At 37.3% G+C, this 116,924-nt stretch overlaps 4 protein-coding genes across 5 annotated transcripts; 3 read left to right on the top strand and 1 right to left on the bottom strand.

Annotated features, from left to right (window-relative positions):
• The first annotated feature begins 9,105 nt into the window (after positions 1-9,105).
• Positions 9,106-15,232, top strand: LOC129928754 (melanoma-associated antigen C1-like). The gene is made up of 4 exons (XM_056044547.1): positions 9,106-9,289; positions 9,476-9,620; positions 10,607-10,649; positions 14,180-15,232. The coding sequence occupies exons 1-4, from the start codon at positions 9,106-9,108 to the stop codon at positions 15,230-15,232; spliced, it is 1,425 nt and encodes a 474-aa protein (XP_055900522.1).
• LOC106074563 (uncharacterized) lies at positions 10,955-57,419 on the top strand. The gene is made up of 4 exons (XM_013235347.2): positions 10,955-11,135; positions 46,275-46,640; positions 52,307-52,339; positions 57,230-57,419. Exons 2-4 carry the CDS (start codon positions 46,316-46,318, stop codon positions 57,313-57,315), a joined length of 444 nt encoding a protein of 147 aa, XP_013090801.2. The 5' UTR covers positions 10,955-11,135; positions 46,275-46,315; the 3' UTR covers positions 57,316-57,419.
• A 3,775-nt stretch (positions 57,420-61,194) lies between these two features.
• Positions 61,195-102,399, bottom strand: LOC106074572 (uncharacterized). Of its 2 annotated transcripts, XM_056045094.1 has the most exons (16): positions 102,242-102,399; positions 97,572-97,729; positions 95,442-95,660; positions 92,545-92,718; positions 90,004-90,234; positions 87,379-87,558; positions 86,363-86,596; positions 80,260-80,454; positions 78,037-78,276; positions 75,926-76,096; positions 74,074-74,301; positions 68,467-68,625; positions 65,882-66,109; positions 64,646-64,816; positions 63,165-63,398; positions 61,195-62,216 (listed from the first exon to the last, which is right to left on the bottom strand). In XM_056045094.1, exons 1-16 carry the CDS (start codon positions 102,263-102,265, stop codon positions 62,033-62,035), a joined length of 3,030 nt encoding a protein of 1,009 aa, XP_055901069.1. In that variant the 5' UTR covers positions 102,266-102,399; the 3' UTR covers positions 61,195-62,032. The 2 variants fall into 2 exon arrangements, with proteins under 2 accessions (XP_055901069.1, XP_055901070.1); XM_056045095.1 differs by lacking the exons at positions 61,195-62,216; positions 63,165-63,398 and having other exon boundaries at positions 64,655-64,816; positions 65,863-66,109.
• A 4,622-nt stretch (positions 102,400-107,021) lies between these two features.
• On the top strand, positions 107,022-115,914 carry LOC106074573 (protein lin-7 homolog C-like). The gene is made up of 6 exons (XM_056043394.1): positions 107,022-107,171; positions 110,366-110,407; positions 110,524-110,672; positions 111,007-111,216; positions 112,707-112,761; positions 114,751-115,914. The coding sequence occupies exons 1-6, from the start codon at positions 107,135-107,137 to the stop codon at positions 114,852-114,854; spliced, it is 597 nt and encodes a 198-aa protein (XP_055899369.1). The 5' UTR covers positions 107,022-107,134; the 3' UTR covers positions 114,855-115,914.
• The last annotated feature ends 1,010 nt before the right edge of the window (positions 115,915-116,924 follow it).

Raw genomic sequence — 116,924 nt, 5'->3', positions numbered from 1 at the left:
ACAGGTTTAACGCCATAAGAAATACTAATGCCAAGACGACAAAGTTATTGTCTTATGTCGAAATACAAAGAGGCTTTGCTAGAACATGAGATTATCTTGACAGCATTAGTTTTACTGAACGAAAGGATATTAAAAACAAGTGGATATGTTCTGTTGTGTATGAATGTAGCCAGCTTTAAGATGCAATCAAACTAAGTTTCCAAGCTATTGAGAAAGCAGTCTATGAAAGAAAATTCTCTATCAGACCTTTGCGATCTATAGGACAGATGATATTAAGGTCATCTGTTGTTTTTTTTTGCCAATGGTTAACGAGCAGGGTGTCATGTGGCCAGCACAATTACCAACTAAAGTCAAGTAGGCTACCCGTTAAAGTTGAGTGGACTCAGGGGAGCCCTAAAAATCCCAAAATTCAAAATGCTAGTCTTCACTGAGATTCGAACCCAGGACCCAAGGTTTGGAAGCCACCGCGCCCCCATGACCTTGTGAGATGGACAGTTAAAATAATGGAGGATGAAGAGTTGTATTTGTAAATTGAAGATCATATGCGTGAGAAAATGGCGAGGAGTGAAAGTGAATCCTAAACAATATGTTCGTTAATGGGGGATCTTCAGATGCCTTGAATGTGAATGCTAATGTATATGGTAGCAAAAACTTTTCACATTAAGAGATTCCCCATTTCAAGTGTTATACTTTATTCATTTAGTAATAGCGCTTATAAGATAGTTTCAAAATCCTCTAATAAATTATTTATATACTAACTACTTTCGATACATTATTAAAATGTACACAATACTTTTGGTGACAGGTAGGATTGGACGCCTATAATGTGGCATACAATTGTATAGAAATGCCCGGGCCGGTTTTGACACCCACTTCGCCCCTGGTTTTGGGTTATCGAGATGATTATAAAGTTGGTCCAAAAGCAATAGAATTGCATCTTAAGTTCCCCTGGCTGCTTTATACGCAAATTGCTGAGGGTCTAGGCTGTTATTGACTTTTGCAACAAGTTGTTTAAGCATATATTTTTCAAAACATTTCATAACTGTAGGTGTTAGTGCTACTGAGCGGAAATCATTTAAGCTACCTATTTTTTTGGTTTCTTTGGTACTGGTACTGGTACAGTCTCTGAAGTTTTCCAGATGTGTGGAATTACGCACGTTTGCAACGAGTGGTCAAAGATGTGAGAGAAGATAAAAGAGATTTTTTCCGCACATAGCTTGATCAGCTTGTCATTAATTTTATCTGGTACAGAAGCTTTTGTTGCGTTTGCTCTTCTAAATAAAAAGGTCACCTCATCTTCAGTTACAAAATTGACGTAGGTTCTTGTTTTTCTTTGGTCAGAGTGTTGAAAATTTATTTTTGTAGGTCAACAAAATCTTTATCGAAACGAGAATAAAAATAATTTAGTTCGTTGGCGAATTTCTCGTCATCATCCACTGTAAGTCGTTCTCGTTTTGAGGCGCAGCCTGTTATTTTCTATAATCCTTTCCAGCATGCTTTTGAGTTGTTATTTCAAAAGAAATTCTCAATTTTTTTGGTATGTTTTTTCCCTTCAATTATTGCTTTCTTCAGTTCATTTTTAGCATTTATAAACTCTTCGTTGCTAGCCTTATATTTTGTTTTCTTTTCAATAATAAGATGTTTGATTAGTAAAATGAAGCCTTTTTTTCGACCTGCTGGGAATGCTTTAAAGGGGTTTACTATCAGTGATGGAAGAAATGTATCATGAAAATAAGAATGCAGATGAAGCCGCCACTCTTTTTCACATGAAAAAGTATAACTCTCAGTTAAAACTAAGAGATAGAGCCGCAGAGCAGGAAATGTTTCCCATTAGCGCCGACATATCTGATAGCGCTCAACTCCTGCTACTTGTTTACAGTACGAAAATCATTTTTAAATCTTAGAAAAGAAATCTGCTATGAGGAACATACATTTGGACCGCCACTGACAAAGACCTGTTCATAGAAGTTTCAGACATCACGGAAGAGGCTTCTTTCCTTTGGGAGAAATTTGTGGGAGTGACTACTGGTACCACCAGAAGTATGGCTGGATGATATAGCGAACTTGCCAGTTACTTGCAAGAGTTATTAGAAAAAGTTTCAAGTCAAACGGAACCTCTTTGTCAAGAAGTTGAATCAGGCTGACATACGTGACCTCAAAACAAAAAAGCAACTCTTCATTTAGCAGGCGGAAAGGGGCGTAACTATGGTGGCGAAATCGCCTCACAGACGAGCACCTTGATTCAATGCTTCAACTTGATGACTCATCAATGCAGCGGGATCTTGGTTGGTTTGGGAAAAACTTCCTACGTCTCATGAATTAGTGCGAATATTATATTCACGTGGGAGGCGCGGTGGCTGAGTGGTATAGGCGCTTGTCTTGCGATGTGAGGGGTCCCATGTTTGAATGCCGGTGAAGACTGAGACTTTTCATTTCGGGATCTTAAGGTCTCCTCTGAGTCCATCAAGCTCTAATGTTTGTGTCACCCGATGTCAGTTATGGAAAAGTAAAGGCTATTGGTCGTTGTGATGGTTGCATGACACCCTCGTTAACCGTGGACCACAGAAATAGAAATGTTTTAAAAATATATCCAAGGGTTTCCAATAAAAGTGCTTTATTTTTGTATGAAATGTTTTTTAAATCTTTTCTGTCATCTAGCCCTCGACGTGAGATTTTGAAACTAAAATGGCCCTTCGGCGGAATAAAGTTTTAGATCGCTGTATTATCTTACTAATAATTGAATTAAACATTATTATATTTCATAATTTTGCTATTACCTAATTTTATAACATCGCTTCGAAGCCGAACCGTAACCTAAATCTCACCGAACCAAACCCGAACTTAAAAAGTTGAGTCCGATTCCCATCTCTAATAAAAACGCACTTGGTCATTACCAACACAACATTTTAATATTCTTAATACTACTTAATAGCATATATCACACACTGACCAATGTCCTTGTCTAAAAAACTTAGACACTTCCGGTCATTAGCGCATTCGTTCCAATTTATAAAATAAATAAGTAAAAATAGATTATACACACATACACACATAAATCAGTGACACTTGTAATATATCAATGGGCGTGACCGGTGGGTAAAACGAGCAAATGAGTTTCTCCAAGTACAATGGCTCGCTATAATAAATTGTGGATATATCGGGGAGAACCTCTACATATTACAGGTACTCTCTTTATATCCTTCGCAAAGTTAATATAGAACTGTCACGTAAGCGTCAAGGTCTCATGGGTAAAATAAATACAACGTTTATTAAAAATAAACCATGTTTGAGAAAATACTTATAATTACGCATCAAATAAAAAATCTGTTAAACCGTTGGCGCAGTACACAAGATTTGTCAACCGTCTTTCTCCATTCCTCTCTGTCTTTCGCCTTGGATAGAATCTCTTTCAATGGCAGTCCCATCGCTTTAGCTGTCTGCCTCTTCTTTTTCCTGGTACAGTTCCCTGAAGGAAAATCTTTTTTAACATTTTCATAGAGTTGTTAATTTTTTTTTTTAACACTAGTTAGCAGGTCATCGTGGGGTCCAATCGCTGTAGTAACTATGTCTCTAATCTCTTCTTTTGTGGTGCGGTTTTTATGTAATTCCAAGAATGTGGTCACGTGGAAGGAGCACATCAGTCTGACTTAGGTGGTCGAGGGCTATGCCTTTGCCTTTCCATATTGTTTTGAGTTTTGCAAGTGCTGCAGACAATTACAACAATTAGTTTCCAACAAATACGATAACTTGCGTATGAAAGACATAGGAAATGCCATAATACCGACAAATTATAAAAAAAAATACTTTAAAAAGAAAAGCTTATATGAATCTTAGTTGTAATAATTAGTTGGGATCAATCATGTTAGTAAATTTATAGTAGATCATGACTAAAAACAATAAATATGTGCGATTAGAAATATTTGTTAACAATTGTTTTTAGAGAATTCATGCTTTTAGCTTTCTCAATACGCGTACGCTAGGATCCTGTCACTTGTCTGGACCAGTTGGGGAAGGGTAGTGGGAGAAAGAAGAAGGGGGAGGGGGGGGGTATCTGTCTGAATATTACCATGATCGCTTTTTAAATGCATGCATTTATTTTTCAACAAATATAAAATAAAAAAAAAAGTTGAACGACCTAGATTCGAATTCGAATGCTCCAACCTCCTCACTCATCCTCAGGCAAACACGCTAACCACTGTTCCAAGTGAAATGTTTATGAAGTAAAATAAGTTAATAATATTAATTTTATAATTAAACAGTTATTTTTTTCTGAGTAATATTTTTTTTTAAATATAAAATGCTAAAAAATATTTATTTAAAAAAATACATTGCTTTAATTTCTGAGCTGCTTCCTTTAAGGATGAAACTAAATCTTTATTGATATGACAATCACAGACGTATCAAGGGAATATTTTATATTTCTTAGGAAACTGGTAATGTTGAAGTATCTATTTGCAGTGGTGTTTAAGTCCACATAAGACAACAGAATTATATGATATAAATACTATTTTTTCTTTTTTCTCTTTTGTTTAATATACGAATCATTATTAACGCTGTCACTGTTTTAATTATTTACAATCGTGACATCTCTGAGTCCTTCATTTAAAATGTCCCCATTCAATGCTGAATCCAGCATAGTAATATCTTATCCAAACATTTTAGTGTGAAGATATCAATCAAAGAAAAAATTTCTAACATCATGTAAATTTTGCAAATTTTTGCCCTTAAAAACAAACAAAACAAAACACAATTTTTGCACAAATCAAATTTCGTTACTCCTGCATTATTTTTCTCTTTTAAAATGTATATCAACTTCTTAGACGAGCTATTGCGTTATTCTAACCCAAACACTATCTGCCATTCAGTTACCTGAAACTTTTCTTTCTTTAATAATATTGTTACATTTCTTGGAGCTAAAGTCTACTATATTTCTAAACTCATGCAGTCGCTTGTGGGATCAGCTTTGAAAGAACATAAATCTCTAACACTGTACAGAGACTTGAAGTTGCTCTTGTACAGTTAGATCAGCTTTGAAAGAACATAAATCTCTAACACTGTACAGAGACTTGAAGTTGCTCTTGTACAGTTAGATCAGCTTTGAAAGAACATAAATCTCTAACACTGAACAGAGACTTGAAGTTGCTCTTGTACAGTTAAATCAGCTTTGAAAGAACATAAATCTCTAACACTGAACAGAGACTTGAAGTTCCTCTTGTACAAAGCATCTTTGACTTGAGAGCGCTCTGGTCTAATCTCTTTTAAGGGCATGTATGGAGATGGGGGGAGAAACTTGCGTGCTTTCTTTGGGAGCCTAGTAAACGAAACTTAACTTGAGTTACAGTGGAATTTTAACTCAAGCTCCTCTCGTTAGTTAGTCAATTTAGTTATGCCACTCACTGACACATCCCAAGCCCCATCAATCCAGTTATGCCACTGACTGACACATCCCAAGCCCCATCAATCCAGTTATGCCACTGACTGACACATCCCAAGCCCCATCAATCCAGTTATGCCACTGACTGACACATCTCAAACCCCCTCAATCCAGTAATGCCACTCACTGACACATCCCGCTTGTTTTGCAAATTTTAAAAATGTTAGACATAAAATATTTGTGTAAAAAAATCTTCAAAGCAGCCACATTCATTATTGGTCCTTTTGACAACTTGCACTGCGTTGACAAATTCAAAATTCGTATTTGGAAAGGCAAAGAGAATAGTCCTTTAGGACAAGAAACAATGCCAGGTGAAGAAAGAGAGAACAAATAACAAAAACAAGCATTAAAAAAGAATACTTTTTAAAAACAAAGCTTATCTAAGAGAAGGAAACGCTTATTATTGCCAATTATCTGAAAACTACAGGGTTTAGCTCAGTTTCTGCTATATAATACAAATTAATTAATTAGTACTAAATGATTAAATACTTGGTTAATTTTTGGATTGATTCGTGATTAAATCCATATATACATCCATATCTCTCGTTAAGTGGCATTTAATCCCTTTATTTCGATATCAATCTAAATAATTAATCACCAACAATTAATTAAGGGATTGTTCAATTTCTTGTTATTGATTCAAGTTTTATCAGGTTCAATGATAATTGTGCAAAGTTTTAACTTGATCAGAGAGTTGGAAATGAAAAAAAAAACAAACATGCTCAAACTTTTTACCATACAGACAGACAGACTGAGTGAGTTGATATTATATAAGCTTTGTAAAAATAAAAAAATAATAAAAACCCATTAAAAAACTACTTAAAAAAAAAGCTTTTATTAAGTGTAATTGTATCAATTAGTTTGGATCATTCACGTAATTATACTTATGACTGGTATCTCAAACAAGGAAAAGAAATAGTACTTGACTGAAGTGGTGGTATAAGTTGAACTAGTCCCCGTTTAAAGATTGTAGTCTGAGGCTTATAACAAATTTAATTACATAACAAAATCCAAACTAAACTAACTTTATATAAGCTTTGTTGTTTAAAGTTTATTAGATCAAACGTAACCGAGCCTCTGCGGCTTCATTTCATCATTCGCCAACAAAATCTCTGTGGTAATGTTTTGAATCTGGACCACGTGATGACCATTGTGTTCGGCACTTTGAAGTTCATCAAATCACAAGGCGTTTAACTTTCAAAGATTTTCTGTCAGAAATAGAATCTGAAGTCGTTGTATATCATTGGGCTGGTTGAACCCAGGAAAGGTATTAACATGTTTGTTTTTTATTAGCGACATAAAATTAAAATATTTATGAGGAAACATATCACAGCAAGAGCCTCAAATGAACGACACCCACACGGTTGGGACATGGCTATTTTATGCGACATCATATCACATCTGAATGAACTGAACATCCAGCTACAAGGGAAAGTCAAGTTTTCGTAAGTAAAGAAAGAAAAGAAAATGTTTCACATGTATCGGATGTTCCTTCACAGTTGAATATAATTTACTTCCTAGTCCAAAACTCCCGCAGGACGACGGGGGATGACAACGGGCAGGGTATGCATTTAGGACCATAGACAAGTCCGAACGACAGCCCAGCTCACTTACCGCACGACCAGGCATCCCCCCAAGAACATGAAGAGCTTTCCAAACAAAACCACAACTCTTCAATCAAGATGCGGAAAGGGTGCAACTTGTTTACATCCAAACCTGTACCGCAATCCAAAATGATTGGTAGCTAACTATGTCTCTACAATATGATTGGTAGCTAACTATGTCTCTACAATATAATTGGTAGCTAACTATGTCTCTACAATATGATTGGTAGCTAACTATGTCTCTACAATATAATTGGTAGCTAACTATGTCTCTACAATATAATTGGTAGCTAACTATGTCTCTACAAAACAATAAATGATCAAACTCCTGAGGCTCTTCAAGGATAATTTCAGTGAAATTTTTGTGCATTTCCATAATTTAAAGAATTAAATAGTCTTTTTGAAAATCGATTTCGGCCAATGTGCGTAGTCCCAGAAAGATCTGTAGCTGGAACTGATAGACTTGCAATTCACGCGATAATACGAAAAACTACTAATTAATTGTTGTTTTATATTATGTCCAACTTATTTGCATAGTAAAAATCATCATTTCACTGATCAGAATCTCGATTCAATGCTCACGACTTGGTGTCTCCTGCTGCCGGATATTCAGAAGTTGGTTTCGAATAAACGACAAACATCCCATTTATTTATGTAAGCAAGCCAACTAGATCCGTGGATTCGTAATAAAACTGTTAACAAGCAAAAGATAGAAGAATTCTTCTTGCGAAAAATTAAAGCTTATCTAGGGGAAAGAACCGCTAATTACTGCCATTTATCTCAAGATGGTAGGTTTTAACTCCCTTACTGCTATATAATACAAAATTTAATTAATTACTACTAATGGATTAACACATTTTTTATGTGTAGTCATCGACTATAAATAATTCTGCCAAATTAAAACTTGATCCGAGAATGGAAAGTGGGTGAAAAAAGACTTGACAAAACAAAATAAAGGGAATGAATCCATGTATACATCCACATCTCTCATTAATTAGCATTTATTCCCCTTATTTCATTAGTAAACGAAATAACTAAGAACCAAAAATTTATTAAATAATTGGTTGAATTTTGTTTATTGATTCATGTTTGGTCAAGTGCCATGGCTAATCGTGCAAAAGTTCTGGAAAGTAGGAGAAAAGAAATTATCAATCTTTTAAACAGACAGACAGACAGACAGCCGGACAGAGTGAATTGATATAAGCTTTGTGAAAATGGTTTATTGTATTTTTTTTTCCGTGATGTGTCCCCACGACACGAGTGTTGAAAATGGCCCGCGGGCCAAGCAAGGCACCACTGGATACGCGATAGAAAACTAAAAATGATGAAAATTCCAAGTCTGCCTGTGGAAAGTGCTACAGAGTAAACTATAGCACACCGCTGACCCATTAAACACAAATCAAAACATCAATGTATCAACCTCGTGTGACATCTCGATGTTTACACCTTTCCTCCCAGTGTAACCATCATTAAAAAAAAAGGAAAGGTGTATCTTTTTATCATTCGCAATAAAAACATGTTAACTTCTGTACGATAAAGCGGGGGATGCCGCCCCTGGGGGCATAGGAGTCAGTCGTGATCAGCAATCCATTTTAATTAAATACAGTAATGCACACTGGGATGACGTATCTGCACATCCCCCGCGCCCCCCCCCCCCCCCATTTTTCCCAATCCTGCAGGTGATATTTTATGTCTGCTGTGTAAATAACGCTGGCTAGTCCAGTTGTCCCACATTTTATTTTATGTCAGCCTGTTTACTAAAGGACTTAAGTCACTCTTAACGATAGCGTATTATATGACACAAGGTTAATGGAACATTTTTTTTTCGCGATTATTGTAGATGCAAGCTCTCACATTATAAACGAGAGTAGAGGCTTGTAACTTATTTTTTGGGGTGAGGTGTAGTTTTACAGGATTATTTGGGAGCATGAACAAAGCGAAACGTCCCTAGAGAGGAGAGAGGGAGAGAGAGAGAGAGAGAGAGAGGAGACAAAGACAGATAGGAGGAGGAGAAGGTAAAAGAAACATAGACATCAAACACGTCATGTCGTCCACACATGTTTAAAAATGGAAAATTTTTATTTTGTGCAAGACTCTGTACAACACTCTGTGCAAGGCTCTGTGGAAGGCTCTGTGCAAGGCTCTGTGCAAGTCTCTGTGCAAGGCTCTGTGCAAGGCTCTGTGCAAGACTCTGTGCAAGACTCTGTGGAAGGCTCTGTGCAAGACTCTGTGCAAGTTTCTGTGCAACTCTGTGCAAGGCTCTGTGCAACACTCTGTGCAAGGCTCTGTTTAAGACTCTGTGCAAGGCTCTGTGCAAGGCTCTGTGCAAGACTCTGTGCAAGGCTCTGTGCAAGACTCTGTGCAAGGCTCTGTTTAAGACTCTGTGCAAGGCTCTGTGCAAGACTATGTGCAAGACCTGTACAAGGCTCTGTTTAAGACTCTGTGCAAGGCTCTGTGCAAGACTCTGTGCAAGACTCTGTGCAAGACTCTGTGCAAGGCTCTGTGCAAGACTCTGTGCAAGGCTCTGTGCAAGACTCTGTGCAAGACTCTATGCAAGGCTCTGTGCAAGGCTCTGTGCAAAGGTCTGTGTAAGACTCTGTGCAAAAGGTCTGTGTAAGGCATACTGCTGTTTCTTAGGATTCGGATTTTTTTTTCTGTTGCGCTAATGCGCCTTACACGAATGTGCAGAATGTGCAGAAACTTGTATGACCCTCTGACAAAAAATGTTTGGACACCACTAGTCATAGATGTAATATATTTTGAAAAAAGTAAAAAAAAAGAGAAAAAAAAAAGTGTGAGACTTCATCCTTGCTCGCTAGTTTGGGTTTCCTTATTTATAGATACCCGTCCATATATGAAGCGATGCTACACTTACAAGTATCAGGCTTAATTTATGCTCGCTAGTTGTTTTTTTTTGTTTTTTTTTTATAGATACCCGTCAGTATATGAAGCAATGCTACGCTAACAAGTATCAGACTTCATCATTGCTAGCTTGTTTGGATAGCTTACATTTTAAGCATTTAAAATCCTTAAAAAATATGATGTAATGTAAAGAGAACCACCAAATTTTCTCAAACATTTGATTAGACTAATAAATCAATCCATAAAGTGAATTTTAATTGCGGATGTACTTTCTCAGCTTAAGGCCTGTTTTCACTTCGACAAATTTTATATAACACCAAAGTATGAAAACCTCCCACAAATGCTCACATTGCCCACCATCTTATATTAGCCCACTTTGCCGTATGAAGCGATGCTCGGCTCATCTTTCTCAAATCCATTGTTCCCTTGTACGGAGGTGGTGGGAACAGAAGAGTGAAAGATTTTGATATAGACAAAGAGACATCATAGGAGACAAAGTGAAAGAACCTTAGTAAAAAAAGAAATAGAAAGAAAGAGAATATAAAAGAAACGATAAAGAGTGAACGAAAAGATAAAGATAACAGAACCGAGAGAGACGAAAAGAGAAAGAGGGACAGAACCGAGAGAGACGAAAAGAGAAAGAGGGACAGAACCGAGAGAGAGAGAGTATGTAAAATGTTCTGCATATTTGGGATGTTTCTTTCAGAGTTAAAGATAATCTACTTCCTAGTTCAAACCCCCAGCTGGACGTGGGATGGCAGAGGTCAGAGTATGAACCCGGGACTATCGAGACCAACGAACGACAGCCCAGCGCGCATACCGCAAGAGAGGGGAATCGAGTATTTTAGAGAGAGATAGAAAGAGAGATAGGGAGAAAGAGTGAGAGAGAAAGAGAGAGAGAGAAAAAGAAAGATAAGGAGAGAGAAAAAGAGAGAGAGAGAGAAAGAGAGAAAAAAGATGAGACAGTGAGAAAGAGAGCTGTAATGTTTTGTACAAAAATTAAAGAATATACGAGAGAGAGAGTGATAGATACCAAAGTTGAAATATATTTCGATCTGGTCACCACACGCGGGGCGACACGCCAGGGATCGTACCGCGGTGGCTTAGAGTTGAACTTTATTTTTTTTTTAAATTTTCTTTCTTTTCGACATTCTAGTCTAGGTCCAACTAGATCTAGTTCTAACAGCCAGGCTTCAGGCAGGTGGACTTGTACTTTACAACTAATCATCATCTAGGTAAGGGCACTTACTCTCGTGTTATCTGTGTCTCATCGACTTCACAGTTATCTACTCCTTATCATGTAATCGGTTATAATTTAAACTTAAAAACTTAACACTTTTTTTTTGTTTTTAACGTTTTTGAGAGAAAAAAATAGGTTGAAAAATATTAGGTGACACCTGCTTGATGTATCAATGACCAGGGTCCCTTCAAGTTTAAGTACTAATGATTTCATCAATTCTATCACATGGGATCACAATGGGAAATAAGTGAGCGGCTAGACATGATAATATTATAGAGCAAGTCCATTAATAAACACGGTGATAATTATCTACGCTCTTTCTTTGTTATATCTTTATCTCTCCAGAACCGCGATGAATAGGTCGTTTTGGAGACCATAACAAATAGAAGAATTTGTCCATGCAGAAACAACGTATATGTTAGGTTATGAAACTGGGCTTGCTTTCATGCGTGAGACCAATATGCAACCTAATATATAAAGTAGAATGTAAGGAGTATGTATGACATAGTATGCGTGTATGTCCCACATAGAAATTCAAACCGTTTGACCAATCGTGATAAAACTTGGCATAAACGTTCCTTAGATCATGGCGGAAACTGTAGTGTATGTTTAATGTCCCACCTACAACAACCAGAAAAGCCTAAAAATAAAAAAGAAATCTAAATTAATCTCTTTAAAAGAATGAACGTTTTTAACCAATCGGGTAAACCCTTTTACATAGTATTGTATATTTATACCGATAAGTTGGATAAACAGGTAAACTAATTTTCACACTCTACTTTCATTTTCGAAGCAAAAAAAAAAAAGTTAAACACAAATCTAAATTCAAACCAGTAGATAAGTAATACCCAAGCTAAGGTCCACAGGCCGCGGGTCAAATCCGGCTAGTTAACTTCTTAAATCATTTAAGAATACTTTTAAAAAGACTATACCTCTTTTATATAACTTTTAGAGCAACTATTTTGCTCTTAAAAACTAAAGAATGTTAAATTTTTTACCCCGTCCCCGATAGTCCGTTCAAGATAAATATTTCCTAGTTCTCTAGCCTAATATTTGTTTTTCTTTTTATACTTTGAAAAATTAAAACTTGAGTTTTCCCAGTGTAGCCAAAGACCTAGTAATTCTTTCCCAACTATATACATCAACTGTCAAATTTCTCGAAAAAAAAAATTAGAGCCGTTTTCGTGATCCGTGTCCAGGAACCATACTTTGCCAAGAATTTTCCAAGAAAGTACCAATTAAATAGAGGTACTGTACAAAGAAAAAAAAAAGAAGTATACAACGTATTAAACTTTTCCACACACAAAAAAAATTTAAAATGCAAGACCTGGGGATATTTGGAGAGTCTCGCTCCGAAACGGAGGCTGATTGGTGGCCTATGCCCCAAGACGGGACCACAGGCAGAGATGACAAAAGAGAAAGAAGAGCACTTCCTGAAGGCAGACGGAGACGTCGAAAAGAAAACATAAATGGACCTCCAGCGGACAACTGCTTTGTCTTAATTAGATGTAGCAAAATATGCAGGTCGCAACAGGGTCCGCGTGGTCACATGACATACTTCACTCATGCCTTTTGTTATATAATACTTTTTTTTAAAAAAAAGTCAACAATTTGTATTTTCTATTGTGTAGAAACATGACAGCACCATAAAAATGGCAATTTACACTAAATGGTTGTACCGTTGTGAGTGAAATACCTAGAATCTAGTGTATGACAAGCGGTCGTTTTTTCATGTACCACAATTGACGTTCTCATTATGTTACGTTGGAGCGTTCCGATGACGACACAAGTATACGAGATGAACTGCGCAGTGGTTTCCAAATCAGGCAGCTCTCCATATAGTTTTCTTCCTATAGTGGTATCTTAGGGCCAGTAAGACAGGTGATCTAGTATACATTAGAATCAAGCATTACATTGCGTTATTGGTAGTAAAATCTCATCAATTATTTGAATTATGGGTTTACTTATTTGTTTTAGTGTAGAATATATTTCTATGTATAATTCTTATACTCATATCGGAGTATTTATAGATAAGCAAACAGCCCCAAGCCAAGATTAGTATAAACTACCAGATTAATATTAATGTAATTTTTTTCTCTAGACTGTGATAAATTCCTTATTTTAAATGAAGAAAATAAATATTAGATTTAAAGTGTGAATGAAAAGTAGTTTATTCATTAATGCCCTAAAAAATACAAACAACATTTGAAAAAAAAACAAGAGCATATAATGTATAGAAATAAAGATTTTTCCTCATGTTTTATGTGTTTTGTTTGTTTTAACTTTTATTGAAATGGGTTATGGGTTAGTGTTTATTTTAAGAAAAAACAACAACACTTAAATTAAAAAAAACATTTTTTTTTCTGAAAAGTTTTTGCTTTAATCATTTTTTTAGTTAATATCAAATCTCAATAACTTGTTTAAAATTGACAGAATGAACTATAGCTCTAGATAATGTGTCATCCTTAATTCCTTGTGCAAGACATAGAGAATGGCGCCTCATGTTTCCTATGTGCTATTACTATTTTCAATTTTAAACATTTTAACATTTTACATACATACTTAGAATGAAATTGATTATACAAAACTATAAAACATGATTAACTTAGATTAACTTATAGTTGATTGTTCGAGATTAATTGAAGTGATTAAATCTTGATCCTTCTTGTGAAGGTTTAGTTGACTGATGATTTCCTTTGTACGGTTTGTGTTCAAAATCCATATATGATTATACTGTCATAGGACGATGTGTAATACACTTTGACTATATGTGATCCTGCTTCTTAAATACTATTTTAAAATTATGTTAGGCTTATATACATACTAAAAAGATTTTTTCTCTATTAAAGCAAAAAAATAAAACAAAATTGTCTAAAATATAAGTATGTTGTATGACAGAAAATAGACAAATTAGTGTTACACATTACTTTAAAAACATGGAAAAAAATGAGAACATGAATCCAAATTCTTTGCATCTAACTCTCAGTGTATATCTACTTTCTCCTTTAAATCTCCAACTTTTCCTGTTTCTCCTCTCAGCCTCCAACTTTCCTCTCAGCCTCCAACTTTTCCTGTTTCTCCTCTCAGCCTCCAACTTTCCTCTCAGCCTCCAACTTTTCCTGTTTCTCCTCTAAGCCTCCAACTTTTCCTGTTTCTCCTCTCAGCCTCCAACTTTTCCTGTTTCTCCTCTCAGCCTCCAACTTTTCCTGTTTCTCCTCTCAGCCTCCAACTTTACCTGTTTCTCCTCTCAGCCTCCAACTTTCCTCTCAGCCTCCAACTTTTCCTGTTTCTCCTCTCAGCCTCCAACTTTTCATGTTTCTCCTCTCAGCCTCCAACTTTTCCTGTTTCTCCTCTCAGCCTCCAACTTTTCCTGTTTCTCCTCTCAGCCTCCAACTTTCCTCTCAGCCTCCAACTTTTCCTGTTTCTCCTCTCAGCCTCCAACTTTTCATGTTTCTCCTCTCAGCCTCCAACTTTTCCTGTTTCTCCTCTCAGCCTCCAACTTTTCCTGTTTCTCCTCTCAGCCTCCAACTTTTCATGTTTCTCCTCTCAGCCTCCAACTTTTCCTGTTTCTCCTCTCAGCCTCCAACTTTTCACGTTTCTCCTCTCAGCCTCCAACTTTTCCTGTTTCTCCTCTCAGACTCCAACCTTTCATGTTTCTCCTCTCAGCCTCCAACTTTTCCTGTTTCTCCTCTCAGCCTCCAACTTTTCACGTTTCTCCTCTCAGCCTCCAACTTTTCCTGTTTCTCCTCTCAGCCTCCAACTTTTCCTGTTTCTCCTCTCAGCCTCCAACTTTTCCTGTTTCTCCTCTCAGCCTCCAACTTTTCCTGTTTCTCCTCTCAGCCTCCAACTTTTCCTGTTTCTCCTCTCAGCCTCCAACTTTTCCTGTTTCTCCTCTCAGCCTCCAACTTTTCCTGTTTCTCCTCTCAGCCTCCAACTGTTCCTGTTTCTCCTCTCAGCCTCCAACTTTTCCTGTTTCTCCTCTCAGCCTCCAACTTTCCTCTCAGCCTCCAACTTTTCCTGTTTCTCCTCTCAGCCTCCAACTTTCCTCTCAGCCTCCAACTTTTCATGTTCTCATTCTATCTTTTCTTCTAACTATTACTTCTTCTCTCCCCGATTCTTCATTCTCTTCCCTTATTGTCCCTCCTTGTTTCTCTTTTTTTTTTATACTTTCTTCTTCTTCTCTCTCTCTCTCACTCTTTTTCTCTCTCTCTCTCTCTTTCTCTCTCTCTCCCTCTCCCCCTCTCTCTCTCTCTGCCCGTTTCCTTCATGATCCTATAACACACACTCCATAACACACACTTCATAACACACACTCCATAACACACACTTCATAACACACACTTCATAACACACACTTCATAACACACACTCCATAACACACACTTCATAACACACACTTCATAACACACACTCCATAACACACACTTCATAACACGCACTTCATAACACACACTTCATAACACACACTTCATAACACACACTTCATAACACACACTCCATAACACACACTTCATAACACACACTTCATAACACACACTCCATAACACACACTTCATAACACACCCCTAACCTTGGAAGAGAGCCCTGGTCTATTCTATGTATCAACATCTGTGTTGGAAATCGAGGCCTGGTCCCTAAATCACTTTTAATTTTGGAAAGAGGTATGTGGTCCTTGTTTAACTTTCGAAGAAAAATAGATATAATATATAGATAGATATAAGACATTGGTCCCTCTATCACTTTCAACCTTAGATAAAGGGCCTTGGTGCATAATCACACTCAGAAATAGGGCCCTGGTGCATAATCACACTCAGATAAAGGCCCTGGTGCATAATCACACTCAGATAAAGGGACCTGGTGCTTAATCACACTCAGAAAAAGGGACCTGGTGAATGAATGGTGAATCACATCTTATGTTTTATATAACACATGTTACTCAGTGACGGGTAGCGAGAGCCCACTGAGTTGGGAGCAACCACTTGAAGGCATGTGGCTACTAAGTGACACTTAAACATATGGTAGCAGATAACTGTAGGGTAGCACTGAATTGATAGGAAGTAAGATTTGTCAGTGACAACCAACAAATTTTTGGGTAGCAAGTAACTTTTGGATAGTTTTGGGTAGCACTTACTATTTAGATAGCAGGTAGCTAATAGTGTAGCGATTATCCACTGGGTATCATTAACTACTTGTTAAAAAGTAAATTGGAAGCTTAGAACTATAATAGCAAAGACTTAGGGTTATGGTTAGAGAGAAGCTACTTTTGAATACACAAACGTACATTGTTTAAAATTCTGCATTTCTGATTGATATTAAACTGGAGGATTAATCAAATATCCAGACATAACATTTACATCAATAGTTGTGTTTTTTCAAAATCAAAATGTTAAAATGTTAACTTTAAACCATCCGTCGTGTAATTTGTTTTTCATAGGTCAATCAATCATATTTTTTTTTTTGGCATTTCTTTTTCAATGTTACAAAAAGTTTATATCTACAGTAGGCGTTGTAAATAATTCAGTGATATGTCAAATGTGTTTTTTCAGTTAGAAAAATTTCGTGCCCAAGACGTCATTCGATGTATCACTCCGATCCGAGAATCTAGTTCAACAAGAAGGGAACAATTATCAAAGAGAAACAAAGAAACAGACACTGCTGTTGTTAGAAATATGAAAACACAAAACAAGAAACAACTATCAATAAAACAAAACTCACACGAGTACATGAACAAATAGTTTTACTCTATCATTAAGCCATTTTTTTTTAAATGATAAAATGGGAATTTCGCAAGTGCATGTCAATCACTGATGTTTGGGTAATTAAATTTCGACTAATTACAAAGACTGGCTAGTACTGGCTGTTGAAAAGTGCACGGATTTTACTGGACAGCAAGCGCTGGTCTTTTTCTAAACAACAGATCATTTCAGATCATTCTTCTGCTAATGGGCGACTTGCCGTCACGTTATGTGTAACGGAAGACAGGTTGTTTTCTGAGTACCAATGCACTACAAAACAGTAGTGCTCAAAACTACGGTCCACGGTTCGAGTCCGGCCCGTAACTCAATGATATCCACCCCTATTCGTCTGTATCCATTTGCTTGTTTGCGTTTTTCAACGTTGGTCATTAGTTCATTATGGAGCTCGAATGTAATTGTGATTTTTTACAATGCTTATATCAACTCAATCTGTCTGTCTGTCTGTCTGTGTGGTAAAAAGAGTGTACGCGTTATTTATCCGACACCCATTCTCGGATCAATCTGAAACTCCCCACAATTATTCAGTGACATAGACAAGACACGAATCAATAAAAAAAAAGTAACCAATTAGACAATTAATTACTGGTAATTCCTTGATTTGTTAAATGGCAGCAAGGGAAACTAATATTCACATATATGGCTAAATTTGTTGGGTTTAATTCCCTTAAATAATTTTAAACGCTATTTCTCCCTCACGCATTCTCCGACCAAGTTGATACTTTTGATACATTTTTTTCTACCTAACAAAACATGATTCAATAAGCAAAAATACTCAATTAGTCAATTAATTATTGGTAATTAATTATTGTGTTTGAAATCCAATAAGGGAAATAACTTGTACATTATTGCAAGATCTAGTTTTAAGGACTGAGTTCTTCCCCTTCAGATAAGCTTTTTAAAAAAAAATTCTTGTTTTTCCAATCTCCTCGTTTGTGATGCAGTCTTTGAAGGTGATTTGTAGGATCCTTCTAGAGCATCTTCATCCCATTGCTAGGATCTTCATCTCTAGTTCTGCAGTTGGCGTCAACTATTTGTAAGCATGCAAGAGTGTGGACACGACCTAGGATAGCATCAGTTTGATTTTAGTGTCCAAGGCTATGCCTTTGTCTTTCCGTATGGTTTTGAGGTTTGCATGTGCTTCTGTGGATTGTGAAATTCTGGACAGTAACTCAAAGAACCATTGGGACCAACGGAAACAAAGTAATTTTTTTTTTGTTAAAAAAAAAGTAATTGACAAACATATATTGAACAGACATAGCATCTCCAGTGGCAATCACGAAGTTGTGAAGAAATATTTAAAAACTATTTGTCTCATACAGAAAGACATATATAGAAAAAAAGACGCATCTATAAAAAAATAATTAAAAAAAACACAGTCTCGGTTTTAATATAAATTGAAATGATATTTTTTAAGTCAATGACTGGCTTCCTTGAAAGTTGTCACTTCATATGTCTTTCTTTTTCCACTTTAGTGTAGCACTTTGTTAAGTTTTTGTTTTGTTTTATTAGTTTTTATTCGCCAAATATATATATAGGGTTTTATATATATATATATATATATATATATATATATATATATATATATATATATATATATATATATAAAGAATAAACAATAATTTTGTTTTGACGAAATTTGTAAACAGAAAAGAAAGAGATTATTTATAGACTTTGTTAGCTAATGGATATTTCAAGATAAATATATATTTGTATGCATATATGCAAGAATGTATGTATGAATGCATATATGTATATACTAATGTATGCATCTATCTACCTATCTATTTGTCTGTCTGTCTGTCCGTCAGTCTGTCTATCTATCTATCTATTTAGCTAGCTTTCTATCTAGCTTTCTTTCTATCTATCTTTCTTTCATAGTGTCTGTCTCAATGTCAAATCAATCAATTAAAGAGTCTATATTAACTCTCGTTATCGATCTATCTATCAGATTACCTGATCGTTAGTCTGTCTGACTACTGTCCGTCTGTACGTCTGTTCGTTTCGTAAGCTGTCATTCAGTCCGTCAATCCATACATCTGTGTTACGAGGTGTAGGAGTCAATGTTTACACAGTGCTGTAAACAGGATTGATTTTGTTGTTTGACATCTAGGCTTCAATACACTTCGAGTTTCTACACAGAAACGTTAAGAATCTTAGTCATGCAGGTAATCTGCCTCGAAATCGCCATTATCCTTATGACTATTGGAAAAGATTGTATTCAGTGAGCCGGGTGCTCTTCACCCAAAGTCCTGTCAGTTGCACAATGGCAGCGTCCATAACTACAATTGGTTCGTGCCATACATGTAACGCATAACCTCTGGTACTGCAACAGCTCGCTACATGCGGTCGAAGGCCGAGCTAACTATGGGGAGTTTCTTCAAATTATTATTTTATAACCGCCACATTTTCGTGTAGAGATCACAACTGTGATGGAACGACATGACGGACTTGTTGGACTGGGCTGTTAGGTTCATGTTGTTAACTCACGCTGAGTGAGATAAAAAAAAAGAAGCTCAACCAGGGGGGTAGCCCAAAGGAGGCTGTGTTTGCCACCCATCATTGGCCTATCTAGGTTCCAAAAAATTAGATAGCTTTCGATTTCTGTGTTTGTGACATTTAAGTAGGGGGAAACATCCTTATCTCGAGGTTTATTTAATTCATAAGTTTGAAGTTTAATTTGTAATATTTAGTTTAGTTTATACAGTGTTTATATTCATGGGCGTAGCCAGGGGGGGGGTTGGGGTTCAACCCCCCCCCCACCCCGAAATGAAATCCCCGGGGGAGTCGGAATTTAATGACTGATTTTTTGCTTTGATTTTGTTTATTTTAGGTGAGTTTTTAATACTAAACCATCGCTTGCCCCAGCACAACCAAAGGGGTTTTGAGTTTAAAACCTCCTACCAGGGGGTTTTGAGTTTAAAACCCCCTACCAGGGGGTTTGAGTTTAAAAAACCCTACCAGGGGGGTTCCAGTTTAAAACCCCTACCAGGGGTTTTGAGTTTAAAACCCCCTACCAGGGGTTTTGAGTTTTAAACCCTCTACCTGGTGTTTTTAGTTAGCTCCCCCTCTTCTATAAAACAAAACAAAAAAAATGCAAACTAAAATCCCCTAAATCCAAGAGCACAGTTAAGGAAGATTTTGATTTTAAAACCCCTTCTAAAATTTACGATAAACTCCCTCTTCATTATAAAAAAAAAAAGCTAATTACGCACTCAAAATGTTATGAGCGTAGCTAAATGGGTTTTGACTCAGATTTGTGTTTAAACCCCACTGCAGCGGGGTTTGAAGGTAAAAAATACCTCTTTAATAATAAAAACAAAGCAAATTATACACTTAAAATGTTATGAGTGTAGTCAAAGGGGTTTTGAGTTTAAACTCCCCTTCAGTGGAGTATGAAGCTAAAAAAACCTCTTCAATATAAATAAAAGTAAATTACTCACTCTAAAATATATGATCGTAGCCAAAGGGGTTTTGAGTTTAAACCCCCCGCCAGTGTAAGAAAAAAAGCAAATTACGCACTCAAAATGCTATGAGCGTTGCCAAAAGGGGTTTTGAGTTTAAGGGGGGTTTTATGCTAAAAAAACCTCTTCAATATAAAAAAAAAGCAAATTACACACTAAAATTATTTGAGCGTAGCCAATCCAATCGGGCCTTTTTTTAAAGGTTTAAAACCCCTCCAGATGGTTTTGAGTTTAAGATCCCCCTACAGAGCATTTTGAGGTAAAAAAAAACAACAGATGATTTTGACGATAAAACTTCTCTTTTCGATATAAAATCTAAAGCAAACTACAGTCACTTAATTCCAAGAGAGTATTCAAGAGAGGTTACACGTTTTTACCAGTGGCAGGGCTCCATTAATAAACTGCAGTGAATTGTCATCTGCCGAAATTGAAAAACACTAAATGTGGCTCAACAAAGATGGCTAAGACAGATTTTAGGAGTCAGTTATAGAGATCTGGTCTAAATCAAGGAAATCCTATGCCGAACTGGGAGTCGACCCCTTAGTAAGATTGTGAGAGAGCAACGCATGAGGTTTGCGGGACATGTTCTCCGACAAAATGAATTACGCATAAGAAGAGTTGCAATGATATCCTAGTACAACTTGACGCCACCCATTCATGGAGGTCCTCATGGCAGGTGGGAAGAGGCTTCAGACATTACCAGTGACAGATTTTTATGGAAACAGCTTGACGTCAAATGCTCCAAACGGCGCGGGAGGGTCTAAGTCAGTAAGAATAGCACATTAGGTTTTTGAAATAAAACTTTTTAATAGCAGGAAAATGCACTGTCGATATTTCAGAATATGCATTTTGTTGGCTTTCAATATCAGAAATAGTGCTTGGTGGCGGGGCTTCGCCCCGCGCTGGGGGAGCTCCTAGCGCTCCCCCAGACCCCTTGCTAGTAGTGGCGGAGAATCTACAATTTTTCCACTAACTCATGGAAGAACCTATTCTAGGGCACAATAGAAAGAATGAAGGGTCAGAATGTAATAAAAATTATGTACACACACACACATAAATACATATAATTTTTTTTCCGGGGGGGGGGGGAGAAAAAAATCCCCCCCCCAACCCCCCCCCCCCCCCCCGAAAAAAAATTCTGGCTACGCCCATGTTTATATTGTTTGAAAAGTATATATATATATATATATATATATATATATATATATATATATATATAAACTGTGCTTTTTTTGTGACGGTACGCACCAGTACGGCATACCGGCACCTTTTTCAATGTGGATAAAAAAACACTTTTCTTGTATTTTAACCTTTATTATTAATTTATTAGTAGTTAAAAGTTAGGCAATATATCACAGAGTACCGGCCCCTATTTTTATTTCTAATAAAAGCACTGTATATATATATATATATAATAATATATATATATATATATATATATATATATATATATATATATATATATATATATATATATCATGGGCGTAGCCAGGATTTTTTTTCGGGGAGGGTTTTGGGGGGGGGGGATTCCACCCCCGACCTCCCCCCCCCCCCGCGAAAAAAAAAATATATATGTGTGTGTGTGTGTGTGTGTACATAATTAATCTTTATTACATTCTGACCCTTTCGGAAGACGTTTATTGTTTATTGTAGACTCCCCGCCCTTGCTAGCAAGGGAGTCTGGGGGAGTTCGCAGCGCTCCACCAGCGCGGGGCGAAGCCTCGCCGCCGAGCACTATTTCTGGTATTGAAAGCCAACAAATGCATATTCTGAGGTATCTACAGTGCATTATCTTGCTATTAAAAAGTTTTATTTCAAAAACCTAATGTGCTATTCTTACTGACTTAGACCCTCTCGCGCCGTTCGGCGCATTTGCCGACAAGCTATTTCCGCAACTCTTATTTTGCGTAATTCATTTTGTCGGAAAACATGTCCCGCAAAACCTCATGCGACGCTCTGTCACAACCTTACTAAGGATTCGACTCCCAGTTCGGCATATGATTTCTTTGATTTAGACCCGATCTCTCTGACTGACTCCTAAAATCTGTCTTAGCCATCTTTGTTGAGACACATTTAATGATTTTCAATTTCGGCAGAAGACTTTTCACACTTAATTAATGGAGCCCAAGCCACTGGTAGAAATTTGTAACCTTTCTTGACTACGCTCTTGGAATTACATGCCTGTATTTCGCTTTAGATTTTATATGGAAAAGGAATGTTTTTTCGTCAAATCATCTGTTGAGGGGTTTTAAACTAAAAAATCTCTGGTTTTTTTTTTGTTTTGTTTTTAATTCAAAACCCCATTTAGCTACGATCATAGAATTTGGTGACTGTAGTTTGCTTTAAAATAATATCGAAGAGAGAGGTTTTCAACTCTGAACGCTCTGTAGGGGAATTTTAAACTCAAAACCATCTGGAGGGGTTTTAACCTTTAAAGAAAAAGCCATCTGGAGGAGAGGGATTTAAACTCAAAACTCCTTTGGCTACGCTCATAGATTTTATAGTGTGTAATTTGCTTTTTTTTTATATTGAAGAGGTACTTTTTAGCTTCAAACCCCAACTGTAAAGGGGGAGGGGGGTTAAACTCAAAACCCCTTTGGCTATGCTCATAGAATTTTGAGTGTGTAATTTGCTTTTTTTATATTGAAGATGGGGTTATTGTAAATTTTGGATGGGGTTTTAAAATCAAAATCTTCATCAACTGTGCTGTTGGAATTTGGGGATTGTTGTTTGCATTTTTGTTTTGTTTTGTTTTTATAGAAGAGGGGGATTTAACTGCAAAAACCTCTGGTAGGGGGTTTAAAATTCAAAACCCCCTGTAGGGGGTTTTAAACTCAAAGCCCCCTGGTAGAGGGATTTGTATCTCAAAACCCCCTGATAGGGGTTTTTAAAATCTCAAAACCCCCTGGTAGGGGGATTTAAACTCAAAACCCCCTGGTAGAGGGTTTTTAACTAAAAACTGCCTCGGCTGTGCTGTGGTAAGTGGTGATTTAGTATTAAAATCTCACCTAAAATAAACAAAATGAAAGCAAAAATCAGTCACTTAATTCCGTCCCCCCCCCCTGCGGGGGGGGGGGGGGGGGATTTCATTTCGGGGGGGGGGGGGGTTTGAACCCCAAGAACCCCCCCCCTGGCTACGCCCATGATATATATATATATAATTTCAATCATTAAGACTTAAACAAAATCCTACGCCCACGTGTCTTTTGAGATCTTATCATTTGTAAAACATTTTTTAAAAAATAATATAACGCATGCAAAGTTTATATCTTTAATTAGAACTCGTTACAAAATCCGACAATTTGTTCATTGAAACACATATCACATACAGGATAATGTAGATCAGGGGTTCTCAACCTGTGGGTCGCGACCCCCTTGGGGGTCGATTGACGATTTGCCAGGGGTCGCCTGAGACCATCGGAAATGTGGATTGTTATTGTCTACTCTTCTATTGCTGTATGTGTGTGTGAGGGGAGGGGGTCGCGGCAGAGTGAGGGGTTGTAAAAAGGGGTCGGCGAGCATAAAAGGTTGAGAACCGCTGATGTAGATGAATATCAGTTTTATTTCGACACCAGCTAAGATTGGAAATGTCAGATTGATAGTGATCCTAATACAAAATACACTTTCGCAAGCTTTGGGAAACGGCCTTTGGAAAAAAATATGCCCATTATAAAACCAAGCTCCTTGTTAAGGTGTGTGTGTGTTGGCTGATGTAATAGACGTACTGTGTTGACTAAGACGCTATTGCATGTGCCGGTGAGGAGACGAAGACGGAACCCAGTGTGAATACTGAGTGGCGAGACCAAGTAGATTAAAGTCTTCTTCTTCTTCATTCTCATTTAAATGTCGCAGGGTTTTTATCAGTAATCCTAGACCTGAGATGAACTGCGCAGTGGTTTCCAGATCAGCCAGTTCTCCGTATAATTTTTTTTTTCTATCGGAGGGTTTCGGGGCCAGAGTCTTGTTCGGGCTTCTTGGTATAGTATGCAGCTTTGAAAGACATGGTCAGCATTCTCTGGTGAAGGACAGGTTTCGCTCGTCCCGACTTTAAGCTTCCGTTATTAGAGAGATATTTTGAACAACCCTGAACATCATATGCATAATGTGTGTTTTGTCTATCTCTGCACTAAGATACAAACCCATAGTTGTTTACTAATTCATATACAGCTTAGTTTGTTCGTAATAAAAAGGATTTCAAACTTATTTAAATTAATTTGCGAGTCAACATATACGTTTTTAAGTCGGATTCTCTTCCTGGGGCTAAATCTCAACGAACTCTTCAACCTCCTTATCAATCCTGTTTTTTTTCCCCACTTTTGTTTATAATCCATTATATTGAAAACTACTATAGATTAAAGGTTGAGGTTTTATGACAGACAAGTGCTGTTCTTGGAAAGTAGGTCAGTTCCTCGTTTTGAATACTGAACGGCTCTTTGTCATGTCCTTATTGAGCATTGATTTACTGGCATCTCACAATAAGCTTTTCTTGTCTACATAGCCATCTGAAAGTGCGTATGTTTTATTTAAAACTTTTCTGTGACGATCTAAATCTATGGCAATCTTCGATAGAATGCATGACGCGTAGGACGTAATCATCTTCTTTTTTGAAGTAACGTCTGTATTATATAAGAAGATAGAATCTCCCCCTGGACGAGCTAACAATGATGCAATGTGCAATCGGCAACGTAAATTGTCATAACTGTGTACTGCACTTTTGGTGCAAATCAACAGAGAAAAGTGAGTTATTTGTATGTACAGATAGAAACAAAGTCATTTTAATAAGTAGGATAATAATTTAATCTTTGATTTATTTTTTTCTTAAAATATTAAGAATTCCTTTCTACACAAACATTTCATCATGTGTAAAACTTATACAATCGATTCTTCTAATTGGGCCCTGGGGTGAACTGGTTGTCAAAATCGGCCCTGGCATTACCACACTGGCTAGCTACATGTTGTGCATGTATCGGATCCTGCCCTAAAACGGTCGAGACGCTAAGTGCGCTTGAACTTGGCTTGGCTTGGCTACCTATTGAGGGGGGCTCGAGGTTCGACACCCGACTCGAGCTGAGTTGTGTTTACCGAGCGCCTAAGCCTTCTCCCAGATACCCTCTCCCCCTCACACTGGTCCACAAATGGGATTGGATAATAGCGCTCTGAGCATGCTATAAGCATGAAGGAAGCGCTATATAAGAGCTATAATTTATTTTAAAGTTTGATAATGCAATAATGATTTTATTTCCCAATCCTGTCATGGAAAATCATGTCACTACATAGACCGAATACTACCCTCACCAGGACTCCATTCGTTATACCCTGAAAGACTGCATAAAGTACGGCTTTTTCATGTATAGAATAGCTGTGTGTAAACATTTTTGCTGATGATAACTTTATAAATAGTAAGCTTTTTTGTGAGTGTATAGGCTACAAAATACAAAAGTATCGATTACCTTTTATTTAAAAAAACATTCAATAATTTTATCGCACTTTTTAGAAACACCCGGATTAAATTTCTCATCCCTTTTCCCCGTAATTGAGTAATTTAGTTTATTCATAAGGAAGTAATATGACGTCCTTGACCTTTTTTTAAATTTCAAAATCTTGTATTTTAGTCTTTGTTGTTTCCCTTTTTTTACACTTTCTGTAAGTTCCCATTTTTTTTATCCAAGACATTTCTCCTTATCGCTTTCTCTTTGTTTTTCTCAATGTATTTTATTACTCAAGGAATGTCAATCGGATTTTTAAACATCAAAATGTACATTACATGTAGATCTATTTCAATATAGATTCTGCGGCGTGATTAGGATCATTTTCACTAAAGATTCCTCAGTGTTATTTTGGATTATTTTCAATATAGATTTCCCAGCGATATGTTGATTTTTTTCAATTTATATTTCCTAGCACTATTTTGATTATTTTCAGCGGCGGACTAGGAGCTATTATCGGCCCTGGCATTACAATACAATCCGGCCCAAAATGTTCTTTTCTTATGAGGAATTTGATCCTTTAGGCTTTAGACTTCGTGGGTATGCGTTAGTGTTTCTGTGTCGTCTAAATTTAAGTGGCTTGTTGGAGCTGGAATTGTTCCTTAGTAAAAGTGATCATCAGGCTTTCAACAAAATTTCTGGAATCGTGTGTGCCCTGGCTGGAGAGGAAATCAAGCAATAGTTTTACTGCATCTCTTAGAAATATTTTCGTTAACACCACGAGGAATGAGTTGGAAAATTCACACCATGTATGTAGCGATCTATGGGGCAAATGTTGTAAAAATCATATTTCTATCACCCACGGTTAACAAGGATGGCATTTGGACAGCACAACGACCAACCGCCTTTACTTTTCTCCAACTAATGTCAGGTACCCAATAGGGCTGGGTGGACTCAGATCACGAAATTAAAAATCACAGGATTCGAAACAGGTGATTGTTCTTACGCAATTATTGAATGTCGGGCGGCTGGCGCCCTGGCACGTCACTGTAAAAATAACTTTTATTATTTTAGTTGAAATAAAAACCAACAATATTCAAAACATGTCAGATTGCTTATTCATGTCTGATAATAAAAGTCGCACCTGAGATTCAATGTCCACAATAGCTGCTTGGGGAGTATTTAATGGACACGATTTTAGGACAGGGGAATTTTCATTGATCAACAACTTCGTGGAATATTACAGTCGTTGTTGTCAGTATGAGCCCCACGTGACATCGGCCATTGACAGTGGTGTCAAGTAGCGTCTGCTTATCTTTAGATACTCCCGTCGAGAGTGCTAGAGAGTCTCACGTTTTGAAGTTCTAAGATTGAATTGGAGAGTTAAAAGAAGCAAGCGGTGCTCCAAGGCCATCTTATCCATTTGTGACGTTTCGTTCAATTTATTTTTTTTTATCTAGGCTCAGAAAATATTTCAAGACATTTTAAAACAAGACCAATTTCTTCTTCTTCTTCTTCATCGTTCTCATTGTTATGTTGGAGTGTTCATATGACTAGACCAATATATGAGATGAACTGCGCAGTGGTTTCCAAATCAGGGAGCTCTCCATATAGTTTTCTTTCTATTGGGGTGATTTGGGGCCAATGTCTTATACGGGCCTCTTGGTAGAGAGAGCAGTTTTGGAGGACGTGGTCGGCATTTTCTGGTAATACTCCACATGGGCAGATTTCACTGGTTCCAATTTTGAGCTTCCGGAACATGTGTTGTCGCATTCTGTTGTGTCCGGTCCTGAGTCGAAAGATTAGACGTTGGTCTTGTCGGGATAGCTTATAGTAAGCATCATCTTTCTTGTGATTTGGATGGGAGCTCGTCCATTTCTCATTTATTTTATCTACAATTAATTTCTTCATTTCTTCTGGATAGAGTGCAGAGTTTACTTGTGAGTTTGTTCTCCCACTCTTGGCGAGTGTGTCAGCCTTCTCATTTCCTGCTAGTTGTATGTGAGCTGGTATCCATTGAATAGCAGTTTTTTTGCTGTTGTGGTTGAGCTTTGTGAGTGCTGTTCTGAGGTTTTTAATATAAGGGGAATCAGAGTTTTGCAGGCTTTGGAGGGTTGTTTTTGCGTCTGTTAGAAAGACAATCTGACTGTGAGGGGAACTTGGATGATTTGCTAGCATGGTAGCAGCTAGTGCTAGTGCTTCCCTTTCTGCTCTGTGACTGTCAGAGAGCTCTCCAGTTGCAAAGGATTTTTCTAGTTTTCCTCCATCTGGCCATTCGATAAGTATTCCAGCTCCTCCATTTGTGGTGGCTTTATGGGATGAGCCATCCGTGTAAGCTCTGATCCACTGATTGCTAGGGTAATTGGTTTGTAGAAAACAGTTCACTATTTCCTTGAGCTCTGTTGGTCTGTAATCAGATTTTTTTTTTATGTTTTCAATATGGTCCCTTATAGTAGGAAGAGGGCTTTCGTCCCAGGGTGGAGATTCATTATAGTGTATCGAGGATTCCAGAGTAATTTTTTCAAGTTGGTGTTTCTTTTTTAGGTTTAGAGATTCCTGTATGAAATTGGTCCTTTTGAGACGGTTTTTTGTGCCAGTTTTGTGGATTTTTGTTCTGAGTGGGTGCCTCTCCAAGGTTTCCAATTTAGTGAATTGGGAAAGGATTTTTATTTCTCTTCTTTCATCCAGAGAGATCAGGGCAGCGGTTTCCTCCATAGCTCTTATGGGTGTTGTTTTGATTGCTCCTGTCATTATCCTTAGACCAATATTTTGAACCTTGTCTATTTTTCTTAGGTTGGTTTGGGCTGCTGAGCCCCATGCTGTGGCACCATATTCTAGTACAGGGCTTACATAACTGGTATAGGTCTTTTTCAGGATGTTGTGATTAGCTCCCTAATCTGTGCCAGCTAATTTTTTCAAGAGGGATAGTCTCTGGATGCCTTTACTCTGTGTTTTATCTATTTGGTTTTTCCAGGTTAGTCTCGGGTCATAGGTGACTCCAAGATAAGTAGGGCTGTCATTTTTTTCTAAAGCTTCCTTATCTAATGTTAATTTTATTGTTTGTTGTTTTGTTGACAGTGAGAATATGGTATATGTTGTCTTTTTTGTGTTAATGGACATGCCCCAGTCCAATTAAATAGGTCTTTAAACGCTACATCCATTTATAGCATGCTGAACGCGCTCTGGGCCGCTCTCTTTGATGAACTTGTATGGAAGGGTGCAGCTGGGAGATAGTTCTCGTTCTGTGCTCAGCAAACTAAACTGCTCAAGTTAGGATTTAAACTCTAGCCCTGCTGTTTAGGCCATTCAACAACTAATCCAATTGTATGTCAAAGTTCATCAAACAAATTGATAAGATTGAAATTACTTAAAGGTTAACTTCGTGTTTATTTTCCCAATCGATCACTCAAAAGAGCTCAGTTTTTTTTTCTGCCTTCACAGAAAGATAAGATAAATAGATTGATTGATTGATTGATTGAATAATTGATTGATAGATAGATAGATTGATTGATTGATTGATTGATTGATCGATTGATTGATCGATCGATCAATAGATAGATAGATTGATTTTGATTATCACATATAGATAGATAGATAGATAGACAGACATACAGACAGATAGATAGATAGATAGATAGATAGATAGATAGATAGATTGATTGATTGATTGATTCATTCATTGATTCATTGATTGACAGACAAACAGACAGATGGACGAATGATGAATGAATGGATAGACATACAGTTATACACATTCAGTTATACAGCTTTTTCATGGAAGGCTTATTCGTTAATGCTCACTGACCCTTTTATTTTTGCTTTATTGGTTTAGTCTAGAGCAGGGGTTCTCAACCTGTGGATCACGATCCCCTTGGGGGTCGATTGACGATTAGCCAGGGGTCATCAAAGACCATCGAAAAAGTTTATTGATTTTGTCTTTTCCTCTATTGCTGTGTGTGTGTGCGGTGGGGGAGGGGGTCGCGGCAGAGTGGTGGATTGTAAAAAGGGGTCGCCGAGGTTAAAAGGTTGAGAACCGCTGGTCTAGAGTCTAGATCATTGGTGACCAATCATTTTCGTCCCTCGATACACACAGTTTTCTGACACGTGCGGTGCACCGCATAATTTCTATCATGTTTGTGTGTTTTTGTGTTCTTTTTTTTTTAATAGCACTAACTGGTTATTGAGTCTTTTCTCTCATTCAACTGGTAATCTTCATTCAACTGGTAATCTTCATTCAACTGGTAATCTTCATTCATGTAATCTAGACGACTTGAATATCCTACGAATCTGCTCCAGGATAGATGCCTACACATATCCTATACTCTTAAGCGAGCAATTCTTGTATGTATGTATGTATGTATGTATATATATTTATATTTATATATATATATAAATTTTATTTCGAAAACGGCTCTAACGATTTTCTTTAAAAGTTCACGGTATGTGCATAATAGTGAGAAAAAAATTCTCAACTCATTGGCCACATCGGGAAAACTCGAGGTCGACCGTTATATCGGTTTGAAAATGCCTCATTATCGAAAAATTAATTTTGGCTAGAATGTTTTATGAATGAAAATTTTCCATGACGTAAACGGGAAAAACGCTGCTTACGTCACTAGGCTTACCGCAGTACACTAAAATATTTCTTTGCAAACAAGAACAAATTTTAAAGAACCATTAGACCTAATTAAACATTTGCGCACCATCTTACTGTAGATTAATTTATTATAGAACTATGAAAGAAAAGTAATGAAATTAAATGTGCCGATTTATGATTAGTTATTGTGTTTTAAGTGCTTAATAAATTGTTTACTCTTTAATTGCGTAGAGTGGTGTAAATACCTTTTACATTGTTGTTTATTTTGCTGGTGACCTCCAGCTGTCTCGTTCTGTGCTATCTTCTATGTCAGCTAAGGCAAGTTGGCGCCTAAACTGGTCTTTTAAGCGTTACGGTATTACGTCGACCACTTTTTAGCTCACCAAAAAAGACTTCCTTTGGCATACGTTCGTCTGAGATTCGTCTTCCATACAGGATACTGCTCTGTCCAGCGTAACTGTCGGACTTAAAGAATTCCATCTATACAAAGGACGCGGATACACATTTGAGACCAAAATAAAATCTGCTGCCGAGGACAGACGCAGACGCTAAAAAAAATCTTAATCGATCACCGCGGACAATAGTTATGCTTGCCCTGTATGTGGCAAAATATGTAGGTCACAGCTGCAATCCTCATTAATTTTCGGACTCGAAGACAAGCCTTATTATTATTATTATTTTGCTGGTGAATTATTACCATGTGTTCATGCTTCGGTGTCTACTGTCCTGTACCAAAACAAAGGAAATGGTCATAACACAGCTTCTCTGCGCCTTACTTGCGAACTTCTTATAGTCCCACAGTCAGGCTGGGCAGGGCACGTATCCCATATGGGGGACGAACATATTTTTCGGCGTAACAGAGGTGCCCCACGGAAACGTTTCTTTAGAAAACTAATGCAATGATTTAAGTCTATTAAGAAAAAAATTGCCATTTTACTTTGTCACAAAGTGCCTATTTTACCCTATAATGTAGAGATTTGCGTCACTTTCCGTACTAAAGTGACGTAAATGAATGTATACTAATTCCATAATTAAATGTCTGAACGTAACCATCTGAGAAGTAACACTGCAAAGACTTTCTTCCAAGTCAATAATAGTAGGCCTACAATAGTTTTACGTAAAAGATGCATTGTAAAACTATAAGACGGATGTGAGATGTGGTTGGTCTAGACTATAGGAGGACTTAAGAGACTTTATTTTTAATCGCCATGTGCAATTACATTTAGAACTAACAGAACACTAAAGCAACTCTTCAGATTAGTAGTCTTTATCCGATCGTTCATTTTCGTAATTACAACAATAGCCCAATAGTTTTACGCGAAAGAAGCAATGTAAAACGTTAAGACGTGAGCTGTGGTTTTCTATAGGCCTACTGTTGAGGGGGGGGACTTTCTATTCAAATCGCCATGTACTATTACATTGAGAACTGACATAACGAAAAAGCTACTCTTCGGATTGATAGTCTTTACCCCATCGTTCATTTTCGTAATTACAACAATATTACCAAATTGACTTCGGGTATATATCCTTCCTTCACAAATTGTTCATCCGAGCGAGGCTCGGTCACCTGATATTGTATGTTTATACGCGCGAATGTACCCAAGGATGGCGTGTTAATATTGGTAAACATTTTAGAGACAAGAAGAAACAGAGGGAAAGACAGGGTGACACAAAAGAGATACAAATCTATACAAAATTAAAGAAACTGAGGAAGAGAAGGTCACTTAGATTTCAATTAGTGTGTATTGGTGAAAGTCAAATGACCCTTCAACAAATAAACGGATGAAATGTTGACCTAAAACAATGATGCCCAACCTATTTCGACCTTCGGGCCTTTTGAATTTTGAACGCTCATGTTGCGGTCCACATCCACGAGCAGGTACAAAAATGAAATTGACTTGAAACTATTTTATAATTGGTTCCATTTCTCTACTTAAAATGTGAGCAGCCTTGTGGCTAGCTTTACCACCAAGAAGTTTTCTTGTCTCCTTTGTGTTTGTAAATATTCTCATTAATCATCCAAAGTTTCAACATCTTTTATTTGTGGCTGATATCAAGAATGCCGCTATTTATTTTCATAATGTCATTTTTATCTTGATGTTTTAAACAGCCACAAACTTTCGTTACAACACTATTTAGCTTGGCATTATTTCTACTAAAAAAAAAATAAAGATCCATTCACAGCTGAGCGGTAAAGTGCTTGGCTTCTGAACCGGGGGTCCTTGTGAAGACTGGGATTTTTATTTCGGAATCCCTAGGCACCTCTGAGTCCACCCAGCTCTAATGGGTACCTGACATTAGTTGGGGAAAAGTAAAGGCGGTTGGTCGATGTGCTGGCCACATGACACCCTCGTTAATCGTAGGCCACAAAAACAGATGAACTTTACATCATCTGCCCTATAGACCACAAGGTCTGAAAGGGGAACTTTACTTACTTTTTTTTTTTCACTTCTCTTGGCCATTCAAGTACTAAATTCAGAGTCCGTTACATAAACGCCTGAATGTTAAAGGTCATGGTAACAATCCATCATTTAATAATTGATGCCCCTATTGTAGGTAAAGATACATTTTTCAACCCCTTTTTTTTTTTAGACGAGGAAGGGTTTTCTACACTTTGTGCCAATATTTCGGCGGGCCGGATGGAACCACGTACGCGGGCCAGATAGGGGTTTTTTCACTATAAAGTCAAAAATAATGTTTAGAAAAATCCTCATTCTGGGTCATTGATCAAGTAACATTATAGATTTTAAACAAAAAAGCATTAGTATCTTGTAGCTAGATCTATTATTTTTGCAGACGTGACAACCAATGTGTAGGCCTATATCCTAAGGTTATCAATGTGATTAATCTTGTGTTGATTTGAGCTACTGTAAAGATTTGACATCGACACCAAGTCCGTAAATAGAAACTTATCTTTGTCGTTACGAACCATTCACCAACAAAGTCGTTGCCGATGTCTTGTGTTGAGATGGTAACTAATCTGATAGACAATTAGACTTATTGACTCTTAGACTCTTCTCTGGCATTTCACTTTACAACCGACAATTAATAAGTCGACTCTGTCTAATTACACTAATTTGTACGAATTGCGAAAGAAAACAATGCAGCTAATTTCTTTTTTTTTTACACTAGTCACGCAGACTAAATGTTATACATACCAACAGGGGCGTTGTGACTGGCCCGGCTCTACGCCGCTGACCTCCTTCCTCCTCTCGGGGCTATTGTTTTTACCGGCTTCCGAAAGGGGAATAGACGCTATTAGTTTTGTATGGTCTGTCTGTCCGTCCGTTCATCCGTCCGTCCCGTTTAGATCTCGTAAACTAGAAAAGATATTGAAAATCCGACATCATAATATTTTAGACCATTCAAACTTCTGATCAAAACGCTACTTTTTTCTTTTCTGAAAGCGAAAAATTTAATTTTTTAAAATCAACAATGCAAGCATTTTTTTTCATAAAATTACACCATTTTTACAACTATTCACTATTAATAGTAACAAACACGGGAGGCTACTTAGAAAAGGGAGACTACTATTTACATATTTTTAACACTTTTATGCAAACAGTTTTATATTATTTGTCAAAAAATATTTTGTTTACAATTGTATTGCTAAGTTATATATGTTTTGTTATAGTAACTACTACCTTTAAAAAAATCACTTTTATTTTTAAAGAGAAAAATTATCTATTTAGTATACTTATAAGAGAAGCATAATTTAAAAAAACAAGTAATAAGTAGTTTTTCAAATTATCACATGCACTGCGTCACAGTACGGAGGCCATGGAACACTACACTAAAGGAAGTGGAGATTTTTTTTCTTTTGATATTTTTTACGAAATGTTTTTTTCTTGAGGCTTTAATAAGTGATTGACCCTTCACAGAACAATTAGATGAAATAGATAATCACTATATGACATCAGTTAGGCAAGGATCACGTGAAACTTCTTCACTTTCACCTATCCCTTGGTCTGCTGGACCTTTGAGGCACTACACAAGATCTGTCAACTTTCTTTCTCCATCCTTCTCTGTCATTTGCCTTTGATTAAATTTCATTTTGATATTCTTTCTGAAAATATGTAAACATGCCTTTTTACCTGGGCGGACCACTTCGGGGGCCAATTTTGTGTTTGTGTTTCCACAAAAACTGTCTTTGTAACTGTTTTTTTTTTTTTTTTTTGTTTTTTTTTTACAGTGGAGGCATGGCTTTTAAACCTAAAATCCACTGAAATATTTTCCCGCAGACCCCGAAATGAGAAGTCATCAACGATCTTGTAAATCGCTTAAAAGTGATGTCTCCGCTGATGTGCGAAGTCTGTTTTGTGTATATTTGCGATACTCGAGAATTAAACGATTTCAAAACTCCGCTGGAAATGTATTAATATTGAATTCTGATTACCTGTTTCTAAAAGGACATAAAAGCGATATCGATTACTTACAATATTGAAAAAAACAAAAAAAGAAAAAAACTGGTTCTTTCACCTTCACATATCCCTTAGTTTGTTGAACCGTTGGGGAACACACATGATCTGTTGACAGCATCTCTCCATTCCTCTCTGTCTTTTGCCTTGGATAGAATCTCTTTCAATGACAGGCCCGTCCATTCTTGTATATAGTCTTCCAATTGCTTTCACTGTTTGCCTCTTCTACTTTTTTTTCTGCTACTGTTCCCGGAAGGAAGGTCTTCTCGAGCCATGATGACCTACTGATTTAGCGTTTAAGCTTGCGTTTTTTGACAATAAAAAAATATTTTACTCTTACATGTAATAATAATAATAAGGCTTGTCTTCAAGTCCGAAGATTAATGAGGAATATAGTATTTCCCATGGCTACGAAGCCCCAGCTGTGACCTACATATTTTGTGACATCCATTTTATAATCTGAAATAAAATCTCTACAGAAGAAAACTGTTAAAGAAAACGCGAAAGACTTTGTGTTTATTCCCTATTCTATGATTTATTTCTTGAATGAAAAAAATTATTCTAATGTAACATTTCAACCTTGCTGTTACTTTGGCTTTGCTTTTGCATGGAACTGATCATTGATCCCAGCATGTTAGAATCTTACGTGTTGCTGGTGCCTATTCTTTTTATGCTAATTCCCAGATCATTGCGACAATAACAGCGCTATTCATTTTTTTTTTATTTGTTTGTTTGTGTTCGTGTATCTGTGTATTTCAGTGTCGGCATTTACTTTATGCAATCTTGTTGACCACACCTTATTAAATTAGCGTTGTTGATAAAAAAAAATAGCTGCATTTTAAAATAGCCAATAAAATATTAACAATTTCTGCTTGGCTATTTTAGAGCATGTAATTAAGAAGATTTGCAAGAGTTCAAGGTGGGGTGGGGAAGACTATCATAACAAATGTTATTATTATTGCCCTTCTTGGGTTAATGTTTCTGTCCAATAACAAAACAAAGATAGGGGATTTTTAATCTAAAAGTTACAGTATTCTACTCTCTATTTACAAATTTAGTTTACATTTCATTCTACTACACAAATAGGTAACTGCATGGTTTGAATAAACAAAAGTGTATACATTCACCCGTATTCGTGTCAATCGAAACACCAACAAGCAAAATGCAAAAAAATACTTACAAAAAAACAAAACTTATATTAATGCGTATTGACTAATTTGGATCAGTCGTGTAATTAAATTAGTAATAGATCTAGACTAACAATAATAAATCTAGTAATAGATCTAGACTAACAATAATAAATCTAGTAATAGATCTAGACTAACAATAATAAATCTAGTAACAGATCTAGACTAACAATAATAAATCTAGTAATAGATCTAGACTAACAATAATAAATCTGTGCTATAAGAAAAAAGCGGAAAAAGCCTCAGAGACAGCATAATATAAAGGGGACTAATTCTGCTTATGCCAACAATGCAGTCAAGAACTATTCTTTCCCTTGTTTGAGATACCAAACAAAGTAATTTACTACCAATAGTTTATTAACTAATTGGTTTATTTTAAAATTGATTCATGTGTTGTCGGGTAAAAGAAATAACTACAAAATTTCAGCTTGATCCGAGATAGGGTGTTGGAGAAATTACGTTTACAAAGTTTTGGCCAGATAGACAGATACACAGACAGAGTAATTTGATATTAGCTTTTTACGGATGTATATATATATATATATATATACGAGCCGGACATTACTCGCGGCCTGTAGGCCTTAGTTTGTGTATTACTAATCTAGTGGATTGGATTTATATATGTGTCAAACTAAGATAATATTCCTTTCAAGTTTTTCTCTTTCGCCACGAAAATAAAAGTAGTTTTTGCTAAAATGGGTTTACCCGTTAAGCCTATACATCCATAAATATTAAAAACGAAAGGAGCGCGAGATGATTGAAATATAAAGTACAATTTTAACGGGTTTACCCGATTTCTTAAATAAATGGGATTATAAAGTACGTCAAGACGTCGAAATTCGCAGATATAAGTAACAAATTTAGGTAAAAATGCTTTTGAAACACAAATTTGAAGGTTAATTTTAATTAAATAATGAAATCAATAGACTACCCTTATATTTCCATGTGTCAAAGTAAAAAACTATCTGTGCAAAATGTAGTTCTTAAAATTAGATCTATATCTTAATCCTTTCGATCTTCTCTCATGTAAAAATGGTCTAGATCCATGAAGTTATAATGATTTCATTGAGTTGGTCAATTTTTTTTTTGAGGGTCTTAAGTTTGTTTTAGGGTTACAATACATACACTACGGTCTAGGAACATTTCTGCCAAGTTATATCAGGAATGGTCAAACGGTTTTGATTTCTATTCGGCACATACATACATACATACGCCTTACTTTCTACTTTATAATATAAATTATATATATAATATGTTTTAAGTGAAATTATTAAACAGAGTTGATAATCATTTACGAGACTTAACAGTTCGTAGGAGCCAGTTTGAGATCACTTGCTCTAGCTTAAGTAATTATTGGGTTGCTAGCAGACGGTAAAGAATCATTTGAGAAGATATTCCTGTCTTCCCGGCCTTGTCATTGCGGTAGTGACATATCATTAGCTTGAACGCTGGGAACGCACTTTCTGGATTTTGTTTTAACTTTGGCTTTAAAATTCAAATCCCAGTAATCTTAAGGTCAACTGCGATGAAGGTCGTGCCATTAATATGCCCAGTGTCGCGAGCCGAAAGATATCTCAAGGGAACCGGAATAAATGAGTGGTCATCGTTGGCCGGAGTAGCTACTTAAGTGTGTCATCTTTAAGTCTGATCGATCAACTCTATACATCTTAATCTAGATCCTCATTTTATTGTCATAGAAAAAAAACAAAACAAGATAGTTCACATTGATTGATTGATTGATTGCGCCTTCAGAGCTTTGAGCTTGACCGAAGTTTCATATTGTAATAACTGAAGGGGGGCAACTCTACGATATGCATGTTTATTTACTCGATGACATCGTACATACGTAAAATAACGTCTGCCTTGAGCACAGTATCTCCATCAGCTCTGGACTTGGGCGAACTTGTCCTCTTCTTTCTAATGTCAACAACCTTCCTAGTCTAGTCTCTAACAGTGTGCACCTTCTGCACTAGCTTGGATGGCGGTGTGCATGGCAAGGTTATAACAATATCTTAAAAATATTAACTTGGTCACCATAGAAAAACTGTGTCAAAGATTTAACCTTTTCCCGTTCGCTTTTTTAAACTTTTTCTTTGTGTCTTCTAGATTGAGATGTCCAACAAGCAGCCAATTTGGTGTGTCTTGCCACTGGATGATTTCTAGTCGCCTAACAACGGCCTAGATTCAATTTAGGGACAAGGGGGCGGGGAATGGGGATCCAGAGAGAGGGGGTGGAGTGGCGAAGTCTTTAGGAAACGATCGCTTGTAAGGAATTCTTCCAGCAAGATAAAGTAGACGGTGTTCTATGCCACTGGGGCACCCACTCCACATTAATGACAATTAGTGTCTCTCTTTTTTTCATTCAGTCGTAAGGATTTTTAAAATCTGGGGCGTTTAAAACCAGCAATGTTTCAGAGATGCGTGGGACTAGAAAAAAAATATTGGTCCAGACGGAAATTTCACTAATTTGTATTTTTAAAGACCAACTGTGGATATATTTCTGATCTTAAAAACTTAACATTTGTAAGGGTTTCTTATTTAATTTATATCAGGCTTTCAAAAGATTTTCCATTTTTTAGATAAATATTTATATCAATTATTTTTCTTTGGGTCATAGCTAAAAGTACAGTCAGATATGACTTTTATTCCTTGTATTTTTATATATAGTATAAACCTTTTTTGTAGTGAAGCATTGTTTAAAAACATTTTAAAAATGTATTTTGAAAAAAAGACACTACCAATACTATAATAAAATAATTTAATTATTTTTTAAAAAGTATTTAAACATTTTTTTTAATCAACTCGGGTATCGAGCCAGTGACACCGTCAGCTGACAGAACATACGCATTTTCTGATTTGACCAGCGAGGAAGGTATCCGCTACCTGTGTGATTATTGGTATGTTCATGATAAGGACACCTTGATCTAACATTAGACCTAGACTTCTGATTTGGAACTCTTTTAAAATCTAGTCTAGTTCGAGATATACTTCTAGATCTAGAATCTAATTGCAATGCAAATTATAATAGACTAGCCGGATATTACTCGCAGCCTGCAGGCCTTTAGTTGTTTTTTTTTATATTTTGCCACGAAAATGAAAGTAGATTGTGAAAATGGGTTTACCCGCTCAGCCGATATATTCATATTAAATATAAAATACTGTGAAAATGGATTTAACCGATTTTTTAGAAAGTTTCGTTCTTTAATACAGATATATTTTGTGTCGTTTTTTTTTTAATTATTTTTGTGGATTAGGCCTAAACATACACTACGGCCTCCGCCATGATCTAAGAAACATTTATACCAAGTTTTACCACGGTTGATCAAACGGTTTTGATTTCTATGCGGGACATACATACCTACATACCTACATACCTACATACATACATACATACATACATACCTACACACCTACATACAAACATACATACATACATACATACATACATACATACATACATACATACATACATACATACATACATAGATACATACATACATACATACATACATACATACGTACATAATACATACATACATTCATACATACAAACATAAGGCTTACTTTGTGCTTTATAAATTAGATTAACATAAAAATATTAACAAATTTAAATAATCAAATGATTAAATAAACTGGAAGGAACTTTTAATTCGCTCAATTATCGCATAATATTAGTACACTACGACCGACTTAGCCTTTTTTTTATTCAATAATTCCAATGAGAGGCCCCTAAATCAAGACTTAGAAGACGAGGCACATTGGTATGTTCATTATATGGACATCTAGATCTAACACTAGACCTAAAGTTCTGATCTAGAACACTTAAGAACTATTCTAGATCTACTTCTACAACTAGACTCTAGATGTGATCTATAGTAGATTTACGTAAAAATATAAGCAACGCTCATAGACTGCATATAATTGAAGCAACTTTAATCAGTTATCGCATAATTACGGTATTAAGGCTTACAACGTGATGTAGGCTCTAGACCTAGATTTAGTCTCTAGCCATATTTACATTTATTTATTTTTGAAAAAATTATAACGGTAAAACTAGAGTTTTCTCCGAGTGGCTAACGAGCTAGAAGTTCTTTTCTCAGCGATATACATTCACTGTTAAATTTCTAGGAAAATTGTTAGAGCCGTTTTTGAGATCATCTGTCCGCCCAACCACCCAGACTCCAGGTTCCTCCTTGAAGCAGTGACGTAAATAAAAGTATTGTAAAAATAGATTTTCATATTTATTTTTAATAACGAAAGTTTTACTCTACAGAAGACTAAAAAAACAACGCTTCATAATATTTTAAAATCGTATTTTTAAAAGAAATTTTTGATAGTTTTAAAAGAAAAAAAAAAAGACGTACAGACAGACAGAATACAAAAATACAATAGAGTTTTTTCAGAAGCCACCGTGTACTATTGATTTCACGAGGTTTTTAAATGATTGATAGAGAAATCTTAGTACTGCTCTGTACTGCATTAAAACATACTTTAATATCTTTCTCCATTTCTTTATGGCGCAATCTCAACCGCTGATAATGGCCAGAAGTAGCCATCTAAATGACCTTAACTGTCCACCTAAATTGCCATAACTGTCCACCTAAATGGCTTTATCTTTCCACCTAAATGACCTTAACAATCCACCTAAATTGCCTTAACTGTCCACCTAAATTGCCTTCATTGTCCACCTAAATGGCCCCATGCAAGAATAGGATGGTAAAAAAAAAAAAAAAAAATATCACGCACATACGTGATTGTATCGAATGCTCGGATTACGTCCCTTCGTAAATACCTGATTTTCTTTTTTAAGATTTCAACATCCAGGAGTCTACCACATCTGACGTCCCAGAATGAGGATTCTGTGACAGCAGTAGCTTAGTGTGGTAAAAAGTTAAATTAGTCTTTTTACTGATTAGTGATGACCAGCGGTCAAGATCCTTTAGATCCAAAAGTTTCGAGTGTAATTCAAAGGGAAAATAGAAAAACGGCTCTTCGTGATTACAGCCAGTTCTAAGAGCCGTGACACTTGTAAGCGAAAACAGTTGATCGACGAACTAGCTCCGTAAGCTCTCTAGTCAACTTGTGGCAGCCTAAGCTTACTATAACCAATATAAATTAAACATATATTAACCGAGATGTAACAACACAAATTTAATTAGTAAAATAACATCTTTTTTTTTTATCTCTGTCTCTAATATATATATATATATATATATTTAAACAAAAAAACAAGACTCTTGATTCAATGAAACTAATTAATGAAATTAAACAGATACTGCGAGGAAAAATAAGAACAGATTAAATTTCCCTTCTATTTCTGGAGCGTTTCAAGGGATCCATTACCGTGACATCAACATCCAATAATATAAAGCACTAGACGAATGGAATGTGATAACGTAGGGAGACCGCTGTGAATCTATTCAAAGTATCGAGATACATTGGAACGCTGCGTTTATAGTTTCTAGTACAAATAATGAAATTATGTTGAAACTATTATTGGTAATAACTATTAATGTAAATAGCGAAGATTAGGGTTACTATACGGATTTATTTGTCCAATTTTATTCCACTTTATTATGAAGATTCAAATGGATCGTTTCAATCTCACTCCGTCTCTCTCTGTCTGTCTCATTTTCTGTCTCTCTAAGTCTTTCTTTCTCTGTCTTTCTCTCCCTCTCTGTGTGTGTATCTCTCTGTCTCTTTTTGTCTCTCTGTCTTTCTATTTATTTCTCACTGTCTCTCTTTCTGTTTCTCTCTATCTCACGCTGTGTCTCACTGTCTCTCTGTCTCCGTCTCTCTGTCTCTTTCTATCTCTGTCTCTCTCTCTCTCTCTCTTTGTGTCTGTCTAGTGTGTCATTATCTGTCTATATCTTTCTCTCTCTGTACAAGGGCGGACTGGGTGTCCATATGCTAGGACAAATCTGTACAAATACTCCTTCTTCCCTAGTGCTATTAGAGCATGGAATGGGTTGCCTGAGCTAGCCAGGAAAACCAGTGACTTGGCAGAATTTAAGTCATTGGTTAATATGCATGACTGAATGCATGACGCGTAGGACGTAATCATCTTCTTTTTTGAAGTAACGTCTGTATTATAAAAGATAAGATAAGAGGAATGTGTCTTTATCTTTGTGTCTTTCTGAGTATTTTATTAGATTTTGCTTTTGTATTTGAAGATTATGGTTCAGTGTTTTATGTATGATTGCTACTTTACTTATGAGTCTTCTGTCCTGAAGGCTTTTTAAATTTAATGATTTTACTAGAGGTGTTACTCTGGTTAAGTGTGAATTGAGTTGAGGGGTCCCAAACAGAGGATGCATATTCTATTATTGGCCTAACCAAGGTTAAATAACATTTTAGCTTTTATGTTCTTATTTGATTCATTAATTTATTAAAAAATAAACCCTAATGCTTTGTTTGATTTTTTGATAGTTCCATCAATATGGGGATTCCAATCCAATCAATCCAATATTTTTACACTGTTCAAGATAATAATTGTGATTTTTGAAGGACTTCGTAGTGGTGCCAGCTCGAGATCATGCGACAACTCCACCAAACCAATAGGAACTCGTATGTGACTGGATACGTCATCTATAGGACTTGGAACATAGTTGTTGTTCCCTTTATAGATACATCCGAATATATTCACACTGACGTCGATCTCTATAAGAAATAAAGAACTTTCTCGGATGTCTCAGCTCTGGGCGAGTCACAGTCCCACGTCTTACCCATCTGCTTGGCATGTGCATCCAAATCTTGGCACCATTTTTCTTGGCCGTCTCCTCTACCCCCTCCTTAGGCTTTCCAGAGGATGGCTTGTCTAGTGATGCTGTATACAAGCTTGCTAACGAGGTTACCTATCCATCTCCAGCGTCAGGGCGGCCCTTAGTAACTGGAGGCCTCCAAATGAAGCAAAAATAATAAACGCCGAAACAATGGAGTTATGCAATTTGTTATGCAATTTGTTCAAACCCTACTTGTATCTAAATCTAATCCAATAATTAACTGAAATACATATAGAGCAATCCTCGTAGGGCGCCGTAAGTAAGCTTCTAAAGCATATTCGCACAGATGTCTAAAACCTTCAACAAACCAGGCACGAAATAAAGTGTAGATATTTTTACTAAAAGAAAGCAACAAAGGTCTGCTGGCACATGTAGTCTAACAAATGTATAAACCTTAAGTCAATGTAGACACTTTGAGCTTGGCTAGTTCTCAAAGAGACATAGAGCTCTACTATGTTTAAGAACTGCTCAAACTTTCCTTTTTAAAAAAAAAAAAAAATTAAGTCCTGTGCGAGGCCCTCCAGCTATCGGAGGTCTACGCGACTGCCTAGTTTACCATTATCTAAGGCCGGCCCTGCCAGCGTCTCTGTAGGATATCCTTTTCAATGGGCAGCTTGTTGTAGACGTTCGTTGACTTGTATGGCCAAACTGCTGGTAGAAAACTAAACCGCTATTTAAACCTAGCAACTTAATAACTTCTTTAAATGAACAAGACTAAATATAATAGACAAATTTAACACGAGATGAAATGAAAAGAATGTAACACACACACTCTACAACACAGCTGCTTTGGTCTTTGTCACAATCCTTCCTTGGTGATCTTACCTGGCCCATCTGACCAATAGATCTCAAGATCTAAAAAGGCAACTTTACTCTTTTATTCATTTAAATATACTTCATTGTGATGACCCTTGGGGGGGGGGGGGGGGGGGTAACCAGGTCTCTGCCCAGTATTGCCTTTACGAAGATATATATATACATACAAATAATTTAAAACATATTAACAAAGGATAAATGTCGGTAGATTACACAATCAGGTTCGGAAGCTAAGCGTTTTACCACTCGGCCACCGCGCCCCCAACCCCTGAATGTTGTTGTGCACTTATTATTATTAACAAGCAATAGTGTCCTGTAAAACCTTAATAGCTACAGAAACGACAAACTTTTAACATAAGAAATAACATTACAAGCGGCTAGGGCTCCCGAACGAGACTATTCGGTTACAGAAGGCCTGAACACTGACCTGCCATTCACAACCTGTGGGCGGCTTAGACCAATAGCTCGTTGCCACGTAGAACAGACCTGTGAGCCCCCTAATTAGTCATGGGCCCTAGCACAATGAACCATTTAGTGCCATGGTTGTTAACACGTCACGTAGCCCAGGCAAGAGTATGTTGTTTTTGTGTGTGCATAAATCTATTTTTGTATGACATCTTACGACATCGAGAAGATAACTCTTAATTTGTTGCGTCTGCTTGGTCATGTGACCGAAGTTTCGATTTTCATAATTTGTGCATGAAGTCTGAAATTTTTTTTATGATTCAGGGTGTTTAAATGATATTATCGCTAGTATTGTTATCTTGAGAGAGACGTTAGAATCGTCTTTCTTTGTGCCCTGTGTGTGTCCTAACGCTACATTTCACTTTTAGTGGATAAGTTGTACTTAAGACTTTTAAAGCTTTTGTTTTCTTAGGTAGCAGCTGGGGACTGGCAGTAAGTTTCAATAGCTACGTTAGTCGAATGTTTGTTTTACTTTTGTATTTAATTATCTTGCAGATAGCATTAGTCACTCTAGTACTTAGGTCTCTCTCTCTCTCTCTCTCTCTCTCTATCTCTCTCTCTATCTCTCTCTCTCTCTCTCTCTCTCTCTCTCTCTCTCTCTCTCTCTATCTCTCTCTCTCTATCTCTATCTCTCTCTCTCTCTCTCTCTCTCTCTCTCTCTCTATCTCTCTCTCTCTCTCTCTCTCTCTCTATCTTTTTTTTTTCATTTCCTTCTCTCCCTTTCTCTTGAGTTTTCACTTATCTCTCTCACTCTCTCTCTTATCTTTCCCTCTCTCCTCTCTCTCTCTCTCTCTCTCTTTTTCCTCTCTTTTCTCTTTCACTCCTTTCTCTTTCTCACTCTCTCTCTCCTCTCTTTATCACTCCCTTCTCTCACTCTCTCTTGATCTTTCCTTTGTTCTCTCTCTCTCTCTCTCTCTCTCTCTCATTCCTCCCCTCTAACTCTTTTCCTTCTGACCATCTCTTTCAAACATTGATAAGAGGAAGAGACAACGGCGCCCTTAGAGGGGCGGCTTGTCAGGAGATTCTTTAGTCCCAGTGGGTCAATCATACAAATACGCAGGGTCCACATGGAGACTCAGCAAGCCACTTTGGCCGTCTTTTGCCGCAAAAAAAAAAAAAAAAAAAAAAACTCAGCATCACGTACTTAAGGGTCATGGTTCATTTATTCATGCACTCACCACTCACTAATTCCCCCCCCCCCTTTGCGGTGGGCGAAAAGATACGAAAATTGAACCTATTATTACTTGCCTTTCGTCTATAAAAGATATTTTCACGATATAAACCGAAGCGGTTAAATTTACAAGAGAACGATATTTGTATTCGTAATTTCGACTCGATATTTTATTTGAAAGCCGACATATTGAAACGTACAAGATTACACTTCTTTCCGTTCTTAAAGCCCAACTAAAAATTTTTTGTGCTTAAATTTCAAATAGCACTTGCATTGGTAGACATTGTATAACAACATAATGTATATTTTTATGTGTGGAATTGTTGTTATTTTTCTTTTTCGCAACAAAAGCTTGACTAACGCAACAAGTAGAATTGCATCTCTGAATTAAATTATTCAATAAACATTTTTTTTAACAATGATTACATTTGTCAAGCTGAAGCAACATACTAACAAATACCAAATCATTACTTTATATAGTTTTTTTCTATCCTATTGCCAGGCTTCCGGATAAATCCAACTAATGGCATCTTAATGCCATATGAACTTTCCTGATCTATTTTTAGTCTTCTAAGGAAGACCTAGAGCATAGAAGTAGATAACGTCATCAGAGGCGTATTAAGGGGAGTAAGGGGGCACAAAGTCCCGTGCTCCACATTCAGGGGGGGGGGGGCGGAGCAACACGCAGCCGAGTTTTCTATTCTATGTAATGTTCATGGAAAATGAAGGATTGAGGAGGGGGGGGGGTCTAATAAAGTACCTTGCCCGGGGGCGCACGTTTTCCTTCACTACGCCTCTGAACGTCATGCTCTAGTTAACTTCGTCGCTGTAAACAAAGATAAAGGCCACGCTTCTAAACCTTACCTAATCGGCTTTTAGCGCTATTAATGGGTCCTCATTTGTAAATTTTCAGACATTGTAAGACAGACTGGGCCTGCCTCCAGGTTCTGCTTAGAAGTTTGGCTATAAGGATGTCTGCCCACTTCTGTTTGCTGTTCTCCTTGATTCTTTTTTAAAAAACTTTATTCAAATTAATATCTACTCTTTTTTTCCAGGGAAATTAAAGACTATTCGAAACAAGAACCTTTGACAAAATATGTCACCCATGCATCAACTAGCTCTACTCTACCTATGCCTCAGTTTTTTTGCCTCATATACAGCCATCACATCGGCGTCCCTCTTCACCCATCGGCAGCAGCGTACTCAGGAATGGGTTCCCGAAGACGCCAACAATATCATTGACGAGAACTCCTCGGACAATGTTGGCCAGGAAGGGCGACAGAGAAGTTTGGGGAGAATATGGAAGCTGCTTCGACACCTGGAAACGAGGGACGCCCAGTTGAGCCACAGAGACATCGAAAGACAAAGTCTTAGAAGAGATGCAACCAATGACAGCGACGATGCTGTTGATAAAGTCACAGGTGAGTTTGAATTTTGAATAATTTCTTGCAGGTCACTTCACAATGCACACTTCCTTTGGATTCTTAATCTAAGCGCTAATTACCATTCACTGACTGACAAGGAGGTCTCATCAACGGATTCGCATGAAATCTCTTACACAAGTTTCTTTTACTATCAGGCGCTCAGTAAGAACCGGTCTTGACTGGTTCGCAGTGATCCACTAAAGATAGCAAGCTTTCTATCAAACATTTTTATTTTATTTTCGGTATCTTCCCCGCAGTCTATACATAAATAAAAACAAGGTTACAAAAACAGTTTGTGTGGAAACACAAACTCAAAATCGGCCCCCGGAAATGGTCCAACCAGGCAGGCAAAAAGGCAGGTTTCAATATTTTCAGAAACAATATCAGAAGGAAATTCTGTCAAAGGCAAATGAAAGAGAAGAATGGAGAAAGAAGGTTGACAGATCTTGTGTGGTGCCCCGACGGTCCAGCAGACCAAAGGATAGGTGAAAGTGAATGTGAAGTTACACGTGAGCCTGGCCTAACTGATGTCTTATAATGAATATCTAATTAATCTAATTGTTTTGTAAAGGGTCAATCTCTTATTCAAAGTCTCAAGAAAAAAAAACATTTCCTTAAAAAAAAAAATCCTTTAGTTATGAGGTCCATGGTTCCGGTATAGTGCCGCAGTTCACGTGATAATATGAAAAATACTTTTTTAAAATTATCTTCCAGATTTATGTACACTAAATAGATTTTTTCTCTTTAAAAAAAGTAAACATTGTTTGTAATGTTAGTATGTCAGAGCTTAATTAACATAGCAAGCAATACAATTGTAAAAAAAATATTTTTTGACAACAAATCTAAAACCGTTTGCATAAATGTGTTTAAAATATGGTAAATTGTCATCCCCCTTACTAACAGCATCAAGTGTTTGTTACTATTAATAGTGAATAGTTGTAAAAATAGTGTATTTTTATGAAAAACTGCTTGCATAAGTGATATAAAAAATAGATTTTTCGCTTTCAGAAAAGAATAAAGTACCCGTTGCATCAGAACTTTGAATGGTCTAAAATATTATGATGTGGGATTTTCACTATCTTTTCTAGTTTACGAGATCTAAACGAGACGGACGGTCGGACGGACGGACAGACAATTGTTAAGTTCTTAGTAAGCACTTAGTATACATTCAAATTACGACGAATAGCCAACAGGACTTTAAAATGGGCATCAGTATTGGAAGTGTAAAGCTGACAAGTGTCAGTAGTTTTAAATACCTCAGATGAGAGAACCAAACCTGAACTACTGGCCCGAATTGCACAGTCCACAGCAGCACTTTGCATAGGCCTCGACACCAAAATCAGACTGATGCGCACCCTAGTCATGACCACATTTTATATTCTTACGAGTCTTGGACGTTAACTACAGAGCTACAGAGGAGGATCCTAGCAATGGAATTGGGATGCTACAGAAGGATCCTAGGGATCACATTTAAAGACCGCATCACAAACGAAGAGATTAGAGACAAAGTTATTACAGGGATAGGAGCTGCTAACTATTCTAAAACATGGATAATGTTAAGCGCTTCCGCGATGTCGAAAGCAAACAAACCCAAATGGAGGTAACACTGAATGCAGAAACCGATAACACCGGCGAAAGGCCGAACAATCAACAGAGGTAGTCGACTCTGGTGCTGACCATCAAACACGTTTAATAATCATGAAGGGAACCGTCGAATGTCACCTACTTCTAGCCGTTTATAAAATGCTTCTTATTTCTACGTTGTTATGAAAGCGTCTGGTTTATGTCGGCTTGTATTTCGATCTGACTTTTTTAAAACTATCACGTCATCGTCATTAAGTAAAAACTATAACTATTTCCTAATCGTGCCTTAACAATTATCATTTCTTTAAACCTTTCTTCAGACTTTGCAGGGCCTATGATATAGGTCAGTCGTAGAGATCAGTTAATAGCGTTTAAATAAAATGAAACTAAAAAAAGACAGTGGAAATCAGATTTAAATAATAATAATATGTTATTGACCTAGAAAATATTAATTTCATTTCCAGTTACTGGACATATATGTGTAACAATGTGTTTTGTTTGCATATTGGTTTGTTTCGTTATGACAGTCGCTTAGGCTTTATAATTTAGTCACGCGGTTTATGTCACTAAGGATCCTTCACTAATGACGCTCACACAGGCAGGTCAGGTCATTACAACCTTCACAAGAGGTCAAAGAGGAAGGGAGAGGGTAGTCCAAAGAGTCAATGTTTTGAAGACATCTGTTGGACTGAAAGAAAGTGATACAGGCGACGTACCCCCCCCCCCAAACTATATTTACAAACAAAGCCCTCTAGAACATCTCGTGTTTGTAAATGTATCTCTATCTGCTTATGTTATGATCTGGTCTAGACACTATAAATAAGCCGAAACTCCTGACAGCTAAATGACGACACGAGGCGTGATACAATTCTACCTGAGCATTTTAAACATATTAATAAGAATTTTAATGCGTTTCAAATGGCTCGCTGAGGTTCAGACTACAAATGTCATGGAAAGACAATACAATCGTGATCATCAAAACAGCTTTTGTGCTCGTTGAGTGATGGACAAAGCCCAGCCCATGCCTCAGCGCAATCCAGTTCAACGTCATCGCAGATAGTTTTATTTATTCATGGCTTTGTTTCGCCTTTCAAAACCATGGCAGGGAAAATGACTTCTTCATTCATGGTTATTCAAAGAAAGAAAACAAACAACGTGTTGATCATTGAGTTCAATGAATGACGAATGACGATTTCTCTGCACCTTGTAGAACAAAAAAAAAAAAAAGTCCAGGAAAAGAAAGCTGGTAAAGAAAGCCTGGGTGTTGAAATGTTTTAATCTATGGGCGAAAGGTGATGGGGAATATTTGATGAGGACAATGTGATATGGAATAAGTGATGGGGATTAATTGATGGGGACTAGATAAAGAGGAATAGTTGACGCCATTTGACGGGGGATATGGGAAGGGGAATATATAAAGAGAGCAAGATGATGGGGGAAATGTAGCGAAAACTAGTTGAAGGTGTCTAGTTGAAGAGGAATATGTGATGGGGATTTGATGGTGGGTACATATGATGGGGAATATGTGATGGGGATTTGATGGTGGGTACCTATGATGGGGACTATGTGATGGGGAACAGATGATGGGGAATATATGATGGGGACGATGTGATGGGGAATATGTGATGGGGATTTGATGGTGGGTACCTATGATGGGAAATATGTGATGGGGATTTGATGGTGGGTACTTACGATGGGGAATATGTGATGGTTAACAGATTATGGGAAATATGTGATGGGGACTATGTGATGGGGAACAGGTGATGGGCACTATGTGGTGGGACAGAGCGAGCTGATATAAGCTTTGTACAAATATTTCTAATCGCACAGATTATTTGTTGTTGGTCTAGAATTCTAGATCTACTACTAATAGATACAATTACACTTTGTATAGGATTTGTCTAAGAGTGGAGTTGTTGTTTTTTTTATATCACTCTGCTATTATGAAAAGTCTTAAGGTTTCTAAAGGAGAACTTTTAAAAAAAAATTCTGTTACTTATTTTATATACATGTATGGTCCGGTCTTAATTTTTTCCCATATACAATAATTTTCATCCCATAACATTTCCATTACGACATTATTACTATAAGCAGCTTTTATTAGCTCGCAAGCATGCGTTAAACCGAACTCTTTGTACAAAGATTAGTTTCATTAAAGACTAAAGAGAGACTGAAGGGGGCGGAGCTGTATGTCCGAAAAGAAGGAGGAAGTAACTGAGAATTCATTTTTATCTTAATTATCTCCCACGACAAAATCTAATAAAATATTCTCAGACAGAAACCAAATGTTTAGTGTGTAAAGTCTTGAGGAGAGTATTTGTTCTTTCAAATGTTTGCACTTAGGTTTGATATTACTAAAAGGAGTTAAATGAATTAAAAGTCTCTAGTTTCTTTTATAATCCTGTTGAATCAAAATTAAATTTGTCCCTTTAACCCGCTCGTTTCATGGCAATGTGGCTGTCATCCTATTTGAGTGTGTGTGTGGTGTGCGGGTCTTAGGGCAATTCACATTTCAATACTAGGAAAGCGGTTGAGAAACAAAAATGTGTTTCACTAAATAGACCCAATTTCATGACATTATTTAAAAATAGAGAGAAAAAAAATTCGTCTGGTTCCCCGCTGGGGAAGATACATTTAGTGCGTCTAATTTTTGTATTAATCATAGGCTATATGAGGCAGGCTCAGTTCTAGAGCCGGTTTTAAGTAGATAGATGCCAAAAAGTTAGTTTTTTACAAAGACGCCAAAACTCATTCCAATGAAAAAAAAACAAAACAAAACAATTATTTATAATTGCGCAACAGAGGTTTGAATTCAGAGTTTCCCTTCTAGATGAGTAGCCAGCCAAGGCTATCGAACCCTCCTGCCCCAAGCTTACAGTTTAGGTGCCAGTTATTCGCCTTTGCCTTTGTTCTGAGAGTGAAAACAATGTCGCAAAAGCCAGTATCTGATCATCTGAGCCACACGTGAAGGCAAGGAGTTGGACTAGCTGTCAGAGGCGGACACCCATGCCATCATTTTGTAGGTAATGGAGCACTTATCCATGACCACCACCACAACAACCTAGTGGAGCCACCTGTATATGTTGTTATGACATGATTAGGAATTAGTTATTTGTTTCGGGAATAAGGGGAAAGTTTTAATTAGCGACAAGTGACGTGACAGATCTTTAAAAAATAAGAACGCTCTAAGTGACGCTAAAAGGAAGACGCTTCTTGTAGAGTAGTAGACTTGAGTACGACATAATTGACATCGGACGATTCCCTTCTTGAGTATTAAACATATTTGTAGAACAACATATCAGCGTCGACTACATATTTGATTGTTTCGGCCTTTCGCCGGTGTTACTGAAGTAGTTGAGTTCAGCGTTACTTCCAGTCAGATCTACACTAGACAGATTGCCAAGAATCAACACCGCGCGGAGGCCTTAACAATGTATATAGGTTGTATGTAGGTTTTACTTTCAGTATCATCATTAACTAATTTACTCATCTACCGAACTAAAGGAAACTATTTCAATCGTAAATTGGTCTCTTTATTTTTTATCGCAGCTTTCTTTCCAGTAGCACACAATCAGAAAGCTTTTACTAATTAATTTAGTCAACACGTCCTCCTCACCCCCTTTTTTCCACGCCAAACCCTCACAACCATACCCTCACGCCCTCACATCCATTTCGTGGCGAATGCCAGCCAATGATGATGAAGTTTAATCCTGCAGGCAACGGTCTATAATTGAATCATACAATTGGTATCAGAGCTTAACAGAGCACTTAAGACTCGAACATGATCAGAATGTTGTCAAATACAAAATGTATACGGTCACACGAAACAAATCAAAAGTATCTAGTCAGAAATATTTGATTTCTCTGTTGAAAACAACAACATGAGTTCAATCTTTTAATTATGCTCTTCTCACTGTCTTTCTTCTATAGCAGTGTTAAAGCACAGGGATTTTATTTTGTATAATGTAAACATGATCTTTTCTAATCACTGTATCAATAATAGATACGCTATTCATTGCATGTATGTATATACTTTTCTCTTGTGGAATATCAATTTTGTTTTTTATTGTCCATTTCAGAAATTCATCTAAACAAGAGGCAACCATTGTGGGGTATGTGCTTTATTTTATCGAGACGAAGACTTATGTAGAATAATGATCTCAATACTCTCTATTTTATTTCCGATGATGATACAATAGTTGTTATAAACTGTATGGTCCGTAACGAGATGCTGTCCGAACACACAAAAGTTCTGCCCACGTTGCGCAAAAGCCGTCAAGGGGGTCGGGAATTTATATGCCCCCCCCCCACACACACACACAGCCCGGCCGAAACAGGTTGGGAAAATATGCACTAGGAAGACGCGTGGTCGAGAGGCTAAGTACACTTGAACTTGGCTTGGCTTGGCTACTTATGAAAGGGACTCGAGGTTCGATACCCGACTGGGATAGTTATGTTTTCTGAGCGCCCAAAGGCAGCATGGAAAACTTTCTCCCAGATACCCCTTCCTCCACTGGTTCACAAATGAGATTGGACCATAGCGCTTTGAGCATGCTATAAGCATGAAAGTAGCGCTATATAAAAGCTATAAATTATTATTGTAAATTTGCTGTTTGTTTTCAATTTTGTAATATTTGTTGTAATATTTTATAAAATGTGCTCGACTTCGCTTTCTCACCACAGAGTGATTGTTGTCATTGTTACAGCAACTAACATTATTTATAAACTATAAGCCTTTATATAGGTCCTAGGTCTAAGTGTCCTTAACACATTCAAATATAAACAATTAGACTCTAACGAACGATGCTATCCCAGTTAAGATTCTGGAACTTTGAACTTCAGGATTTTTAGGACGCCTCTGAGTCCACCCAACTCTAATTGGTACCCGATCTACGCCTACACATGTTGTGCTGGCCACACGCGTGAAACGTAGGCCATAAAAACAGATGACCTTTACTTCGTCCGACTCCATATTTCGCAAGGTCTGAAAGTGGTATCTTTTACTGCTTTTTTTTTTAAACATCTACTGATATTACAAACAGAGTTGATAGTGACCAATGAACTGATATTGACCAAGCGTTAGATCGAAACTACTTTACTTGACCAGCATCTCACCGTCCAGACAGATGGACATTTACATAATAGCGAGTGAGACATATGGCAATGGCTCTTGACCACCAGACAAAGAGAGCATCTTTTAAACAAGTCGTTATTTATACGTATTATTTTCAAGTTCAAGGGCGGCCCTGAACTTTTAGCAGCCCCCAACTGAAAGAGACTGGGTAGTTTATGTTTATATCAGACGCCGACTTGGGGTAGCACATGGTATCTTGAAAGGGCATATCTGTTATCAGCCCGAACAATGCAGACATGCAGCCTCCAAGCCCTAAACTGTGGGAAGCGAACCCCTCTAACATGCTGACAAGAGTCTTGATATCGTTCAATCTATTGTAATTGTATTTGAATATCAATCAAATAAAGGTGACTTTTAAAAAAATTAAAGTTATTCAAAAAAAGTGATGACATTTCTACTTCGAACTTTAAAGAAAATATGCAGTTTTCGCAAGAGGCTTCTGACATGATGACCATGCGAAAACAAATAAGAAGACATTTAAATACCTCTCCGCTAACATAATCTACTCTTTTTTTTCTCGTGTCAGAATGGTGGAATTTCTTTCGACTCTTGTAACTTGTTATTTGAACATTTTTTACGTAAACAAAACAGGCCCGCTAAACTCGAAGATGATTCTAACGGCCATTACGCCCATTTAAGACATTGGTGCGCTTTAGATTCTTAGATTTTCCCTCGCATTTTACTAATGGCCAGAGCCGCCTCTGTCTTTATTGGACTTCATTTTACTTGCACATTTATTTTAAGAGAATGAATTGCTCAATTTAACCAGATAATGCATTTCTGCAACTCAGAGCAAAGGAAAACACTTGATGCCGACCTTTCAGAGGACTGGGGTCATATAATTTTCTTTTCCCGTCGCATCTTAGCATAATCTTTGTAAACTGTCTTGGAAACACACAAAAAACAACAAATACACAATTATACGAATCAACAAACGATTAGGGAATAGTCCTTACCTCTACCACTCTCCTCCTTTATCTCTCATTATCATAGCCCGATGCGCCTTCTATCAAGATAACTTGACATCTTTAAAAAAAATATGCATTAAGTGCATTTATAAAATAAAAAAAAAAACACTTAACATATAGATCTAAACCTATACATCTTAAAATACGTATGTAGATCTTTCTTAGGGTACAGGCTATAGTTTCGGGTTAAAATAATAATTATAATAATTAAAACAATTAATGAAAAAAAGGATAAATAATGCTGGTTTCAAGTATTTCGTAATGGAGTTGTTGAACATTGAAACAGAGCAGACGCAAAGGAAACGGTTAAGTAGGTGGGGGAGCGAACATCAGGTCTTCTTTTGAAATCTGAACGTCTATTGGTTGAACGGTACATAATTACTTAGAGAGAAAGAGAGAAAAAAAAAAGGGGGGGGGGTAAGGAGAAAGCGGGAAAAAAATAGAATGAAACAGAAGAAAAAAAAACAACAGAAAAGAAAGAGAGAGAGAGAGACAGAGGCGAGAGAAAATGATAAAGAGGAAATGAGAGAGAAGAAAAGTAAGAGACAGAGAAAGGGGAGAGAAAGAATTAGAGAAACAGATAGAGAGAAAGAAGAAGAGAAAGAAATAAAAAAGAGGGAGAGAGAGACAAAAGAGAAAGAAAAAGGAGAGAGAGAAAAATAAGAGAGAAAATATGAGAGAGAGAGAGAGAGAAAGAAAAGGAGGAAATTAAAGAAAGAAAGTGGGAGAGAAACATGGAGAAGAAGAGAGAAAAAGAAAGAACAGGGGAAAGAGAGAGAGAGAGAGAAAGGGAGAGGAAGATTGATAGAGAAAAAAATGTAGAGGAAAGCAGAAGAGAAATGAATAGAAAGAAATAGAGAGAAAAAAGGAAATAATACGATATAGACTAGAGAAAGATGAAGAGAAAGAAATAAAGAGAAAAGGTGGGAGAGTGAGAAGGGGGAAAAGAGAATAAAGATGAGAAAGAGAAATAGAGTAGAGAGATAGAGAGAGAGAGAGAGAAAGAGAGAGAAAGAATGATTGAAACAAAAAAAGACATGGGTTGGAAAAAAAAATAAAAAAAATATATAAAAACGGAAGCATCGATTTTTAGTTTATTTTTTGTGTGACAGACGACAAGATGGAGTACTGGAGCCTCGCTTTGAGATTGGCACGCGGTACGTTGTGCACATGTAAAAACAAAATTGACATGTAATGTGTTTTGAAACATTTTTCTTTCAGTTCCCTTGCATCTCTGTCCAGTTGATTTAGCTTTATTTGATTAAAACAAAATATGTACAGACTTTCAAACCAGTTTTAGAATTGGAACCACACTAAAGAAAAGGCTACAACATGGCATCAAGACCGTGCGGCCATACTTTCATTCCAGTTAAATACAAATACAAAGTATTTGTATAAACAATAAAATAAAACACATACACAAAACAACAACAACAAAAAAAACAAGACTATCATTTATTTTCCAGTTCCAAATAGACCTCTTGCATACAACGGCTTTGTTTCCAACAGGTGTTGCAAAATATGCAGGTCGCAGCCTGGTTTTTCGTGGTCACGTGAAATAGTGATCACATCCTTACGTTTTTCCAAATCTATGACAATGCTTTATTAGTGTCAGGTTCTTATTCTAAACCATCACTGCCCACTGTACTGGAGTTAGCTATTGTGACGTGTAATCGACTCTTGCTATACATAAGGACATAAAACTGAAATGTTATTTAACCTTGGTTAGGCCAATAATAGAATATGCATCCTCTGTTTGGGACCCCTTAACTCAAGAAAACATTAAGAAACTGGAACAGACACAAAATAGAGTAGTGAGATTCATAAAAAAATGAAAATTCATATTCGACTAGAGTAACACCTTTAGTACAATCAGAAAATATAGAAAGCCTCCAGGACAGAAGACTCAAAAGTAAAGTAGCAATTATACATAAAAAAATATTGAACCATAATCTTCAAATACAAAAACAAAATTTAATAAAATACCCAGAAAGACACAAGGATAAAAAATGGGTTGCCTGAGCCAGCCAGGTAAAGCAGTGTCTTGGCAGAATTAAAGTCATTGTATGACGCGTAGAACGTAATCATTTTTTTTTTGAAGTAACGTCTTTATAATATAAGATAGGATATTGAATAACATTGCGTAGGCCATATAGATAACTTAAATCATGTAAACAATCAGAACAATTCAGTTGCATCTTACTATGCAGTATTTACATCCATCCGAAACATTATATATCAGAACTTATTTTCATTTTATAATATTTTTTTCTATCAATATTTCTCTCTTCTATTCCAACCCGAGTCTCTTTTAGGTATTAATACCCTCTGAACTATGTCCTACATATGTCACTACTGCCTCTCCTAAAAACAATAATTAGTACGAACTTAGCGAGCTGTTGATAAATCATGGTCCGGGCCTCGACGTGGAGCTCGCGTGGAAACGGTTGTTATTGGAGACAATTTGGCAAAACAGAATCCTCATTGTTGTACAAAAAGGTTGTGTTCGTTGCTCTGGAGGGGATGGAAGAGAGCCTCAGAAACCATGCCATTAATCACACCTTTCTTCAATGTGCCGTTTTATAGTGGACACCTGCGCGGCTGATGTGGTGCAGGGAGAAATACGGGTGAGTGTTTCCCCGGTGAGCTCTGCCTTCGACCTTGCCTCTAGCCCCCAGCGTCTTAAGATACGAGTCATCGGTAATTTTGATGTAACATATTTAGGCAGGTCCATCTTAGAATAGTTATTCAGACATGCTGGTGGAAGGGAGCTAACCATCCATAGGCAAAAAGTTCCAAAAGTCATCGAACTTTTTTTTTTCCTGATACGTTGAGACTTAGGCATGTGTTTTAATTTCCACATTAGTCGAACATAGGTGTTTGTTTGTTTTTCGTTTCAGAAATGACAGGCATTGATGTGGTGTCGCAGATCATCCGTGAAATAGAGAAGCAAGAAAGACAGAGAGAGATGATGCTGAAAGGCTGAGATCCACCCATAGAGGAGAACGTCTATTTTTATTTGTAAAAAATATGGGCAAAGATGCAATAATAAAAGTAACTGCGAAAGACTTGAAGAAATGAATTTCTAACAAATAATTATTGGTTGCCTTTTTTTTTTTTTAATGCTGATGTTGCTATGCGTGGAATTAATCAAGGACCGAGAGAGGGAGAGAGAGAGAATAGAAAGGAGAGAGAGAAAGGAAAGAGAGAATAGAGAGTAAAGAGAAAGGAGAGAAAGGAGAGAGGTGAGAGAGAAGAGAAAGTTGAGAACGAGGTGAGAGACTGAGAGAGAGAAGTGGGAAGAAGGAGAACAATGGAGGAAAGAGAAAAGGGAAGAGAGACAGGAGGGTAGAGAGGGATGTAGAGGGAGAAAGTATTAGAAGAGAAAGATAAGAGACAAAGTTAATTCGAATCAGAAAACTAGTTTACGTAACACGCCTTCTCGACAGACAAGAATACTACGATAAGATTCATATAGAAGATATATGATTAAGTATTTGTGTCGTCTGCTTAAATAGTTCTATTTGTGTCGTCTGTATCGTTTGCTTAAACAGTTCTATTTGTGTCGTCTGCTTAAATAGTTCTATTTGTGTCGTCTGTGTCGTCTGCTTAAATAGTTCTATTTGTGTCGTTTGTGTCGTCTGTTTAAATAGTTCTATTTGTGTCGTCTGTGTCGTCTGCTTAAATAGTTCTATTTGTGTCGTCTGAGTCGTCTGCTTAAACAGTTCTATTTGTGTCGTCTGTGTCGTCTGAGTCGTCTGCTGAAACAGTTCTATTTGTGTCGTCTATGTCGTCTGAGTCGTCTGCTTAAACAGTTCTATTTGTGTCGTCTGAGTCGTCTGCTTAAACAGTTCTATTTGTGTCGTCTGAGTCGTCTGCTTAAACAGTTCTATTTGTGTCGTCTGCTTAAACAGTTCTATATGTGTCGTCTGCTTAAACAGTTCTATATGTGTCGTCTGCTTAAACAGTTCTATTAAATATGCATATTTTAATTTTCAAAAGTGATTTTTTTAAAATAGTTTTGTGTAGAGTAGGGGCTTTAGTAGTGTCGTAAACAAGGAGCTGCATTTAGATATTTAAATATTTATAACATGAATTAGACTAGAGTAACACCATTAGTAAGGATTTTATGGGCTAGGGCCCGCTACCCGAGTGTCGGAACCTGTTCGGGTCTGCTTTTTTCGTAACTGAGCTCAGCATGATTGTATAGTTAAGACCGTTGGCGGCATTACTTACTGCTCTTGAGCGGCAGTGTGCATAACCTATGCTTGTGTCACCAAGAAAGGCAAGAAGAAACCTGCCTCAGCTGTCACTACCACTGTTTGGCGGGAAAGTTTCCTGTAGGGCAGGAGTGGGTTGATGCGCATTTCTTGACATTCCCAGTTTCGAAATTACCATTTAGGCGGCGCATTCCTCTACTAGGGAACGAGTCTAGCTCATGGGCGCCAACCCGTTCGCCCGACGCAGCCCGCGAAGGGTGCGCCAGTCAGTCCAGTCTTTGACCATAGAATTGGCCTTGACCCGGAAGATCCCAATCAACCCTCGAGTTGTCGTCCAGCGCTATCCACTTTTCGGAGTTCCCGTTAGGTCTCTTACCGTTGCCCCGGGGTCGGGAGGGGGGTGGACATAACCCACTTAGTGTACATTTACACTCGCTGCCTGCTCATTCATCAGTAGCGAGCAACCAGTACCCTTGGCCACCCTAGAGAAAGCAGGGTGTTCACACAACGACCACGATGATGTGCTCCTGGAAGAGAAGCGTGCCGGAGGAAAATGGTTAGCTCCTCTACCACCAAAGCGAATGCCTCCTTATCCTGCCATACTTTTGGACGGTCATGTTTTTCGAGAATAAGGCTCCACAATCACACGATTAAGAGTTATATGAGATAAACCCTAGTCATTCAACGACTGAAGTAACACTGTGTATCTATAGAGGTTAGAAAATATTAGGTTTTTTTTTTACAAAGTCTATACATAGTTGTTTTTTTTATAGTTTATGTAACATTCAGTTTCAAATGATTATAAGCGCACCAGTCTGTATAGTTGTATTTTTAAATTGAACTTCGACTTCGACTTTTAGTTTCTCTTATCTTATAGAATACAGACGTTACTTCACGGGCAAATACATCATACCCTAGATGAACCCGAAACCCCCCCACCCCCTGACAGAAAATGATTACGCCCTACGCGTGTTCCTAGGTCCCCTAGTTTCGCCTCCTGCAATAAGGCCGACAGTCACAGTGTCATCACTAAAGTTAACGAATCTTAAAAGCTTTATTACTGAACAGTACTGGAGAAAGAGCCCGTCTTTGTGGGGCCCCTGTACGTAGCACCCACTGAGTTGAGGAGTTAATGCTGGGGACGTCGTGTACGGAGAATTAGAATACTCCTCGATGTGTTGGCATGCAGCCGTTGACATTGAACTCGCTTTTACTTACGATATAATAACCAATATTTGAATCCAAGTTATTTTTTTGGATACACATTTACAAACAACAGCAGACGACCGAAGAGTGGAGTTACGCGAATAGTCCCACGAGTCACGTCATAACTACTTTGAAAGTTAATGGACATGATGAGACGAGATGTTAGAAGCTGAAGCGTCTTAGCAACGAGTGTGAATATAAGGTCAAAATTATTTATATATAATTATTTCAGCTGTCGAGTTTTCCCAACATATTTATTTATAGCTTAAGCGTTTTCAAGGGGGACAATCACTCAAGAATGTTCGTTCTGGATATGTTTAAATTACTGGCCTTTGGTTGTTTAAAAATAATCAAAATAAAACAATAACAGAAAATGTTTGGACAAAAAAAAACTTGGACTATTTAGTATATGTACTATGTTGCAATTTCCTATGTGGTTTATGCTTTTAGATATTATTTGTACAAAATGTTTTTAGAAGAGGTTTGTGTAATTGTTTTATAGAAGATATTTTAAAATGATTTTTAAAATGTTTAGAAGAAAGACGTATTATAGACGATATTTAAAAAAAATGATTACAGAAGATGTGTTTAGAAGATATTTTAGAAGATAGAGCTATTTTAAAAGGATATATTTTAGATGTTTTTAAAGATATCTTAGAAGATATTTTAGAAGATAGAGCTATTTTAAAAGGATATATTTTAGATGTTTTTAAAGATATCTTAGAAGATATTTTAGAAGATAAAGCTATTTTAAAAGGATATATTTTAGATGTTTTTAAAGATATCTTAGAAGATATTTTAGAAGATAGAGCTATTTTAAAAGGATATATTTTAGATGTTTTTAAAGATATCTTAGAAGATGATTTAGAAGATAGAGCTATTTTAAAAGGATATATTTTAGATGTTTTTAAAGATATCTTAGAAGATGTTTTAGAAGATAAAGCTATTTTAAAAGGATATATTTTAGATGTTTTTAAAGATATCTTAGAAGATATTTTAGAAGATAGAGCTATTTTAAAAGGATATATTTTAGATGTTTTTAAAGATATCTTAGAAGATGTTTCAAGAGGATGTTTATGGAAGATATTTTTAGAATACGTTGATAGAAGATGAATATATATTTTTCTAGAAGATGTTTTTACAAGCTGTTTTTAGGAAGTGTCGCCCTCTAAACGTTCCCTAATCATGACATTTTCATGACGTTTTCATGACGTTTCCTCTCAGACTGTAAATTAGCTGCCACATTTCTCTTTAAAACGAATATATCGTCTGCTAATTCCCATGGACATAAACTTACTTCGGTGTATTTAAAGACCAATGGAATAAATAAACAAATGGCGATTGCGAAATAACAAAATGAAATGACACACAAAATAAGTTCATGTTTCCTAAAATGAACACAATTTAAATAAATAGACAGTTCAAAGGCTCATGTTCAATTCATTAAAAAAATTTATAAAGAATGAGTTTATTGAAGTATAAAGCATTTATCAAACTCTGAAACACAATCACAAAATATAATATAGCTAGTGTATGACTTCAACCTCGAATATTTCTAAATGTTTGTTTCTAATCAAACATGTGGTCCAGAGAACAAACTAGAGTTTGCTTATGGCTTCGCTCTCTCACATTTAATATTACGTTGATTTCTATAACATATACAATACGTCAATGATATTCAATACTTGACAGAGTACAACATTACAAAGTCTACACAGTGACGTGGAAGGATTAGAATATCTTATGTTGTTCAATATGTTTGATGATAATTTTGTTATATGCGTTAGCACTTAACATCGAGCTCCATATTACAGTTGATGTGCACATTGTTAACTCTAATGACAGCCCTACAGTGTGGCGCCCCTAACTCTCTTCCTTTCCAATTTTCTCTCATTCGTAAATATTCAACGATTTCTTTCTTTGGGCACACTGTTTTCTCCTGTCAAACTTTGCTAGAATTGAGTTATTCATTACGCAGGACATCAGCTTTACACATTTTTTTGTTGGATAGTCGATGAAATATACATAGAATAATTATAGTCTATTTTGGCCGTAGAAAAATATATTTAAAGAGCTTTACACACTCTATTTTTAAAAACATGATCAGTTTAAAAAAAAAAAGCACATTTACTCTTGAACTACCAACCCCCTTTGCAACGAACTTACAATTGAACCGGAAATGATGTTCAGAAAGAACCTAAAAGAGTTCACTATATCAAAGTGATTCTCAAGCCGGCGTGGGTAGATATATTTCTATAGTATTAATTCATTGAGTACTTAATAAGTTTTGATCAGATTATGCACTACACACACCACCTGCAAGACGATGGTAGACGCTCGCCAACCAAGCCAACTAGAAACATCGAACTTGCTGCCTGTACTACGACTCAGTTGTCTCTCGTACTGTTTTGTACAGGCGCACTCTTTTAAATGGTCGACTTCTTCCTGGGGGCAGTGGGAACTGTAGGAATAAAGAAGCGCTAAAAGTAAACAGGTAATTTCAAATGTATCCAGAATCCATTTACACACAAAAAAAAGACTTAGTCGAAAATTGTGCCATACTAAAGACTTCCCCCCCCCCACACCTCCATAATGATTACAGGTAGACTATTTTTAGCTCTTTTTAACATATCATGATGGAATCTCTAGAAGGAATTACCATAAACAGGCGCCCTATTTTCAATCTCAGGTTTGCAGACGATATAGACCTCATTGGAGAAAATAAAGACCACGTACAAGATCTTACTTCAAAACTGGATGGTGCAGCTGGTTGGCGTGGAAATCAGTGCAGAAAAAAAGGAACGTACTAGGGTAATAATACGAGATGTTGCATACAGGTGAATGGCCAAAGATTAAAAGAAATTCCTAGAGTGGAATATAACAAGAGAGGGAGGATCAATGAAAGAGATAAAAACACGTGTAAGCTTGGCATCCGCTGCCATGAGCAAACTGTGGAAAATTTGGCAGAGTAACATCAGCTTCCCAGGAAATAAAAAGTGTTTTCTTCGCCAGTGGGACACTAAACGCTGATGCTGAAAGAAAAATTAAATCCTAAGCATGCTACAGAAAATTGCTGGGTATCAGAAATCAGGAAAAGTAGAAAAATTAGTTAACAAATGGCTGATACTACGAAGAGACGAAATGGATCGGCTTCTCTGTGGCTATTGCTAAGAACATACGAAGTAAAGTCTGTATGACATATGCAGTAAAGTCTACATGACATATGCAGTAAAGTCTCAATAACATATGAGGTAACATCTGCATGACACATGGAGTAAGGTTTGTATTACATATAAAGTAAAGTCTGCCTGGCATAAGTTTTCATGACATATAGATGCTGTAGAAAACACGAAGTAATCCCGACATCACTTGTAAGATCTGGTCCCGATAGTCCAGCCCCGTCCCTTACCTCATACACATTCTGAAAGCCTCGCTGTCCATCTTGGAGCAGACGTGCCTCTGCATGCGATGAACGTCCATCCAGATCTCCACGTCTTGGAAGGTGATGTGAAAACACTGGTGTGTCACGTGGCGGCATAGTTCGTCCTGGTAATCGACGCTCTGATGGAGCTGCTGCATGTAGTCCAGGGAGAAGCACACCTCGTCCACAATGTACTTGATGGTCAAGAAAGGACACGCATTCCTAGATCAATCAATCAAGATGTATTCATGCATAAACAAATATATGTATTGTCAAGGGGGAACCCGGAAAAGGTGTAGGACTTGCGGTAAGTATTTCGTCGCTATGTCAAGACTCTACATCTTCCTCCAGTCTTCAACTATTACTTTTTAAGTCTCAAATATATCCTGTTAAAGCACGATTAGGAAATAGGGGAGATAGTGACAATGACGTGACTAGTAACAACAAGACTAGGTTTTAGAGACAGAACGAAATATCAGCCGACGTAAACAGACTACTTCCAGGACAATGTAGCATTTTATAAACGTCTAGAGTTAGCTGACATTCGATGGTTCCCTTCATTGCTATTAAATTTGTTCGACATTCAGTATCAGCGTCGACTAATGTATATTGATTGTTCGGCCTTTCGCCGGTGTTATTGGATTACGTATTACGTTGAGTGTTACCTCCCTTTGGTTTATTTGCATTAGACACCGCGGTTTTGCCTGACAATCAGCACCTGATGAGTGCAAAATTTAAGTAGCCTTTTAAAAAAAGAAAATATTATTTTATATTCTTAAATTTGAAATCATCTTGACAATGCATGGGCCTTCTTCTATGGTTGAAAAAACAACAACAAAGACTGCCGAACGAAATATTGCTATACTGTTCTTATTACACATTCGTTTGATAGGGTGATAGTTATTTACTTATTATATTGAAAATACTCGACAAGTGACTCGAGCTAAGCTTAATTAAGATTCCAACTACGACGCCAACTAATTTGTTTCCCTTTTTTATTCTAGTACCAGAGAATGAGTGGATTACTGTAAAACATTGTCGAAGAGGTCTTACTTAAGGAACTTTGTTTTAAGGTTCTGGAGTTAAGATTGAATAGTTTTACGGAAGAATTCTTGGTTTGAAACCTTGTTCACACTTGTGTCCAACACTTTGTAACTCTCCAAATGAGAGCTTTAAAGTCAGTATTGATATCTGGCTCCGCATCACCAACAGAGTCACGTGATTACGCGCACCTCCCAGAGCCCGCTCATAATGAAAGCTCTTTAGCTCGGAGAGCCAGATAGCCAAAGTGGATGTTAGACTGGTGCCTTGCGATAGCGACGGATCGTGGTTCCAGTCCTATTTAGTCTAAATTTCGCCATATTTTCTTCCACCTCGTCTCTCAATAACCTTGGTGCTAATATTATTTTATCTTACATGTCGTTAAATCTGACTTTGTTTCAGCACTATCAGCTTCAAACTCCATTTACCTTAAGCATATCGCATTAGCTTGCAGCTGGGAACACTGGGTGGGTTCTATTCGAGACAGACATATCTTCAACGTGTTAATACAGAGGTCCGATATTCCTACCATGTGGTCGAAGTTGAGAGTGCATGCCACGACCTGTGCCTGGTCATATTCTGATTCGTTGGACCCGCCACTAAAAGTTAAAGAATAGTTTAGCCTGAATTTAAAAAAAATCACTTTAATTACTTGCACACACAAAAATTCTAAACAACAACTGTGTCGCGTGGGTGTGGTTGCGCTGTGTAAGATGGGGCTCATATTGCCGGGTTCCTGCCCGATGCCCTACACTGTGGAGAGTCAGTGGAAACAGTGGCGCAGATCTTACAAGAGTGTCCGCAGCTCCGAGAGTCCAGCCCAATGTCTTTAAGAATTTTAAGAACTTACTCCAATGTTGAAGACATATATTTATTAAGTAAAATAATAGCTTACAAGTAGGCAATCTCAGCCATCAATAACATGAATAAGTTCTCCAATATGTTTTACAAACATTTACAATTCCAATATGAATACACACTATAAAACATTCTAAACCACAGACCTAACACGTCTGTCTCTTCTCAGAACATGGCGCAGACTCTTACTAAGCATGCGGTTTCTTCTCATCATGTGACCAACAAAAAATAGTACCCCGTGATTGCCAATGTGAAGTCCCCTATTTCACGTTCAAACAACATATTTCATATATCTCGTGCTGATAACCAAATCCTAGTGTTACACTTATATATCAAGTTACTTCCTGAGAGTAACACGGCACTAGTCAGCACTACTTCTTGAAATTGTGAGATTCCGCATTAAAAGAGTTAATACTCTGTGTGGAATACATACATTAGGGTCACTGACTTAAATAACAACACTAAAAGCAAGATCACATGACAGTGACGTAATATTTAGTTTATTTAAAAACAAATTTCGGACACTTATTTGGGAGTCCCCCTTCAAGTGGGGGCCCGTGGATATCTTCAAATTCTCCACCCTCCTCCCCCAACACTAGCTACGCCACTGCCTGTGGAATCATTTTATAGGTAGCGGAGTGGTTATAACCATTACCACTACGCAATGACACTCTCATGGGATCACTGTCTACAAAATATTGCCTTAAATAAACATAGTACAACACACTGTCTGAAAGGCACTTAATACAATAGACTGTTTGAAATACGCTCCTTAAATTATACTCACTTCAGACAACATTACACACCTAAATGCACAGGTCTTGGTTTCAGCATCTTTCATGGCCATGCAGATGGTCTCTCGAAAATACAAGTAGTAGAAGCGCTCCAGAGTCTTGGCTTGTGAGGTTTTAAGGGCACAGCCCCAGATGACCTTACCTACTTGGCCCCCAGCAAGTATGACCTTAGACTTGTATTCATCGCTGGCACAAAAAGCTTCTAGAATTTCGACGCTCTCTTTTTCAGTGCAGTTTTTTCTTTCAAAGATAAGAAACAGAACGTCAGAAGAATTAATTTAGAAACAAGTCAAATATATACACAATACTTTCAACCAAAAAAAAAACCTACATAAAAAGTATTTTTTTAAAATATACAATTAAATATACAAATGGACACATTTACACATCACCATGTCACTTAATATAAAAAAGAAAGTATGAATAAAAATTGTTTTAATTGAAGCCGGGTATCGAACCCGTACTTTGGCACCCTCATCTTGATGAATCTACGTCTCTATCCATTAGGTCGAAGCTACTGTGTATAATTTTCAGCGTTGTATTATTTATTGACACTTTCATTATATAAACATTCTCCTAGAAATTTGGCAGTTGCTGTATATCGTTTGCTAGATTACATATTATACAATTTGACCGCTATAATTTTTCAAAGTTAAAAAAAAAAGAAATAAGTTTAAACTTATTTCCTATAGTTACTTATTTCTCTTGTTCTGGGTAGATGTACTAGTAGACACACAAAGAAAAACACTGCAAAGAACTTGACAACTTTCAGCTTCGTATGACTTTATTAACTCTAGCGATTCGTCACTGTAACATGTAGCGTAGAAGACTGTACAATAAATGTCAGTTTATACTTCACTGTACTTCGCTTGTATATCACTGTACTTCCGTTGCAATTCATCTCTTCTCAACTTACGATCCGTATTCCACCATACTCTGCTGTTACGGGTCGTATTCAATTCTACCGAATCAGAGTCGTACGCGTCTTACTTTAACTGTATCGACAGTAACGGCTCAAGTCCACTGTGGTTCACTGTATAGACTTTAACGACTCTACCCACAGTAGTTCGATATATAGACTTTAACGACTCTAGTCCAATTCAGTTAACTCTACCCTAGTTAACTTGCATCGAGTCGTACACATCTCTCTTCTACTGTCGCGCACAGTGGACAACAGTTGCGACGACTGTACCAATGACTCTACCGACGACTGTCCTTTCACATTAACTCTCTGGTTTATATAGAGTCCCTAATCGCTTCTCCAATTTTGCAGAAACACTGCTAGTACCTTCTGGAACTTCAAGTGATGACACGTTACATCCTGCCTTGTGTACACATGTACGTTCCAGAGAACACTCGCTGACGTATCAGCCACGGGGGGGGGGGGGGGGGGGGGTCACATGTAGTGACCTCTACCTATCACTGTTCTTTTCTAACAATATTTAATGAAGAAGAAAACATGCTTTAAAACAAGAAAAACATTAAAAATACTTTAAAAATAAAAGACAATACCTCCTATATACAACTTAAAGGGTAAATTTCATGCTAATCCGTTCAGCTGTTCAAGATATCTCTGGATAGATGAACCAGTGGTATTTCACGAATATACATACTAATAATAACAAAGTCAGCTGGCCAAAGAATACAAACACATCGCAAACACCTTCGCTACGCACAATTGAATTTTGATAGAAGGGGGATTATAGTTATTAATAGTTTGTACTTCGTAGCTTCTGATAGTCCAAATAAAAATATATAAAACTAACGTTTTACCAGTGTTGTTTTTTTTTTACGAAACAGATTACAATATACCATGGTATTTATCTGTGATACCCTTGTGATAGATAATTATACCACTGTAGGCTTATTATATCCTAACTTGTAAAACTTGAATTAACTTCAATAACGTTTTTGTGAATAATAATAGATAGAACTTTTATTACTATAGAAAAGAAATCAACTTTAGATAAATAAATGTAGTAGGATTTTAGTAATAATATAAATGATGTTCTGAACTAAATCTGACTACAAAAACACATCTTTTTAGTCTAGCGTTCTAAAGTCATCTCCCCTACCTAAGTCAGCTGACGACAATACCGCTTATCTTGCATCATTCACAGCCAATCGTAACCTCCTCCCACAGTCACAATAGAAACAGACACGCACACTCCATAACACCAATGGGTGGACCTTTAGGGAGCCGCATGTTTAATTTTTTTTTCTGTCATCATGAATGCCCATTATTATGCTGAGCAAGAGAAAACTAGACTGCGCTTGATTCCGACAGTGTGAGAAAGCAAACACAATATTTTTAAAAATACAAAGCTTATATAATGGAAAGAACTGCTGATGTACAGTCATATATCTCAATATTGTAAGATTTATTTCCCCCTTTTTCTATATCAAACAATCGATTAATTAATTGGTTAATTCATATATTGATTCATGTTTTGCTAGTGGCAATGAATTATTGTGCGAAGTTTCAACTTGTTCCGAAAATTGGAATTGAGAGAAAAAAAGGTTTTAAAAAATTGTACCAAAATAAAAAAGACGAGTTTATGTGAGCTTTGTTTTAACAAAGGGAGGTTGATTCTTACTGTAAACAGTAACTTTCGCTTTGTACAGTCGAGCAGGATCTGGCTCCGAAGCATTGATCTGCCCTTGCTACGCATTCCTTAGTAAACAAGGACAAATCCACTTGATCATCACAGAAGATTTCCTTAACGATTCTGTCTTGCTCTTGATCGCAATCAAAACTGAAGGAAATAGAGAAGAAAATAAACAAGGTCTGACCTGTTGGTTACACGAAGGCAAGACTACTTGACAAACAGCGATGTAGTTGGATGCTTACTCGCTGTTCCATGGCTCAGTTATAGCTGCACTGGGTATCGAGACTAATCGTCCTAGTAGGTCTGAACCGACCCAGGTACCCTGTTCTGCCTCAACTGGGCACCCGGGTGGAAACGGTTACTTGAGGGGGTAGCTAGGCTAAATGAATGGCGAAACATAACTCCCGTGGGGATGCCCACGGGTAGACGAGAGTCCACCTCTTGCACGGGCGGGGTTGCAAAAAAGTCCCCACAAACCTGTCACACATCCATGCGCTGTTCCACAAGGGACCGTTACATTAAATGGCGAGTCCCCCACGGTTAGCTTGGTATAACGAAGGAAAATGGCGGAGGCTCCCGGTGTCCTCGGCCTTCGGTCATGTGCAGCCTAGCATGCGTCGGGGGCCAAAGGCATTGGAAACAGCAATGCTTTACATAGGCATTGACTCAGGTCTCTCTCAAACAGAACTGTGTTCATACAGGTTTTTTTTTTTACTGTTTGGCTTCCAAACAGGTTTTTTTTTTCAAACTTAGAGCTCGAAGAGCCTTCGGTTCAGCTCTTAAGACGATCAAACGGTCTGAACACTGACCTGCGAAGTCGCAACCTGTGGGCAGTGTAAATAGCACGTCACGTGACCTGCCCGCAGGTTGCGACGTCGCAGTTTAGTGCGCACTCAGCATTACTACTATAACAATAACAACAATTTTTAAATCCTTGAAAAAAATAAAATAAAGCTTATTTAAGGGGAAAAACTCCTTACTTACTATATCTCTCAATAATGTAGAAACTATTTCCCCTTTCGATATCAAGCAAAATAAATCCTTAACAATAATTAACTCACTAATTAGTGTTGTTGTTTTTTATATTGATTAATGTTTGTTGGCTACTATAGATAATTGTTTAAAGTTTCCACTTGATTCGAGAATAGATGTGGTGTACAATTAGCTAAGGGGACAAAACCCTAGATATTTTACCGTATATGTGAATAATGAAAGATTAATTTCCCTTGTTGGTATAAAAAAAATAATTAATTACCACTGATTAATTAACTAATAAGTTGTTGTTGTGTTTGTTTTATTCTTGTATTTTCTACGCGAATAAATTATGGTACTAATTTTCAGCTTGGCTCGAAAATGGGTATGGAAGAAATAACGTGTACAAACTTTTACCAGACAGACAGACAGAGTGAGTTGAGCTTTGTAACAATATAGATGCAAAGACTAGCAACTTTCACATGCGCACACACACACACACTACCAGTGATTTATCAATTAGACTTCTACGTACTTCTTGGTGACCAGAAGTAACCTTGAGAAACCCTGATGGTTCTATCAAATATAAAGTTACTAACATATTGTTACGAATCTCACTATCCAGGCTCTCTGCAAACTGCACCATACACCACCAACTTAAAGAACTTGACAAGTCAGGGCTCCAAAATAACGTAAAGGTTTAATGTCCATAAATAACAGCCAATACTGTACAATTGGCAGCACGTAGAACAGTACAAATAGCTCTGCGATAACAAATATCTCTCCGATAACACCGTTCCGCCGTATCAAGTCTTGCACTGGCCTCTCCGTCTCGTTCCGGGCTTGCACTGGGTTCAACAGTTCGGGACTGACTTCACACACTTGGGCTCGTTGTGTCGGACTCGATCACAGACCAAGATCAAGACGCCGTTCGTCTCAACTGTACTTGACAGTACTCCGCACTGAACCGTCGTAATGCTCCGTACAGAACCACACCGTTGAACTGTGCTGTAGTCGACCGTGTTCTGAACTCCTGTCGTGAACCCGCTTTCTGAACCGTCTTGACTGCGACACCTCCGCTCTTTATATAGGGTCCCTTCTGGCCTTCTCGAACCGGACAGAACGCCGCTCGACGTTTCTAGGTGGTCAGATGACTACAACTCTCGTGACGCTCCTGAGCTCTTGTTCACGACGGCGATCTTTCCCGAACTGTCCTGTTGACACTCGACTCGGCTGACCGTCGTAGCTCGTCACGGTTGACCGCTCGTCTAGCGCTGGCCTGGGGCGATTTGCGTCGGCTGACTACACACACACCACTACCCCTCTCTGTGCCACCACCAAGTTTATAGCAATATATAAAGTTACTAACATATATAAAGTTACTAACAAATATAAAGTTACTAACAAATATGATGTTTTTATCAAATATAAAGTTACCAACATATAGAAAGTTACAAACAAATATGATGGTTCTATCAAATATAAAGTTACTAACATATAAAGTTACTAACAAATATAATGGTACCAATAAATATGATAATACTGGCAATAATGACGATTATAACATAAGTGTTGAATTAAAAGTAAAATCATTAGCCGGCTAAGAGAGATTTAATCATTATTTGAATTTTGTTTCTTATATTGCTAGAAAGCGGAAGAGCGCAGAAGATGTAAGGAAAATCTAAACAGACTCTGGCCGGCAGTGGCGTAACTAAGGGGGGGGGGGATGGGGGGGAGAGTTTTAAAATCCCCCCGGGCCCCCACCTAGGGGGGGGCCCCTAAATGGGTGTCCGAAATTTATTTGTAAATACATAAATTAATATATTTGATTGACAATTAGTGTCAACGGGTGTCTTTTTTTTATCAACATTTATGGATTAAATTTATCACAAAGACTAGACCTAGATATTTTAAAAATATTTTTGCCGCAGAGATCAGTTTTTATGAGCGATACATATTGTGTTTTAAACTTTGTTGCCACGAATAAAACTGCATGATATACATCGAATTCCAGGTATCTTGTTACCTTTACTAATAATAGATCTAAATGGCGAGTTTTATATGGCTACACTAATTAACCTTGAAGCAAAATTTACAGAATCGAGTATAACTAAAAGTTATTCTTAACAATGCTAAAATTGTCCATTATACGGGTTTGGCGTCTATAATTTCAGAATTAAACTTCACACTCGAGTTATTACCCCTTTATTCATCTTTCCTCAATCCAATGGAAACTCTCTTTTTATTTACATCTAATGATCTAATCCTTTTGCTTTCGCACAAAACATAAACAAAAAATAATGACGTAATATCATATAATATTAATACATCCTTCCTATTGAAGTTATTATCACACCCTTCCTTTAAAGTTCTTAATAGTGATATCTACTAGCAGGGCCGACCCTAGCATTTGCGGGACCCTATGCGAAACGGATCGCGCGGGGCCTAGTCTGGGTAGGGATAAGCATAATGTCAAAATTATTATTTTTTGAATTAGAAAATAGGCCTACTTTCGTCTTTGCAATAAATTTTTATCAAATGAAAGCTCGCAGCCTCGCAATGCCACTTTTTATTTATTGGCACCCCAAAACGTCAATTTCGTCTATTCTTCAGGAGATTTGAATAAATTCAAAAAAAGTTCAGGACTTTATCGTATATTTTGCGATTTCATGAGATTTCCTGGAGGCCCTGAAAAATCAGGAGGTCGCGAAAACCCTGTTATTTTATATACGTTATAATTGTTTAATTTAATAATGTACACTTGGAATTAGCGCGGGGCCTATGAAAGCGCGGCGCCCACTGCGACCGGCACTGTCTACTAGGAACTTTAACAATTCGTCCACTTCTGGTTGTCTTGACTGAACAAGTTCTCTAGACGTTGGTCTATAACTGTCTGTTTCGTTTGTAGCAACAGTTTGCAGTTCATTGTCTTCATCGGTATCATAGTACCCAGAGATGTCTTCATCGAAACTCTTATTCGAAAAGCGTTGATTTCTTCTGTATGTTTTTCCGTTTGTCTTTATGATGTAAGATCTGGGTGCTGAATGTTTTTTTTATGACAACTGCTTTCTACCACGTTTGACCTAGACGAACTCTCCGACAGAATAATCTTGAGGTAGTCTTGCTTTTGCATCGTATTTCACTTAGCTTTTCATTTGTCGTTCGTTGAGTAATGTCTCTGCATTTTCAGCTACCAATGGTTTCAATAGTTTATGATCAGTTGGAATGATTCCCTGAGTCTTCTTCTCGTCAGCAGTTGTGATGGTGAATACGGCAGTCCACTTATCGGAGTATTTCTATACTCGAGCATAACGAGATATGGATCTTTCCCACTTTTGTATAATCTGAATCCTTTTGCTTTCGCACAAAACATAAACAACCAACAATGACGTAATGCCACAGAATCTTCTTCATGCAGTGGAAAATTACGAATTTTTTGCCTATCTTGAATTCTGGTCAAAGCTCCTGTGCCCAATTAATATAGTTCGGAAGAAACTACAAAAGTCTGGACTGCATATACGGGAATCTGCTAAAGAAATTAGTACCCTTTCATGCTTTCTGCAAAAAGATGAGAAACTGACAAAAACCCAATCCATCGAAAAAGCAAAAGAAGGTAGTGAATACTATGGATTCCCTGTAATCAAAACAACCATATGAAAGAAAAGACTTGATGGGAAGTTCTAATGTAGGACTGTCAATACAATTGCAATTCAAACGTGTTGCGACAGAAGTGCTGGACAGATTTCATATGGAGATGAAGGGCAGATTCCAAAGGCTGGAAAGAAAATGGATAACTTTGGGTTTCTTCTTGAACCAAGACACCTGTTAGATGAAGACACGCTTATGACAAACTGTGTTACTTTTCCTGTTTGTATGTTGAAATAAATGGAAAATCGCTTTTTCAATGATGTCATTGATGCACGAGAACTTTTCATCAACAAACAGTAATACAATCACCAATAGACATATTGAGGAAACAGGCTTCATATGGGAATTACGTGTGCTCAGACTTTGCAACCTCCTCCGAATACCGCTAACTCAGGCCACTTCCATTACGTCATGAGAGATCATTCTCAAAGCTCAAGCTCATCAAAAAGTATCTCAGGAGCACAATGACGCAAGAAAGGCTTATCATAGTTTTAATGTCACTGAAGTCACAAATACTAGAAAGTATCGATGTAGTTGATGTTATAGATGTCTTTGCTGCACAGAATGCACGACGTGAAGCGATATCAATTTAGATTTGTCACTTGTGCATTATTTAACTAATAAACAACGGTATTATTCATTAAAAGAGTCTTGATGATTACTTTTTGTTACGTTTACTGATATACTGAACCAATTTGATTTGGGGCTTATATATTTTTGCGTACATTATCTCATGTCATATGTCGAATGTCAAAATGCAAGGGGCCCCAAAAGAGGTCAATCCCCCCGGGCCCCCAAATCCCTAGTTACGCCCCTGCTGGCCGGTCAATGTCTTTGTCTTCGTCAGGTGTTGTAAAATATTCAGGTCGTGATTGGGTGAAACACTGCACTCATCCTTAATCTTTGGAACCAAAGACATTGTCATTTAATGAATTCAGAAAGCGTCAGTACATTAAATGTGAGAGACACACTGACCTCGTTGTGCAATCAGTGAGCTCTTCAGAGGCCAACAGAGAACATAGATACCGGTGACTAGCGAGGAGCTCAAACCAGTGATTGCTGATGTTGAGGCACTGCAGCACGGCCACGGCGCACTTGGGCGGGTAGAGTAGAGCCATGTGGTAGACCCCCAAGCCCAGGAACTCGTGCACTTTGCAAGCCTTGAAACGAAGGTAGCGGACGTTGTCCTCAGTGCACACCTGTCTGGGAACAAGACATAGCAATATTTGGAAGAGTGTTTGTGTGTCTCTGTCTCGTAGAGAGAGGGGGGGAGAGGGGGAGAGAGTGGTGAGGAGAGCGTGAGAGAATGAGAAAGATGGAGAGACAGAAGTGGAGAGAGGGAAAGAAAGGGAGATGGAGGGAGAGACAGAAGTAGAGATAGATGAAAGAGAGAGAGAGGGAAGTGGAGATAGAGGTGGAGAGGGAGTTGGAGAGAGAGAAAAAGAAAGAGGCGGGGAAAGAGACTGAAGTGGAGAGAAAAGGAGAGTAGAGAGAGAGACAGGGAGAGAGAGTGAAAGAGAGGAAGGTGGTGAGTGAGACAGAAAGAGAGAGGTGGAGAGAAAGGAGAAAGAGAGAGAGAGGTAGGTGGAGAGAGAGAGAGAGAGTATTGGAGAGAGAGAAAGAAGTAGAGAGAGAGAGAGAGAGAGAGGTGGAGAGAGAGACAAAGAGGTAGAGAGAGAGAGATGGAGATAGAAATAGGTGGAGAGAGAAAGAGAGGGAGAAAGCTGGGGAGAGTGTGGAGGAGAAAGAGAGAGAAAGGAAGAGAAAGGAAGAGAAGGAGAGAGACAGAGTGGTGGAGAGAGGGAGAGATGTGGAAAAGTTGTTTACAAAAACATTATTTATATATGTATTTCTTACAAATATTTTGTTCCTAATTTCAGTCTCTGTTTATCTATTGAGAACGTTAGGTATAAGTGTGTCATGGATGGATGGATGTGTTCATATAGTATAGGTACAATGACAAATATTCAATTAAAATGATCAAATACTTTTAAGGACTAACAGTAACAGGGAGTATAAATCAGTATGGTGCATCTGAATTCGCAGTGAACACAAATAGGCCGACGGACTCAAAAGTTTTGGCATCCCTGAGCTAGACTAGTAACAATAAATGGGGGGGGGGGGGGAGATGGGGGAATTTAAAAAAAAATAATTTGGGTGCAACTTTCAATTTATAGCATTCTTAGTGAACTACGGCTTCATTGTTTCATTACTGCTGTGGACATGTAAGGGCAGAGAGAGTGTTTCTGTGAGAAGGTTTCCGTGCTGCCTTTTCAAACAAAAAATTTTTTTTAAAGAAAAAGAATGTTCCTCGAGTCTGAATTCAAGCTCGAGCTCCATGATGCTAGGCAGTCGTATTAGCCGCTGAGCAATTCAAGTACTTACAAAAACAGAAGGTTTTATAGTTCGTTTAAAATTGTTAGCGTACGGCCTATTACTCTACACTAGGCCTATCTTTACGTAGCTGAAGTAAAGAAAAAGTTTCCCTTTTAGACCTTACAATCTAAAGGGCATCTGTTTCTATTGCCAATGTTTAACGAGCAGGGTGTCATGTGGCCAGCACAACAAGCAACCGCCTTTACTTTCCAAGTCAGCCACCCATTAGAGTTTGGTGGACTCAGGGGCACCCTAAAATTTCCGAAATTCAAAATCCCAGTCTTCACCGAGATTCGAAACCAGGACGCAAGGTTCGGAAGCCGAGCGATTAACTACTCAACCACCATGACCATTTCCCGTAGTTTAGTACATTTTAAAACTTAAAACTAATTAATTAATTAATTAAATCTTTTCACTGATTCATATACATATATATCCTTTGAACTCTGACCTTAAGCAAGTCATATTCTCGTTGTCCAGGTCCAAACACGAGTTTTCAAAAGTAAAGTTGCAGAGTTTAGCTTGTTGAAGACAGTCAGAGCCAGGTACCCCGTTGGTATCTGCAACTCTTTTGCAGGCAGCCATTACAAGAGACATGTAAGCTTCGTGGCTACATAATGACCTAAAAACATCGACGCATACAAGACTGGATTGTGGTACATTAAGAGATCTACGCAATAAATTTCAAGATCAACTTGATACATTGCAAGATCAACTTGATACATTGCAAGATCAACTTGATACATTGCAAGATCAACTTGATACATTGCAAGATCAACTTGATACATTGCAAGATCAACTTGATACATTGCAAGATCAACTTGATACATTGCAAGATTAACTTAATACATTGCAAGATCAACTTGATACATTGCAAAATCAACTTGATACTTTACAAGATCAACTTGAGGCGTTACAAGATCAACTTGATACATTGCAAGATCAACTTGATACATTGCAAGATCAACTTAATACATTGCAAGATTAACTTAATACATTGCAAGATCAACTTGATACATTGCAAAATCAACTTGATACTTTACAAGATCAACTTGAGGCGTTACAAGATCAACTTGATACATTACAAGATCAACTTGATACATTGCAAGATCAACTTGATACATTGCAAGATCAACTTAATACATTGCAAGATCAACTTAATACACGGCAAGATCAACTTGATGCGTAACAGGATCAACTTGATACAAAATTTGCGCTATACATTACTAGAACAACGTGATTCGAGATTTACGAGATACATTATTAAATCAACGTGCTACCTTACATGATCAATGCGATAAATTGCGAGATACACGTGATACAGATAAGTGTGAAGAGAGCAACGTGAAACATTGCGGGATCGACGTGCTAAATACTCGACCAACGTGATACAGCTAAAAGATCAACGTGATACAGCTAAAAGATCAACGTGATACAGCTAAAAGATTAACGTGATACAGGTAAAAGATCAACGTGATACAGGTAAAAGATCAACGTGATACAGGTAAAAGATCAACGTGATACAGCTAAAAGATCAACGTGATACAGCCAAAAGATCAACGTGATACAGCTAAAAGATTAACGTGATACAGCTAAAAGATTAACGTGATACAGCTAAAAGATCAACGTGATACAGCTAAAAGATTAACGTGATACAGCTAAAAGATCAACGTGATACAGCTAAAAGATTAACGTTATACATTTTCTGATTAATTTGAGAGGAGAACGACGTGATACGAGATTAACGCGATGCCAACTAAAATGATCGTGAGATCTACTCAACAAAATTGTCACATCATTGCGACATATCAAGTGATCAACGTAACACACGAGTGCGAAGTAATCTTTAATTTACGCTTCAAATGACGATAGCTAAGCAAATCAAGAGATAAACGCGACAGATCGTGTGATTATCGAGACAAATTATAAGATCAATACTATATTGAGTTGCTTATTGATAAACGTATGCACAAGATGCATTTGAATTTCCGGTTTTAAAATGTAAAACAGGTAACTCAGTTTTTTTTACAAAGCTTATATAAACTCACTGTGTCTGTCTGGTAAAAAGTTTGTACACGTTATTTCTCTATTTAAAAAATCGTAGGTCAATGAAAATTCGCTGCCCTTAATAATGGAGTTTTAGCTTTATTTAAAGTTGAAGATGGTGTTTTAACCTCAAAACAGCTGGAGGGGGTTTTAAACTGTAAATTCTATGAAGGGGGTTTTAAACTTAAACTAACCCCCCTGACGTCACCAAGCATCCGGGGGAGGGTTAACTACGCTCAATGAATTCTGTGGCTGTCGTTTGTTTTATTTTTTTGTTTTATTGAAGTGGAAGGGGGGGCTTAACCTCAAAACCTTTAAACTTAAAACCACCATTGGCTGTGATAGTTTAAAATTAAAATCTCATCTGAAATAAACAAAATTATAGAGAGAAACAAAAGTCACAAAATTCCACCACCCTCCCCCTGCGGGGAAGATTTCATTTCGGTATGTGTGTGTGTGGGGGGGGGGAGGTGAATCCTAATAACACCCGCTGGCTACGCCCATGATCATACCTACCCATTTTGAACACAGATCTGAAAGTTCCAGGAATGAATAACACTGCAGACTATTTCCTCCACCTTATCCGCATTATACCACTCGTCCCCAGGCAAATGAATGGCGTCCAGACAACGTATGATACGTTTGGCGCATATGATAAAGTTTTGACCAATGACCGCTCTCAGATTCCTCACATAGTTGATACCGCGGCACGTTTCAGACAGGATGTAGTCCGTCTCTCGTTCGCTACATTTCTTCCTGTAATGCATCAGAGCAAAGGGTACAGCGTCAACTGTATATATTGTATAGGGCAGTGGAACTAAATGAAAGACAAAATAGAGCCTAGAAAAAGATTAGATTAGATTTTAGAGATATACGGTTAAATGAAGTTCTATCATAAACTTATATGGTTCAGTGCATTTATATCATCAACATATATGGTTCAGTGCAGTTATTTCAATGTTATATATGGCTCAGTGCAGTTATATTATAGAACTATATAGTTTAGCGCTGTAATATCATACACTTGTATGATTCAATGCAGTTATATATATATTGATTTATTTAAAATAACATTTATATTATAGACAATTAGTTAATCGAGGGAAGCAAAATTAGTGAATTTACCTTAGAATAAAATGTGACGTACAATACTAAACATACAGTGTCTTAGATTACAATTTTTCCCCATCCTTCTTGTCGTGTTGGTTTGTACAGCATTAGTATCCGTTTGTTGATATTATCAGTAAATAGTTTTACTTGTGTCAGCTTTCAGACGTACACTCAGAAACCACGAATCAGAAACCACGAATCAGAAACCACGAATCAGAAACCACGAATCAGAAACCACGAATCAGAAACCTCATTAGTAACAAACCATTCGGAGAATTACTCCCTTAGAGCAAGGAAGAGGAAGCGGGCAGTGAGTTCTAAAGTCGCCTTATCCCCGTACAAGGACAGACCTCTTGCCGCACATGGACCAATTTCTTGTTCCGATCGTCCCCCATGCAGAGCTCGGCATTCATAAAGAATGTGCTCTATTGTCTCGTCGTCTTCGACGCAGTGGCGGCACCGTGTATCGGAAAATTGACTTTATTAGCTTAATGAATTGATTTTATTAACACCACTATGAGCTTTGAACTGATCTTCTCTGAAACAAAGATCAGCCATGAAATGATTTATGGTTGAATTGTGTCTGAAGCAATGGCGTAGCTAGGAATTTAAGGGGCCGGGCAGGAGGGCTTGGCTTCCTTACGGGCCCCTGCATTTTGACATTCGACATCATGCCATGAGATAATGAACTTAATAAATATATAAATGTGTGGAATACATGCAACATGGTCACTAATTTACATAACAACATGAATAGCAAGAAAACATGGCACTGGAGTAATATTTAATGTAAAAAAAAAATATTCCGACACACATTTTGCTCCCCCCTTCAAGTAGGGCCCTGGGGGATTTTCACTGGTTTGAAGAGTGCCACAATGTTTCGTAACAAGTTTTTTTTTCCCTTCATTTTCCTACTCACTGTTTGTGCATGATTATCTTAATATGTTGCAACCAAATCAAAGCTTTAAAACAGGCTTGACGCCAAAACAAATAATAGACTTCAGATTATCCACATCGTGCGTGATATCGAGAAGCTCTGCACATCAAGGCGACAATACTTTCATAGTCATTAGACCTTTATTTTTTTTTTCGTATGTGAAAAAAATGTCTTTTAGTTTTATGGTTGTTACAGATGATCACTCAGGTTGTTATTTCGACATCATTGAAAGTAGCTGGCAGCAGATGGAACTCTGAAACAGACAGCTCTCACGAAGGCCCAGAGGAAAGGACTTGTAGAGGACTGGCGCACAAGAACACAGAAACACTTAAATAGACCCGCAGTGGACAACGGATTTGTCTGCATCAGTTGGGGCAAAATATGCAGGTCGCAACTGGGTTTGAGTAGTGAAACACGTTGCTCATCTTAAATCTTCGAAATCGAAGACATTGCTATTATTATCATGAATACAAATAAATAATATTATTTAATTTACATCAATGTTTAAGTATTGTATTACTTAAACAAATAGGAAATAGTCAAACCTAAAAATAAAATGGAAGCGTTCCGACCAATTATTCGAATATGTGTAAAAGGGAACTTCGGGAACACTGTGGTATGGAATCTTATGCAGTTGTGTTTAGGTCTTAGGACTCTATCCCCTGCGTGAGCACCATACGAATTCAACTCACCGTAGGCAATTCTTTTGATCGAGCAACCGATCGCATTTGGTGATATTTTTGTCAATACATCTTAAGACGTCTGTACTGCAAACCAGAGTCAGCACCCCTGGTAGACCGTAACACGCCTGTCTGATCAGCTTACTTCTTCGGATCATCAGAGAAATGTCATCGTCAGGTATGACAACTCGTTTACCATGGTCGTCTCTAGGGCAACATCAACATAAACAGAAGTGAGATAGGAACGACAATCCTGTAAGTGAGCAGTTCTAATTTTTTAATAAGAAGAGCTACTGAACTTTAATTTTTTAATTGATATACCATTAACAGGACAGTGAAACGTTATTTCTAAACCCTAACCCTAACCCTAACCCTAACCCTAACCCTAACCCTAACCCTAACCCCCCCCCCCGCAAAAAAAGATAAATAAATAAAAAACAAAGCTTATGTTAAGCTTACTTGTATCATTTTGGATCAGACATGTAATTAAATTTGTAATAGATCAATACTAACAATAATTAAAAAAAAACATCTATGAAAATTAAATAAAAAGGGGGAACGGCTTGAATTTGAACTCATGGTTCAAGCCTTCTCAGGCCAACTCGTTAACCACTCTGCTAGTGGAGAGCTTATGAACATGAAAGATCGTCTAGTTATCTATTGTTTCTATAGCCTCGTCCTATTTTTCAGGTTTGTATTCATCAAGACATAGACGACATAGGAAGGGGACCAATTCAGCTTATACCACCACTTTAGTCAATTACAATTTCTTTCCCTTGTTTGAGATGCCAAACAAAATAATTTATTACCAATAGTTAATTAACTAATTGGTTAATTTTTTAAAATGATTCCTGTCTTTTCAGGTAAAGTGCAAAATTTCAGCTTGATCCGAGATTGGGTGTCGGAGAAATAACGTATAATAACTTTTTACCAGGAAAACATAGTCAGTTGAAATAAGCTTTGTCAAAAGATCAAAGGAGTGTTATCTTTTCCCACAATAACACATATATCGATTCAATTCATACATATTTGTGAAATACAACTTCCCGACTGACGGATTCATTCATCTATCAAAAGATCACTGGAACCGCCAAACAGTTTTGCATGAAATTTTGTACACAGGTGTAAAATTTCAGCTTAATCTGAGATTGGATGTGTGAGAAATAACATGTACAAACCTTTCACCCTACAGATAGAGTGAGTTGATATAAGCTTTGTAACAAGAAAAAAAAATATTTAAAAAAAAAAAAGCTAATACGAAATGCATCAATTAGTTTGGATCAGCTAACAGATCTAGACTCTTGACCAAACAACATTAAATCTGTGCGACTAATAATATTTTTTACCAATTGTTTTTGTTAAGCGCTATTTCATGTTTTTAGGTTTCTGCTGGTTCCATTAAGATCTGATTTGAATAGAGGTATTGAATAACAAGATTACAGAGAGAGTTTGTGTTACCACACAAACTCAGAGGCGGCCCCCGTGGGAGACGGATCCCTGTCGGATCCGCATATTCACTGGTCGACTGAGGATGGCATCGAGCAGGGTATGAAACCGAGACCGTAGAGATAATCAGTCCTGCGCGCTACCCGCACGACCATGCATTGCTCTTATTCTAATGACAAACTGGTTACAAACTAAAAGCCTACTATTGATAATATACCTACACATTACGGAATGACAACTACCGGATATGTACAATATGTCAGAAGAGCGATTTTAGCTAATTGAGCATTTTCATTGAAATGGAACTAGAATGAGGATAAAGATCTACCTAAATTAAACTACTAATTTAGCACTCTTAATATCTATATCTACTAGATCTAGATCTAAAATATATATTTGGGATAATGTAGATGTAATTTAGATAAGATTTATATAAAAAAAAACACTAGATAATCAATTAATAGACTAATTGCAATATGAAATATTAAAATATTAGATTAGTTTTAGTATTTTATAACATTGCAATATTGACATATTGACAATCTAGACTTTAGAAATAAAAATCTACACTTTAAGCCTAGAAATTAAAATTATAGATCTTGATCTAGTCTAAATCATGGCTGTCTGGTAGTGTGGTTTGCGCGCTGGACTGTCGTTTGGATTCATCGATGGTCCCAGGTTCAAACCCTGCCCGTTCCTATCCCCCGTCGTCCATGTAAAACAACAAACTAGACCAAGAAATTCTAGATCTAGATTCTATAATGATTTTAATTAGAACTTAAATCTAAATCTAGTTTTAAAAATCTAGCTCTAGTGTAAGAAAAAAAATCTAGATCTAGTGTAAAAAATAAAAAATCTAGCTCTAGTGTAAATAGAACACTAGATCTAGTACAAAAAATCTAGATTAGATCTAAATCTAGCTATTATGTCTTTAAAATGCGAGTCACATTACGAGGTTTAATAAACACTACTATACCGAGTTGTTTAAGCATTAAAAGAATTTATTCCATATGACGTCAAAGGAAAAAAATCCACTACGTCAGACGGCCTAGTTAGACTAAAAAATATCATCTATACGAGCAACTTGTTGAGGGTTCATAGACATTGGTGCACCGAGTGAGATCTTTAGCATTTCATTTAAAGAATTAACTCCATATGTCGTCAAAGGAAAAAAATTCCATTATGTCACACGGCCTAGTTAGACTAAAAAATGTCATCTATACGAGCAGCTTGTCGAGTGTTCATAGACATTGGTGCACCGAGTGAGATCTTTTAGCATTTCATTTAAAGAATTAACTCCATACGACGTCAAAGGAAAAAAATTCCATTACGTCACACGTCCTAGTTAGACTAAAAAATGTCTTCTATACGAGAAGCTTCTCGAGGGATCATAGACATTGGTGCACCGAATTTGTTCTTTTAGCATTTCATTTGATGGGCTAGTTAGACTTAATATATATATATATAAAAGGATTAAAGACGCTTTTTTTTGTTTTGTCTGTCAGTCTGTCTGTCCGTTATGTTAATAGCGAGAAAAAAAAAGACTAAAAGCTATTGAAAATCTGATTAAAATTTAATTTCCCTTCCGAAACATCGCATTAGTTTTAAGTTTCTATAATAGATTGTTCCGGATGTTTATATATTTATAGGAGAGAAAATAAGAATTCTAGATTAATCAAAAGCCGTTAATTAAATTTGTGGGATGGTCTGTTATGAAAATTAGATGTACCATAGTCTTATAGAGATTTTTTCAAACAATACTTTGGTGTTAGGAAGTTGTTTTCCTTAAAAATCGGAGCATAATATTAACGATAATTGGATTTTCTAACGATTTAGTTAGAAAGTTAAATGTAGTGTAAGAGAGAAGTGCGATTTTACATAAATAGAGTTAAACTATTTTTCATAAGAAATCCGGAACAACCAATTTTCGTAAATGAGAAAATTATTTGTTTTATTTATTTGAAGATGGATTTCAAACATTATTAGCGTTATTAGATTTTTCATATAAAATTCGGATCATTTTTGGCGACGATTTGTAAGAAAATTAAGGTAATGTAGGTCGATGCTTTACCGATTAAACAACTTTTATTATGTTTCAGCAAGAAAATTAACTGTAAAATAATTCTAAAAATTGATTTTCAATAATCGTTTCTGGTAAATTACTTTCATATTTTAAAATCCTGAATAACCTATTGTCGATATTTTTGAAAAAAATAAAATTATTTGACATACATTTGTTTTTAGTTAAAAATTCGGAACAATTGATATTGATACATAAACTATAGTGACGTAGTGTCAAAGAATATAAGTGTAATATTAGTCAATTATGCGATTTCAAACAATCATTTGACATAATTTATTTTTTATTAAACAAGATCCGGAACAACTTTATAGTTAATGAAATATAAATCAGTATAGATATTTTTATTTAGCATTTATATGCTATTTACATTAAAAAACCGGAACGATATATTAAAGATCGTGTGTTTCTTGCAACGTTTAAGCATGGAAATAAAATCTAATATAAGTTAGAAGAGCAAACAAATATTCATTGGCATTGATTTGTTTTTCACAAAACATCCGGAACAATCTATTATAGATACTTAAAACTATTGCAATATTTCTGAATTGAAAAGTAAAGGTTAAACTGATTTACAATAGCCTCTAGTTTTATTTGTTAATCTAATCGTGACGGACAGACCGACGAACAGACAAAACGCATAAAAATAATCTTCTTTTATTCGGATGGGGGCACTAAACAAAAAATAAATATAATCTGATTTTTTAAAAAAAGTTTAAGGAATCGCAGCATAAAAGGTCCATTTAAAAAAATGTGCGTGATATTTACATACAAAGTGCATTATTAGCCTTTATAAACAAACAGACATGTTTTCTTTTAATTTTAGCAGCTAGTTGACCAGAAAAAACATCTTTAACTATTATTTATATTTGTTGTAAACATTTCCTGTACATTTTAAAAATATATTTGACTTAGTGATACTGAAAATACACAAAAATTGTCCATCTTTGTTAGCATATTGTAACATTGCCTCCCTTACATTTACGTAATTGTTTTAGAATTGGTGGATTTTTATGAAAAAATCGCTTGCATAATTAATTTTATAAATTAAACGGTTTGCTTTTAGAAAACCAAAAGTAGCCGTTGCACCTAAACTTTTCAAGCCGCATTTAATGATGAAATAATATTTTTCATATCTCTTCTAGTTTTCGAGATCTAAGTGTGACAGACGGACAGACGGACATTTTGCACAAACCTAATAGCGGCTTTTTCCCCTTACGGGGGCCGCTAAAAAAGAAAAGGTTCACTTTGAAATAATCAAAAAGTGGAAAATGCAACTTTTTTTTTTAAAGACCGTAACAAAGTTGTGGAGAATCTTGGATCCTAAGGAGATCAAGAGAAATGATACATCAAGAGAAATGATAGCTAAGTCATGAAAAGAAAGCTGGCTACAAGTGAATTAAAAAAAAAAGGAAATGAATTAAAAGTATGACTATGAAGAAGGCATGCGTGTGTCGGATATCCCCGCCAAATACGGCATGTCGAAATCGACTCTCTTGATGATCTTTCAAGCCAAAGAAACAGACTAAAGAAACTAATGTTAGGATAGGATTGTTGAGTACTTGAACAACGCAATGGGCGTCAAACAATAGAAGAAGTAGAAACGTCATTGCTTGTGTATAGAAACGAGAAACAGCGAGAAGTTGTTAGCATCCATATAACCTGCAGCGGGCGTGTTGCATGAGTGTTTGGTTTCAAGCCGAGGGTCTCGGTTTCCAGTTTAGGGCAAAGGTTAACATTTGGAACTTCTGAACTTTTTAGGACGTTCCTGAGTCCACCTTAGCATTAATGTGTACCTGGGATTAGGTGGGCAAAGTAAAGGTTGTAGGTCGTTCTGGCCATATGTCAACCTCGTTAACCATAGAAAAAGATGAGCTTTATATCATCTGCCCTAGAGATCTGCCCTAGAGATCTGCTCTATAGATCCCAAGGTCTGAAAGGGATACTTTACTTTTACTACATTACTCGTAACTTTCATATATTAGTGTGTCGTGTTATGGAACGCTTAGGAATTAGTTATTTGTTTCGGAAGTGGGGGGGGGGGAGTTTTTACTTAATGACGATGACGTATTAGTTTAAAAAAAGTAAGAACGAAATACAAGCCGACATAAACAAGACGCTTTCATAACAACGTAGAAATAAGAAGCATTTTATAATCGGCTAGAAGTAGGTGACATTCGACGGTTCCCTTCATGATTATTAAACGTGTTTGAGGTTCAACACCAGAGTCCACTAACTTTGTTGATTGTTCGGCCTTTCGCCAGATGTTATCAGTTCCAGCATTACGTTCAGTGTTACCTCCGTTTGTTTTCATTCCACACCTCGGAAGCGCTTAACAGTCGATCGGGCCTAGTAATAGATACCTAACATTTCGGGAACAGTATAACTTTCCAGAACGGATTTAGGTCGTTAGCCGAGGTTCAACAGAGTTCCACTGTCTGGTTAAAAAAAATATAATTTTTATATAGCTCTTTTAGTTTTTCTAAGCTTGAGAAACATATGGGGAGATAACACAGACCCGTGACAGACGACACCGAAACTAAAATCGTGTTGTTCTCCCCCTTTCTGGAGCTGCTTCGTTAGACTTACGAAAATAAACAATCTCTGACGTGTCGCGAGCTCATCATGAAACAGGAATGCTGGGCAATTGTCCTGGCGTCGTACATCTTCGGTGTCCTGATATGATCGGACAGGCCATACACTATTTCCCTGTAGCAGGTGGGCACCGCTCTCGAGGTGCGATAGACCACCATGCCCAGTCGGCTTACAGCTGTGCGGATCCCGGAAGCGATCTTCTGTTTTTCATTCCAAGTACAACGGTTACTGAAACAATCAATGGTATAAACGTTTATCTATCTACCTGTCTGTCTGTCTGTCTGTCTGTCTGTCTGTCTGTCTGTCTGTCTATCTATCTATCTATCTATCTATCTATCTATCTATCTATCTATCTATCTATCTATCTATCTGTCTGTCTGTCTGTCTGTCTGTCTGTCTATCTATCTATCTATCTATCTATCTATCTATCTATCTATCTATCTATCTATCTATCTATCTATCTATCTGTCTGTCTGTCTGACTGTCTATCTGTCTGTCTGTCTGTCTATCTTTCTGTCTGTCTGTTTGTTTGTCTGTTTGTCTGTCTATCTGTCTGTCCATTTTTCTTTCTATCTTTCTTTCTATCTATCTGTCTAAAGGTCGGTCTAATCTAATCTTATCTAATTTTACGTTTGCTCGGCTCTGTGGGAAGAGGTACCTCTGTGATCTGGCACTAAATTCCTAAAATGAAGCGAGTCTTAAAAAAGCTTGTTCCTCTTCGCTAAAGTTTGCAAAAATGTCGGTATTTCAAGATACGAGGCGAGGAGATCAGCCACCAGCAAAGACGCAGATCTCCAAATAAAAGGTGAGAGAAAAGGAGGCATTTCTGCCAACACATGTATCAATGCAATAAAAAAAAAAATTTTCGAGCTCAAACGAACTCATTAATGCACTTCCGGTAGAAGTTTCGAAAGGCCAGATTGTAATGCGTCATGGGCCTGATATGGCTTGCGGGCCGTAATTTGAGCATCACAGCTGTTGAATAAAAGAACCAAGATATCCACTGTTACCTGATGCAGCTTAGAAGATGGTCGATCACGTAAGCAGAACGGAGCCTGTGTGACTGCGTGCATAAGCTCAACTCTCGATCGCACTGGAAACTGATCCCGAGGCCCGCCATGGTCCTGTCAAAGCATAAGTTACCGAGGGCTGAAAACAGTCTTTGCGCGTTGCACACTTTGATGTTCTCCCTGCAAGGAAAAAAAAAATTCAACCTTCTATTTGCTCCGCAAGGATGTCTGGGGGAGGGGGGGAGGGTGGTCACAGGGCGTCACAAACAACATTATTTACTTCGCTCGTTGAGATTCCGAGCTCTTCGTGTTTCCCTGACCAGAGACAAAATGTTTTTATGTTCATTTGTTTGTCAGCTGGTATCAAGCACTTTTAAAGCGTTGATATAATTCAAAGGGTTACACAACGAAATGTGTTCGCTTGTAAAAGAAAATGTTTGTTTTATATGTTTCGGATGTTCTTCTAGAGTTAAAGATGATTTACTTCCTAGTTCAAACCTCCCGCAAAAAGACTGGGGATGAGAGCGGGCAGGGTTTAAACCCGGGATCATCGATAAGTCCAAACAACAGTCCAGAGCGCAAACCGCACGACCAGGCAGCCATCCTTGTCAAGACACTACCAGCGTGTGAAGTGTGCTGTCAAAAAGGAGCCCCACTGACATAATCCATTAGACCCACAGCGGTGAAAGGGCTGCAACAGTATTTTGCTCTGTTCTATACAATTCCATTATGTTGGGTCTGTCCATCCTGCCATTCTTAGCTCATTCCTCTACGCATGTCCTCCATGTCTGCTTAGCTCATTCCTCTACGCATCTCATCCACGTCTGCTTAGCTCATTCCTCTACGCATCTCATCCACGTCTGCTTAGCTCATTCCTCTACGCATCTCATTCATGTCTGCTTAGCTCATTCCTCTACGCATGTCCTCCATGTCTGCTTAGCTCATTCCTCTACGCATCTCATCCACGTCTGCTTAGCTCATTCCTCTACGCATCTCATCCACGTCTGCTTAGCTCATTCCTCTACGCATCTCATCCATGTCTGCTTAGCTCATTTCTCTAAACATCTCATCCATGTCTGCTTAGCTCATTCCTCTACGCATCTCATCCATGTCTGCTTACCTCATTCCTCTACACATCTAATCCATGTCTGCTTAGCTCATTCCTCTACACATCTCACCCATGTCTGCTTAGCTCATTCCTCTACACATCTCATCCATGTCTGCTTAGCTCATTCCTCTACGCATCTCATCCATGTCTGCTTAGCTCATTCCTCTACGCATCTCATCCACGTCTGCTTTGCTCATTCCTCTACACATCTCATCCACGTCTGCTTTGCTCATTCCTCTACACATCTCATCCACGTCTGCTTAGCTCATTCCTCTACACATCTCATCCACGTCTGCTTAGCTCATTCCTCTACGCATCTCATCCATGTCTGCTTAGCTCATTCCTCTACGCATCTCATCCACGTCTGTTTAGCTCATTCCTCCACACATCTCATCCATCTTTTTTTTTGTTTGAAAAGCTTGTAAAATGTTGTAAAATGTTTTACATGTTTCGGATATTCTTTCAGACTTGAAAATAATTTGTTTCCTAGTCCAAACCTCCTGCAGGACGACGGGGGATGGCAGTGGGCAGAGTTTGAACACGGAACCATCGTTAAGTTTGAACGACAGTCCAGCGCGCAAACTGCACGACCAGACAGCCATCCAAAGCTTGTTTTAATTCTGACTTGTGCTAAGTTGACCAAATCAATTCTTCTCGCTCTAAGCATGCAGAATGAATAACGCGCGATACAAAACTACTGGGAAGAAAGTCGAAGCCAAAATAAAAATAGCCTACTTTTTAAATTCAGTTTGTAAAGCTTATCGTTCATACTACAGCATCTTTAGAGCGCTCTGGTCCATTCTCTTTTGTGGACCTGTAAGGGGTAGGATGCAGTGGCATAGCTAGGGATTTGGGGACCCGGGGGGGGGGGGAATTGACCTCTCTAGGGGCCCTTTCATTTTGACATTCGACATCATGATATGGCGTACTATTTAATGTAAAAACACGTTACCAACACTCATTAGGGGTTCCCCATTAAGGGGAGTCCCGGCGTAATTTTCAAATTCGAATCACCCCTCTCTATCCCCACCCCCTTTGCTTTGCCACTGGTAGGAGGAGGTATTTGCAAGGAGGTGCTGCATTTAGGCGCTAAGCAAACGAATTAATTTATTAAGTATTTTTTTAATTTTCGGATTGATTACGTGCACAGAATTTTGACCAGACAGACTGAGTGACTTTAGTCTAGGTAGAAATCTTTGCTCTAGGGATTTTTCAGGATAAACAATATCAATGACGCTAAATTGAACTTCAATATTTGTGACAAAATTACAACAAAAAAAAACTAGAAACAAACGGAATATCTTTTTTTAAGAAATTTTCTCGGTGCTCAGAAGTGCATACAAATGACTATATTACTTGTAAAAAGCCTAGTTTGTCAACACTTCTTTCATTCTCTACACTGGATACACTAAAAAAGCTTTTTTCCGCCATAATATAACTTTCTGACAGACAGACAGACAGACAGACTGACAGACAGACAGATCGAATAAAAGTAAAAACTAAGACAACTAAATTACTCTGCCTGGAAGCACGGCAACCACACGTCTACGTCCCCCATGCAGAGAGTGAAGTTCAGCTCAAGGCCATCGTACCACCGCAGCTGCACGGGCCGCTTCTGGTGGTAGCATTCGATGAAGGACGCGCAGGTTTTAAGTTCCGTGTCCAGATCCTGATAGACTTCATTGAGCTCAGTTGTCGCCATCAGTCTTCTGTTGATGAGGTACTGAGTGCCTGTCGCGCTGCACTGTCTAGACAGAAAATGTTTTCTTTAAGTTTTTCTGGAAGGGTATGGGGCAGTGGCGTAGCTAGGGTGGGGGAAGAGGGGGGAGAAGTTAAAATCCCCCCGGGACCCCAATTGAAGGGGGGACCAAAATGAGTCTTTCTTACATTAAAATTTAAATATTACTCAAAATGCAGGGGCCCCCGAAAGAGGTCAAGCCCCCCCCCCCCGGGCCCCAAAATGATGGAAAATTCCTAGCTACGCCACTCGTCTGAGGACAGTTGGGACGCTTCATAAGCAGTGGAGTAGACCAGACCGAAAGGACGCATGGTGGGAGCTCAGCCGTGCGGAACAGGCCGTCCTAGCCCAGTTCCGAGTCGGACACTGTCCAATAGGCGCGTACTTTGGACGGTGGAAGGAGACCTATGACACACCGTGCCGCCACTGCGTCGAGGAAGACGAAACAGTAAACCACATTCTTTATGAATATCGCGTTTTGCATGAGGGACGATCGGGACAAGGAAATGAGAGAGAGAGAGAGAGAGAGAGAGAGAGAAAGAGAGAGAGAGAGAGAGTGGCGTCATTAGGGGTTCGGGGGTGGTAGAAAAAAATGTACTTTGACTCAAATTTGACAAAAATGGATAAGTGTTATTACTGTTATATACAGAAGTGACCCCAGCTAGATACCATAACATGCTTATGCATATTTATGACATGGCTCTAGATCTATATTATTTTTTCAATGTTTATGTTTGTGTCTAGCTCCAAAGAGTTAGATGCTGACAAGCGGTAAATCTGCATTGCAGTTATTCCAAATTTAAGTATAAATGAAGTAAAAAAAATAATTCTACCAAGGTTTAAGAAACAAAATACTGACCTCTCTTCGTCTTCTAGTTACAGCTTTTCTACCTTACCCACAAGATCAATTTTTACGACAAAACAGACAAAATTTCTCCCAACTAACGAACCATCGTACCTTCGACTTCTGCCGCATGCTCCATGGATGCCGAACTCACAGGGATAACTCGGGCGTTCGAGGCCATTAGGGCCCGAATGCTCCAACGCGAGACTAGTGTCACTACGGTTGTGCTGGTCACTGACTCTCGCTCCAAGCTATGGGTGGCGGCGGGGGAGGGTCGCCCGTAATAGAAGAGGCAATCGGCGCCGCAGATAACATCCGCCGAGCTATTGGAGCTGTTGTTTTCATGCCTTCACATTGCGGCGTGAGGAGCAATGAAACGGCAGACGCCCTCGCAAGGGAGGGTGCTTTGGCTGCCACACACCTCGAAGCACCAAGCACTTACTTACAAGCAACGGCACTCATTCATGAGAAGTGGTTAAAGTCCTGGGAGGAATCCGACAGAGCACGTGGTATCTGGCAGCGCATGCGTCACCCAGATCGCGACGATCCATGGTGGCGACTGAGGAGGTCAGTGCAGTCAATTATTGCGCAGTGCAGAACGGAATACTGTACTATTGGGGCATACTTTGCCCGGTTCCGCACGAACTTTGACTCCCGATGCCGTCACTGTGGAGAGAGCGTCGAAACAGTGTCGCATGTCTTGTACGAGTGTCCCCAGCTCCGCGAGCTAAGGGGGGACCTGCCTGTGCAGTCACTCGACTTGTATGGTAGCTATGAGGCACTACGCCGGACGGCTAAGTTTCTTGACAGAGCACTACGGGAGGACTAGTCCTTCCTGCTCTGATTGTTCAATAGGAGTTCATCTCAGGTGCTTGAACCAAACAGGGCCCGCTCTTGTTAAAGAAGAGGAAGAACTCACAACAACCAAGCCCATTACAAAACTGCATGATCTATTGCCGTTTTTCCTAAAAATGTGGAGTGCGCCCCCGGTCGGTCACCAATGGTGCGTCATTTTAATTAATACAAAATGTCCACTACAATATATATGTCATTGGGACTTCAAGAATATCACTTAGCCATCAACTGTTTCTTATCATCTGGGCGTATCTGAGGCATTACAATAATGCATTATAGCATTCCACGCTCCCTACATGAAAGAAGGGGCGGTTGAATAGAAACACTTAACTACCCCCTCTCTCATCAAATGTTTTTTTATTTACTACTGACTGAATTGTAGATTAGAGGGTGGGGAGGGGGGGGCACTGTGATACAAAAATGTGCTAAAATAGAAATAAAGGAAATATATTATTTCAACAGATTTAGGTAATTTTATTCTACAAATTGTATGATTTATGTGAAAAACTTTCGCATCGCACCTACCACCCTTCTCGGTCCCTCCCCCTCCATGATGTTTCTGTTACCTCCCTCTCCCCCGCCTCTTAACAACTTTTGGTATTGACGATAGAAGAAGCTGACCTCTTCAAGCAGCTAGTGATGTTGTAAGGCACGGTCTTCTCTTCGTCTACTACAGGCTTCATCAGGCAGGTGTCGATGTCAGGCTGACAGTGAGTGCTGATGATCGCTGACAAGGGCTGGTTCCAGGGATCACAAATCTCAAACACCAACATCCCAAGCTCGTTGTCCGAGCAGCTTTTTTTTTGTGGTGGTAGATGAGAAAATAGGGTTAGAAAAAAAATACTGAAACAAAATTGAAAACTATGTTAGGGAAAGAACTGCTCATTTACAAACATATATCTCAATACTGTAAGATGTATGTCCCTTTTAATCAATTAATTAATATTTTTTTTATTGCTTCATGTTTTGTTGGGAGTAGTTCATTGCATTATAGGGTTTCAACTTGAGCCGAGAATGATGGGAAGTGCTAGAAATAGCTTTAAATAAGGTGAACAAAATTTGCATCTGACAGACAAATTGATGGAATGAGTTGATATAAGCTTTGCAAAAACAACAAAAGCAATTGTAATATGACCGAATGCTAAGGGCAGTCTTTCTTTGGTGAGCTAAAAGGTGGTCGGCGTAACAGAGGTGCCCCCGAAGCCAATTTAAAGAGCTGCTTAGGCACCTGTTTGCTTTTAAATAACACTGAAGAGAGCACCTGGCAGCAGGCTATATCTAAATGACACGGCAGGAGATTTCTTAAAAAGGCCGCGGGATACACATATGAGACCAAAAGGAAACCTACTGCCGAGGACACACGTCCATGTCGAAAAAAGAGCTTAACTTATAACTGGCAGACAACAGTTAGGTCGCACTGGATGTGGCAAAATATGTAGATCACAGCTGGGACTGCGTAGCAACCTGAAACATCGCACTCTTCTTTAACGAACTTAAAGACAAGCCCATTTTTATTCTTACAAAGCTTATATCAACTCTCTCTGTTAGTCTGTCTTTCTGTCCGTGTGTCTGCCTGGCTAAAAGTTTGTACACGTTATTTCTCCGACACCCAATCTCGGATCAAGCTGAAATTTTGCGCAATTATTTCTTTTACCAGACAACACAAGAATCAATAGAAATAAATTAACCAATGAGTTAATTAACTTTTGGTAATACATTAATTTGCTGGATATCTCAAACTAGGGCAAGAAATAGTACTTGACTGAAGTGGTGGTATAAAATGAATTAGTCCCTTTTCAATAAGAAAAAAATACTTGACTGAAGTGGTGGTAGAAGCTGAATTACTCTGCTTTATAGATTGTCATTTAAGGCTGATTACAAATTTAATTACGTGACTGATCCGAACTAATTGATGCACTTAATATAAGCTTTGTTTTTTAAAAAGTATTTTTTAAATTTTCTTTGTTTTTATTATTGTAGAAATGAATTAATTTTCATTTGCTGGTTCTGCCAGGGTCGAGCTTCGTTAAAAGGAAACAAAATATTCTTATTTTAAGCACTATTCATTTCTTCTCGTATCCTAAAATTTCATTACTTCTTTGTTCTAGTCTAAAAAAATAAGATCTATATAACTCCTAGAAATACAAGCAAGGTGTCACCCAGAGCATGGGCTAACGGCTAATAATGGCAGCCTCCATTACCACTTTCAAAACAAATTTTTCTCTTTAAAATGTGTCATTAATTTACATTATATCTTTTCCATGATAGGATTTACACTCTATTATCACTGGACATCACACTCCATTGTAATGATGGGCTAGTTCAGTGGTCGCCAAACTTTACAAATTACAATATTAATGTGGATTAAAAGAGCCAATTTTAGTTTAATCGTTTGAGCTCTGTCTACTTAGCTATCACAACGACCAACCACCTTTACTTTACCCAACTAATGTCAGTTAACCATTAGAGCTGTGTGGACTCAGAGACGCTCAAAGAGCCCGAAGTGTAAAAAATCCCAGTCTTAACAAGGATTCGCGCCTTCATTTAATATTGTAATATGCTTGTACGTATACAAAGTATCCTTAGGAAAACTACTTTTACAAATACTCCAATAGTTCTTAATCGGCTCTAAGCCTCTTGAATTTTGAGCTCTACTATTCTGATATGTTAAATTCAACCGCTCATTTCAAAGCTACTAGTATCAATATTTGTGCTATCGCGGCAGTAATATTTTTACTGGACAAGAATGAGCATCGCTTTGCGGCTCTTAAGTTTTTAGATCTGTTGAGAAAAGCTTCCTTCATAATGAATAGTGATATTCTTAAATAAAATGTCAATATTACAATTATTGTATTGACACTTTATTTCAACAAGTTTTTGTTTCGAATCTTTGACACAAAGTCCATTGTTTTCCAATGAAAATACTTCAAACATTTCAAAACAACTGTGTCTCTGTTCCCGTGTAGCTCCCGATGAAGCTGATGTAGATGGCATGTGAAATCCAATAGGAAATACAAAGTTTGGATCCACTGATTGTTCGTCCTCACTGGATAGTGATGTCAAAATGCAATGTTTTTATTTCAGTAAACAGCGATATATTTTAAAACATTTTCTCTCGATGACACACGAACCTTCTTATGCAGCAAAAAATCTGCATACTTACTCTCTACCAGGGGCGGACTGGCTATATGGGCGTTCGGGCAAATGCCCGGTGGGCCAGTACCCAATTAGGGCCATCAAATGGGCCCATGGACGTAGCCAGAGGGAGGGGTTTGGGTTTCAAACCCCCTCCCCCGAAATGAAATCCCCCCACACACACTTTCATGGAGGTCCTCAGAGTGGGGAGGGCATCCCTGTTTCGTCGTCTTCCTCTCAGCTCAAGAAAATGACCGCCTTGTGGTATGTGGTCAAGTGTCCGACCCAGCGCAGCCTACAAATTGTGAGTAGTGCTTCTAAAATAAAATAATGAATAATCATCTCAAAATTATTTTTTTAAATACTGTGGAAACTGTGATTACCTTTCGTTGAAAAAGACCATGTCGCCGGCGGAGTTGATCCGTGTACAGGCCAGATACAGCAATTGAAATATTCGGGGCATGTAGTTAAAACTGTACTCTCGAGCTTTGCTTGCGCAGCGGCTGCTGACGCCTCGCATGCTGGCGATCTTCTCAATTGAAAACGTTAGCAGACACTTCCAAGAGAGCAGCATTTTTTGTTCCATGGAACTGCAGAGGCTCCTGTCAATGTGTAGGAAAGGTCTTAAACACTTCTGTCTATAGGTCTAGGTCACCTTATATGTCATAGTTTAAAGGTCAGGGTAAATGTTACCACACCTAGACTACCTCGTCAACAATGTGCCTATTTACTTTAGTAAATACAAGTTTATGTTTTGGTCTATGGTTTAAACTCAGGGATGCCTAATCGATAGTTAAAGCCTTGGTTTAAAAAATTAAATCATTAAATTAATTGACGTTGTTACAGTTCTTAAGTAGGACCTTTCATACTGCTTTCCCAAGAGGTTTCGCCAACAAGATGATTGAAGTCAATTCATTAAGTCATCCCCAATGCGATCCTAGAGTTAGACCGTCTTTCAAATGTCTCCCGATTAAAGAACCACCGTTCAGTTCACGTCTTTTGCACATCTCAAGAAAGTTGTAAGGACGTTCAATAGTATCACACCTGTTTGAATGGACAACCTAGTCCCAATAGCCCGAACGTTGAGCAATGTTACTGATTGACAAACCACTTGGTTACGTAATTGATGGAGCTGGAGTGTGAATCCCGATGTACACTATGGCATGACTCAAGCTGTATTTTAGCTAAGCACCTTATGACCTTTCCTCAAATCACCCTGTGCATGCTATCTGAGCAAGGAAAATGCGCTTGACAAATGCTGCAATGATAAAGTAACAAAGTGGTTAAATGTTGGATTTCTCCTCTTCCACACCTTCACCTCCACTTGCACCTATACATATCATTTTTTTTACCTTTACCTATCACCATTCAATATTCATCGTCCGTCTTTCTTCATTCCTCACTATCTTTTGCCTTAGTTAGAACCTCTTTCAATGGCAGGCCCGTCCATACTATTATGTTGTTACTTCTTCTTTTTCCTGGTACTGTTCCCTGAAGGAAAGTCTTTGCGAGCCCCAAAGATCTTGTAATATGGCCATAGATTTTTAGCTTGCGTTTTTTTTACGATAGTTAGCAGGTCATCATGGGGTCCTGGTACTGTTCCCTGAAAGAAAGTCTTTGCGAGCCCCAAAGATCTTGTAATATGGCCATAGATTTTTAGCTTGCGTTTTTTACGATAGTTAGCAGGTCATCATGGGGTCTCTAATCTCTTGGTTTGTGATGCGGTCTTTGAATGTGATACCTAGGATCCTTCTGTAGCATCTCAATTCCATTGCTAGAATCCTCCTCGCTAGCTCTGCAGTCAGCGTCCAAGACTCACAGGCATATAAAATGTGGCCATAAGATATTGAAAAATGTTGGTGAAAGTAGGCGGCCTTGTCTAACTCCAACTGCGGTTTTAAACCAGTCCCCAATATTATTGTTGAAGTACACCGCACAAGTGGCATCCTTGTAGAGGTTCTGGATAATTTTAATTATGTTTATGGAAAAGTACAACATAAAAACATAATTATCAATTTTTACTTTTGACAAAACCAGCAAAGGGGATCAGTAAATCACGGCCTAAGGCATTCTCAGTGTGTTATGGTCCAGTGGACCAGTTGGGAGGGGGGAGTTTCTGGAAAAAAAAATGGCCGTGCTGCCTTAGCAAACAAATCTGCTTGAATTGGGATTCAAATTTTGTACCCCTAGCCTTAGCCGAGAGGCCTTGGCTTCTCAGCCAAATATCCCAATGAAAGAGACTCTAATCCTGGCATGAAAAACAAAAAGACAAACAAACATAGAGGAATGGAGAAAAACAGTCAACATATCATGTGTGGTGCCCAAATGGACTAAGAGACAGCTGAAGGGGAAAGTAAAATAAAAACTTGCATTTACTCTTTTGAGCCTACAATAACTAGTACATGTACAACAACAAAAATCTCCCCCTCTCCGCCTTGCAATAAAAATGGCATAAGGTCCATTCCACTAAGTTCTCAACAAACCTTCATAATGAGTTCAAAGAAACAACTCACTCAATGCAGGAGATGAATGCCTCCGGGCGCGTGCAGTCCAATAAAATATTGTCGTCATAACATCGTGAAGTGGCGTTGACGCATCGATCCGTAAAATAGTAACCTTCGGCATAGGCACTCCAGGCAGCAAGGATTAACAGGAGACATGTCAAAGATTTCTGGGGACATAGCATTTCAACGCATTACACAAGAGAACATAATAGCTGTCCTGGCTTGGATTTTGTGTTGCCTGTCTGATACTATTTCACAGGAAAACAGGAAAACGCTTCCAGGGAGGTCAATAAAAGCGCTATAAAGACACTCTCAAGAGCTCCTTCAAGGAAAGCGATAGCAACATGCACGACTGGGAAGAAATAGCTCTCGATCGCTCCTCATGGCGTGAAGGTGTGAGTCTCGGAGTCTCGAGATTGGAAGCAAGAAGAGTGGCCAGGGCGATAGAGCGCTGAACCAACAAAAAGCTGAGAGAAGAAGCAGGCCTATCTGCAACTGACCAAACCTACCCATACGCATGCGGCCGGCTTTTTAAAGCGAGGATTGGATTTTACATTGATCTTCGAGACCATGGGAAATGAGACATGTGTTCATCTTTGATCACGAAGGAGGAGCTATACATCTCAGTTGATATAAGCTATGTAATTAAATTTATATAGAGGTGTTCATGTCTTTAGTGGTCTAATTGGTTTACTTGGTAAGCTCATACACCAATTACATTTTTAATGATAATCACAAATCAAAGGTTTTTAGAGGTATGGGCAGGGGCGTAACTAGGGATTTGGGGGCCCGGGGGGATTGACCTCTTTGGGGGCCCCTTGCATTTTGACATTCGACATATGACATGGAATAATGTACGCAAAAATATATAAGCCCCAAATCAAATTGGTTCAGTATATCAGTAAACTTAACAAAAAGTAATCAAGACTCTTTTAATGAATAATACCTTTGTTTATTAGTTAAATAATGCACAAGTGACAAATCTCAATTGATATCGCTTCACGTCGTGCATTCTGTGCAGCAAAGACATCTATAACATCAACTACATCGATACTTTCTAGTATTGGTGACTTCACTGACATTAAAGCCATGATAAGCCTTTCTTGTGTCATTGTGCTCCTGAGATAGCTTTTGATGAACTTGAGCTTTGAGAATGATCTCTCACATGACGTAATGGAAGTGGCCTGAGTTAGCGGTATTCGGAGGAGGTTGCAAGGTTTGAGCACACGTAATTACCATATGAAGCCTGTTTCCTCAATATGTCTATTGGTGATTGTATTACTGGTTTGTTGATGAAAAGTGCTCGTGCATCAATGACATCATTGAAAAAGCGATTTTCCATTTATTTCATCATACAAACAGGAAAAGTAGCACAGTTTGTAACAGGTGTCTTGGTTCAAGAAGAAACCCAAAGGTATCCATTTTCTTTCCAGCCTTTGAAATCTTCCCTTCATCTCCATGTGAAATCTGTCCAGCACTTCTGTCGCAACACGTTTGAATTGCAGTTCTATTGACAGTCCTACATTAGAACTCAACTTCCCATCAAGTCTTTTCTTTCTTCTGGTTGTTTTGATTATTATTATTATAGCTTTTATATAGCGTTACTTTCATGCTTATAGCATGCTCAGGGCGCTTTGGTCCAATCTAGGAGTTGGTTTTCCGTTCTGCCTTTAGGCGCTCAGTAAACGTAACTCTGCCCGAGTCGGGTGTCGAACCTCGAGTCCCCTTCTAGGTAGCCAAGACAAGCCAAGTTCAAGCGCACTTAGCCTCTCGACCACGCTTCCCACAGGGATTACAGGGAATCCATAGTATTCACTACCTTCTTTTGCTTTTTTGATGGATTGGGTTTTTGTCAGTTTCTCATCATTTTGCAGAAAGCATGAAAGGGTACTCATTTCTTTAGCAGCTTTCCATATATGCAGTCCAGACTTTTGTAGTTTCTTCCGAACTTTATTAATTGGGAGCAAGAGCTTTGACCAGAATTCAAGATAGGCAAAAAATTCTTAATTTTCCACTGCATGAAGAAGATTCTGTCCTAATATTATATGGTACTACGTCATTGTTGGTTGTTTATGTTTTGTGCGCAAGCAAAAGGATTCAGAGCATACAAAAGTGGGAAAGATCCATATCTCGTTATGCTCGAGTATAGAAATACTCCGATAAGTGGACTGCCGTATTCACCATCACAAGTGGTGACGAGTAGAATACTCAGGGAATCATTCGAACTGATCCCAAACTATTGAAACCATCGGTAGCTGAAAATGCAGAGACATTACTCAACGAACGACAGATGAAAAAGCAAAAGCAAGACTACCTAAAGATTATTCTGTCGGAGAGTTCGTCTAGGTCAAACATGGCAGAAAGCAGTTGTCATAAAAAACATTCAGCACCCAGATCTTACATCATAAAGACAACGGAAAAACATACAGAAGAAATCAACGCTTTTTGAATAAGAGTTTCGATGAAGACATCTCTGGGTACTATGATACCGATGGAGACAATGAACTGCAAACTGTTGGAACAAACGAAATAGACAGTTATAGACCAACGTCTAGAGAACTTGTTGTGCCAGTCAAGACAACCAGAAGTGAACGAATTGTTAAAGTTCCTAGTAGACAGGGCCGGCCTTAGGCCACTGCAGCCTATGCGGTCGCAGTGGGCCCCGCGCTTTCATAGGACACGCGCTAATTCTAAGTGTACATTATTAAATTAAAACATTATAACGTATATAAAATAACAGGGTTTACGTGACCTCCTGATTTTCCAGGGCCTCCAGGAAATCTCATGAAAAGGCAAAATATACGATAAAGTCCTGAACCTTTTTTGAATTTATTCAAATCTCCTGAAGAATAGACGAAATTGACATTTTGGGGTGCCAATAAATAAAAAGTGGCATTGCGAGCTTTCATTTGATAAAAATTTATTGCAAAGACGAAAGTAGGCCTATTTTCTAATTTAAAAAAATAATATTGACATTATGCTCATCCCTACCCAGACTAGGCCCCGCACGATCCGTTTTGCATAGGGCCCCGGAAATGGTAGATATCACTCTTAAGAACTTTAAAAGGAAGGGTGTGATAATAACTTCAAAAGGAAGGATGTGCTAATATTATATGATATTACGTTATTGTTTGTTGTTTATGTTTTGTACAAAAGCAAAAGGATTAGATGGAAATAAAAATAGAGTTTCCATTGGATTGAGGAAAGATGAATAGAGGGGTAATAACTCGAGTGTGAAGTTTAATTCTGAAATTATAGACACCAAACCCTAATAATGGACTATTCTTGCATTATTAAGAATAACTTTTGGATCTGTTATACTCGATTCTGTAAATTTTGCTTCAAGGTTAATTAGAGTAGCCATTTAGATCTATTATTAGTAAAGGTAACAAGATACCTGGAATTCGCTGTATATCATGCAGTTTTATTCCTGGCAACAAAGTTTAAAATGTAAAACTAACTTTAAAAAAAACTTTGATCTCTGTGGGAAAAAATATTTTTTAAATGTCAACAAAGTCAACGTACTGATAGACCTAGATCTAGGTTTAGTCTTTGTGATAAATTTTTAATCCATAAATGTTGAAAAAAAAGACACCCGTTGACACTATTTGTCAATCAAATATATTAATTTATGTATTTACAAATAAATTTCGGACACCCATTTGGGGGCCCCCCCTAGGTGGGGGCCCGGGGGGATTTTAAATTTCTCCCCCCCTCCCCCCCCCCCTTAGTTACGCCACTGGGTATGGGTCTATTTAAGTCTATTCATTAGTGTATGCACGTGGTCAGCACACCCTCCGCCCCGTTGTACCAATAGGGTGCGCTGTGTACGCGGTACGGTCGCCTTACTCAGTCTATGGCCGTTACTGCTGGGAGCCCTCAGAGAGGACTTGGGGAAAACTTGGGGTGAAGAGCTCCCTCTTCAAGTCTGTTCGTTGGATAAAAGCCTTCGGCGCCGATTCCCTACTGGACTTAATCGAATGTACCAATAGGGATCCAGGAAAGAAGGCCACGTAAATGGCGCAACCCTGCGGCTAAATAATGTGGTCGTTGCCACTGTGAAACCTTCAGACAGTGCTAGGGATTAAGATCTACTATTTATTATGTTTTATTCAAACAGAAGAGGGGAGAGAGTCTTTGTTCATTCCTCTATTTTAGATGTATTTATCTTATATATATCAGACATTACTTCAAAAAAGAAGATAATTACCACCTACGCATTTCATGTGTCAATCTAGTCATGCATGTTAATCAATGACTTAAACTCTGCTAACTCTTTTGTTTTCCTGGCTGATTCAGTCAACACATTCCATTCTCTAATAACACTAGGGAAGAAGGAGCACTTATATGAATTAGTTCTAGCATAATGAATAAGAAATATGCCTCTATCTTTGTGTCTTTCTGATTATTTTATTAGATTTTGTTTTTCTATTTGTAAATTATGGTTTAGTGTTTTATGTATTATAGCTGCTTACCTTTTATTCTTCTGCCCTGAAGTGTCTTTAAGTTTAGTGATTTTACTAAGATCAAGTAGCCTAACTGTATGCCTTTAATCATAATGCTATACGTAGAGCTATGCTAGTAAATGATTCTTTTTTGTTATCTTGTTTACTTTCAAAGTTACTTTGATACGATCTGTTTAGAATTACTAAAGTCGGGAAATTCTTTGAATTACTTACACTAAATTCATATATGTTCGGCATGGCATAATATTTGGTAATTAGCTTGAAATGTCAACAAATGTAGTCCATTGCATGTCAAATTCATCTGCAAACTTTATGTGTCAACATGAACCATATTGAAGATTGAGTGTAGAAAAAAGGTTATGGTCAACACAGTTTTAGCACAATCCATTACACTCATGTGAACACGGTCTTCGGTTTTTTCCGATTTACCCTTTACAAATTTTTAACAGACTTTTATCTATTACTAAGGACCGACTAATCATTATTGATTCTCCAACTGGCCATGGACGATGAAATACGAATATTTAACCTGTTATTACCTAACGAAATCGCAGCAGTTACATTTACCAAAAATGATTTTTATATTGGCAACTTCGACCTAATATGTTTTTTTTTAAATGTGACATTTAAATGTCGTTTAAATGTCGAAGTTAGAAAATTATAATTCCTTCCACTTTAAGTACTGGTGAAGACTTTATTTTTGGTTCATAATTTTCTTTCATTCCAGCTTGGTTTAATTAATGTTTATTTTACACATAGAGATCTAGATTCTAGATCTAGATTATTTACATAGTGAATGTGAATCATAATCTTCAAAAACAAAACCTAATAAAATACCCAGAAAGACACAAAAATAAAGCCACATTCCTAGTTCCATATGCTAGGACTAAGTGGCGTCACTAGGGTCGGTGTCACCCGGTGCGGTAAGCTAGGAGTGCCCCCCCCCCACCAAGGAAAAAATAAACCTAAAAAACAAACAACTATTGTTTATTTTGTTTCTTTATGTTGAACAATATACTGAAAGCTAATTCCTTGATGGTTACACACGAAAATAGTTTTCGATTCTATTTTAGAATATCAGTGTTTTTTTTTTGTTTTACTTTATCAAACGTTATTACATAAATTAAAAATGTACACATATAGAATTGAGAAACCTTGAGTTGAATATATTTTACTTTTCAATTAGAGATTATTTAAGAACTCCTTACGGAAAGGTACTGAGCAGGTTTACGTCCTGCAAAACATTTTCGAGCATAGCCTGGAATACGTACAAAGGATATTGATAAGTTTTGTAGATTTAAAAAAAAAATTGATAGTGTCTGGTTCAGCGACATGTCTAAAGCAAAACAAGGTGTAGTGTTACCGCACCGAGACTATATGAGATTAGGGTGTATTTATTCTCATTTCTCTTTCTTGTAGCAATCGACGATGTAATAAAAAATACATTAAACAAGCTGTAATGGGCTCCCATGGCGTAAACCAAACCGAGTTGGATTTTGCAGACAACACAGCATTACTTTGTAATACAATTAAATGTATACACGAGATGACGGATAAAGACGCCCTCAGAGGTATGCATAATGGGTGCAGGTTACCCAGTAACATTGGTCATACAGATCTTGAACAAATAGAAAAGTTAACCTATTTAGGCAGTGTTATCTCAAGCGATGAAGAATCATACCATGGTGTTGCATGTCGGATTGGAAAGCATGAGCAGTCTTTCAAAAAGTAAGGCATATCTGAACAAAGAAATCAATTAACCTAGGATTAAAACCCACGAACTCAATACAATCATTGTCCTAACGGCCACCTACTGTTCGAGACTTGGAAGGTTGATAGAGGCTGAGCAGTGATGGCAGAGCAAGATCCTACGACACGCGTTATCGAGATAATGTTACCAATAGAGAAATCTTTTCTAAGGAAAGTGGCGACTGAGCGTCCATTGAAATTGGCAAGACATATATCATTAGACAAGACGTTTACCAAAATCAGCTTTAACATGAAAGTTATAAAAACATGGCCGTCCACGTCTAACATGGTGTCACACCTTTTTAGAAGTCCTGAATTTCGTGGGCACCAGCTTTGAAGTCGCCCTTCTTTGGAAAGAGCTTGAGTCCCTATGCGTCGAATGGCCCGCGAGGGGCTAAAGTCTACGTGTTTCTCAAGGTCTCAAGACGTTATGTTCGCCACTCAACTGGTCAGATTAAATGTTTGAGGAGCGCCTTTGGCTCAATCAGATTTGTCTGGGGCGAAGCCCCGGGCGCCAAGCGTTTTTCTACATTTCTGAGCTTCATAAACTCTTTCTCCAGGCGTTTATTACACATTATTTTCTCATAATATAAAGGTTTGGGACATGTTGATATGTTGATACTAAACTGTAAGAGACATTCGATGTAGTAATTTTTTATTTTAAAAGTTACATTTTGAAAAGGTGCATTTTTCCCACTTGGGTGTCACCCCCCTAATGGGTGTCACCCTGTGCGGCCCGCACCCCCTTGTGACGCCACTGCAGTAGGACTAATTTGTAAAAATGCTCCTTCTTCCCTTGTGTTATTAGAGCATGGAATGGGTTGCCTGATGCAGCCGGAAAAAACAGTGATTTAGCAGAATTTAAGTAATTGGTCAACATGCATGAATATATGCATGACACCTAGGACGTAATCATCTTCTTTTTCTTTTATCATTATCATTAGATCTGTGTGATTATCAAATGTGTATTTACAAAATACACGAACCATCTGTATGAGCGTCTGCATGTTTGTGAGAAAATGAATCCTGCTTGAAATGTAAAGACTGTAGTTAGGCCTAATGATAGTTTTAAAACTACTAGATAACTACAATATTCTAAATCAAAATGTCAAGATTCTAAAAATTGCCTCAGTGAATATATACGGCTTATTAAAAGTGTAAGTGTATACTTTTTTGGGGGGTGGGGGGGATGAATATAATGTGGTTTGTGGAGATCAGTTATTCTACACAAGGTGCGTCTCTAGATCTATGACATAGGGTACATAATAAATAAAATATTTTTGTAACCCTGCCTTGCACCAGTGCTTGTGGTGCGTACGAGCGCACTATTCAACCAGAACAGGAAGACGCTAGGATAGAGGAAAGAACAGTGTATCAAGTGATTGTGGAGAGTCTGAACCAGAACAAGAAGACGCTAGGATAGAGGAAAGAACAGTGTATCAAGTGATTGTGAAGAGTCTGAACCAGAACAAGAAGACGCTAGGATAGAGGAAAGAACAGTGTATCAAGTGATTGTGGAGAGTCTGAACCAGAACAGGAAGACGCTAGGAGAGAGGAAACAACAGTGTATCAAGTGATTGTGGAGAGTCTGAACCAGAACAGGAAGACACTAGGATAGAGGAAAGAACAGTGTATCATGTGATTGTAGAGAGTCTGAACCAGAACAGGAAGACGCTAGGATAGAGGAAAGAACAGTGTATCAAGTGATTGTGGAGAGTCTGAACCAGAACAGGAAGACGCTAGGATAGAGGAAACAACAGTGTATCAAGCGATTGTGGAGAGTCTGAACCAGAACAGGAAGACACTAGGATAGAGGAAAGAACAGTGTATCAAGTGATTGTAGAGAGTCTGAACCAGAACAGGAAGACGCTAGGATAGAGGAAAGAACAGTGTATCAAGTGATTGTGGAGAGTCTGAACCAGAACAGGAAGACGCTAGGAGAGAGGAAACAACAGTGTATCAAGTGATTGTGGAGAGTCTGAACCAGAACAGGAAGACACTAGGATAGAGGAAAGAACAGTGTATCAAGTGATTGTGGAGAGTCTGAACCAGAACAGGAAGACGCTAGGATAGAGGAAAGAACAGTGTATCAAGTGATTGTGAAGAGTCTGAACCAGAACAGGAAGACGCTGGGATAGAGGAAAGAACAGTGTATCAAGTGATTGTGAAGAGTCTGAACCAGAACAGGAAGACGCTAGGATAGAGGAAAGAACAGTGTATCAAGTGATTGTGGAGAGTCTGAACCAGAACAGGAAGACACTAGGATAGAGGAAAGAACAGTGTATCAAGTGATTGTGGAGAGTCTGAACCAGAACAGGAAGACACTAGGATAGAGGAAAGAACAGTGTATCAAGTGATTGTGGAGAGTCTGAACCAGAACAGGAAGACGCTAGGATAGAGGAAAGAACAGTGTATCAAGTGATTGTGGAGAGTCTGAACCAGAACAGGAAGACAATAGGATAGAGGAAAGAACAGTGTATCAAGTGATTGTGGAGAGTCTGAACCAGAACAGGAAGACGCTAGGAGAGAGGAAAGAACAGTGTAACAAGTGATTGTGGAGAGTCTGAACCAGAACAGGAAGACGCTAGGATAGAGGAAAGAACAGTGTATCAAGTGATTGTGGAGAGTCTGAACCAGAACAGGAAGACGCTAGGATAGAGGAAAGAACAGTGTATCAAGTGATTGTGAAGAGTCTGAACCAGAACAGGAAGACACTAGGATAGAGGAAAGAACAGTGTATCAAGTGATTGTGGAGAGTCTGAACCAGAACAGGAAGACGCTAGGATAGAGGAAACAACAGTGTATCAAGTGATTGTGGAGAGTCTGAACCAGAACAGGAAGGCACTAGGATAGAGGAAAGAACAGTGTATCAAGTGATTGTGGAGAGTCTGAACCAGAACAGGAAGACACTAGGATAGAGGAAAGAAGAGTGTATCAAGTGATTGTGGAGAGTCTGAACCAGAACAGGAAGACACTAGGATAGAGGAAAGAACAGTGTATCAAGTGATTGTGGAGAGTCTGAATTGTTGGAAACTAAGGAGCCGTCTTTTGTGTTGCCTGAAGACTGTAGTTGGGATCTGGAGCGAAGTGAGGAAGGCTGTCGTTGGTCCGTATTCAGGTTGCCGGTGAAAGGACTGGTAAAATTAGTAAATTGACACCGTGTTCACGCGACAATAATATCTGTGTTATAGCATGTTGAACAATAGTGTATTGAGTATTTAGTATTACAGTGATAACACACACACACACAAATATGTCTAGGCCTACTCGGCGGAGGACACGACCTGGTAAAAAAGCGAAAAAGAAATTAAATTCTTTACAGCACAATTATTTTTGTGGTACTTCCTGTTTATCAAAATGGCCGCGTTATCAGAACCATTGACTCTTGAAAAAGGTGATTATTTTTAAAACTATATGTAAATGAATTTATGTTGTGTTTTTAAATCTAGTATAGGAAGAAGAGAAAAAATTTTAGACCTCGACTAAATGTAGATTCTATACAATTAGCATGCAATTAGAAGAGTTGTCGGGCTTTGAAGTTCAGTTTGTTTGGTTTTTACGAAAAAGTCAAAAAGGGCACCACACTTCCGTGTTAGAAATTAGTCTTTTATTAGAGAGTAGTGTAGAGCATAGCCTACTGTATAGATTTACTATAGATCTAGATTAGATAATATATCAACACTATAGAGTAAAGATCTAGAATCTGTTCTAGGAAGACATAGAATTAGAATGTCCTACTCTTATCTAATATTTCAGTAGTAAAATACAGCAATTACTTCAAAAAAAATATATTTTTAGTTTTACATGTAGATCTAGATCTAGAATCTAGATCTACTACATAGATCTAGTATTAGAAACATACACTAACTAAGCATGATCCTAGGTCCTGATCTAGGTAATCTAGGTCAATCTAAACTCTAAATTTACCTAGATTCTAGATTATTCTAGATCTAGTATATTGTAGTGTATACTAGTTAATATCTAATATTCAAAATATAGATCTAGTGATTCTAGTCATGCATTTAGATATAAATCTAGATTCTAGACTAATAAGACTAGTACTCACTAGCCTAGTAGTAGTAGATCTAGTAGTCTAGTAGAGATATAAGACTAATAAGATCTTATTAGTAATCTCTAGATAAAATTTCTAGACTTAGACCTAAGACTAAGAGTCTAGATTCTAGACCTCATCTTATATTGAATATCTAAATTATTCTTTATATTGACTACTTAAAATATATTATTTTAATAAACAAGAGTATTTTCATCAAGAAATTCTAGACTAAGGCAATGAAGATATCTATCTAAATATAAACATTCTAAATTCTTAATTAATCCAATGAGTTGAATGAGGAGTGCATTATTTCACCGATGTGTCCCAGATGTGACCTACATATTTTGCCACATCCAGCACAGACAGAACGATTGTCCAGTGGTGGTTGATTTAGCATCTCTATTTGCCCTCTACCTCTGACATCAGCAATGAATTTCTTTTGGTCTTTGTAAGAAACCTTCAGCTGTCTCATTTAGGAACTGCTTAATCAAGGTGCTCTTTTGAATGTCAGTTATAGCAAGTTGGTGCATTAGCTGGTCTTTATAATAAAGCGTTTCTGGGGCACGTTTGTTATGCAAACTACTTTTTATCTGAGCAACAATAATGATTGCCTTTAGCATAGTCATCCCCATATAGGATACGTGCCCTGCCAAGCATAGCTGAGATGAAAACTATAATATTAGCACTCCCTATAGAGATACTGTCCATGCCAGCATTTGCGAGAACATCACTAAACCAATTGTGGTAGAGTCTTGTCTTTGTATGTTTCTGATGGTACGCCAGACATTTATTTTTGTTGGCAGGTGGACTGATTTATTCTGTCACACCCTCACTTTGAGGCATCCAGATCCTTACTGGCCCTGTCCAGAGGATTATTAACTTCCCTCAAAAGTGATGCATCATCATTTGATACTGTGCTTCTCATGTAAAGTGGTCCACCACTTTAAAGGGGTGTCCATTCATTGTGATCTTTGGGGACAGAGTAGATTTTATTTGGTGACTTTTGTTTTTCTGAAGTTTATTGTTAAGATGTAGCTGCATGCATAAATTACCAATTACTAATTAGAATAGATCTATAAATGATACTGATTACTAGTTATATTGGAGTTTACTACAAATTTCAAAATGTGCAGTATAGTCATTAATAAAAGATCTCTAGAGACCATTTTAGAGACATACTAGCATACATTTTCATTCCTTTTTTGTTTACAAATCTTGTCACACTTTTCCCCTTGACCTCTTTATGTTAAGAAAAAAATATGTAGGATCTGTATCTTAAAAAACTGTTAATTTTTTACCGCTAAATAAAAAATAAGTTTTGTCACTATAGCTCTTATTTTATTAAGTGCTACAAACTTATTGCTCCCAATAACAAATGGCTCTGAATCAATGTAGACTGATTTACCGAATAATCCAAAACAAACAGAGTAGTAGGCATTGAATATACACAATAGAAAAAGACTAGAAAATCTGAAATGAGAAAATGACCTGCTTCTCCACATTTGCCTACAATCAAATTAAATCATATTTTAATAATCTGGTTTTAACACAGTCAATTCCTTAGAAATGGTATTGAAAATAGAGTATTGATGTGAAAGATATCCAGTGGTTTGACCAATATTGCAGTTGGAAATTTTTTGAAAGAAAGATAAATGACAATTTTTACAACCTCAGTTATGAACAGTGGCTGTTTATCTGAAACCTGTTATTATAAATTCAGAGCTCCTTAAGATCTGTGAATGTTTTATTTTTTGATAGGGTGTATTTGTTGATCAACACACTAAGTTGTGCAGTGGACAAAAGAGAGAAACAGACACTTTATTGACTCAATCAGAGTCATTTGTCTCACAAATTAAAAAAAAAATCAAACTGAATGTTGCTTCGTCTGAGAAAAATCAAACCGTGATCTAGTTTTCAATGATTTATAGAGTTGTTTTATTTAAATTCTAAATATATTTTTTTGTCCTCCTTTCTAAGGCTTTGTTTTCCTTTCTATTTTCTTTTGACAATGCAGATGTCTGGTAACCTAAAGTCAAGATCTAATCAAAAATTTTAATTCATTTGCATTTCTATTATTAATTCTCTATTGCGCAAGTAAATTAGTTGGATCTAGATTGTCAAGATGTAGCTAGAGGAGATCTACAAATTAAAATACAAAATAAAACAGATTTCAGATAGAGATATAGAAATATAATATTAGTTGTTTTTTTTTCCATAGCAAATCTTCCATGTTGACCTATTGGATTAAGGGATATCTAGAAGGTTTCTGTGCAGCCTTGGGTGCCTAGCAAACAAATATATCAGCTTGAGTAAAATCTTGAATTAAAAATTCCTAGTCCACATTGGGATTCCAACTCGAGTTCCTCCTACTTATGCAGGCGAAATTTACGTCGACACAATCCCTTTTCATAAAATTCAGGTCTCATTATAGCCACTAAATTGATTATTGATAGTTACAATTAAAATGTCAGCGCAAAGCTTTTTTTTTTTTCTTAAATTTTGATTTCTAATAACTAATGTTCTTAACATTTCAGATATAAATCGTGCTATAGAATTATTGGATATTCTTCAGAAAGGTAAGTAATTTTAAAAACTATCATTATTAAAAATTAGTTTTGCTTGTTATTTTAAGAAAAGTGGGTAACTATTTATTGTCTAATACATTTGATGTTTACATTTTTCTCTGGTTAAGATGGACAGTTTCCTGTGGCTAAACTTCAGGCACTGCAGAGGGTCCTACAAAGTGATTTCTTACATGCTGTAAGAGAAGTTTATGAGAATGTTTATGACACTGTAGACATAAGCGGCAGTGCTGACGTCAGGGCCAATGCTACCGCTAAGGTAATGTCATCTACTGGTTTGACCATTTACAAAAAAAAAGGTTGCAAAAGTTTGAATACTGTACATTAACAATGTTAACTTTTCAAAATTATTTAATCTTCATTTAAAAGGGAGAACTTGTAATTTATTAAATAAAAGGAATTTCATAATAAGAAATGTTCATTTATATTTATGATGTATATATCAAGACGGTTTCATTTATTTTGAGCTTGCCAATTTACTTTGAATCAGATTTTCATGTTCTAGATGTAGTCATAAATTGTTTCTTTAAATAGTATTGTTTTTAATGGTCAAAAGCAAACAAAAAAAAAAAAAATTTTTTACCATACAATAGGCAACTGTGGCTGCCTTTGCTGCTAGTGAGGGACATGCTCACCCCAGAGTTGTCGAGCTTCCCAAGACAGATGAAGGCCTAGGGTTCAATGTCATGGGTGGGAAAGAGCAGAACTCCCCCATTTATATTTCCAGAATTATTCCAGGAGGCGTGGCTGACAGGCATGGTGGATTGAAGAGGGGTGATCAACTATTGTCAGTCAATGGAGAGGTGAGTTCTCTTTCTACTTCTACAAGAGGTGGAGATGTAAAGCTTATTGTCTATTGCTAGGTGTGAGGCAGGTATACAAAACGTATATAGTGTCTGAGTTTGTCACTTTACTTTTATCTGGAGGTTTGAGCACCAGAGCTTGTACTTTTGGTATTTATGTTAATAGCATTTTTATTAATGGACAGCTAAACCTAAGTTTTTATATTAAAAAATAATCAAACTTAGGTTAGAAAATGTTAAAACTTTGTAAGGCAATTTATATTTAAAAAATATTAACCACTATTGTTCTTGAAAAAAAAAACTAAATTGGCAGCTGTTATTCCGGACAATATTTGATGGCATGGATTTAAACAGCATTGTTTTGGGGGTCACACAAACTATCTCAGCTACAAATTCCCAATTTTTGGTTTTATATATTTCAAAATTTCAGTTTGAGTGATGAGTGGGCTGTTTGAGTGCATGGACCATTGAGTTTAAACAAATCATACTTCACTACATTCAATCAGAACATAAAGACCTACCTGTTCAAAACTTAGTTAGATTGTTCTCATACTGACTTGAGGCTACGTTTGTAAAAATGTTTTACATGTTTCGGATGTTCCTTCAGAGTTGAAGATAGTTTACTTCCTAGTCCAAACCTCCCGCAGGACGACGGGGGATGGGAGCGGGCAGGGTTTGAACCCTCGACCGTCGATAAATCCGAATGACAATCCAGCGCGCAAACCGCACGACCACGCAGCCATCCATACGTTTGTACTACATAAATTAAATTATCTTTATTAATTTTTATTATGAGCAGACTACATTTGATAGTTAATATGTAAAGCTATAAGCCTCTGATAGAGATTTATTGTAGCAATTATCTTTATCTTTGTAAAATTATTGACCCTAATATCAAATCTACTGCCAGAAAATAATACATTTTGTTAATTTTAGATTCTTTCAGGAAACCATAGTCTGTTGTAAGCTTTAAAAAAAAATCCTTTATAGCAACCAAATTTAAAATCACTTACAACAACTTATCTAAACCTACTATTATAAATATAATTTTTTTTTATCCAGCCTTAATATCATCTCTATTAATTCATTCTTTAAGTTTTATTGTTTATTTTATTGTTTATTGTTTGTTCTGGTCAAATGCAATTTAAAATCTGGTGGAGAAAGATATGGGGGTTCTGTATTGTTATAAATACTAACTTGATCATTTTTAGGATCAATTCTTTTCAGTTTCTTTCTGTTTTGGTACCATCTATGTTATCACAATTTTAACCACCTACTGTCGTAATTTGAGCTATATATATATATATTACATATTCTAATAAATGTTAATTATATTTCTTTATATTGAAATGTTCTCTTTGCTTATTAATGAAAAGAATATCACTTTAAAGATTGTTCTTGTATAATTGATGATTTTGTTATGCACACACTGAATATTTTTTTTGTTTGCTTTTTTTGAAACACACAAAATCCTTTACTTTCCCTTTCAGTCTGTGGAAGGAGAGTATCATGAGAAGGCTGTTGAACTTCTGAAAATTGCTCATGGTTAGTATTTAATATTATGGATGGTGTAGCTGAAGTGTGGTCAGAATGTTTTGTTTCAAACCAATATCCTGACTAGAAATGCTGGTTTAATTTTTTAAAGGGAAACTCCTATGGTTTTGACAATTTTTTTATATATAATGTGTGTTTTGATTTACAGATAATTAATGTATTATTCTTTTTTAAAAATTTGCAATAATAACTTAGTAATTGATGTTTTTCTGATGTAATTTTCCTGCGCATCGAAAACAATCAGATTTTCACCAGGTTTCTATGTGACGTCACACTAACCTATTAATATAATCTATTGACTTATTGTATAAAGGGAGACCATACAGTAAAGTTTACATTTTTGTAAAAAGTGTATCTTCATCTATGCAGTTAGATCTAGATATTGTAAGCAAAGAAAAAAATGCGTGTTAAAGTAGATTTACATGCTTGACTAACCATGGCAGTATGTATTTTCTCGTCTGACCACTCAACACACACAAACACTGTCTATTGCTTGATTGTCTTATCATGACCGACTAGTTTGATAGAATCAGTCAGACACACGATCTATTTACTTTTTAGGACAGGGAGGGGCTTATATGAAAATGTTACTTTTTTCTTGAGTTGGTTATCCTAAGGCTTTTAGATCTCTCTATATATATAACTGTACCATAGCTCTGGACTAGGCTGTCACTAAGGCTAAAAGCTACTGTAAGAATGAAGCGATACGATTGGTTAAATCTAGTTTCCTTTTCAGTATTGTTGAGGGAAGTGGCGTATGCCTAACCTAAAAACAAAATCTCAAAGAATTCCCTTTTTTTTTTGGTGATGTCAAGAATTTCCTGTCTAATTTATTAAATATAAATGTTTCTAAGCATTTAAATAGAAAATGGTAAAATGTTTACTATTACAATTTTTTACGCAGAATTTAAATATGTCAATAACACAAATTTGAAAAACAATCAGTTTCCCTTTAAAGATTTTTTTTTCCCCTCATTTCCAAGTTTAGCTAGCTTTACTGTGTGCTTAGCTAGTGTTCCTGAACTATTGTTGTTCAGTGTTGCAGGCATTATATAACAACTGAGAAGGATATAGTTTTTGATGAAACACAAATGGAAAAGATTCAAAGCTCAAAAGAATTTTGAAAATTTAATTTTAAGATAATTTATTAAAGGGCATATGCAATATTTATAGAAATTCTGGAAAAGTAAAGAATTAAAAAAAAAAGCAATTATCTTGAAGGAATAAGAATTTGAATTCTGTCTTTGTGGTCCTTTTTTTTTTTTTGCAGCTATTTTGACATTACATGATACTGTTTTACTTGGAACAACTGTGATTTTGTAGATGTGACTGAAATTCATGTCACCATTTGTCAACTGGGTTTTCAATGTTACTTTGCAATCTCAAGTCACTCTCAATTGGAAGACAACATCATTCCATCCATCCCAGTGGCGCTACAGTCCATGGAGGGCCCTGGCCTGCTTTAGCACATCTCTCTATTCTGATCTACCCTGTTCTTTGCTATCCTCAAGTCACTCTCAATTAGAAGACAACACTTTACATTATTCTGCCAGTACACTTGACCACACCTGAAATTTGCTTATTAAAATTAAGGATTTTATTGAAATTTAACTCCTGATATGTCATCGATTAAAATGTTTACACTTTACTTCCACCACTTTCTCAATAAATTCATGATCCTAAAGTTTGTACACAAGTTCTTTCAGTTGAATTGTATTGTTTTCAATGTACCTGTTGTTTTTGAATCTGTGCATTCTTTCACTATCCTCACATTATCATGTAAATACTTCTTTCACCTCAAGATGAGTCTATTTGAAAAGTAGGGATGTCAAAATCATAAGGTAGCACTGCCAGGACATAAACAAAATCACCTTCAAGTTATTTATACTAGAAAATTATTTATTTTTTAAGTTGTGACCTTGAAGCTTGACTTTATCTTTTACATCAGACTCTATCAAATTAAAATATTTTTACTTGCAGGAACTGTGAAACTAGTGGTGCGATACACTCCTAGAGTGTTAGATGAAATGGAAGCACGCTTTGACAAACAGAGGGCAGCAAATCGCAGACCTCCTCCTCAATAAAAGCATTTTTATTGTACTATCAGTGTAATGTCTGATATATTGTCAACTTGTATATTTCATGCCTAAGTTTGTGTATATGTGAAATGGTTGAGTTTTTTTTTTTAATGTACCTCAGGTTTTTACTTATGTTAGTGATAAACAAAGATTGCTTCTTATTGTTACTTTTATACAACTTTCTATGATTATGTTTGGCTCGCCAAATAAAAGCTTCTCTTATGCTATTTTGTTCAATGTCAGATTGTGGCCTCTACGTTGAACTAAGTTACTGATCTGGTCAAATATTAGAGATTGAAACATTACTAAAGTGTCAAGAGCATTTTGTCCATCAATTTTCGTGAAACTCTACCAATACTAGATCTAATTAGAAATATTCAAAATGCAGATTGGAACACTAATGATAGAACATTTTGTTTCCTACACTCAGGAACAAATTTTTTTTTATGTGTGAAGATTTAAAGATTTTAATGAGTCTAGCTTTGACCTTTTAAAATACTTCACTTGCATAACATGAGATCTCCTTAGACTGCAGTATCTTAGTATTTTATTTTATTTTTTTTTTTTGAAAATCAAAACGTATTGAACTTATACATGGCAGGTTCTTGTGTCTTGGATCAATGCCCTCTGCAGTACTGTGTCACATTTGTATCCCTCAGAAATACACGTGTCTAGGTCTGTTCCGTGTCTTTTTTTTTAATCCTGTATATTAGAGGCAAGGGGTGGTGAGATGAGTGTATTTATTTTTATATCATTCCATGGTTGTTGTTGGTTTTTTTTATAACATTGTAATTTATATATTATTTTATATAATATTTTGCATTTATAGAATTTCATATACAGTAAAGAAAAAAGGAAGTAGGTTTGTTCTCTCACTTATATTTGGTTATTTACATTGATGGGCAAGGTGAAGTATGCCTTGATGGCTGACTTGTTCATCCCTATAAACATGCTTTGAACTTTTACACTACAAGAACAATGAGTCCTCATCTCTGTCATTCTGCATATACATCAACTAATTTCCTATATTTTTCTAAACTTAAGAATTAAAGGTACAGTTTTCTAAGATCTGTGTTTGTGCTTCTGTTAGAGTATATTTGAACTGTGTGATGTTGTGGTTTTGCTAGACTTAATGTTTTCAGTCATTGTCTGGTGGTTTTTTGTTTTTTTTTAGAAATTGTCGCATGTAAATTCAGTAAATAGATTTCAGAGTTCATTAACAAAAATAAGTTCATAATTATGTAGATTTTAATGAAGAAATTATTAAAAAAAAAATACCTACTTTCCAAGGGTAATTTGTTTGAGGATTTGATAAAATATCATGCTGTAATATTCTTAAATGACAAGATATTGCTACTTTCATAATACATCATGGTATGAATAACTATAACTTACAAATCTTCTGCTAGTAAAGAAAAAATTGAATACTAATTATTCCTGCAGTGGTAAATTTTTGTGCAATTAGTTTTTAAATTTTTTACAATTTTGCCAAATATGCCTATAAACAACTTAAATTTTTCTGTCCAAGCTTTGAACACTATTTCTTGTTCACTGTTTTATAAATGATTTAGTGGCATGAACACTCTGATCAGTCGTTAGCAAAATGCGATACCTTCCTCTTCTCAAATATTTAAAGCATAATAAAATTTACTTAAAAGCTGAGCCTAGTCTGTTTTTTAGCCTCAAGCTGTCACCTTGACCCCCAACAACTAAATCTTCTAAGGTCTGACTTTGAATCTCTTAGTGCTCATTGCCTTTTTTGTTTTTTTTAACTGACAAAAGGTCAAAGGTTCTGCTTTGTTAAATGGTCCAAAGTAACAGTTTGGGATCAGCAGGCTCTGACAAAAGAGTGAGGGAGGAACTATTGCGCGGGAGACTAGGGTCTCTTTAGGCTCTCATCTTGTTTCAAACTCTTGGCATCTTAGCTGTAGAGGATACACTATCTTCACCTCTGGCATCAATAAAACACTGAAAGTGGTTATAGACTGGAATATCTCTCCAGAATAGGGCTAAACAGACACTTGATAAAGTGCTCCACAAGGTAGATGTTGTATGACTGAGGGAGGCCAAGCTAAT

The sequence above is a fragment of the Biomphalaria glabrata genome, chromosome 10, assembly GCF_947242115.1.
Source record: "Biomphalaria glabrata chromosome 10, xgBioGlab47.1, whole genome shotgun sequence".
Lineage (NCBI taxonomy): Eukaryota > Metazoa > Mollusca > Gastropoda > Planorbidae > Biomphalaria > Biomphalaria glabrata.
This window is presented reverse-complemented; position numbering and strand designations above follow the sequence as displayed.

What these genes read in the sequence shown, in the direction of transcription:
- LOC129928754 (XM_056044547.1), top strand. Translation starts at nt 9,106, where the DNA reads ATGGAAAATTTTTATTTTGTGCAAGACTCTGTACAACACTCTGTGCAA. An exon ending in GCAAGTTTCTGTGCAACTCT is followed by an intron (nt 9,290 to 9,475) that starts GTGCAAGGCTCT and finishes GCTCTGTTTAAG; the next exon opens with ACTCTGTGCAAGGCTCTGTG. An exon ending in GTTCAAACCCCCAGCTGGAC is followed by an intron (nt 10,650 to 14,179) that starts GTGGGATGGCAG and finishes TTCTCCTCTCAG; the next exon opens with CCTCCAACTTTCCTCTCAGC.
- LOC106074563 (XM_013235347.2), top strand. Translation starts at nt 46,316, where the DNA reads ATGTCACCCATGCATCAACTAGCTCTACTCTACCTATGCCTCAGTTTT. An exon ending in TGCTGTTGATAAAGTCACAG is followed by an intron (nt 46,641 to 52,306) that starts GTGAGTTTGAAT and finishes TGTCCATTTCAG; the next exon opens with AAATTCATCTAAACAAGAGG. An exon ending in CAAGAGGCAACCATTGTGGG is followed by an intron (nt 52,340 to 57,229) that starts GTATGTGCTTTA and finishes TTTTCGTTTCAG; the next exon opens with AAATGACAGGCATTGATGTG.
- LOC106074572 (XM_056045094.1), bottom strand. Translation starts at nt 102,265, where the DNA reads ATGCCGAACATATATGAATTTAGT. An exon ending in GTCAGAGATTGTTTATTTTC is followed by an intron (nt 80,455 to 86,362) that starts GTAAGTCTAACG and finishes ATGTTGCCCTAG; the next exon opens with AGACGACCATGGTAAACGAG. An exon ending in GATCAAAAGAATTGCCTACG is followed by an intron (nt 78,277 to 80,259) that starts GTGAGTTGAATT and finishes GATGCATTACAG; the next exon opens with GAAGAAATGTAGCGAACGAG.
- LOC106074573 (XM_056043394.1), top strand. Translation starts at nt 107,135, where the DNA reads ATGGCCGCGTTATCAGAACCATTGACTCTTGAAAAAG. An exon ending in ATTGGATATTCTTCAGAAAG is followed by an intron (nt 110,408 to 110,523) that starts GTAAGTAATTTT and finishes TCTCTGGTTAAG; the next exon opens with ATGGACAGTTTCCTGTGGCT. An exon ending in ACTTCTGAAAATTGCTCATG is followed by an intron (nt 112,762 to 114,750) that starts GTTAGTATTTAA and finishes TTTTACTTGCAG; the next exon opens with GAACTGTGAAACTAGTGGTG.